General features: G+C 43.9%; 3 protein-coding genes and 2 non-coding genes across 5 annotated transcripts; 1 reads left to right on the top strand and 4 right to left on the bottom strand.

Moving 5' to 3' along the window:
* Positions 1 to 18,345: 18,345 nt before the first annotated feature.
* LOC126021672 (U6 spliceosomal RNA) lies at positions 18,346 to 18,456 on the bottom strand. Its single transcript, XR_007500166.1, has one exon. It is a non-coding gene; the product is annotated as a U6 spliceosomal RNA (small nuclear RNA).
* Positions 18,457 to 18,778: 322 nt separating this feature from the next.
* On the bottom strand, positions 18,779 to 65,788 carry SORD (sorbitol dehydrogenase). Its single transcript, XM_049782506.1, has 9 exons — positions 65,578 to 65,788; positions 46,464 to 46,497; positions 42,468 to 42,632; positions 40,532 to 40,691; positions 33,395 to 33,513; positions 28,990 to 29,055; positions 27,388 to 27,563; positions 21,541 to 21,662; positions 18,779 to 19,179 (listed from the first exon to the last, which is right to left on the bottom strand). The coding sequence occupies exons 1-9, from the start codon at positions 65,638 to 65,640 to the stop codon at positions 19,014 to 19,016; spliced, it is 1,071 nt and encodes a 356-aa protein (XP_049638463.1). The 5' UTR covers positions 65,641 to 65,788; the 3' UTR covers positions 18,779 to 19,013.
* On the top strand, positions 65,639 to 73,684 carry LOC126020253 (basic salivary proline-rich protein 2-like). Its single transcript, XM_049781703.1, has 4 exons — positions 65,639 to 65,686; positions 71,278 to 71,350; positions 72,204 to 72,513; positions 72,595 to 73,684. The coding sequence occupies exons 1-4, from the start codon at positions 65,639 to 65,641 to the stop codon at positions 73,682 to 73,684; spliced, it is 1,521 nt and encodes a 506-aa protein (XP_049637660.1).
* Positions 73,685 to 84,942: 11,258 nt separating this feature from the next.
* Positions 84,943 to 116,056, bottom strand: TERB2 (telomere repeat binding bouquet formation protein 2). Its single transcript, XM_049782512.1, has 7 exons — positions 115,993 to 116,056; positions 115,812 to 115,893; positions 112,268 to 112,407; positions 106,221 to 106,282; positions 93,482 to 93,564; positions 91,965 to 92,053; positions 84,943 to 85,085 (listed from the first exon to the last, which is right to left on the bottom strand). The coding sequence occupies exons 1-7, from the start codon at positions 116,054 to 116,056 to the stop codon at positions 84,943 to 84,945; spliced, it is 663 nt and encodes a 220-aa protein (XP_049638469.1).
* LOC126021514 (U6 spliceosomal RNA) lies at positions 92,844 to 92,950 on the bottom strand. The gene has a single exon (XR_007500025.1). It is a non-coding gene; the product is annotated as a U6 spliceosomal RNA (small nuclear RNA).
* Positions 116,057 to 122,417: the final 6,361 nt, after the last annotated feature.

The raw sequence follows: 122,417 nt of genomic DNA, 5'->3' as shown, positions 1-122,417 counted from the left end.
TGTACCTAAGCATGTCTTGCTGCTGCCTGTAGTCAACTTGGTTCCTTTTTATTGCTGGGTCATAGTCTACTACAGTGAGGTACAACTGTTACCAACTCTTTTGTTAATAGGCACTTCTAATTTTTCACAATATGAATAAAGCTGCTATAAACAACTTACACTGGTCTATTGGTGAGCTTAATGTGTTTATTTCTTTGGGGTATGTGTCTAGAAATGGAATTTTTGGGTCTTAGATTTCTCTAACTACTAACAGGACTTGTGACAGGGAAGGTAATAGACCGTCTCTACAGCCCTTCCTTAAATTCCTTTCTTTGTTGAGCCACTCTACTTGTCTCAGATATGGCAGTGACTGGGTTCCCAGCCCTCTTATTTTTTCCCATTCAACATTTATTAAAATTGGTCGATTATAAAACTGCCTTTAATAGCTTGAGTTGCTTCTGGTAGCACTCAGTCTGCCTATGTTGACTCTACACTACAGTCCAGTTCCAGATATCAGCTCTAGGCTGATTACATATACTTATGTACTGGTTGAACTTTTGTTCATATTCTCCAAAAGTCACTCATTTCTTGGATAAAAGTCAAGAACTTACATAGAGCATAGACATAAATAATAAATTAAACTAGGCATCATGCCTTCAACTAATCTCATACTGCCTGGAGCTTGGTGGCCAGCTCTCTTTAGGAAGCAGATTGGAAGAAGAATACCTACCATCATACTTCAAGCAATGTGCCTTTTGGTTCATATATTGAGGTTATAGGGAGTCTGAGGGAGATTAGATTCTAAAAAAGTGAATAAATTGGGCTGCAAAAATGACTCAAGTGAAAGAATAGGAGGAAAAGATGATTCAGAAACATTTCCTGGGAACTCTGACAAGGAACTCAAAATAATATAAATCTTCTCTTCGGGTCACAGTGTTATGACTTAGGACAAAGCCCTATCCCACGGACAGGGATGAGATGAGAATGGAACAGGGTGGGAAAGGATGCAGCTGGGATTGGAGATAGTGAGGATGATGGGTAAAATGAGATGATTTGAAAGTGCCTTCTGGAAAAGAAATAGGCATGAACAGAAAGGTGCAAAGGTTGAGTTTTGTAGAAAAAGAATGAAGAATAGTTCGTAGTCTCTTTTTTGTTCAACTCTCTAGATCCAGCTTCTTCTCCAGTGACAGGAATATAATGAGAAGATATGGAAACCTTCCTATTAATTTGCTAAGAAGTTTTGAAGAAGTACTTGAGTAAGAATTCATAGGCCAGAAAAACACTATAGCGAGTAAAGCGATTGCTTTGCATATATATATGGTTCATCTAGAGCAAAGGAACTCAGTACCTTGGTTTACTCATCCATAAAGTGAGGATAAGTATCTGCTTGATCAAAAGAATTTAGGACAATCTCACATGTTAAATTTACTTCAACACATTTTGCTAGGCATTATTTTGGGGGGGGCATACCCAGTCACGCTCAGGGATTACTCCTAAATACACACTCAGAAATCACTTCTGGCTTGGGGGGACCATATGGGGCGCCGGGGGGATCGAACCGCGGTCCATCCTAGGTTAGCACGTGCAATGCATTCTCCCTACTGCTGCGCCACTGCTCCGGACCATTTGCTGGGTATTTTTAATGTCCCGAACACACACACACACACACACACACACACACACACACAAAACAAACTCTAGTTTTTATGGAATTTACATAGTAATGAGAATAAATTAAAAAAATAAGTTAAAAAAGAAAAAGAGATCTGAAGAGATAGCTCAGTGAGTTAGTTGGAACACATACTTTGCATGCAGGAGGCCCAGGTTTGATCCTCAGCTCTGAATCAATGCCAGAAAGAACTCCAGAATATGGAGCTGGGGTAATCCTTGAGCACTGCTGGATGTGACTCAAAAGCCATTAAAAGGAAACAAGAGTTTCAGGTAATGATCAGCGCCTAGAAGATACTTTTACAGAATATGATAGTGAGTCATCCAGGGCAGGCTTTTGGATAAGATGATGAAGGAGGAGTTGGGGATATAGCTTAATAGACCTAGTTTTGATCCCCAGCACCCCTGGTCATTGTCAATGGTCACTCCTGAGAAGAGAACCAAGAAGAACCCCTGAGCACCACAGGGTAGGCACAACACCGCAAAAGATGATGAAGGAGATTAGTGAAAGGCTCCCAGAGATGACTGTATTAACTAATAGAACCAAGTTTTCTCTACCTCCAATGCTTACATATCTATATATGTATGTAAGATGTCTTAATTCACTTATGTAGCAAGTAGGCACTGCCATTCTCCTCATTTACAGGGAAGAAAAGCACAAAAAAAATTAGAAAGAACTGTGAGCAATTTGCCTCTTAACAGCCTGGAATGTAAGTGATTGAATTAAATTTGAGCACAGAAAGTATAGGGAGCTTGGAGATGTTTGGGCTATAAGAAATGGAGAGACAAAAAAAAAAAAGAAAAGAAAAAGAAAAAGAAATGAAGAGACAGCTATGCCTGATGCTAGCCACACTGTTTCTATTGTCAACATTTTTGTTTATTTGTTTGCTTGGGGCACATAGGTAATGTTTAGGGGTTACTACTGGTTCTGCATTAAGAAATCACTCCTTGTAGTGTTTGGGGGATTATATGGGATGCTGAGGATCAAACCTGGGTCAACAGTGTATAAGACAGTGTGCCCTACTATTTCTCCAACCCCTGCTCCTATCATCATTGACACTTATACAATTTTTTGAGGGGACCACGTCCAGTTGTACCTGGGGCTATATTCATTGCTCAGTATTTGGGGGTCACTATGCTGAGGGGACCATGCAATACCAGGAATATAATCTAGACTCAAAGTGCAAATCAAGTGCTCCACCAGTAAGTCACATCCCTGACCCTACTTTTTTTTTTTAAATAAGAGCTACCCCAGTGGTGCTCAGATTCTATTCAGAGGGACTATGTGTTACCATAGATTGAACTCAGGGCCTCTTACATACTAGGTATGTGATATTTTTTTTATTTAGGTATGTGCTTTTACTTGAACTTCCCCAACCCTATCACTATTATTATTTTTTCTTTGTTTAGGTACATGGATTTGAACCACTCCTGGAGGTGCTCAGGGGCTATTCCTGGCTATGAACTCAGAAGTGATCCTTGGCAATACTTCGACTCCATATGTGATGCTATGAATCAGAAACAGGGCCAGCTGCATGCACAGAAAGCACCCTACTTTCTGTGCTAGCTCCTCTCCCCACTACTATTATTAAAGAGAAGTTGAACTTCTGGAAGGCAGAACTCACAGTCTGAGAAGTTTGGAGTATTTGGGACTGGAATGATATTCAGTGACTTGCCACTAGTCCAAGCCAGGACTATAATGTTGCCTGCCTCCTCTTGTGCCAGGAAGAAGGATCCCCCTTTCCCTGCTAGGGACTTCAGATGATCTGGAATCACTCCATTTTATCCCTGCCTGGGAGGGACTATGACAAGGCAAGCAGTTTCCTTATTCAGTTTCCAGGAAGCTGTAAAAGGCCTGGGAATTGCTCCAGCTGATTTTATAGGAATCTGGCAACCTTAAATGAACTACAGAAAGAAGACTCTCTCTCTTTCTCTTTCCCTCTCTCATCTCTCTCTTCATTTTTAGGTCTCACCCAGGGGTATTCAGGCTTCTTTCTGGCTCTGCAATAATGGATCACTCCTGGGGGGCTTCAAAGATCATATGGGGTACTGGATATCAAACTTGGATTATTCTCATTTTTTTTTCTGTTTCCTTTTCTTTTTTTGAGGGGGGAGGGGGAAACACCGGTGATACTCAGGGATTACTCCTGGTTATGCGCTTAGAAATTGGTCATGGCTCGGGAGATCATATGGGATGTCAGGGATCAAACTGAGGTCCGTCCTGGGTCAGCCGCATGCAAGGAAAACTCACTATTGATGTGCTATCTCTCCAGCTCCTCGATTCTATATTAAATTCCATAAAATTTACTCTTCCCAAAGCAGAAAATCAGTCCAGCTCTGGGGATAAAGAGCAAGTACAAGGTTTGTGAAAAAATACTTTCTCCTCTTATTCTGTAAACCATAAAAGGTAGGAGCTGTCCTTTTTCGAGTCTCTGCCTTCTGCTTTTTCTCCACTGCGGAGCACAGAACAAACTCTCATGGGATACTTGGTGAAGAAATCACACTACATAATAATTAATTCAATATCAAAATGTCAGGGAGAGCTTTGAAGATTGGAGGAGCTCAGAAAAGATCTCTGAAGGAAAGTTGTAAGATGAGTATTTTGGGAATAGAGGGGCCACACCCAGCAGTGCTCAGGGCCTATTCCTGGCTCTGCTATTCCTGCCTATTCCTAATTGCACCCACATACAAGGCTTGCACTACCTCTTACACTACCTTTCTAATCCCTGAATCTTGAGGGATAAAGGAAGTAATTTTACAAACTCATCTCTAAACTGGAGTCATCCTACAGGTCAAGATTTGAACTTTGTTTTCCTTTCATAGCCAGACCTTCCTCATGACAGGACTCTTAGAAGGAAAGAACAGTCTCTGGGTTCCAGTTATCTTTGTTGGGATCTCCCAGCACCTGAATGACAGTGCTATTGCCAGCTCATCATTAGCTGAGGCTGAGTACTTTGGACAGCGCAGGCTTTGGGAAATGGGATGGAGGGTCACTCAGTGAGAGACCATGAATTTTACTGGGGAACAGAAATGTCATACTTGTAGTGACTTTAGGAAGATAGATAGACCAACAAGGTTAAAGACTTTCTGTGAAGCAGGCATAGAACATGTTCTTTCATAAAATTCACCCTGCAACACTACAAAGTGCCAGAATCCTCTGGATGATCATGATTAAGAGAACAAGTGAGCAAACAACAAAATCAAATTGAATATTATGTTACCACCTCTAACAAAATTATTAGATGGACAATCTCATCAGGAAATTTAGTGAAATATCTTGAGTCTTTAACTACTTAAGCTTGAAGACTAATGGAATAGTACAAAGCATAAGGTAACTGTGGTAAGGGGAAGGTGCTGGGGGAAGAGATTTTAAGAAGCTAGAAGGAAATTTTTTGAATTTATCTTCTAAAGCCAGAAAGCCCCTGCACATTCTTTAAGTCCTTTTCCTATAGCAATTAGCTACACAAAGTAAGTATCTCAGTTGACTTTACTCCTTTGAAGAGACATTTCTACTATGAAAGCCTTGAAAAGTTTCATCAATAGAGCTTGTTGTCTGTTGACATAATCACTGGAAACCGAGGAGATGTGAACCCAAAGACATGATCTGAAAGACTAGCTCAGTTCTTGGCTAATAGGATGATATCTAATTAAATGTTCTATCAGAGTAATATTGCAAGATATTGTGAGATTTCTAGGGATAGTAAATAGAATGATTCAACAAGGAGTTTTTTTGTTTGTTTGTTTTATGGGCTACAATCGCCAATGCTGGGAGTTGGTCATCAGGGATCACTCCTGAAAATGTATCATAGACCATATAGTGCCAGGAATAAAACCCAGGCCTCCGACATGCAAAGTTTGTTGAGACTGTTAAACTATGACTTTTAACAGGGCTTTATCGAGAAAAAAAAAAAGAAAAATAAAGAAAATGTATGACATCATATTGGTTTTAGGAGAACAATATAATGATTCAATACTATGTATGTTGTCAAATAATCACCACAACACATCTGTTTAACATCCATCACTACACAGTTCCAAAACTTTTTTCTTGCAACAAACCAGTAATACCTATTCTCTTATTAATTTTCTAATATATAACATCGAATTAACTATGATCACCACACTACATTATATTCCTAGTATCTATTTACTTATCTTCCAAGACCATCCATGTGGCCACAAATGGCAGAATTTCTTTTTATTAGATGGCTGAATGATTTTTAACTGCATATTTATACAACATTTTATTTATCATTTATCCAACAATAGCATGTAGGTTGTTTCCATATCTAGACTGTCACAAATAATGCTGCACTGAACATGTGAGTGCAGATAGCTTTTCTTTTCTTTTATATTATTTTAAGTAATATTGCATCATAATATTATATAAATATCATTATATATTGACATTAACTACACTGAGTTCACCACTGAAAGTTCAATTCTATTCTTCGTCACTTTTTTAGGATAATTAAAGCCAGAGAGGAGAAACTAAAATCTGTATTTGTCTAGATCAAGGTATGATTGATGTGGGGTAGGGAGAGTACAGAAACAGTTCAGAGATTTAGGTATTTGAGTTGCATTGCATGAGACAGAAGCTGGGTTCTTGCATTGCATGTGGGCTCGCATTAGGGCACTTGCCTTGTATGCAACCAACCTGAATTTGATCCCCAGTATCCCAAATGGTTCCTTTAGCCTACCAGGAGTGATTCCTGAGTGCAGACCCAGGAGTAAGATCTAAGCACTGCTGGGTGTGCCCCCCCCAAAAAAAAATAGAAGCAAAAAAAAAAAAAAAACTCTGACATTAGAAAAATAAAACAATGTTCTCATGGGGCTGGAGTAATAGCACAGTGGGTAGGGCATTTGCTCTGAATGTGACTGACCTGAGTTTGATCCCTGGCATCTCATATGGTTTCCTGAGCCTGCCAGGAGCACAGAGCCAGGAATAACCTCTGAATACAAGCAGGTGTGGCCCCAAAGCAAACAACAACAACAAAAATACAACTCCATTTGAAATAAAGGAACAAGAGAAGACAGTGATAAAGTCTCAGGGACAATGACACTAATACTTACCAGGAGTAAATGAGTATCCAGGATTCCCTGAAACAGAAGGGATCATTGATTTGATTAAAAATTAAAAATTGGGGGGCTGGAGAGATAGCATGGAGGTAAGGCATTTGCCTTTCATGCAGGAGGTCATCGGTTTGAATCCTGGCATCCCATATGGCCCCCCGTGCCTGCCAGGAGCAATTTCTGAGCCTGGAGCCAGGAATAACCCCTGAGCACTGCCAGGTGTGACCCCCCCAAAAAAAAACCCACACAAAAAAATTTAAAAATTGGTGTCAGTTAAGATCAAAAGATAAAAGGCAAGAAGAGACAGAGAGAGTACTTGCTGCTCCTCCCTGTTCCTAGGAACTGACTACAGCTATTGACAATCTTCACTATTTGAGTATGAAAGTCAGAGGAAGCTAGCATTCTTCCTCAGTTTCTTTTTCTTTTCTTTTTATTCTTTGTTTGTCTATTTGTTTTCACTGCTCAGGTCTTACTAGTGGCTGTGTGGTGGGGCATCACTCCCAGTAGGACTGGGAAGACCAGGGATCAAATCAGGTCTCTCCTGCATTTAAAGCATGTGCTCAGTTCATTGAGCTATCTCTCTAGTCCCTATAAGTCATTTTCCTAAATAACCATTGATCCATGATGATGTTAAAAAAAAAGAGAGAGATCAATTTGCACAATGAAAAAGAGAAAGTCCTCCTGATCCCTTCCCATTCAATTCTCCCAATCATCCCCTGCAGCATTAAGTTTGAGTCTATCATTCTAGACACGTTCCAACATATATTCAGATTGATGCATGTGTCACCTAAGATCAAGTCCATCTCTGTCTATTTTCTCAGCATTAAAAAGAGGCAAGGGTGATGTGTGTGTCGTCAGGTCATCGAGCATTCTCAGCAAAGTCCATGGTTTGTGGAAACACATAGGGACTGGCTGTTAAACTCAGTCACACCCTCCTAACAGCAGCTGAGTATTTGATTGTACCTAGATCAGTGTTTTCCATCTTCCCACCATGGTCCTCTACTGACCTTGTTTCCATTTTATACCCCCACCTCTCTAATCCCAGTCCAGGGTTGTTCTCACTCTGAGTTTCCTTCACGATCTCCTCTCAAGGCACAGGGATCTAGAAAGTCAGCTCTTCCCATTCCTGTCCTTCAGGGGAGACCATTACTTGGCTCATCCTCATTGGATCCCAGCCAGGGTCTGAAGGGTCTCCATAAGTCTCAATTCTTGTGAACAACTAACTATCTTTTGCCCTCACCTCCGGGGATAAGTCCCTTCCATTCCTTGGATTTAACTTAATTTTTGGTGGTTTGGTTTGGTTTGGGGGGCCACACCTGGTGGCGCTCAGGGGTGACTCCTGGCTCTGCACTCAAATCGCTCCTGGTTTGGGGGACCATATGGGATGTGGGGGGATCAAACCCACATTTGTCCTGAGTCAGCCACGTGCAAGGCAAACACACTACCACTATGCTACCACTCTAGCCACTGGATTTGACTTCTTCATGATAAAATTAACTGAAAACTTGACATTATTCTGTAATTGATTCAGACTGATGAGTAGAATGTCCTGATTCTGAACTAAAAGATCTGGCTGCTTTCTTAGGCTACAGGCACATCCAGTGCTTGTGTATGTGTCAGACCCTGCCCTGGGACAAAGAAGGATGCCTCTGCTGAATGAAGCATGGCCAGGCCTCTGGGAGCCCCTATCTAACATGAACTAATCATGCAGAGCTCTAGGGCCTAGCGGTGGCACTGGACAGGCAAGAAAGTGGCAGCTCCTGAGGGCCTGCTTCCCACCTCTCTCCTCCTGGCTTCCAGGTCAGCTTCTAATTACCATCTCACTTGCCCTAACCTTATGGCAGAGAAGAGGAAGCTGGGTTTTGACTAGGCTGAGGTGTTTTCTCTCATTCTGGAAAGTTTTCACACACTTCCAAGCACCTTTGTATGCTTGGGCTCAAAATGAATCAAGTCAGGCTGGAGAGAGAGTACAGCAGGTAAGGTGCTTGCCTTGCATGTAGCCAACCCAAATTTGATCCTGACATCCCATATGGTCCCCTGAACACCACCAGGAGTGATTCCTGAATGCAGAGATAGGAATAACTCCTGAGCATCACTGGGTGTGGCCCAAAACAAAAATAATAAGATAAATCTTAGGGATCATCTACTTTGCTGATTTGCCAGTTTGAAAGGATAAAATTTGATAAGGGCAGGGCAGGGTACATGATCACTTTATAAACATAATAGGATGCCATTTATCATGCTACTGACTTAAAAATCACTTCAATTACCTACGGAAACCCTGATATAGACTGTTTTCCCACTTGAGGGTCCTGAATCTTGAAGAACTCTGGTGATCTCTTCAGAGTCTTTTTTTTTGGGGGGGGGTCACACCCAGCAACGCTCAGGGGTTACTCCTGGCTCTATGCTCAGAAATCACTCCTGGCACGCTTGGGGGACCATATGGGATGCCGGGATTCGAACCACTGTCCTTCTGCATTTGAAGCAAACGCCTTACCTCCATGCTATCTCTCCGGCCCCAGCTACTCAGAGTCTTAAGGAAATGGATTAGCCTAATGTGTGCCTTCCTTCCTTGTCTTACTTGAGGGAGCCCAAGCCAAGACATCTTCACAGTTCACTGGCCTCTTCCCTTTCAACCTCCTCCAAAAGTGGAGCTTTCCCTCTCTCAGGATCAGAGTTAAACATATTTGGGTGGAAGAAAGTTTTTTCCAGCCCACCACCCCAAAATGTCCTTCTTCTCTTGGAAGAACTGTTTTCTTTGGAAGCCTATTCTAGGAGAAGGTAACATGACTTTTGTAAGCCAGAGGACCAGGTGATGGTATTCCTCAGGCTCAATTTCTCTGGGCATGCAGCATATGTGGGAGTTACTATGTTGGGCTCCGGGATGTCTCTGAGAGTTCTGGCTACAGCCTATTACTCCTGGACTGAATGAAAATTCCAGCATTTCCCCAGAACCATCTGTCTTTGTCAGCAAAGTTCACAAGTGAATCACTTTCTTCACTTGGTTACCTGGAACTAGAACTAACCCTTTGTCTTTTTCCTCATTCATTTTATCTCAAGTCATGTGCCACACTTCTGCTTACCGATAACAGCTTTTCTATTAATTCCCTGGAGTCAATACTTCATGTTATCAATGCTGGCAGTACCACTTCATGTCCTATAATAAATTATCAAGAAGATGATTCACTTTCATGCTCCTAAAAGAGCAGCAGCTCAAATATGCAGCCACACCTGAATATTGACATTGCTAAGCAATAGAGAAGCACAGGATGAAAAGTATGTATGTGACAAGGTTAAAATGGCCTTGCCACTACTACATTTGGATCACTCGCTCATATGACAATATGCCATTAAAATCCTACAAAGTGCTCATCTCTTGAGGTCTAAGATGTCAATATTTGTATTTTAACAACTATTCCCATTTGTAGATTTATATTAATTTAAGATGCCAGAACTAAATCAGAACGTTCTATTTAAATCATCCTTACTTCTTCCTGCTAATATATTAAGTTTGGCAAATGGGAGTCAACAGTCCCTGGCAGGAAATAGTATTGAGGTCTGGTCTGGTAGAATCTTTCAAAGAAAGAGCTCTATTATGGTCTCCTAATTCACAAGATTCCATTCATAGTTCCCTGAGATCCACAAGAACTTTTCATGGGGGAAAACTCCTGTCTTTCATTATGTCCTGGCTAGATAGGACCCAAATTTACTAAAAAGGAAACTCGGGCTGGAAGAAGTGACCATACAACTTTATAGCTGAACCTCAAGCCCATAGCTTTCATGAAATTAGCTTGAAGCCAGAGTGGGTGTTTTATGACCCTTCCTTAGCAGTCCCTGAAAGCTTCATACAACCAGGTCCCAGAGTCCTCCCGTGTCATACATTGTCTGGGTATCCCCAATCTCATGCTTTTATTCAAGAAAGTTTCAATATTTTGTTTCCTTATCTAGTCAAATAACATTTAAAGTGTGTGTGTAAAACTCAGCTTGCTTTTGTTTGGGGGCCAATCCAGTGGTATTCGGGACTTATTCATGACTCTGTGCTCAGAGGTTACACCTAGCAGTACCTGAGGGACATCTGTGGTGCTGGGAATCATACCCAGGTCAACTGCAGTCCAAGGTAAGCACCTTAACTCATGTGCTATCACTCTGAACCAAACTCATTTATTTTTATTTTAAAGAAAAACAGATAGTCAGCACAACTTTACTGTAAGACAAAAACCCTGTAGACTCTTCAAATATGCAAGATTCTGATATTAGTCCTTTCACACAATGAAATAGAGTGATTAAAAAGACAGTACTATTTAGTGACAGTAAATAACAACAATAAAAGCAATGCAAAATAGTAGACAGAGAACAAAGAACATAACTTCAAAATATTTTAAAATTAAGGGGACTTCTTCAAAAAGTAGATTGGAAGATACTTCAGAGACATATCAGCTATATACAATGTGCTTTTACTTATTCTCAAGCAAACTAAATTTAAAAATATACTAGTCCCATTCTTTTAAGGCTGGTTTTGAGTCTGTAAAATTTCTGAGCTGCTGTTTATCCATGAAGCTATGTATACTTCCTTCAAACCTGAAAATGAGTCTGGCTGGGTGCAGTATTCTAGGTGAAGTATTCATTTCATTGAGTTTTGTCATTATACCCCACCACTGTCTTCTGGCCTTGAGGGTTTCTTGTGACAGATTTGCTGTAAATCTTAAGGATGCTCTTTTGAATGTAATTTCCCTTTCTGATCTTGCTGCTTTTAGTATTCTATCCCTATCTGTGTGATTCATCATTGTGACTAGGTTGTGTTTTGGGCTGCTTTTCTTCAGGTCTCTTTTATTTATTTATTTATTTATTTATTCATTCATTCATTCATTTGGTTTTTGGGTCATACCCGGCAGCTCTCAGGGTTACTCCTGGCTCTATGCTCAGAAATCACTCCTGGCTGGCTCGAGGGGAGTGGGACTATATGGGATGCCGGGATTCAAACCACTGTCCTTATGCATGCAAGGCAAAAGCCTTACCTCCATGCTATCTCTCCGGCCTCAGGTCTATTTTAGCTGGTACTCTTTGGGGTATACAGGATTTGGTTGCACGCACTCTTTAGCTCTGGGAATTTCTTTGCAATGATGTCCTTGACTGTTGATTCTTCCTAGGAATTTTCTTCCTGGATTTCTGGGACTCCAATGATTCTTTTTTTTTTTTTTTTTTGGTTTTGGGGCCACTCCCAGTACTGCTCAGGGGTTACTCATGATTCTTATGTTGTTTCTGTTGTGTTTATCAAAGACTTCTATTTTCGTCTATTCACATTCTTTAAGGATATTTTCCATTGTCTGATTTTTTGCATTAAGGCTCTTTTCCAATCTCTTGTGTTGTATGGAGTTGTTATGCATCTCATCTTCCAGCTCACTGATTCTGTCCTCAACTCCTATTTCTCTGTTGGAGATGCTTTCCAATGAAGTTTTCATTTTGCCTACCAAGTTTTTCAGAACTGCTATTTCAGTTCGGAGTTTTCTGATTTCTATTTTCATAGCCTCTTGATTCTTATTTGTGGTTCGTTCAGCTTGATCCATGCTTTCTTTGAGTTCAATGAACATCCTCAATAATTCTTCTCTAAACTCCTTATCTGAAAGGCTAGATAAGTGGCTGGGATTTTTTGGGTCATCATAGTTGCCCTCTTCATTCTCTATGCATAATGTTGGCCTGCATTGTTTTCCCATTGTCACGCTTGTAATGTGGTGTTTTCTTCGTGTTGTGCTAGGGTTCATTGGCTAGGAGATCAAGTTAGTCCCATTGATTTTAAATAGGTAAATTTAGCCTTAAACGGCATTTTGGCTGAAGAAATTACTGTTAAGTGTACCCATAGAAACAAAGATGTAAAAAATTTGTCATGTATGAAAATGGGAAAAAAGGGACCAGAGAGATAATCCAAGGGTTAAGTTACATATGGCCAATCTTGGCTCAATATCTGGCACCCTATATGGTCCCCCAAGCATTGCTAGTACTGACCTCTGAGCACAGAACCAGAAATAAGCTCTGAGCTCTACTGGGTGTGGCCCCCAAACAAATAAATTATATAAAGAAAATTAAATAAAAACTAAGTACATTATTGGGAATGTAGCATCATGGAAGAGTTTGGCTGCAGACAGGATCTTGTCTTCAGTGAGTTTGCCACGCTCTGCTGTAATTATAGGCTTATTTTTAAACTCTTCTAGACTGGATTCTTAGTGGTGTGTGTGTGTGTGTGTGTGTGTGTGTGTGTGTGTGTGTGTGTGTGTGTGAGTGAGTGCACGTGCGTGCGTGCACGTGTGTGTGTTTCAGAGTCTCCTAGATGTATTTTATACATATCTAAAAGATAGTTCTATACATAGCCCTTCTACTTAATCATAGCAACTTTTTTTGGCCACACCCAGCTGCACTCAGAGGTTATTCAGGAGACCATGGGTCATCAGAGGTTGGTCATGAACATGGCAAATACTCTATCTGCTGTGCTATTGCTCTGATCCTAATAGTGACTTCTAAATTGGAGTTTGTAAATTGCCTTTGCACTGATTCATTTAAAGTGTGGAAGTGTAGGAGCCAGAGTGGCATGTTACAGTGAGTAGAACATTTGCCTTACACGCGACCAACCCATTTTCAAGCCTCCCCACCATATATGGTCTCCCGCCAGACCTTCAAAAGTTAATTTCTGAATGCAGAACCAGAAGTAACCACCAGGAGAGCCACCCCTTCAAATATAAGACCCTATTATTTACACAGTTGTTCATAATAGAGTTATTTCAAGCATAGTGTTTCAAAGCCAGTCATCACCAATCTCCCTTTCCCTTCACCATTGTCTCTAGGTTCCCTGCCACCTCCCAGCCTTGGAAGGCAGATAGCAAAAGTATTGTATATTACTGATGTCAACAAAGCTTAAAAGAAGAACAAATGGAATTATCAGAAAATAAATCAATGAAGGTAAAAATATAGTAGGTGCATTATTATATATACTTATAATAAATGTGTATTTTTTTTTTGTTTTTGGGTCACACCTGGTGACGCTCAGGGGTTACTCCTGGCTCTGTGCTCAGAAATTGCTCCTGGCAGGCACAGGGAACCATATAAGATGCTGGGATTCGAACTAACATTCGTCCTGGATCAGCAACTTGCAAGGCAAACGCCTTGCTGCTGTGCTATCTCTCTGGCCCCAATATGTGTAATTTTTTATCTTTTCAGTGGGGGTACATCTGGCAGTGCTTGGGAAAACATGCAGTTCCAGGACTGAATCAGGATTTCCTGCATACAAAGCATGCACTCAGCCCATAGGATTTCCTTTCTCTGGCCTCATAGGCATATAGTATATGAGTATGAAAAAGTTGTAAGTAGTTCAATTTAGTACCTCTTGAGAAAGAATTTGACTCATTTTTCTCTTCTTTTTACTCCACCTGAATTTTCCTAGCAGCATGAAAATACTTGAAATAAAGGAGAGCGATTACCATTATATCTTCTGTGATAATGGCACTGCAAACAGTTGGACAAGGAGTCTTTTGAGATCCCAGACCCAGGGTGCCCAAACAGTCCAGAGCTGGTGGCCAGTGTACATGGAGTCTGTGAGGTCAGGATAGGACCAGGCAACCTCGGCACTACCCACCTGGAGCCTGGCGCTAGTCTTTAGAGAGCTGCACCCTTATCATGCCTCAGTGAAACTGGGCTCACCTTCTTCACACGGCCTCCCTCACCCCTTTTCCAGGGGCAGTGGTTCCCCTGACGCCCAGTCTGTATCTCTGCCTCTAGTCCCATGAAAAAGGGCTAGTCATTGCCTATTAGTACAAAGTCAGTGATGGCCAGACTCCTTGGGCCCAGCTCCACAAAGACCCCCCACTAAGAGCTATACTCAAGTTCTTGAGACACAGGAAAACAGGGTATGCTAGGCCTTTTCTTTCCCTGCCTCCCCTCCCACCATCAATCAGGTCACTGCCATCAAACACTCAGCCCTGGAACTCAAATCCCAGGCCCTTCACATCTCAAGGACACCCCTAAAGAGGTCTTCACATCCCAGAGCCTCTGGAAGGTGGGAACCCTGCACAATATACAAACATACATACATATATATGTGTGTATGTGTGTGTGTATATAAATATATATATATATATATATATATATATATATATATATATATATATATATATATATATATATATAAAGAATACCTGCAAACATTTTCATTAAAAAAGGAGGAAGCCAAGGGTATTGACTTAAGAGTCAGTGAACAAAAACCCTTTATGACAAACTATCTCTGCTAGGCCTGATGGCCCCCTGACACAGAAGACAGGTTCCTCCCCACCCCACCATCCTCATCAAAGAGCTCCACTCACCCTTAAGAGCCACCAAGCAGTCTCTCAACAGAGACCTAAGTTACACATCTGTGTCACTTCCAGGTGCCTAAGAAAGCAGCTTGGGGAAAAATGAGGGAAGTGAAGACCAGAGGGACATGGAAAACACCTACCCATTACCTCCTCCATGCCATCATAGCTAGGGCACACTGAAGGCACTGCCCTATCAGCAAGCAACTAGTTGAACCACATCATTGATGTCTTCTCTCTATTGCTTAGAGTCCTGCTTGGGGCTGTAGGACTGTCACTAGGCTCCTGTACTCCAAGCCCAAGCTGAGATGATGTGTAGAGGACAGTTTGGGAAAAGGTGAAAATTCAGTAAATCGACACACATTCCTATTCTCTGGCTCAACTCACTTTTGTTTTCTAGACCACACCTGACAGTGCTCAGGGCTCACTCCTGGCTGTGTCCAGGGATCACTACTGGTAGACAAACCTGGGGTGGCAGCGTGCAAGACAAGTTCTCTACTATCCACTGTAGCGTTGCTCTGACCCCAGGCCCAAACCACTTCTGCAGAAGACTCTCACAAAAGGAGCAAACAGGGACCTGGGTGAAAAGGGGTGTGGTGCTAAAGAAGCAGGGAATGGGAGTCTAAACTTCACAGCTGCATCTGCTGCAATCCAAGGCAGTTCCTTTTAGGCATGAACAAGTCTTCCCCCCAACCCCACCCCCCTTTAAGCCCTGTTCATGCACAGGGTCTTTCTCCCAGCCTTCACCCTTACTCCCACTTCGATGCTGGGTGTGTCAGCTGGGTGGGGTCCTCTGTGTTGACTGAAAGCAAAGCCAGCTCCATACACTGGTGACAGAACACACAGAAGCTGGTGGAGCCAACCAGGGGCTGGGGATCTCAGGGGAATTCACAGTTTTGGTTCCGGGACTGATACACGAAGTTAATATTTATTGAGGAGGTCATAGGGAGAATAAACTCTGAGGTTCGCTGTAGCCCCTTTCAAATAGTGGGGGAACATTTTATTTGCTTTTAAAATTAATTCTTATTGTGACCAAAGTGAATTACAAGTCTTTCACAGTAATATTTAAGGTACATAGTGACAAAGAATTAGGGCCATTCCCACCACGAGTGTTGACCTCCCTCTGCCATAGATTCCAGCATGCTTCTGCCACTCTTTCCAGCTTGCATGGCATACCTCCCACTTTGCCCCATGGCCTGCTAGTGTAACCGGTCTCCTTTGTGTAGAGCTTGTTGTAGATGGGTATTGATTCTGTTGTCGTTGATTTTGGGTTTGGTGTTTAAGTTTGATCATTTTTTATTTCCACTCAATGGGGGAACATTTTATTAAAGCAAGAGAGTCAGTTCAGCAAAACCAACTCAGGCCTTCTCAGCACATCAGCAGAATGAGCAGTCATCATTTCATGGCTGTTTTGGATGACTCTGCTGGTAAGCCTTGAAACAGGACAGAAGCTTAACTGGGGTGACTTGGAGATGGGATGTTATCCCTATTGTGGGGGTTGGGGTCCATGACCAATAGGGCTTAAATGATACTTTCAGCCCAGTGGTGAATTTTGGTGGCAGCAGGTATTGAATGTGGGCAACAAGTATGTAAAGTGTGTGCTCCAGTACCCTGAGCTCCCTCCCTGACCCTTGAGATGCTGTTTCGGCCTATTCAATCCACATCCCAGTTTGGCAAGCATCAGGAGGCCAATGAAACATTGACTTAGATCCAACCAAAGCACCACTGAACACTATGAAAGGTGATCTTAGCCTTTGGTAGCTCTGCCTTGTTGAAGCTCCTTCAGCAACTCTTAATTTCCTTTCCAGTGCAGGGGTCTCCTCCTTCAGTCTGCTCACAAGCAGAAGGAAGATTGCTGCCTTTGACTCTACCCTCTCAAGGGCCTCGCTAGAGGTAGCCATCCATCCAAAAAGGGAAGGTTTTCCCTGTGTGTTTGTGTATGCCTTTTTTTTAAGCTTTTGGGCCATATCGAGTGGTATTCAGGATTTACTCCTCGAAGTGCCTCAGGGAACCAAATATGGTAATGGTGACCAGGGAATGAACCAGGGTCACTAGCAAGCAAGGCAAGCACTAAGTTAGTTCCAAGACAGATTTGACTCTAGGTCTGCTAGAAGGAAGCACATGTGCCTGAGTTCTCAAGATCCCACCCTTGCTGAAAGATTACATGAGAAGCTGAATATAACCTTGAGCAAATTCCTTGGTTTATTTCTTTCTTTAAATGAAAAATACTGGAGAGATAGCACAACAGTAGGGCGTTTTTGCCTTGCATGCAGCCAACCTGGACCTACCCGGGCTCAATCATATGGTTCCCCAAGCCCGCCAGGAGCAATTTCTGAGTACAAAGCAAGGAATAACCCCTGAGTGCCACTGAATGTAGCCCAAAAGCAAGAGAAAAAAATCCTGGATTCTTTCCTTTATAAAGTAGGGAACCTAGGTCCAAGTGATAGTATATGGGTAAGGTCCTTGCCTTGCATGTGGCCAAGCTGGTTCCATCCAAGGCATCCCATATGGTTCCCTGAGTCCACCAGGAGTGAATTTCTGACTGGACAGTTAGGAGTAACCCATGAGCTCTACTGAGTTTGTCCCAAAAAACAAAATCAAAAAAAGGTAAAGTGGGGAACCTAAGTCATTATCTCCCTAAACAAGGGTATAAATGGAGACAGTATACATGCAGAATTGATTCTCTAAAGCAATCTGAGGAATTCCAGGAGTTGACACAGTCTTCTCTTCTCACAAGAGAATCATAACATCTCTTAAGTGAGGGATTAAATGCTGAAGCTCAAGTTATGTCATAGCAAGCTATATCCTCATTCTTGATTAATAATCTCAAAGTGACAAGTGTGACTCAGGGACAACTCTGAAAACCCCAAGGACCCAAAACAGATACCTTCACAATACTAACCAAACAGAAAGAGACCTTATATGGCTATGACAGAGAAGGAAACAGGTTTTCTATTTCTCATTCCCAAAATTAAATAGAATTTTAATAACTGTGAGCTTGAGCCTTAATGGGAAGTTGGCGCAGAAGATAGGTTTGGGCTAATCAGAGGCAGGATCTAAATTCTCCCAGGATTTCGATACCATCCAATGAATCTTAGTGACAAAGATGCCCACAGAGCAGACCATGATCATGAAGTGGAATGGTGAGTATTGGGACCATGGTTCTTCTCCACCTACACTGTATGTCACAGGAGTTGAAGAGGAGGGAATCTTCAACCAGTGTTGAGAAGTTCCCTGCTTCTACATTTGGTTTCATCCTACATGAGGTATTTTTGTTGTTGTTGTTGTTGTTTTTAATACAGAATGCTTCACGAATTTGTGTGTCATTCTTGTGCAGGGGCCATGCTAATCTTCTCTGTATCGTTCGTTCCAATTTTAGAACATGTGCTGCTGAAGCGAGCACCCTACATGAGGTTTTGGATTTATTACCTATCAAAAATATCATAAAACTATCAAATATATATATAGGAAAATCATTCTCATTCATCAAACCAAGGAGTAGCTCTTAGATCCAGAAACCCTATGCTCTAAAACTAAAACCACTGACATCCCTTTGCTTTGAACCGTGAGCTGCAGATTTTCATGAAATCAACTTCTCAGTCAATCAAGTCTTTATCAAAAAACTATCTTCATAACTCAGGGTGGAACCAGGAATCCAAAAGGCAGATTTCTTTCCTTATTTAACTTAGCCACTCCAGGAAGAAAACTCTCGCAGCACCAAACTGTTATACTTGCTGAACTTTGGTCAGCATGAACAGTTCATTTTAAGTTTCTCCAAAATCATTCCCACTGTGTATTTTAAGGTATGGTCAGTCACTCTTTGCAAGGATTTCTGTTTATTAATGAATTAATTTAATTAGCCTTACTACTTACTACTCAGAATAAATTTCTATGGCAAAGCCCAGCTATTCAGTTGCCAAGGTGCTGAGAGGGTGAGGATGAGGACAAAGCCCAATCACTTCAGGGATTCTGGTCACTGGGGTCACATTTGAGCATCACTTTTACCCCTAACCCCTTTCTAGATGTTTCAAAAGCCTCCAGAGCTTTTTCCAGAGGAAACCTATGTGTGACTAAGGGCTTTACATTCACAGACTTGGATGCAAGCATCGAAATCGCTGTCGGCCACCTATAAAAGATCACAAGCATTACATTAAAAAGGAGGAAAAAATGACATGTCCTTAAAAACTAGCAAGGCCAAGATGAGCTTGGCCATTTTTATTTAAATAACTGAGGCTCTTCAAGGTCAATTCAATACTCCAACAGCAATAGAAGTGATGTTATGACTTAGAATTTGGAAGGACAGTGCATATCCCTAAATTCCATTCCAAACCCGCAATGTCTGCCATCAAGCTGAGAATTCCTTTGGCCTGAAGGCAGAGGACATTTGAAGGCTTCTCCAGAAAGTGCAATCTCAGGGAAGTAGCCCCAAATTACCTAATCACATCCATTATCAGTTTTTGGAACTATTTGCTGGACTGGGAACCATCTACTAAAATACTGGACGGGGGAATTATCTTTGCTGAAGGAATGGTAAGAGGTCCTTAAGGTGAGATTAAGGGACACCCCTGGGAAAGGTTATTCCAGATGGGGCTCCTTAGCAGGGAAAGTGTAGAGCCATAGAGCAGGGAATGAGATGCACTAAGACACTCTCACTTCTTAAGGAATTGACTTGAATTCTTGCCACTGTCATTTCTCTCCGTATTCCCTTTAAATGTGGGAAAATAAGGATCTGGTCCCTTAAGAAAGAGAACAGAAACCCAACTACAAACATGCTTGTAATCATGGTGCTTAAATAAAAATTTATATAAAAAATTAAATAATGGGGCCGGGCGGTGGCGCTAAAGGTAAGGTGCCTGCCTTGCCTGCACTAGCCTTGGACGGACCGTGGTTCGATCCCCCGGTGTCCCATATGGTCCCCCAAGCCAGGAGCAACTTCTGAGCACATAGCCAGGAGTAACCCCTGAGCGTTACTGGGTGCGGCCCCAAAAAAAAACCAAAAAAAAAAAAAAATTAAATAAGGTGCCAGAGAGATAGCATGGAGGTAGGGCATTTTCCTTGCATGCAGAAGGACAGTGGTTTGAATCCCAGCATCCCATATGGTTTCCCAAGCCTGCCAGGAGCAATTTCTCAGCGTAGAGCCAGGAGTAATCCCTGAGCGCTGCCAGGTGTAACCCAACAAAATAAAATAAAATTAAATTAGATTAAAATAAAAAAAAAAAGAAAAGAAAGAGAACAGAACAGGATGAAAGTGGCAGATGCCCTAGAAGAAAGTATGCTTCAGGGCCAGAGAGAGTAGAGTGTGTAGAAGCTTGCCTGGCATATGGTCTGCCCTGTTTTGAACCCTGGCACTCCATACAGTTCCCTAAGCCATAACAGGAGTGATTCCTGAGCACAGAGCCAGGAATAAGTCCTGAACACAGTCAAGTATGGTACAAAAATAAATTTAAAAAAGATAAAAAAAAGGGGGGGGTCAGAGAGATAGCACAATGGCATTTGCCTTGTAAGCAGCCAACCAGGGTGTGGCAAGAAGGAAGGAAGGAAGGAAGGAAGGAAGGAAGGAAGGAAGGAAGGAAGGAAGGAAGGAAGGAAGGAAGGAAGGAAGGAAGGAAGGAAGGAAGGAAGGAAGGAAGGAAGAAAGGAAGGAAAGGAGGGAGGGAGGAAGGGAGGAAGGAAGGAAGGTAGGAAGGGAGGGAGGGAGGGAGGAAGAAAGGAAGGGAGGGAGGGAGGAAGGGAGGGAGGAAGGAAGGGAGGAAGGGAGGGAGGGAGGGAGGGAGGGAGGAAGGAGGAAGAAAGGAAGGGAGGGAGGGAGGAAGGGAGGGAGGGAGGAAGGGAGGGAGGGAGGGAGGAAGGAAGGGAGGGAGGGAGGAAGAAAGGGAGGGACAGAGGGAGGGAGGAAGGGAGGGAGGGAGGGAGGGAGGAAGGAAGGGAGGGAGAGAGGAAGGGAGGGAGGGAGGAAGGAAGGGAGGGAGGGAGGAAGGGAGGGAGGGAGGGAGGGAGGAAGGGAGGGAGGGAGGGAGAGAGAGGGAGAGAGAGAGGAAGGAAGGAAGGAAGGGAGGAAGGAAGGAAGGAAGGAAGGAAGGAAGGAAGGAAGGAAGGAAGGAAGGAAGGAAGGAAGGAAGGAAGGAAGGAAAGAAAGAAAGAAAGAAAGAAAGAAAGAAAGAAAGAAAGAAAGAAAGAAAGAAAGAAAGAAAGAAAGAAAGAAAGAAAGAAAGAAAGAAAGAAAGAAAGAAAGAAAGAAAGAAAGAAAGAAAGAAAGAAAGAAAGAAAACAAGCAAGCAAGTTTCAAATATCTGCCTCCCTTCTGTCCCACCGGTTTTCTGGTTCCTTAAGAGTGAACGCTCTCTCTAGATTCCTACTCTATTGTATGGCCATCAGTGTGGTTCTCATATCAACAATCAGGGATCCTTGGCCCAAGAGGCCATGTGTGTGAGGGTGTGTCCTGATCCTGTTCATCTCTTGCCACCTAACTTACTAATAGCATACTCACGTGTTACAATATCGAAATACACCTTTGATGTCCACCTCCCGGATGGCTGCATACACCAGGGGCACCTGGATCATCTCAGCACCCAGCCCCACAAGCACCAGTGTCCCACCAGAACGAGTGGCCTAAAAAGAAGGTAAGGATAAGAAATCCTCTAAGAGGGGGCCGGAGAGATAGCATGGAGGTAAGGTGTTTGCCTTTCTTTTTTTTTTTTTTTTTTGGTTTTTGGGCCACACCCAGCGTTGCTCAGGGGTTACTCCTGGCTGTCTGCTCAGAAATAGCTCCTGGCAGGCACAGGGGACACCGGGATTCGAACCAACCACCTTTGGTCCTGGATTGGCTGCTTGCAAGGCAAACGCTGCTGTGCTATCTCTCCGGGCATTTGCCTTTCATGCAGAAGGTCATCGGTTCAAATCCCGGCACCCATATGGTCCCCCCAAGCCTGCCAGGAGTGATTTCTGAGCATAGAGCCAGGAGTAACCCCTGAGTGCTGCCGGGTGTGACCCAAAAACCAAAAAAAAAAAAAAAAAAATCCTATAAAAGGGCTGGAGTGATAATACATTGGCTAAAATGTGTACTGTGCAAGTGGCAGGCCCCAAGTTCAATTCTTGGAACCACATATAGTCCCACCTTCCCCGTACACACACACCAGCAGTCCCTGAGTGCAGAGCCTGGAATAATCTCTGAGTATAGCCAGTGTGACTCAAACCTCCCCATCCCCACCATAAAAAAAGAAAAAAAAAGGGGGCTGGAGCAATAGCACAGAGGTAGGGTGTTTGCCTTGCACACAGCTGACCCAGGATGGACTGGGTTCGATCCCCAGCATCCCATATGGTCCCCCAAGCCAGGAGAGATTTCTGAGTGCATAGCCAGGAGAAACCCCTGAACATCACTGGGTGTGCCCCCCCTCAAAAAAAAAAAAGAAAAAAAGAAAGAAAAAGAAAAGGAAAGAAAAAATAAATCCTAGAAGATAACACATCTCACTCTGCAAAAACATGGTCTTCTCTTGGGATTATGTCAATTCCAGAGAAAGTGATTCTTCCTTTTTTTTTTTTTTTTTTTTTGGTTTTTGGGCCACACCTGGCGGTGCTCAGGGGTTACTCCTGGCTGTCTGCTCAGAAATAGCTCCTGGCAGGCACGGGGGACCATATGGGACACCGGGATTCGAACCAACCACCTTTGGTCCTGGATCGGCTGCTTTCAAGGCAAATGCCGTTGTGCTATCTCTCCGGGCCCGTGATTCTTTCTTGTACAGCTTTACTTTCAATTTTTCAGCCAAACTCAACAGATCAGAAAACCTGAGGGGGCTGAGCTTTTCATAGTGGTGCTTAGGGTTCACTCCTGAAGGTACCAGAAATTCAACTGGTGTCAACTGCATGCAGGCAAGTGCCTTACTTACTCTATGTATTATCTCTCTCGCATCCAGAAAACATTTTTTGGGCTGGAACAATAGTTATAGCAGGTAGGGCATTTGCCTTGCATGTGGCCAAATTGGGACCAATCTAGGTTTGATCCCTGGCATCCCATGTGGTCCCCTGAGCCTGCCAGGAGTGATTTAAAGAACACAGAGTCAGGAGTAACTCCTGAGCGCCACTGGGTGTGGCCCCCAAAAACAAGCAAAAAGAAAACATCTTTTGTTGTGTTTATATTGGTTTTTTTGGGGGGTGGGGCCACACTCAGTGGGCTCAGGGATTATTCCTGGTTCTGCATTCAGAAATTACTCCTGGCAGGTTCACAAGACCATTTGGGATGCCAGGAATTGAACCTGGATTAGCCATGTGGAAGGCAAATGCCCTACCCCATGATGCTATGGTCTAGCTCTGCCAGAAAACTTCTTTAAAAATTCTGAAATAATACATTTTTCCAAGGGAAGACCAAATCTAGTGGAGCCTCTTCCATGTCCTCATGTCTCCAACATCCTGGGAAATAGCCTCAGTTCTCCAGAACCCCGATAAACCTTCCACAAACAAGACTGCACCTCAACAGCTCCCAGAACCTGTCCAAGATCTACTAATCTGTTCCAGATGTGGGTGTCAGCCTCTTCCACATCCCACCACTTCTTTCTCCACTCTGCTCACCCACAACAAAGAATTTACAGCATAGCACCTCTGAGAGACAACAGTCGAGAAAAAACTCCCACCATCACCCCTGTACCACATAACTGGGGAATGAAAGGAAGGTAACAGAATTCCATAGTTTAAAATTTGCCTTCTGGGGCTGGAGGGATAGCATAGCAGTAGGGCATTTGTCTTGCAAGCTGCCAACCCAGGACAGACGCAGGTTCGATCCCTGGCATCCCATATGGTCCCCCAATCCTGCCAGGAGTGATTTCTGAGTGCAGAACCTGAATGGTGCCAGGTGTAGTCCCAAAACAACAACAAATAAAAGTTGCCTTCTACACACAGGCTGATTTTTCTAAAATAAATTTTAGCGGGGTGGGTGGAGAATGGGAATTAAGTCATACCTGTAGTGTTTGGGCAGCACTTCTGGAAGGTACTTGGGTGTTGGGGATCAAACTGAGCTCCGTTTCAAGCAAGCATTTAACCCCTGTACTAACTCCTGCCCCTAGGCATATTTCTTTTCCAATAATATCTGTTACAGTGAGTCATCTTCTGAACATCTATGTAATCAGTTCTTCCTAAAACTAGATCTCAAGGGAACTCTTCTGACAATCTCCACCATCATTCCACATGACTGCACTGGCTGCTCTGGAAGTTTGGAACATTACCATGTTCTGTCAAGTGAGACCCCTTCAAAATGGACAGCTCATTCGTGCTATGCTTCCATTCTCATCTACAAACACTGACTGGACCTTTTTTAAGTGGCACACAATGCAGCCTCACATCAAGAGAGATGGGATTGGGGGATAGGGCGTGGAGAGGGTGGGGAGGAAAGGAGGTTGTGTTCTGGCTTATGCACTTTTGACCTGTGTTGCCAGCTGTGTGTTGGCCAGTTTCCTGATATGGAAAACTGAACTGATTTCCCAGCAAAGCTGTAGCAATCAGTGATTGGCACTAGGATGGATTCAGAGTTAATAGTTATCAGTATTCTGCCTGTTTTTATTTTGGTATTACATTCAGCGGTGCTAAGAGATCACTCCTGGCAGGGCTCAGAGCCCATATGGGGTGCTGGGAACTAAACTCGGGTCAGCCACATGCAAGACAAATGCTCTGCCTGCGGCACTCTGGTCCCCCAACCAGATTTTACTGAGGCTGAGAGTATTTCACAAACTGTCTATGACATACGAAACTGTCTATGTCATATAACATATGACACTGTTGCTAAGGGGGAGGCTTCACCACTAGCAAAGTCTGTTTTCCCCTGGGGAAAATGGGAGAGAGGGCCCAAAGCTATGAATGGCCAGAGTGCTTGAAAGAGGGATGAACAGGACCAGGTCAGAAATGGAGCAGGTGATGAAAAATTTCATGCTGGTCAGAATGCTTGACGTAGAAATTTCCCCTGAAACAGGTAGAAGAAACCAGAATTTTGCCCCAAACTGATGAGGATGAGGAGACATACTACACAGGCTGTCCCAGGCTACCTAGAAGCCAGCAATTTGTTCATAGATAAAGGAATGCTTAGCTCACCAGACCACCATTTGATGGGTGTCACCATGAAGATGACATTCATTCTACCTAAGCTATTTCCTGATGATCTTGAACAAAATCAAGTCATGACCTAACAGGAAAGAGATTCTCAAGTATGTCCACAAAAGGTGTCTGTGGGGGCCAGAGTGATAGCACAGCGGTAGAGTGTTTGCCTTGTATAGCCAACCCAGGACAGATCCGGGTTCAATTCCTGGCATCCCATATGGTCCCTCAAGCCTGCCAGGAGTGATTTCTAAGCGCAAAGCCAGGAGGAACCCCTGAGCGCTGCCAAGTGTGACCCAAAAACCACACACACATTAAAAAAAAAAAAAAAACCACACACACACAAAAAAAGGTGTCTGTGCCTACTTCTGCAAATCCCAATGGAGTGACTGGTAGCATTTTACAGCTATCATGTATGGCAGTTCCAATTCCCACTTAGGAGAGGATCATTTCAGGCCTACTGAGGTCTTAGGTTGCCTCCATCTCCACACCTACCTCCAGATCCTTAGTACCATGCTCATGCTATTACTAGTTCCTGGATGGTTTCTAAGAAGGGGGTTAAAAGAAAGAAAGCCTAGAATTGTGAAGCCTTGTTCATGATGGTCTCTCTCCGGGACAATCACTTAGTCCTTGTCATTGCCTTCCAGGTGCCTGACACAGAGCCTGGCACCCATGACACACGGTGGGCTGATGGGCCACATGTAGACCCACTGTCCTTGAATTGCAATTTCCCTTGGATGATTCTGAGAATGGCAGAGCCACCTGGCTCACTCCAGTTGCATCTTACACCTGGAAGAAGGTGGCATTTGCTCCTGCCTTCTCCTGCCTCTTATTGTCCCCTGTTGCCATAACATCTTGGCAGGAGGAGGACAGTGGCAGCATTGCCAGGTTACGTGCCCAAGGGCTGCACCACAGAGCTTGAGGGGTCAGCTCTGTGCAGGCTGTGTGGCATACTGAGTGCTGTGTGTGCCCTTTTGCGTGACACAGCTGTGACTCAGAAGGAAGAAGGAAGTTGAGATGCTGAGGGAAGCTGCCTGGAAGGTGAGACTGGGGTGCTTGATGGGCAACCTGTCCCATGCCAGGCCACTGCTCCCAGTTCCTTGTGTCCACCTTCTCTCTCTCTCTCTGAGGAGCAAGATGAGAAAAAGCTCAGGCACTGAAACAGTAGGCTCCAGGCAAATGACCTGGCCTCTCGCCATATACTGAGAGCTTATTTTCAGGGCCAGTGTAAAGATTTGTTATCATTTCTCGAAGCATGCAGCAGAGGGACTGGTGTAGCACTTGACTGGGAACCTTGAGAACATGCTTTTCTGCTCTTTTTCCTCATACTTTGAGCTGTCAAGTGTCACTGTTACCCTTGCCCTTTCACCTCCATGGAGGTGTAAATGGGGTTTGGTTTGGACTGTTTCTCAGTCCCTAGTTTTGGAAAAGAATGAACAGTAGCCAAATCTGACTTTTAAAAGCTCGTCACCTTTGTGACAACTCAATAACTACATAGTCATTTCACATCAAAGACCAAAGTTTTTCCTCAATAAAAACATGATAGCAATTTCCCAAACTCAACTAGGGTGTGGTTTCTAGTTCCTTCTTTGAGGACACTACCTTTATGGTCCTGCATATCACTGTGGCCATTTACATTTTTCAAGGTCCACACATTCCGGGAACCTAACACCCACCCATGGTGAATGCAGCCTGTGTCGCTGTTTTTATGGAGAGATAAGCTGATAAAGATGCAATCATCTAATTTTCCTCAAAGTTATTAGACCAAGTCAGTGGAGAAGTTTGATCCTATGATATCTGACTTTTCCTTGGTTCCCTCCTGAATAGAACAGGACCGGAGAGATAGTACAGAAGACACTTGTCTTAAATCCTGCTGGCCCCTGGGTTCAAATCCCCAGCATAGCATGTGGCTCCTAAGGACAGTCAGAAAGAGCCCCTAAGCTCCATCCCGTGTGGCCCCAACATCCTTTCCCAATAATAATTTAAAAGTTTTTTTTTAAGGAGTAGGATGCCAGAGTGATACTACAAAGGAGAGGGTATTTTGAATTGCATGCAGTAGACCTGGGTTTGATCCATGGCATTCCATAAGATCCCGAGTTCCACCAATAGTCATCCATGAGCAAAGAGGAAGGAATAAGTCCAAAGTATGGCCAGGTGTGGCCTTAAACCAAAACTAACCAAAGAAATAAAAGTACAATTTTGCTTGCACACAAATACTACGAAACTGCCTTCGGTCCCCCTATGCCTTCTGTCCACTCACGTAGATGCCTGCCTGGATGGCAGGCTCCGCTCCAGTGCACTCAATGGTGACTTCCGGTTTGCATCCTAGCAGACCTTCCACTTTGCTGGCAATTTCCTGAGGACTCTCCTTGGAAATCTGGAGGACGAAATCAGCCCCAACTTCCTTGGCTTTAGATAAACGCGAGGAAGACAAATCTAAAATTGACAAAACGTTCTTTCAATGAGAAACTGTATGTCTGAGAAGGGAGAATATTTAAACAGAGATGCAGGTTCTGATAATGTGGAGACTGGTGATCCGAGTGGTTGCTCAGCCAGACAAACTCTACACCACCAGATACTCCCTTATCATAGCCTCACATACACTCTTACAGGTGACTTCTCATGCAAAATACATACCCTTCTACACACACCTCAAAATTCCACAATCACATATGCACATACTAGAGAAAATCTCTTCACCACAAACACACTCAGAGAATCTTCCTCTGTACATATGCGTCTTTCTACATGTGTGCATCTCATGCATGCATCTCTGGTGCATCTCAATTCTACATATACATACCTACACATATCTTTGCACAGAGAATCTCTCCTTCATCCATGTGTTCATATCTCTCATCTAGACCACTCACCTCACAAACAGACCTCCTCTAAAATATAGCACCTCAATAATGACATATATCATACATATCCTCTCATAGACATATCACACATAATTCCATTTGCATGCAAATATGCCCTTATGACAATTGGGTATCTGATATACACAAATATCTGCTGATTGCCTTACTCCCCCCCACCTCCAATGGCTTCACAGTAGTCTCTGGGGCCTGGGGATGTGGTTTAGTAATAGTGGACTTGCTTTACAGGCCACTGAGTATGATCCCCATATTGTCCCCTCTGCTACCTGTGATCCCAGCACCAAAGTGTGCCATCACCAGTAGCACTGCAATCAAGCGTGTGGTAGCTCCTCAAGTATGTGACCCCTGGCCATTGTCATAACAACCACAAAGGGAAGGAAAAAGGAGAAAGAAGTCTTCTATGAGGCCCTGACTGGTTCATCTCCAAGGTAGGCTCTTCAACCCAGGAGCCCAAGAATTAAGAACCCTTTAAAATAAAACCTAATGTCCTGGGAAGAAAATGGGTTTCACACCACACTCCAAAACTGTCAGCCCAGCTATTTCCCCCTCAAGAAGGGTGTGTGTGTGTGTGTGTGTGTGTGTGTGTGTGTGTGTGTTGCTAGGATCAAACCCAAGGCCAGCTGTTTCCCCCTCAAGAAGGGTGGGTATGTGTGTGTGTGTGTGTGTTTTGCTAGAATCAAACCCAGGGCCTCACATAGGTAAGGCAAGATTTGTATCACTGAGGGGCCGGGTGGTGGCGCTAGAGGTAAGGTGCCTGCCTTGCCTGCGCTAGCCTTGGATGGACCACGGTTCGATGCCCCGGCGTCCCATATGGTCCCCTAAGCCAGGAGCGACTTCTGAGTGCATAGCCAGGAGTAACCCCTGAGCGTCACCGGGTGTGGCCCAAAATCCAAAAAAAAAAAAAAAAAAAAAAAAAAAGATTTGTATCACTGAGCCACATCACTGACCTTGAAGAAAGTTTACAAGTAAAACTTACTTACCTGTCACCACCACCTTAGATGCTCCCATTGCCTTTGCCACAAGCAATGTAACCAATCCAATTGGTCCTAAATAAAGCAGGAAATGGAAGATGTTTGTAGACTATTAAACATCAGCGCCCCCTATGGTTTATTCTAAGCCCTGAATATGCAGTCCTCTGTGTACCTCTACAATCTGCCCCAGTCCCTGGCATATACTGATATGCGTGTGTGTGTGTGTGTGTGTGTGTGTGTGTGTGTGTGTGTGTGTGTGTGTGTGTGTGTGTGTGTGGTGTGTATATATATTCTTTTGGTTTTAGGGTCATAGCCAGCGGTGATCAGGGGTTACTCCTGGCTCTGCGCTCAGATATCACCCCTGGCAGGTTTGGGGGACCCTATGGGATTCTGGGAATCGAACCGGGGTTCGTCCTGGGTTGGCAGTGTTCAAGGCAAACACCCTACTGCTGTGCTATCTCTCAGGCCCCCATATACTTATACATAAATGAACGTAAGAATTGTGCTTTACATGAAATCTACTCCTGATACTGTATTTTACTTGTTTCTTCACACCTGAGAGCAAGCCCTGGACTGTTGGACATTGATTGGACATATTCTCTCAGAGCCAAAACTTTAGCTCAATGAACTAAAGTAAAACAAAACAAAAAGAACCAGAGTACAGGACATATTTATTTGTTCAAACAGTCTTGGAAGCTCTAGATTTCATCTCTTGATATGAAAAAAAAAGTTCTGTGTGTGTGTGTGTGTGTGTGTTTTGTTTTTTGGGTCACACCTGGCAGCACTCTGAGGTTACTCCCTGGTTCTACACTCAGAAATCACTCGTGGGAGGCTCAGAGGATCATATGGGATGCCGGGATTCAAACCACTGTCCTGCATGCAAGGCAAATGCCCTACCTCCATGCTATCTCTCCGGCCCAGAAAAATTATGCTTAATATACTGATTCCTAAAAATAGGTTTAAAAAGGGCTGGAGAGATAGTCTGGAGATCATGGTGCTTGTCTAGGGCAGGGGCAACTCCAGTTGGATTCTACAGCATTGCATAGGCGCCCTTGAGTACTGTCAGAAGTGATCCCAGAGTACCACCAAGTATGGTCCCTAAACAAAACAAAAGGTAAATTAAGGCAGAAGAGATAGTACAGGGAGCAGGGAGCTTAGCTTGTAGGCATCTGACCCCAGTTCTATCCCTGACATTGCATATAGTCTCCTGGGTTGGTAAGTGACACCTGAGTATGGACCTAGGAATAACCCCAGAGAATTGCTTGATGTGGACCCAAAACAGAACAGGGAAAAAAAAAAAAAAAAAGAACCCAACAGAAATAGGTCATAAACTGAGGTCTCTGCAGACCTCATCTGGGTAGGTTGGGATCAATCTCTACCTCACAAAATAAAGTAGAGGGTTCATTTGTCTATTGATAAAGTCTTCTACTAAAAAAAGTTTTGTATAGCCTTGGCTTTGGGATTCAGAGGGAAAAGACACTTTCTAAACCTAGGATTTCAGAGGAAGGAGAAAAACCAGAATATTCAGAGTGGGTGCAGTTATCCCAGAATTAGTTACTACAAAGCCAACCAACCTGGGATTCATAACAGTAGCAGAAGTAGATTCCTTAATAAAGTAATATTATTTCCATATATATTAACTAATATACATGTTTAAAAATATAGATAAAAATGAAACAGTATTGTAAGATCAAATCAATAGTGGTTTGATCAGGCTGAGAAGCCGAAGAGCTATGGTGAATTTCTCTGTGAGAATGGATGCATGTATCCACATTGGGGTTATGTGTATGATTTTGTTTATTTTCTATGCCACAAGATATTATAACAGGCAGAGTTTAAAATAAAGTCTGTCCCCTGAATGTTGCAATTTGCTGACATATGGAGGCAAGACTTCTATACAACCATGTTGAAGTCCCACTGTTCCCTATCTGACTGCCAGAGAAAATCTTTCCTAACAGGCTATGAGCAACACTAATCACCTACAAAGAGAGTAGGTGAGCTGTCTGGGTCACCAACAACAGAAGCCAATAGTGATGCTGTCTGGCACTGCCAGGGCTTATTTATAGTATTGTTGGACATGGATCCCAAGTTCCCCAAGAAAAAAATTTTAAGGTGCTCGAGAGAACACAGAGTTCAAAGTGCTTGCCTTGAAAACAGTTGTCCCTGGTTTGATCCTGGGATCTCATATAGTCCCACAAGAACAGCCTGGAGTGATCCCTGAATACAAAGCCAGAAGCCCTGGGCACCACTGGCTGTGGTCCCAAAATCAAAATCAAACAAAATTGGGCCAGAGAGATAGCATGGAGGACTATAGATAGCATGGAGGATAGCCTGCAGAAGGACTGTGGTTCAAATCCCGGCATTCCATATGGTCCCCCAAGCCTGCCAGGAGTGATTTCTGAGCATAGAGCCAGGAGTAACATCTGAGCGTTGCTGGGTGTGACCCAAAAACAAAAACAAAAAAAAAAAAAAAACACCAATAAAACAAAATTAAAATCACTTCAAGTAAAAACTAATAAAATAATATGCTGTGGGACCAAGGATAAAGGTCAGGCCAGTACCTACTTTGTAAATATGAGGTCTGGGTTTACTTGGGGCATCCAAAATTTAAATGTAACAATAACCACAATAACCCCCCAAATAGATAAATAATCCCAAGGTACATTCTTTATTTTCACATCAGTGGTGCACAAGGCTTGTAGTCAGGGATCAGTCGTGACAGGCTCAGGGAACATATGGAATGTCAGGGATCAAACGCTGCAAGGCAAGCACCCTACCCACTGTACTGTTTGGCCCTAAGACCTTAATTTTGTTTTTGTTTAGTATGGGATTCTAGTAGATAACTCACTATTTAGAGTTCATGTCAGAAATAGGTTAAGGGGATTGTTGGGCCCGTTACCTCAGCCCTCACATGCACCAATAATACCTTGTGGCTTTGTTCCTCTCTGCACAGGCACATAAAAATGGGAAAAGTTTACATATGCAAACAAGTTCCTTTTTTATTTTATTTTTTGTCACACCCAGTAGCACTCAGGGTTACTCCTGGCTCTGCACTCAGAAATCACTACTGGCAGACACAGGGGACCATATGGGATACCAGATTCAAACCACCGTCCATCCTGGATTGTCTTCTTGCAAGGCAAATGCCCTACCGCTGTGCTATCTCCCAGGCCCCCCAAACAAGTTCTTATCTAATAGAGTTTGGGACACACTAATTTTATACTGCAGAGGGGTCTTACACCCTGAACACTTGGCATAGTGACTTGGCTTAGGGCTTCAGTAGACCAGACATTGATCTACATCCCTGAACACCATCTGCGGAAACAACCACAGTTTTCTACACCATCACCAGGAATAAAAATGTCTACCAGGGGCCGGGCGGTGGCGCAAGAGGTAAGGTGCCTGCCTTACCTGCGCTAGCCTTGGACAGGACCGCGGTTCGATCCCCTGGCGTCCCATATGGTCCCCCAAGCCAGGAGCGACTTCTGAGCACATAGCCAGGAGTAACCCCTGAGCGTCACAGGGTGTGGCCCAAAAACCAAAAAAAAAAAAAAAAAATGTCTACCAAGGAAGGCCCTACTATTGCCATGGCACTGACTTACTCCAAAGAGGGTCTTTATGGCACCCTGACAACTTGGTAACAGCAACATTCTGCTTTTTAGGACAGGAGTCTCTGCAGTGCTACCTAATGGTGAGATGAAACCAGAAGACACTACACGTTACCTGAACTGCGACATAGGATCTATACAGAAACCAGAACCTATAACTACAGAACCTGACAGCAACAACTGTGACGGTAAAGAGCTTTTACCAGGACCACTGAGAATAACTATGGGGTTGGACAACCTAGTATGCCTGGAGCCTGGAGTTGATTTTATGCCAGAATGCTTCATGGGTAAAGTCTCCCTGCTTTTAGGCAAAGGTTTTTCCTTTCCATTTCTCCCATATTTTGCTATACCTGTGCAAACAACAACTGCCACATACATATCTTTTTTTAGTGTATTTTTGTATATCCTAGCTTTAAAAAAAGGAGCTTATTAAACCTTCTGCTATTGTATTAATAGATACAATAACTTTCACGAAAATACTTGCTAATGATCTTTTCTTTCTTTTTTCCATATTATTATTTTTTAATTTTTTTAGTTTTTCTATTTTATAATAACTTTGCTTTCTGTCATCTTGAAGCAAATGTATTATGATCAGTTATGTCAACTATGTGATACATTTTCCTTACGTAAATAAATTTAAAAAAAGAAATAACATTAGCTCTCATATCTGTAGGAATGAATCATTTAGAAAAAAATAGACAATGAGCGATTCCCCAGTGACCCCCCCCAACTATTTCAGGCTGATTTTAGTTCTTGAAGTGAGGAGGTGGGCAGAAGGTCCTCATACCCCATACAGTGTCTCTCACCAGCTCCGCACACAAGGACCTGGTGTCCCAGGGTGATTCCAGCTCGCCGGCAGGCATGAATCCCCACAGACAGCGGCTCAATCAGGGCGCCTTCCTCAAAGGTGACGTTGTCAGGAAGCCTAAGGAGTCAGTCAACAGTCAGTCCCTCTGGGAGGGTGGGTAATGAAAGCTAAAATTTATTGACCATTAATTTATGTGTCAGGCAATGTGCTAATTTATATATATTCACTCAGGCAAATCCTTATAAGTTTTGTAGCTAGTACCTTTACTACCATTTTGAAGATAAGGAAAAAAAAAAAAAAGATAAGGAAAGAGCTAGCTCAACATGCATACAACAGCTAGAGGTAGATTCCCAAAACCTCATATTTTCCCAAACTCTAAGCTAGGAGTAACTCTCCACCCTGACTTTTGGGCTTTTTTATTGGGGGGGGGCACACCCAGTGATGCTTAGGGGTCACTCCTGACAGTGTTCATGAGAACTTACATGGTGCCAGTAATTGAACTGAGGCCAGCCAAGTACCTTACTCCCTGTACTATCTCTCCAGCTACCACCACCCCCATTTATTTGGGGGAGGGGTCACATCTGATGGTGCTCAGGGGCTACTCCTAGCTCTGTGCTCAGGAATCACTTTTGGCAGGCTCGGGGGACCATAGAGGATGCCGGGATTTGAACCATCATCCATCCTAGATCGGCTGCTTCAAGGCAAATGCCCTACCACTGTGCTATCTCTCTAGCCCCTCACCCTCCATTTATTTAATGAAATAAATAATCTGGCTGGAGGATTAAGTGGCTGTTCTCCAAAGTGTATAGCAAGTGAGGAACATAAAAGGTTTCATTAGGAAACAAGATGTGTCCTATTCCAGAACTCTTGCCTCAGTGTCTTGCTCGAAATGATTTCTTTAGAAGAGTCATGTCAATAGATGGGAACAGACAAGGTTTTATTTTTATTAATAGTGTGGTTGCCAGGGCCAGCGAGGTGGCGCTAGAGGTAAGGTGTCTGCCTTGCAAGCGCTAGCCAAGGAAGGACCCCGGTTCGAACCCCCAGCATCCCATATGGTTCCCCCAAGCCAGGGGCAATTTCTGAGCGCTTAGCCAGGAGTAACCCCTGAGCATTAAAATGGGAGTGCCCCCCCCAAAAAAAATAGTGTGGTTGCCATTAATATATATAGGCACACTATGGGGTTGGAATGCTGTTATCTTAGCAGGCTGGAACACATACTTTGCATGGAAGGAGGCCTAGGTTCATTCTCTGGTATCACCTGATCCCCTGTTACCTCAAGGAATGAGGAATTCATTCTCTGGTACTTCAAAGAATGACCCCCAAACACAGAGTCAAGAGTAACCCAAGTGCACTCTCCCTCCCCTCTGCCACATAAAAAGTTCACAGAAATGGTAGAGACCAAGCTTGATCCCCAGGTCTGTTCAACAAGTAAACATGCCCCTCACAGAACTGCTGTTTGTGACCTGCTGAGAGCACTATAACTAAGTGTGCAGCTCCCCTCATCAAACCAACAATAAAGGAAAAAGAAAGGAGGCAAGGAAAGTTCACATAACAGAGAGTTGCTTAATCTCCCCCCAGCATCTCAACTGCTAATCTTTAGAGCCTTTTTCCTTACCCTTTAGCAAACTAGTAGCAGCAGGGCCAAAAGCCGGCTTAGAAGCTGGCATTGCAATCCGCTGCCCCCTTAGGACACATTCCAGAAGAACCATATCAGATGGTAGTGTAGATGCCTGTTGTGCTGGAACTGATGAGGGGGAGACAGGCCCTGTCTCCCCAGACTGAGGAAATGCTGTGTCACCTTCGCCACTGTGGGCATCATTGCCCTCAGAACACCTCTCCCATGAGATCACACATATTTGCATGAGGCTTTACAGATTAGAGAGCTTTCTCGTCCATTATCTCAATTTAATCCTTACTGTGACCTTGCCAGGGAGGAAGGACGGGCTTTATTTTTGCTTGAATTTTACAGAAGAGGAAACTTGAATGCTGCTGGATACTAAGAACCTTGACCAAGATGACAGGACTGGTGAAGGGCAAAGCAAGTCTGGCATCCAAGTCTCCTGACTCATGTCAACTGCTCCTTGACACAGTAGATCTGGAGTTAATATCTTGTTTCTATGAATTCCTCACTTTCAGTGTACCCCCCACCCACCCACTCCAGACTTCCATATGTAGACTCAAAATGAGCACAAACATGGGCCATGTTTGAACTGGGCCAGTTCCATAGACTCAACTATTTTCTCAAATGAGTTGTAAATGGAGCCATGAAAGATTATGGCTACACCAGTCCATGCAGCAAAAAAAGGGCCATCTCGGGAGGAGAGGTGAGCCAAGCCCCTGCCCTTTCAAGGCCATGTTTACTGCCTCCATCACCCAGAATCACCATTTTCCTGATGGCCCTGCCTCACTACAGACCCTCTACGATTCCCTTCAGGGACACCAATCTGACCAAACTTCAGGTATGCCAGATTTTTTTTTTTTTTTTTTTGTGGTTTTTGGGTCACACCCGGCAGTGCTCAGGGGTTATTCCTGGCTCCAGGCTCAGAAATTGCTCCTGGCAGGCACGGGGGACCATATGGGACGCTGGGATTCGAACCGATGACCTCCTGCATGAAAGGCAAACGCCTTACCTCCATGCTATCTCTCCGGCCCCCAGATTTTGAACTAATATCACCAGGGCTTTTTGGAGCAACTGTGGGCACTCTCCCATTGTATCTTCCTTCTTCCAGGAGGCCTGGCAATTGAGAACATGCCTCTAAAAGTCACAGTATCAGTAATAGCACTTTGAATTTCTGGACAACTTCATTTGTTGTCCAGAACACACTAATTAGGAACATACCAATTTAACAGAATGAACAGCTAACAAGAGCTTACTAACCTTTCTGCCATTGTATTAATGAGTTCATTGGAGATACAATAATTTTCACAAATGTGCTTGCTACTCTACTTTTTCTTTTTCTTCTTACTTCCTCCCTTTCTTTTTTCTTTCTTTATTCCTTTCTTCTTTCTTCTGTCCTTTCTTTTCTTTCCTTCCCTTCTCCCTTCCCTTCTTTCTTTATTCTTTCTTTCTTTCTTTCTTTCCCTCCTGTCTTTCTTTTCTCTTCCATTTTATTATTTATCTTTTAATTTTTTCAATAACTTTGCTTTCACTTATCTGGAAACAAATGTATCATGATCAACTATATCAACTATGTCATACATTTTCTTTCTTTTTCTTTCTTTCTTTCTTTCTTTCTTTTTCTTTCTTTCTTTCTTTCTCTCTTTCTCTCTCTTTCTTTCTCCTTCTTTCCTTCCTCCCTCTCCTCCCTCCCTCCCTCCCTCCTTCCTTCCTTCCTTCCTTCCTTCCTTCCTTCCTTCCTTCCTTCCTTCCTTCCTTCCTTCCTTCCTTCCTTCCTTCCTTCCTTCCTTCCTTCTTTCTTTTTGTTTTTGGGTCACACCCAGCAGTGCTCCGGGGTTACTCCTGGCTCTATGCTCAGAAATCGCTCCTGGCAGGTTCAGGGGACCATATAGGATGCCAGGATTTGAAACACCGTCCTTCTGCATCTAAGGCAAACGCCTTACCACTGTGCAATCTCTCCGGCCCCATGTCATACATTTTCTTTAAATGAATAAAGGAGGGGGCCAGAGAGATACCACAGCAGTAGTGGATTTGCCTTGCACGCAGCTGACCCAAAACAGATGGTGGTTCAAATTCCAGCATCTCATATGGTCCCCTGAGCCAGCCAGGAGTGATTTCTGAGCACAGAGCCAGAAGTAACCCCTGAGTGTGACCCCCCTCAAAAATAAATAAATAAATAAATAAATAAAAGAAAAAATGAAAGGTCATAGAGAGAGGAGAGAGGATAAGGCATTGCCATGCACATGCAAACTCCAGTTTGATCTCTAGCACCACAATATGGACTCCTGAGTCCCACCAAAATTGATGCCTAAGTACAGACAGAAATAAGTCTGAGTACATAGGTGTGACTCCTACCGCCCCACCCCCCAAAAAATAATAACAAAAGAAATAGAGGCAGCAGTCCAACCATGAGCCTTCCCAAGCTCTTTCTCTCACTGTCTGAGACACACCCTTCAAATAGCAAATTCCAAAGTGTAAGGTTGCTTGAGGTTGGTTTTGGCTGCCCCCCAGCAGCTTGTTCCTTCTCCCCTCTTTTCTGCTTCTTTCCCATCTTTACTGCATCACCTCCATGTAGGGGGGGATTTGAAATGAAATAATAAAAACTTTTACTCTCTCGAGGACCATACCCCAGCCATATTCACACACAGACTAGCCGCCCCCACAGTTGATGGGCACTCCCAGTTGCAGACAGCTGTTTGTCCAGAAACCATGAGCTCCTACTGGCTATCAGGGGTTGCCTCAATGCCTGAAAATTTAGCCTAGATTATGCCCAGTGCCTCAAACAAGGATTCCTGCGGCCCACACCCAAGGGTATCAAGTCTTGTTTCCCCAGATTTACCCTAGGATCCTGGGGATGATGGGACTGGAAGTTTCTTTGCCTTTCTAACCTTTCTAACCTAAGAATCTAACCTTTCTTGCCTTCATAAATACCAGAATGAGGGCACCAGAGAGATAGCACAGTGGCAGGGCGTTTCGTTTGCCTTTCATTTGCTTTTCGTTTGCCAACCTAGAACAGCCCTGGGTTTGATTCCCAGCATCTCATATGCCCCCTAAGTCTGCCAGGAGCGATTTCTGCATGTAGAGCCAGAGTAACCCTTGAGTGCCACTGGGTGTAGCCACAAAACATAAATAAATAAATAAATAAATAAATAAATAAATAAATAAATAAATAAATGCCAGAATGATGAGGCAACTTGGTGGCTTTCACAACAGGGTTCAGAAACAGGCACAAAAAAAAAAAAAAAAAAAAAAAAGCAAAGGATGCTCAAGAAGCAAGAGGGAAGCAGGAAGAGAGAAAACAGCAGATAAGGACATACTTACCTGTGGGGATGGGAACATGGGAAGGCTCACAAAGAGAAGCTGAGTCCTAAGCAGGTTAAGGACAAGGGGGGCATTTCCTGGTAAGAGAGAAAGAATGGGGCACATGTCCCCTGGAACCTCCTCCTGTCCTCCCACTGCCATTGACAGAGCATCCCTCCCCTCCCATTTCTACAAAATCACTCCAAACATCTACCTTTGTTCTACCTAACATCAAATGTAGGACTGACAATTGCATAGGCTTGGTGTAACTCTGTGTGACACACATGTGTCTCACATGGAGAACCAGAGACAGCTTTCCTTAGGAATCTAGAATCCCTTGCATTCCTTCACATCACTACTAGAATGATCTCTGCTTTATGGGCAAGCAGCAAGTTCAGGTGACTTGGCATAGGTCATGCTGCTGCAATCTGGGATCAGGTGTCACTCCTCAGCTTTACCACTACACTCCTCCATCTACCAGGGAGCATGACGCAAGCTTGATAGGCCCATGATGGATGGGCTGCATCAGGAAGCTCTTGCAAAAAAGAAGGCTTTCAAAAAAAGGTTGGAGGCCCAAGTGATAGCACAGATGATGATAGGGCATTTGCCTTGCATGCGGCTGACTTGGGACCTACCTGGGTTCATTCCCTGGCATCCCATATGGTCCCCCCCAGCCTCCCAGGAGAAATTTCTGAATGTAGAGCCAGGAGTAATTCCTGAGCCTCCTGGATGTTCCCCTCCCCCCAAAAAAGAAAAAGAAAAATAGGGCTCTCCTGTTGGTTCCAGAGCATGTTCAAGTGCTAATTTGCCATGCATGGATGAAGTCTCTGGCCTGTGACACTTCTCCAGACTTCAGGGGTGCACTTGAAACTCAGTTTCATCAGACTATCCCTGTGGGTGCACCTGGTCTCATGGCACAAACCCCAGTACAGCCCACAGTATCCCCTCACAAGCTAGGTGGGAAGGCAGAAAAATGCCACCCAGTCAGGTGAGAGTAGCCTGGAGCTCTGCTGGCCAGGACCTCAGCTTCTCACCCCAACACTTTATTCTGTGTGTTGAGGCAGGGTAATGAGCACAGCAGGAGTGGGACAGTCAGATCAACCCCAGCTTTGACCCTTGATCCTGCTCTGTGCTAGTTTGCTCCTCCTACCTGGTGACCCTCACACACAACTATAGTCTCCATCCTCTCTCCCTCTTCTCCTTTCGAGGATTAAATAAGATGAGGCAAATGATGGGATTGAAGTGACAGCACAGCGGTAGGGCGTTTGCCTTGCACGTGGCTGACACAGGACGGACCTCAGCTCAATCCCCGTTGTGTCATATGGTTCCCCCCCCTCAAGCCGGGAGTGATTTCTGAGCGCATAGCCTGGAGTAATCCCTGAGTGTCATGGGTATGGCCCGAAAACAAACAAAACAGAAAACCAAAACAAACAAACAAACAAAAAAAAGATGAGGCAAGTAAAGTGCTTGTCAGCTGTGCCTCACTCTTTAGAAAATGAAAAGAAAGCAGATGGGCTGGAAAGCTTGGATAGCAGTTAAGGCATATGTCTTGGAGGCAGCTGTCCATGATTCAATCCCCTACCACCACACATGGTTCCCTGAGCACCACCAGGAGAGACCCTGAGCACAACTGGATATGATCCACTGAGAAAAGAAATAGAAGAAAATGGAGCAGAGGCAGACAGTCATTTCCTGAAATGCTCAGAATCTGCAAAGACAGATTCAACTGTTCCCTGTGATCCCTCCAGGCCCTATCCCATTCTTGCTCAGTAAATCGCCACTCAGGGCTGGGGCTAGTAGGAAAATTGCCTTGCACAACATAGAGCCAGGTTTGATCCAAGTATTTCATATGGGCCCCTGATTCCCATCAGAAGTGATTCCTAAGCACAGAGCCAGAATAAGCCCTAAATACAACTGGGTGTGGCCCCCAAAAGCAAACACACACACACACACACACACACACACACACACACACACACACACACGCACGCACGCACGCACGCGCGTGCGTGCCTGGGTGGGAAACCACACATTGCTGTGAGTCAGTCCAACCCTGTAGCTCCCCTCCCTCCTTGCCACCAAAACTGCCAGGGGCATGTCTCACATCTGGAATTAGTAGTGACTGGAAAGAATAACACAATCACCACAGGAAAGGAGAAGAAAACCAAACAGCTAGGGGAGGAGGCTCAGGCACCCCACTGCAGGAAGAGCACTAACTTGTAGCAGAAGTCTGCATTGTGCTTGTAGAAGCGGCAGAGGTTCCCATCATCAGGTGGTGTGGCACAGAAGAAGATGGAGGGTGACAGATTGTACCGGCCTATCTTGCAGAATTCGTCTGTTTCTCGGGGAGCACCAGGCTCAATGGCAACTCGATCGCCTGGAGAAAACACAACATGAGGACTTATTAGAGATGCTGACTAAACAACTGTTATCCTGTTATCACTTAAATGAAAAGGGGCTAGAGACCGGATCTGTAGCGCAGCGGTAGGGCTGCTTGCAGCTGACCTAGGATGTCCCTCAGTTCAATCCCTGGCATCCCATATAGTTCCCCAAGCCAGGAGCGATTTCTTTCTTTTCTTTTGGGGGGGGGGTCACATTTGGCTGCGCTCAGGGGTTACTCCTGGCTCTACGCTCAGAAATCACTTCTGGCAGGCTCGGGGGACCATATGGGATGCCGGGATTGGAACCACAGTCCTGCATACAAGGCAAATGTCCTACCTCCATGCTATCTCTTCAGCCCACCAGGAGTGATTTCTGAGCACATAGCCAGGAGTATCCCCTGAGCATCACTGGGTGTGGCCCAAAACCCAAGAAAAAATAAAATCGGAAATCTAGGGGCTAGAGCGATAGCACAGTGGGCATGGCATTTGACTTGCATGTGGCCAACCCAGGACCACCCCAGGTTTGATCCCCAGCATCCCTGAGCCTACCAGAATTGATTTCTGAGCACAGAGCCAGCAGTGACTCCTGAGCACATATACACACACCCCCAAGAAGAAAAGAAATCTACTCCTTGCCATGCATATTTCAAGACCTCATCCCACAGGTCAGACCTATCAGTAGCTGCTAGAAACCATGTGCTTTCCACCTTGATTCACCTGCCAACTCTCAGGGCTTGCTTACTTGTATGGTGAAGAGTGAAGGACCTTACTCAACATTTTTTATTTTTTGGTTTTGGGCCACACTCAGTGACTCTCAGGGGCTACTCCTGGCTATGTGCTCAGAAATCACTCGGCAAGGCAGATGCTTTACCACTTGCGCCACAGCTCCAGCCCCCAGACTCAACATTTTTTTTTTGTTTGTTTTTGTTTTTGGGTCACACAGGCAGTGCTCAGGGGTTACTCCTCGCTCTGCGCTTAAAAATCACTCCTGGCAGGCTCGGGGAACCGTATGGGATGCCGGGATTCATCCTGTGTTGGCCGCATGAAGGCAAACACTTTACCACTGTGCTATCTCTCTGGCTCCCTGACTCAACATTTTTAAATGCTCAGTGTTCCCAGAGCCTTTGAATTCCTGTCCATGTAACTTGGCTTGAACTCTAACTATGCCAGGACAGCATTCCTGCCAACCATGCCTCTCCTCTCCCAAATCTACTGTCAGCTCTAGGTCAGGCAAAGGATGGTTAAAGCCAACAGCTGACTAGGCCAACCCAGCCTGAATTAATTCACTTAACTGGGGCATATTCTAATCTGCCACAACTTGAGAATTCCTTCTGCTGGGAGAATGAGTAAATCAATATTGGAGGTTTTCCAGCCATCCTATAAAATAAACTTCACCCAAGGGCCTGGTTCTTGGCATGTCAAGGCAGTTTATGGCTCATGTACCAAGAATGTTTCCCTGAACTATTATTTGGTTTAGATCCCATTTGCCACTGGGCTTTGGATTAATTATCCCATCCTCAGACAGCCTGGGTCTGGGGACAATACCCCAACCATACCTTGTATTATCCTCCAGTACCCTAAAACCCCTGTAATGAAGGAACTAAGTCACGGGTTATCTCCTAGGCTTGTCGTCATCGTGGCAGGTGGGGACATGTGACCAAGATTGTTCACTTCAGTGTCTTCCATGTTTAACAGAGGACCTGCATCCAAGGAAGCACACACATTTGTGCATGGTGATGAAACAACTCACTCAGCTGAAGGAATTGGCTGACCTGGTTTTAGGTGCTTGACTGAAGATCCCACTTTTACGACAGTTCCTGAAGCTTCATGCCCCAGCACCATTGGCTTTTTCACAATAAAATCCCCAATTCGACCGTGTTGCCAATAGTGGACATCTGAGCCACAGATTCCAACTGAATGCATCTTCAGCAACACCTCTGTGAGAGAAAGGAGAAGATAAGTGAGAGACAGAAGAATAAGTGAGGGACAGAACCCCAGCACATTCCCTGGACAAAGGAGAGCATGCGGTGTCAAAGGTCAGGTGTAAAACTGAGAGCAGAGGAAAAGAAGCTAAATCTCAATGGTAAGTCTTTCAAAGCATAAAAAAGACTTCCACAGAGCTTCCATGTGCCAAATTGGTAAATATAAGATGTCGTTATGAAGGGCTTTTTCAACGTGATCAACACTGCATTATTAACACTTTTACTGCAATTATTCATGACAGTTAAGTTATAGAGACAATCTGAGTGCTCATAATGATTAAACAGATAAAGTGAGACATACTGTGTAGACTTAGTTGAGTTGCAGAGATTCATTGCTAAAGATACAAAGAGTGGGGAATCGGTGAAATGGGGATCAAAGGTACAAACTTCTACTTATAAAGAAATAAAATGTGAGGAGAATTAGAAAAGTTAGAGAGAGCTTTGCATGCTGAAGGCCTGGGTTCACTTTTGGCACCATATGGTCCTGAGCAACAAGTCAGAATAGCTCCTGAGCACTACTGGGTGGGACACACAGAGTTCTCTTAAAAAGAAAATTTTTTTTCTAGATATTCATGTTGACACATATTAACTAGTATTAAAAAATGATCATTTTGTAACATACAGATCATTATCAAATTATATTGTATACTTAAAATGAACACAGTGTCATGTGTCTATTAAAAACTGGTCAGTTAAAACATTGAGTAAAATGGGGCCGGCGAGGTGGCGCTAGAGGTAAGCAAGCGCTAGCCAAGGAAGGACCGCAGTTCGATCCCCCCTCGACCCATAGGGTCCCCCCAAGCCAGGGGCAATTTCTGAGCATTTAGCCAGGAGTAACCCCTGAGCATCGAACGGGTGTGGCCCAAAAAAACAAAAAAAAAATTGAGTAAAGTATATTACACGCCATAATGTGGAAAGGCTTCTTATAACCAATTGAAGGCCTTAAATTCAAAGACTGAAGGCCTTCTCCTAGACAGTATCATCACCTTTTAATGAAATGCCTAGTCTTCTGACAGGACCAGAAAAGTTCATATTGGCTAGAGCCCACAAGCATATGAGCCAATTCCTTAAAACAAATCTCTTCCTGAGCCAGATTTATTTCTTATTTATTTCTTTTTGTTTTGGGGCCACACTGGGTGATGCTCAGGTCTTACTCCTGGCTCTGTGTTCAGGGACAACCCTTGGCAGTGCTTAGGGTATCATATGGATGCTGGGAACCAAACCTTGGTTGGCTGTGTGCAAGGCAAGTGCCCTATCCACTGAAACGTTTCAGCCCCTAATACACCTGCCTTGTATGTGTGAGGGCCTGGCTTGAAGCCCAGTATGGCACAAAATAATAAATCTCTTCCATTCTCTGTATTACATATGTAACAAATACTTAGATACACAACGATATACAACATGTCCAATGTTCTCTGCTATTCTGGAGACCCCTGATATACTAAAAACAAAAACTCAAAATTTGACTAGTAAAAAGAACTGTCTTAGGGGCCAGAGCAACAGCATAATGAGTAGGTTGCTTGCCTTGTATGCAGCTAATCCAGGTTTGATTCCCAGCCTCCTAGTTGGTCCCCCAGCCCACCAGGAGTAATTCCTGAGAGCATAGGCAGGAGTAGCCCCTGAACACAGCTGGGTATGGCCCCAAAATAAAAACAAACAAACAAATGTATTAAGTACACAAGAAGGATTGAAGAAATAATATAGAGGTTAAGGTGCTTGCTTTGCCTTGTGGTCAACCCAGTTCATCCCTGGAACCACATATGATCTCCTGAACACTGCCAAGAGTGATCCCTGAATTCAGAATCAGGAGTAAGCCCCAAGTTCAGCCTGGGTTCTCAAACTAAAGAGATAGAGAGGTTAGGGTGATAGTACAGTGGTACAGTAGGATGTTTGCCTTGCAAACTAACGCAGCTAACCCGGGACCAACCCAGGTTCAATTCCCAGCATCCCATATGTTCCCCCAGCCTGCCAGGAGTGATTTCTGAGAGCAGAGCCAGGAGTAATTTGAGTGCTGCCAGGTGTAGCCCAAAAACAAACTAACCAACAAAAAATAAAAACTAAAGAGATAAAAGAAGAGAAAAAAATTGTGGTATGGATATGTCTGATTCTTGTCTACTTATTTAGGAAACTGGATGATTCTGGGGCTGTGTTCTCAGGCTATGTTCTCCCTGCTATTGTCTTCTTTGAAAGTATTGCTTTCTAAACCATCCAAAGATTTCCACTGATATTTCCCCTTCAGGCTAGGATAAAGTGAGATTTGATGGTATTTTTGTTGTCAACTTTCCAAATTTAAAATAATAAAGTTGGCGAGCTCTTTTACTAAAAAAAAATTACTAAAGGATTACTGGCCACATTAGTCCAAAATGACCATGACACAGCTATCTCCCTGAGAAAAAACTCTGTCTTAGAAAGACAGAGACCCAAAGCTCTGCTATGTGTTCAGCTGTCTGACTGGTGACCTTTGCCACAAAACATAGGCAACCCATTAAGTGGGGGACCTGATTCGTCCTTGGCTTTGGGGTACAGAGTACAAGCAAATTCTGGGATCAAAGATAGAATTTGAGTTAGGAAATTTAGCTCAACAATTCCTCTCCTGAAGTTACCAATTTGTAATGAGATAAAACCCAACTTGCAAGTCATGTACCTTGGGGGGGTCCCCTTTTGAGTTCAAGGAGAGCAAGATTGGAAAAGGGGGGGGCAGAATCATGTGGCAAAAAGACAATGTCAAGAGTTCAGGATGGCCACAAAGTGACCGCCTCTGCAATCAACACCGATTTTAGCGTCACTCTGGGGTACCTCCCTCAGTTTTCTAGCTTGATATCGTGGTGAAAATGCTTAAGCCCTAAATATACATCACTTTGCTAAGTCAATAACCCAATTGAACTTTGAACCTGCAGGAAAACTGTCTTCAATCTATTCACACAGAAGTTTCGGTGATGGGAGCCAAAGTGGGGAAGACATCAGAAGGAAGACTTGAGTGACTGAAGGTGAGATTTGCTGGTGCAGCTGCTCTGCCCCTTGCTTCAAGGTCTTCACTTGAAGACCTTCACTTCAAGATCTTGCAGATTAGGAGCTGGAGAGAGCTCAACTGTCTGAACATGTGCTTTGCTTATGGATGGGAGGCCTGGGTTTGATCTTCAGCAACACACGGTATCTAGAACACTGCAGGGAGAGATTCCCAAATGCAGAGCTAGAACTAGCCTCTGAGCATGACCTGATATGACCAGTCTAGTAACACAGATTCCAGAGTATTGCAAATGAGAAATGGAGATGGGAGAGATTGAAATCTGTCCAGAGATCTGTCAGCTTGACCCCATCCAGGAAACATGGGTATCTGCTCAGCCTAGAGAGCTCCTAAGTACAGTGAGAATCTAGAAGGAATGGAGCAAAGGTAGCGGGAACCCTGCCACAGTGTCCTCATCCATTTTCTGCATCAGACTGTCAGGGCAATGGTGAGATACCAGCAAGCCCTCCCAGATCCACCAGCCAAAAGCTTCCTGGACAGCTCCTCTCGTTGAGAACTTGTCTCCTGAAAACTAAATTGTGAGGACTTACTTTTTTGCAAAGGTTGGCATTAGACAACCCCATAGCAAATTGATAGGATAACCAAAATTTGTCATGAGGACAGAAGAAGAACAAATCTACCTTTGAGCCATAAATTGAAGACAAAGTAGGTTTTAGTGGAGAAGATATTAATTAGCAGGATAACAAAGGAGAAACAGCAAAGCACACACAGGGTAAACACCAGAATATAATAAATACAAATCATGTTTCCCAAGGACTTACCATTTTGACCTGGTTCAGGGATAGGATAGTTCTCCTGAAGGAAATAAAACAGAAAAAAAATCCTTTTAGCATAAATAACAATTTTACCCTCAAATTTTTTCATTATTTAAAATGAAAGTGGGCGTTGGAGAGACAATATACAGGTGGGATATTTGCCTTGCACATGGATGGCCATCTGACCAGGTTCAATCCCTGGCATTTCAGATAGTCCCCAAAGCACATCAGGAATTTTTTTTTTTTAAGTTTTTGGGTCACATCTGGCAGCACTCGGGTTATTCTTGGCTCTATGCTCAGAAATCACTCCTGGCAGGCTCAGGGAACCATATGGAATGCTGGGATTTGAACCACCATCCTTCTGCATGCAAGGCAAATGCCCTACCTGTATGCTATCTCTCCCATCAGGAATGAATTTTGAGTATAGAACCAGGAATAACTCTTGAGCACCACTAGATGTGGCCCCAAAACAAAACAAAATAAAAAGGGATTTGTCTTGCATGAAACTGGCCCTGGTTGGATCCCAGACAGCACACATGATCTCCCAAGAACCATGAGAAAGAAGAATGGTGTGCTGAAACCTGCCAGATGTAGCACAAAAGCCATAAAAATAAAAGAAATTAAAATGAACATTTCATTTCATTCAAATATTTCTCTTTAGAGTTAACTCAGGGCCAGACCACACAGTGACTGAAGTCAGGGGGGCACATGAGCACGCTGGCTCTAACTGCCAGTTGCACCACAACCTCCACTGCAATGTGACCAAGGCTAAAAAAAAAATAGGGTACTGCAAGCACACCAGATAGAATCTAAAAGTTGTATCCAAGTCATGGGGACATGGCAGGACAGGAGGAAACTACTCTGAAGAATTTTTCATCTCTTAGTAATTTAAATGGTGGTGGCTGTGAGAAGAAAAGGAAGGAAAGGAGGAAGAAAGGGAGAATCCACCTAGTATGTGCCTTTTCTATCAGATCCTTCTGTCCAAGAAAAACATTCTTAGATTTGTTTGGTTTGGCAAATGTGTGCAGGGAAAGCAGGAGAGTGCTTCTGGCAGCTGTGCCTGAGGCTTTTCCTCACTGAACTGGCTGCAGAAAGAGTGGTGCTGCCTTTGCAAATCTTTGTTGGGGCCTGAGGCTTCTGTGAACACTCTCTGAGGTTCTAAGCACAATTTTGTTGCTGCTACAGCTGCTTAGAGTCTATTAAGCTTTTTTTTTTTCTGCCATTGCCAAATGTTTAGGAATTCCTGGTGACAATGAGCAAAAACACTGGAGAGCCAAATCCAAGTGTTTGTTGTTTTTATTCTTTGAAGGCAGTTAAGCACAGGGAGAAGGACTGTAAGCTGCTCATAGCACTAGCGCTCATGCGTGCGTGTGTGTGTGTGTGTGTGTGTGTGTGTGTGTGTGTGTGTGTGTGCTGTTAGCTGCTCATAGCACTGGCTAGGCACCAGCGTGTGTGTGTGTGTGTGTCTGTATGTATGAAGTTAAATAATGTTGTCAAAGTCAGACCATAAGAGAAGATAAATCAGGGCTGCATCCGGCTATGCCTTATTCCTAAACCTGCTCCCACCACATCCCCTAGCATATCCTCAAGGTAGGCTAAGCCTTTTATTTTCCCTCGTTGGGGATAGTGCAAAAAGCTATCAATCAGGAGATATGAATATAAGAACTGCCAGGCAGTACTTCTAGAGGAGGCACTGCTTAAACATGTCAGCTCCATGAAGTGTCCCTTAGATGCTTTTGTGGGTGGCACCTGAATGTTCAAGTAACATCATAAACATACCAAAAGACCTTGCTTTGAGTACCTGCAAATGAGTCCAGAGTTCTGCATCCTGGGAAAGGAGGAAAGGACATAGGAGCAAGGAGAACCAGAGTTCCTACTTGTTTTTTTGTTTTTGGGCCACACCCAGTGATGCTCAGAGGTTACTCTTGGCTATGCGCTCAGAAATCGCTCTTGGCTTGGGGGACCATATGGGACACCGGGGATGGAACCCAGGTTCATCCTGGGTCAGCCGCGTGCAGGGCAAACACCCTACCACTGCGCCACCGCTCTGGCCCCTTCCTACCTGTTAATTAGCACCCAATACAGTTCCCCACAAAAGGTCTGTGGTTCCGTCATTTCCTTTGTTCTGCTGATGCAAACTTTAACTCCAGTATCGGGTGATTGACTTCCAGTTTTCAGGTGGTAATTGGACTGGATAGATGACACTGACCAACTTTTCAGGTCCCACCTAACTGATTTTCATACAACATTTCCTATCATCCTTACCGTGACCCTAGGTTGTACCTGAGATTATTCTATGTTCCCAAGAATTCCATTTCTGAGGAGTCAGAGATCTAAGACAGTGCTAAGGTAAATGGAGTTGAATCCAAAGCAGACTTACATGGGGAAACTACTTCAGGGAATTTTTCATCTCTTAGTAATTTAAATGGTGGTTGGTGTGAGAAGAAAGGAAAGGAAGAAAAAGAGGAAGAAGAAAGGGAGAATCCACCTAGAAGCAGGCAACTTAAGGTAAGAGTCACCAAAATCTCCTCTAAGCGACATTATTAACCTCACATCCAACATCAGGGACTATTGTGTAAAGATGTTTCTGTTATACTGGGTGTAATATTTTGGTTTTTTGATCACATTTAAAGATGTGAGGGACTATGCATTTCCAGAGATCAAACCTGGGCCTCTTGTATCCCCTTTGGCTATCTCTGGCTGTACACGGGGTAAAATGTTATTTTATTTTTAAAATGTCTTTCTATATGGGGTGAGATTTTAAACTGAAAGTTAAACGGAAAATAAAGACTAAGGCCTTTGTTTCAAGCCTGGAATAGTTCCCTGTGCTCCCTGCAAATGCTTAAAGGCAACTTTCCAGGCATGGCGAATTCCACAGCCCACTTACCTCCTCCAACCAGGCCAAACCTCAACACTTCATTCCAGGGGGATAAAGAGGCAGTAATACTCAAGCTCAAAACTTTTGTTAGATCTACTTAGATTAGATCTATTAAGTAGGCCACTAGAGATTACCTCTATAAATATAAATATTTGTTGGAAATAACAAACTTGGCAAATTCTGGCCTGACCTTGTGAACAAAACTGCAATGATTCTTCCAGACACTAGAGGGTAGCCACAGCTTGCTTTTATTTCATTCTTTGATTGTGACACTTCCTTGCGGTAGTGATTGGGGAGTGTTCTCTGGAGGGCGGGGGGTGGGGCAAGAAGTACTGGGACTGAACCCAGTGCCTCATAAATTCAAGACAAATGAGCCACACTTCCAGCCACATTCTGAAGAATGTAAGAAGCTCTCCCTAGAAACCAATCTTCTTTTCTTGTTCTTATTTTGAGGGGTGGGTGGGAAGAAGTGGTATTGGGGCCACACCCAGCAATGTTCAGGGGCTATTCCTAGCTCTGTGCTCAGGAATAATCTCTAGTATGCTTGGGGAGCCATATGGGGTTCTGGAGATCAAAAGATGAGCTGCGGGCAAAAGACAAGAGCCTGACCTCCCTAGTCGTCTTACGATCTTTCTGATCTTTCTGGCTGACTTTCCTTACAGAACTCTTGGGCTCCTGCCTCCACATCTCTGCAGGAAACATGCCACCTGAGCACAAGACCACACTAAGCTCAGCCCTCAGGTTTGTCATTATCCTTAGACTGGCAGAGTTCATAGTACTTTAGAAAGCTCTGACAGATCAGTGACCAATAAAGCTGCTTTCACTTGTGTGTCCTTGATATGACATTGGTTACACCCTGCTCACTTTTAACCTCCTTTTCTAGCTCTGGTTTCAGTAGTGATAGTCTTTCATTTAGACTGTTTCACAACTCTACAAGTCTCGTAGTCCCTTGGAGATCTTGAAGGAGCACTCTTTATCTCCTCAGTCCCTTTCTTCAGACCCAAGGATAATCTCATGCAGAATTTATAATCCTGTTTCCTGAAAACAATTTTTTTTTATATCTCTGTGAGTTACATTTGTATGGAGATAAGAGAAGTTACTGTTTCTCCCCTGTGCTTATGCCAGCCTTTGGTCAGAAAAGCCTGTGTTACACAACTTTCTTCTAAAGTACTTAGGTCCTTCTGACCTCCCAACTTAAAAAAAAAAAAATTCATTATTTAAATCACAAGTTCCCAAACTTATCTGGCCATGATCTCCTTTTTAAGAAATAAAAACAAAAACAAAACAAAATTCAGCCCTCGTATCTAACTACTTTAAGCAAACTAAGTAGTCCCCAAATTGCACTCAAGTTCCTCTTGAATCTCACATATCCTAAATTCTAAATGGAATGGTCCATTTAAAATATTTTCTCAAACTACTCCAATCCATAAGTCCTCATAGTCCCCTTTCCTTGCCTTTCCTGGGTACATCAGAGGGCCCAAGGCACATCTTCCTCAAGTGACAGCAAGGTCTCAACATAAGAAGATACATTTGCCCTCCTTGGACACACTCAGTGTTGAGATGTAAAGAACTTGGGCTCAGGTCTCACCTGCCCATGTGCCAACCACATTTGCCTCCATCCACTGAGCAATGTGGCAGTTACATAACCTGTTTGTGTCCTCAATTTTCTCTGTGTAGCATGAACACAATCATGAAAGAGCACCAACAGACACTAAGTTCTGATGACAAAAGAGAAAATCAAAGGTCCCGCTTCTCTATAATTAGCTTCCAGTGTGGTTGAGTCAGCGCTGGATGACCTTGGCCTTTTCTTTTGAAGAGAGTGACGTTTTAAAAATGTGATTGGGGGGCCCGGAGAGATAGCACAGCGGTGTTTGCCTTGCAAGCAGCCTATCCAGGACCAAAGGTGGTTGGTTCAAATCCCGGTGTCCCATATGGTCTCCCGTGCCTGCCAGGAGCTATTTCTGAGCAGACAGCCAGGAGTAACCCCTGAGCACTGCTGGGTGTGGCCCAAAAACCAAAAAAAAAAAAAAAAATGTGATTGGGGAAGAACTATTTCCCTAGTTTTCATGTCAATATGAAGAGAACTTGACAGCTTCTTCAATGACTGGAGTTTGGAAGAAAGTTGCATTTGAACTGCAGCAAAGGTTTATAACTCTCGGCTGTGGGAAAGAATCTGGAGACTGTCACTGCCTTAGCATAAGGGATAGTATATAAACCTGAGAAGGTGGCCAGCCTCAGCCCCAAATTTTTAGTCTACTGTTTCAAAGCATATGGCAACGTGTGTGCTGACTTCCCTTCCAAGGGAAGGAGCACAGAACAGAAAGACTTAGTTTTGCTTCCCTTCTGCCTCAGTTTTCTCTCCTGATTGCTTGCAGGCTAAGAGCAAAATCTGAATTCCCTCCATTATCCTTTAGTCGTAAGATGCTTTGTTGAAGCTAGAGTGGTGACGCAAGTGGTAGGGCATTTGCTTTGCACAAGCTAATCTAAGACAAACCGGCTTCCTATATGGTCCCCCAAGCCAGGAGCGATTTCTGAGCGCATAGCCAGGAGTAACCCCTGAGTGTCACCAGGTGTGGCCCCAAAACAAAAACGAACGAAAGATGCTCTGTTCTAGCCTATCGGTGTTGTGAATAGTGTGGAGGGCTGCAGCTGGCAGCATGGCAAGACAGGCAGCTAGGAATTTTTTTTCCCTTGGTCGAGAGATAGAACAGAGGCTAGGCAATGTGGATTTGATTCCTGGCCCTATATGGATTCCTAAGCACCTCCAGATGTGGCCTGGAGACTCTGTGTAGTCAGGATAGCCAGGTTAGTCTCTGGCACCACAAGGCCCAAGCAACACTATTCTTAGATTGAGTCATCAGCTCTGCTGGGAAAAACTCCTGGGGAGGGGAGCACTCTAGAGGCTGTTTAGTTGTGTCTAGAAGCTCACTCCCCAAAAATAAACTTTTCTTTTCTTCTTTCTTTCTTTCTTTCTTTCTTTCTTTCTTTCTTTCTTTCTTTCTTTCTTTCTTTCTTTCTTTCTTTCTTTCTTTCTTTCTTTCTTTCTTTCTCTTTCTTTCTCTCTCTTCTCTCTCTGTCTCTGTCTGTCTCTCTGTCTCTCTGTCTCTCTCTCTGTCTCTCTGTCTCTGTCTCTGTCTCTGTCTCTGTCTCTGTCTCTCTCTCTCTCTCTCTCTTTGATTTTTGGATCACACCCAGCAATTCTCAGGGGTTACTCCTGGCTCTATGCTCAGAAATCGCCCCTGGTAGGCACAGGGGACTATATGGGATGCCAGGATTTGAAAAACTGTCCTTCTGGACTCAAGGCAAACACCTTACCTCCATGCTATGTCTCCAGCCCCCAATATAAACTTTTCTTCCTTCTTTGACCAAAACCCAAAAACAAACAAACAAACAAAAACTACTGTCACAGCCTGTCTTCCTCAAGCAAAACTTTTCTTCCCTTTGATCTTCCCTGGCATCTATAATTGAATCCCCACAGTATGACTAAAGGACTGTTGATCAGCTATGATAGACTGAGTAGGTAGGTAAATGAATTAAAATGTACAAAACAGGGACCGGAGAGATAGCATGAAGGTAAGGCACTTGCCTTTCATGTAGAAGGACGGTGGTTTGAATGCCTGCAGGGGCGATATCTGAGCATAGATCCAGGAATAACCCCTGAGTGCTGTCAGGTGTGACCCCCCCCCAAAAAAAAAGTACAAAACAGGCCAAAGTAATAGTACAGCAGTTAGGACACTTGACTTGCATGTGGCCGATCTGGATTCAATCTCTAGTACTCAATGTGGTAACCCCAGTACCACCAAGAGTGATTTCTGAGCTCAGAGCCAGTAGTAAGCCCTGAGCACCACTGGGTGTGACCCAAAACAAATCAAAACAAGAATGTACAAATGAAATAATACATGAAAAAAGAAATAAAATAAATACATAAGCCAATACAGGCACATATTAAAGTATTTTTCTGTTTTGTTTTGTTTTGTTTTTGTTTTGGGGCCACACCCGGCAGTGCTCAGGGCTTACTCCTGGCTGTCTGCTCAGAAATAGCTCCTGGCAGGCATGGGGGACCATATGGGACACGGGGATTCGAACCAACCACCTTTGGTCCTGGATCGGCTGCTTGCAAGGCAAACGCCGCTGTGCTATCTCTCCGGCCCTAATATTAAAGTATTTTTCAATGGTGTATAGAGGCAGACTTTGGGGATCAAACCCAGGACTACTGCAACAGAGCATGTGCTTTTTGTGCTCAGGGATATGTAATTAAACCTTTAGAGTTTTCTGCTATTCAGTAAGGGACCTGAAAGATAGCTCCACAGGGAGATTTTACATGTGAGGAGGCCCTAGTTTGACTCCAAGCACATCATGGTGCTCTGAACATTATCAGAATTGACCTTCAAACAGACAAAGAGGAAAGCTCCTGACACCATCAGATGTGGTCCTCCAAACACCAAAATTAAAAATAAGTAAAATAGTTCAGTTGAATCATCACAGATTTAGAACATATATTTTTTCCCATTAATGTTCTTAGTGTAAATATGGCTTTGAGAAAATGTTCAGCTTTAATGATCACACTAGGCTTAAAAATCAACAACAGGAACTAGAAAAACAGACAGTACAGTAAATAGGGCACTTGCCTTACATGGGGCTGACCTGAAACTGAACCTTGGCATCCCATGTGTTTCCAAAAGCTCTGCCAGATGTGGCCCCAAAACAAACAAAAAATACAACACTCTAAAAGAAGATGCCAAATTGTTTACATATATATGTATATATATAAAATTTCTCCTCCTGCTTAATTATCTTGTCATACATTTTATAAGAAAAATTTTCCCCATATTCATAATTCTAGTTTCTCCCTCAAAACAGAACGGCTTTTATCATGTTTTAGTGTGCAGAGTTAAAACTGAGTGGTAAAAACTATTGTGCAATTTTGGTTTTTGGGCCACACCCAGTGGCGCTCAGGGGTTACTCCTGGCTCTCTGCTCAGAAATCACTCCTGGCAGACACAGGGAACTATATGGGATACTGGGATTCAAGCCAACGCTGGTCCTGGGTAGGCTGCTTGCAAAGCAAATGCCCTACCGCTGTGCTATCTCTCTGGCCCCATTGGTTGCTTTTATGAGATAATGTTAGTTTTGTGCTTTTGGACACTTTGCAGACAAAAGCAATCCCCTTACAAACCAATTGGCACAAAGAAAAACATTTCCTGGAGTTATTTCCTATTTATCTCATTTCAGTTTGTTTTACTGTGAAATTTTTATTTATATATTATTTTACTTGGGAAGTTCTAGTTTATTGTTGAATGGGAAAAAAGGGGTATTTCTTTGAGCAATCTGCTATAATCTCGATTTTTTTTTTATGAAGGAGTTTTAGATTTGGGGGTGGGTGGATTTGGGAGATATACTTGGCTGTGCTCAAGGCTTACTCCTGACACTGCTCAAAGTTCACTCATGTAGTGCTTAGTGGACTATACTCAGTGTCAGGGATTAATCTGGGTCAGCTCTGTTCAAGGCAAGTACATAGGGACTAGAGCCATAGTACACTGGGTAGGGTGCTTGCCTTGCACACGGCCAACCCAAGTTCAGTCCCCAGCATCCCATATGGTCCTGGGCCCACCAGAGTGACTGAACATTGCTAGGAAAGGCCAAAAAAAAAAAAAGGAAGGGAGGGAGGGAGGGAGGGAGGGAGGGAGGGAGGGAGGGAGGGAAGGAAGGAAGGAAGGAAGGAAGGAAGGAAGGAAGGAAGGAAGGAAGGAAGGAGGAAGGAAGGAAGGAAGGAAGGAAGGAAGGAAGGAAGGAAGGAAGGAAGGAAGGAAGAAAGAATGAATGAAAGAAAGAAAGAAAAAAAAGAAAGAAAAGAAGAAAGAAAGAAAGAAAGAGAAGAAGAAGAAAGAAAGAAAGAAAGAGAAAGAAAAGAAGAAAGAAAGAAGAAGAGAAGAAAGAAAGAAAGAAAGAGAAGGAAGGAAGGAAGGAAGGAAGGAAGGAGGAGGAGGGAGGGAGGGGAGGGAGGGAGGGAGGGAGGGAGGGAGGGGAGGGCGAGGGTAGGAGAGATAAGAAGAAGAAAGAAAGGAAAGAAGAAAGAAAGAAAGAAAGAAAGAAAGAAAGAAAGAAAAGAAGAAAGAAAGAAAGAAAGAAAGAAAGAAAGAAAGAAAGAAAGAAAGAAATAAAGAAAGAAAGAAAGAAAGAAAGAAAGAAAGAGGAAAGAAAGAGAAGAGAGAGAGAGAGAGAAAGAAAGAAAGAAAAGAAAAGAAAAGAAAAGAAAAGAAGAAAGAAAAGAAAAGAAAAGAAAAGAAAAGAAAAGAAAAGAAAAGAAAAGAAAAGAAAAGAAAAGAAAAGTAAAGTGGGTGTGGGTGTGGGGAGTGAAAAACAAGTACCTAATGCATTGTATTTCAGATTTTATTTCCAGTCACAAGGGCACCAAGCAAGAATAGTTCAGGAATTGAATGATAAGATTGCCTACCTACCACAGTTATCTTCAGTTTAATGCAGATGTTCTTTAAAAACTTATCAGGAGGGGCCTTAGAGACAGCACAGTGGGAGATAATACAGCTGGTAAGGCAATGTGGCAGACCCATTGATCCCAGCATTGTATTTCATATGATCCCTCCCTGTGCAAACAACGGAGCAGCATCGAAGGACCCCCCCCCCCCCAATAAATAAAAATAAAGCTTATCAGGGCCTGTTACTGGGATCACATGGATGCAGGTTGCTTTCTCAGTTGGTAGCAAAACTGAGGAAAAGATTTGCTGTTCAATCAGCAGTTAATGACCCTTATACAATCCCTTCTTCCCACCCAAATCTTAACAGTTATGTGCATATGGAATGTGTTGTTTTACAGATATATAATTATCTTTTGTTAAAAAAAATATTGTTTAGAGGGGGCCCTGAGAGAAAGCACAGCAGTAGGGCAATTTGCCTTGCAAGCAGCCGACCCAGGACCAAAGGTGGTTTGAATCCCGGCATCCCACATGGTCCCCTGAGTCTGTCAGGAGCGATTTATGAGCACAGAGCCAGGAATAACCCCTGAGCGCTGTTGGCTGTGACCCCAAAACCAAAATAAATAAATAAGTAAATAAGTAAATAAATAAGTAAGTAAAAATTATATTATTGGACGGTGGTAGTACAGTGAGGAAGACACTTGTTGTGGCATGTAGCTGACACAGATTCGATTCCTGGCATCCCATATGTCTCCCGAGCTTTTGAGGAGTGATTCCTGAGAGAACTGAGCCAGGAGTAACTCTCTGAGCATTGTCAGGTGTGACCTAGTTAAGAGATTCAACCAAATAAAAAAAAAAAAAAAAAAAAGAGATTCAAAACCGATTCTTATTTCTTGTTATTATATACTCTCTCAGAGAGCAAAACTGAAGTTACATCTTCATGACCTCCTGGTTAATGTTTAACTAGATGCTGATGTTGCTGTTTTCTTTCCTTCATAATTAAACATCAACTTTTCATTCTAATGTGGCTGTGGCCTCTTTTTACAGAAAAGCATATAACAAAAATCTGACTGCCCCCAGGTGGTTAGTGGTCATCTCCTGAGGAGGAATTGTGCTGTTCCTGTGCCCCTAGCCAGGAGCATGTGTTTGAAGTCAGGCAGAGCAGGCTGCCAGGATTAAGGGACAAAGTGTACTTGGTATGGTCGATGGACTGTGTATTGCTGAGTTATGTAACACACAGAAAAAAGGCCAAGGGTATTTAGAAATGTTTATAGCTCTCTGGCATTGCTGCAACAACAAAAGGCAATAACACAGACATCTTTTTTTTTCTTTTCTTTTCTTTTTTTTTTTTTTTTTTTTTTTTTTTTTTAGTTACACCTGGCAGCACTCAGGGGTTACTACTGGCTCTACGCTCAGAAATTGCTCCTGGCAGGCACTGGGGGACCATATGGGATGCCAGGATTCGACTCACCCCCCTACTCTCCTTCTGCATGCAAGGCAAATGCTCTGCCTCATGCTATCTCTCTGGCCCAGCACAAACATCTTTTTAATGGTCAAAACCAATAAATTGGTTTTTTTTTCAACTGGGAAAGTTTGTGAAGCATGGCATTTAAAGCACACTGTGGGGCTGAAGTTATCACTGCGGGTAGGGCATTTGCATTGCATATGGCTGACCCAGATGTGATCCCTGACATCCCATATGGTCCCTGAGCCTGCGAGGAGTAATTTCTTTTCTTTTTTTTTTTTTTTGTGCCACACCCGGCGGTGCTCAGGGGTTACTCTTGGCTGTCTGCTCAGAAATAGCTCCTGGCAGGCACGGGGGACCATATGGGACACCGGGATTCGAACCAACCACCTTTGGTCCTGGATAGGCTGCTTGCAAGGCAAACGCCGCTGTGCTATCTCTCCGGGCCCACGAGGAGTAATTTCTGAGCACAAAACCAGGAGTAACCCTGTGTACCCAAAAGGTTTGCTCGACCCCCCTCAAAAAAAAAAAAAAATAAAAGCACCCAGTGGCTCTGCATTAGAGCCCTTGCTGTGAAAGTATAGGGCTCTGGGTTCAATTTCTGACACAACATGGTCCCCTGAGCACTGAGTCAGGAGTAAGCCTTGAAGAACAAGTTGGGTCTGTCCCGAAAACCAAGAGAGAAAAAATGATGCGTGAACACTGTATCTGGGGAGTACAATCTCTAGCAAGCAGCACTGCATTCCCCAGCAAGCACAGCCACACTTGTGTGTTTCAACTAAGTGCAAACATGGCTGAGCATGGGAGCAAAAAGTGCAGATAATGTTACTGCATATATGACCCCTCGTGGGCAACACTGCTAAAAATGAAAAAACACCAGTTAGCATGCCTTTGCAGACTAGTCATTACAAGAGCGAAGTGAAGGCATAGGACAGTGGACATTTCTTTTTGTTTGTTCATTTTGAGGTGTTCAGGGCTTATTCCTGGCTCTATTAGACTAGACTCAGAAATTGTCTCTGGCCATACTCGAGGAACCATATGGGATGCCAGGAATAGAATTGAAGTTAGCCACAAGCAAGGTAAGTGTACCTGCCGTACCTGTTCCAGCCCTACAAGAGATATTTCAGGGCCCGGAGAGATAGCACAGTGGTGTTTGCCTTGCAAGCAGCTGATCCAGGACCAAAGGTGGTTGGTTCGAATCTGAGCAGACAGCCAGGAGTAACCCCTGAGCAATGCCGGGGGTGTGACCCAAAAACCAAAAAAAAAAAAAAAAGAGATATTTCAGTAAGATACAGCCTGTCTCTGCATGTGTGTCCGTCCACATCTACTTACAGTCTCACTGACTCTCACTGACTGCAATCACCGAGACTGCAAGGCCTGGAACTCAGGCCAGAGTGCTGGAGGCTCCACTTTTCATCAACCTTCGCCCAGGAGCCAGAAGACCTTTGGGGAGAATTTAGTTTTTCCTTCCCATAAGTTACACAGTCAAGAATGCAAAGGAATCTTGCCTTCTCCATAGGCAGGAGGCAAGCTGGGTGTTAAGTTTCCTTTCTGTCAGCCGGAAGTGGGGGTTGAGGTGGGGGGGGGGGGCAAGTTTCAAGTCGCCAAGTCACTTTCCCACAGAACCAGTGTCCCGGCCTCTGGCAGTTTTCTTACATGAAGCAGAACCAGCTGAGATAGGTAAACTTCTGTCCCTACTCTTAGAAATCCAATTTCTGATTTTTAGAAATGCACCTTTCCCACAAATAAGCCCCTTCACAGGCATTTCTGAAGCATTTCTCTCTGCAGACCCCATCTCTCGTCCAAATTGCTCCAGCAGATAATTCTTTCTCAGCCATTGAACCAGCTGCTCTTTTCTGTTGTTTTTTTTTTTTTTTTTTTTTCTCCTTTACTACTAGTTCTAGCAACCAAACTCAGACTGGGGAGAGGAGGTTATTCACCTTACAGAAGTGGGTAGAGGGGTCTAGGACCTGCCATCAGACCTTTGCTAGCCCAGCCCCCACTCTTTCCCCATCAAAACTGAGAGGGAGGGGCCGGAGAGATAGCATGGAGGTAAGGCGTTTGCCTTTCATGCAGGAGGTCCTCGGTTTGAATCCCGGCGTCCCATATGGTCCCCCGTGCCTGCCAGGAGCAATTTCTGAGCCTGGAGCCAGGAATAACCCCTGAGCACTGCCAGGTGTGACCCAAAAACCACAAAGAAAAAAAAATGTAAAAAAAAAAAAAAGAAAAAGAAAACTAAGAGGGAGGCTGGAGAGACAGAGGGTGAGGCACTTGCTAGCATGCAGCCCACCACCTTCTAGTGGTCCCTGGTACTACAAGTGGCACCCTCTGAACTGCTAGGAATGGTTCCTAAGCACAGAGCCAGGAGAAAACATGAGCACCACTGAGTGTGCTCTCCTGCTCTCCTTTGCCCACAAACAATCCCCCACTACCCAAACCCCTCCAAAAAACAACCTGAGAATTCCTTGGGATTAAGGAAGCAAAACAATGCTTGGAGGGTATGGCTCATTGGTGGAGTACAAAGGGAACAGCCAGACTGCTACATTCTATTGGCTTTGGTTGGATGAAGGTAGAACCTAACAACTATATTTGTATAGATCAAATCCTAAACCCTGGCTGGACAGACGTCTCAGTGGAAACTGCAATGTAACCCTTCTGAATTATATTAAAAAAAATCTCCCTAATAATGAGAATGTATGAGGGAAATGGAGAGCCTGTTTAGAGTACAGGCAGGGGTTAGGTGGGGAGGAGGGAGACTTGGGACATTGGTGGTGGGAATGTTGCACTGGTGATGGGTGGCGTTCTTTACATGACTGAAACCCAAACACAATCATGTATGTAATCAAGGTGTTTAAATAAAAAAAAAATCTCCCTATGTTGTCCTCCCCCAAATTCCAGTACACGGATATATATTAATATCTATAATTATGTTCGTTCCTTTTTTGTTCCTTATAAATATGCATTATAGTTCCTGGAAAACCTCCTACGTGCAGAGTGATATCACCTAACTTTACTCAACATAGGATCTGATTCCCACTTTTTGAACCTGTCTCCTCAGCCTGGGCCAGCCAAGCTGTTCACATTTTTAAGATGTTCTTTTGTCAATAAAGTTTTTCTTTGCTATTCAGCTGCTGCTATGGCAAAACATACCCTCCCCTTGTGGTAAGAGGTGCTCAATCAAGAGAGAACACCTGGGGCCAGAGAGATAGCATGGAGGCAGGGTGTTTGCCTTGCATGCAGAAGGACAGTGGTTCGAATCCCGAGCATAGAGCCAGAAGTAACTCTTGAGCACTGCTGGGTGTGACCCCCAAACCACCTCCCAAAAAAGAGAGAACACCTGTGGCATTATGGGTGTCTTTGAAGAAGCCACAACCCTGCACCCCACACCCGAACTTTCAGTCCTTTCCCCACAGTACGGTAGTTTTCTCCAAGAAAATATCCTCCACTCTTTCCCTGGCATGCACATCATGGGTCCTGCCCAGCCAAGGTGCCCACCAGCTGGTTCCCCTTGGATGTTACTAAATCAGAACAATTTGCTCCTATGTAGCCATGGTGAAAACTAAAGTCTGCCACTCAGAGATTACGACAATTAAAGTCAGCTTCCTCTTTCTACTGAGGGGTTGGGGTGAAGATGGGGGCAGGGCCTGGGGTGCTGCTTGGAAGGAAGCACAGAAACCTGTACTCAGTGTCTCCAGCAGAGATACTATTCCTGTGCTCCACTTCCCTCAAACCAAGGATAGTTCTCAAAGACACCATGAGGTTTGAGGCTGAGACATTAAAAACTAATGACGCCTGAGAGATAGCATGGAGATAGGGAATTTGCCTTGCATGCAGGACAGTGGTTCGAATCCCATATGGTCCCCCATGCCTGTCAGTAGCGATTTCTGAGCATAGAGCCAGGAGTAACCCCTGAGTGCTGCTGGATGTGACCAAAAACCAAAAAAAAAAAAAAAAAAAAGGGTCCGGAGAGATAGCACAGCGGCGTTTGCCTTGCAAGCTGCCGATCCAGGACCAAAGGTGGTTGGTTCGAATCCCGGTGTCCCATATGGTCCCCCGTGCCTGCCAGGAGCTATTTCTGAGCAGACAGCCAGGAGTAACCCCTGAGCAGCGCCAGGTGTGGCCCAAAAAAAAAACAAAAACAAAAACAAAACAGAAACAAAAACAAAAAAAAACACAAAATCCCTCACATTTTCAATCCTGACCTCAACTTCACTTATTCTCATCTAGCATGTGCCCCGCCTCCCACTCTTAGTCCTGAGAGTCCTCCAGAATCCACTCTGTGCCTTTCTACCTGGTTACATACCAACCATAGCTACATCCTCTAGCCTACCACATTTTTACAGCTCTTAATTTTAGCAGAGAATAGATACTACAAAGCTGATATGCTCTATTTTAAAAAATAGAACAGGGCTGATCCAGGCTTGGTGGTCCTTAGGGATCATTCCTGGCAATGCTCATGGGACCACTAAATATATGTGTATGGGAGAGGAGAGGGGTGTTCTCTCAAACTATCAAATTGAAGAACTCCCTGCTCCTTCCAATTTTCAAGGCTTTGTTCCACAGAAATGTGGTCCACAAAAATTAATCTGGTTGAACAGTATGAAAACATGCATTTAGGGCCAGAGAGATAGCATGGAGGTAAGGCATTTGCCTTGCATACAGAAGGTCAGTGGCTCGTATCCTGGCATCCCATATGGTCTCCCGAGCCTGCCAGGAGTGATTTCTGAGCATAGAGTCAGAAGTAACCCCTGAGCGCTGCCAGTTGTGACCCAAAACAAAACAAAAAAAGAAAACATGCATTTCGTAGGAACTGAAGCAATGTAGAGTCTGGATTTGCACTTTTTTTTTTTTTATTATTGTAGGGATTACATCTTGTTATTCTCTGGCTTATTCCTAGCCTTGTGCTTAGGTGGTGACATGAGGCACCAGGGATGGAGCAAGGGCACACATGCCTTAGCCCCTGTACCAACTTTTGGCCCTGCATTCTAGATCTGAAAGTAGGCCTTGTACAGATGGTGAGGCAAGATGTCTTTCTCTTCCAATTTTCCACTCAAGCATTCTGTTAATCTTAATATTTGCAGGGCCAGTAAACAGGACCTAAAGTCTGGGACTACACAAATTTCTGAACTTTGCCCCCAGAACCTGAACTTAGCTTTCAAGCTAAGTCCCCACAGTCTCTTTCCCAAATCAGGGCTCCTCCTGGAGGACAATACTCTAAGGTTCTCTCACTGTCTGTTTCCTTCACCTGTCTACTCTTGGGAGTTGAGGCAGTATCCCTTTCTTTCTGTTCCCCCCAGCCTGCCCTTGGAACATAGCAGGAATGGTCTCATCAGAACTCTCTAAAGGACTGAGCTTGAAATTACGGTGAGTTGTGTAGAGCTGGACTACTTTCTCTTTCAAAATACTGTCCAACTTATGCTATCACTTTTATAACAATAGTGTCCTACTAACTCCAGGTTAAGTACAGGGAAACTAAACTCAGTTACTTTTCTCTAGACTCCATTAGCCTGGTTTTGGCACTTTCTCAGCAGATGAAATGGGGAGTTGGCTGCAGGTGAAAATTCTTAGTTTGGGTTACAAAAAAAACGTTCATAGAGAGGTTTAGGGTTCAAAGGAAATTTGAACCCCCAGCATTGCAATAGTCACCTGGGCACTGCCAGGGGTTACTTCTGAACACAGGAATTCTGCTGGATATAGCCCAAATCCTCGTTCAAAAAACAGGAGCTGAAGATAGCACAGGAGTTTATATATGAGCTCTTGTTGCATGCAGACAAGTAAGATTCGATTACCCAAAACTGCATATAGTCCCTTAAGCACAGAGCAAGGAGTAAATCCAGAGCACAGCTAGGTATGGCAGGGTTGGGAGTAGATAAAAATAAAGGATGTCGGGACGGGAGAGATAGCATGGAGGTAAAGCATTTGCCTTGCATGCAGAAGGACAGTGGTTCAAATCCCGGCATCCCGTATGGTCCCCCAAGCCTGCCAGGAGTGATTTCTGAGCATAGAGCCAGGAGGAACCCCAGAGCGCTGCCGGGTGTGACCCAAAAACCAAAAACCAAAATAAATAAATAAAAAATAAAGGATGTCTAGGGACCAGAGTGATAGCACAGTGGTAGGGCGTTTGCTTTGCACGTGGCTGACCCAGGTTTGATCCCCGGCATCCCATATGGTCCCCCGTGTCCACCAGGAGTGATTTCTGAGCACAGAGCCAGGAGTAACCCTGAGCACCATCTTAATAACAAAGGAAGTTCCAAAACTCTTAGTAATTGTCAGACACAGTCTGTTTGCATTCTGTTAAGACTCTAGATTTCACCGGGAAGGTGGCGCTAGAGGTAAGGTGTCTGCCTTGCAAGCTCTACCATAGGATGGACTGCAGTTCGATCCCCCAGCATCCCACCGTATGGTCCCCCCAAGCCAGGGGCGATTTCTGAGTGCATAGCCACGAGTAACCCCTGAGCGTCAAACGGGTGTGGCCCAAACCCCCCCCAAAAAAAAGATATTAAAAAAAAAAGACTCTAGATTTCTAAACTCTGCTTATCTTCTGAGTCTCTACAGCTTTCCAGAACATCCAGATCCTGAGGCACTTTCTCCTTGTGGAAAAAGGAAATAGATGCCTGGCACCCTTACACACACCCACAGACTCCTTGAGATAGATTTTGTCAAGGGAATCCCGGAAGGACAACATGGTTGACTACAGCTCACTGAACTCTGGTGAGCCTAGAAGTTGGGCTGATTCTGGGGCAGAAAACAAAGAGACTACATGATACTCTTAGGGAGACTGGGGCAAAATTAAAGAAAAACTGCTAGAAAGTGATCCAGATATTAACTAGGGTGGGAAGAATAAAAAGAAGCTTAGAGACAGACTACCAAAATCTAGAAGTCCTAGAGAAATAGTAGAGGGTTGAAAAGCATATGGTCATGAGCTCAAATTCCCAGTGTCCCTTGGGGCCAGAGCGATGGCACAGCAGTAGGGCATTTGCCTTGCATGCGCTAACCTCAGATGGACCGTGGTTCAATACCCCCGCATCGCATATGGTCCCCCAAGCCAGGAGCAATTTTTTTCTTTTTCTTTTCTTTTTTTTTTAATTTTGGTTTTGGAGTCACACCCAGCAGCATTCAGGGCTTACTCCTGGCTCTACGCTCAGAAATTGCTCCTGGCAGGCTCCAGGGACCATATGGGAAGCCAGGATTCGAACCACTATCCTTCTGCATGCAAGGCAAACGCCTTACCTCTATGCTATCTCTCTGACCCCTAGGAGCAATTACTGAAAGCATAGCCAGGAGTAACCTCTGAGCGTCACCAGGTGTGGCCCAAAAACAAAAAACAAAAACAAACCAAAAATCCCAGTGTCCCACATAACCAAAAGATATTCTGGTAATTCAGTTGCTTGAACCCAATAGCTCTTCGGTCCCTGACTACCTATACACAGCCATTAACTGACTTCCCAGGAGTCTGATTTATGTAAGTACTACAAGCACAGGTGGTTGCAACTCAGCCATAAAAGCTGTGAAGGCCCATCGTCAGGTAGTGCACCCCCCTAGCAAGCATTCATCTAGGAGCACCATAATCCTAACTTGTGCTTCTCAACTTAAAGAGTGTGAGCATAGGGCCAGAGAGATAGCACAGTGGTAGGGCATTTGCCTTACATGCAGCTGACCTGGGAGGGACCAGGTTTGATTCCCAGCATCCCATATGGTCCCCCCACCAGCCTGCCAGAGGCGATTTTTGAATACAGAGCCAGGAGTAACCCCTGAATGCCACCAAGTGTGGCCCACAAACCAACCAACCAATTAATCAATCAATCAATAAAGTTAAAAAAGTGAGCTTAGAGTGCAAAGCATAGCATCTAAAAGAGTACAAGCCTAAGAGCATAAAGCAGGAGAACACGTGCAACCTAGAGTGAGCTGTGGGTGAGCACTACAGCTCAAACTATGAGCTACACAGTCAGGTCTGGGTCCGATTCTGCAACTCCCATCGCATCAACAATAGGAGAGCTATCATTCATTCCACGTGCAATCAGCGGCTGAACTGCAAGTTCTGCAGTTGGCAAAAGAGAGTAATGACTTCGACCATGTTTTGGCAACCTTCCTGGGCCCCTGTCACATGCCCACCGCGGAACCGGATTCCTGCACATGGTCCCTACTATTGGACTAAAACTACAGTCACCAACTGCCCTTCCCCCCAACGTGGCAACCGAGTGGAATCTGGCAGCACGGTGGAGTGGTGCTTGCAAGGTGCAGGCCAGTGCGCCGCTGGAACTGAGCCTGCAACTCAGGCTCGCCTGGTGTGGGCTGGGGTGCAGAAGAGTTAGTGTCAGGATAAGCTCCCACTCCCGTTCCGTTTTACCAGGCGCAGGTCGCCGGGTCCATGAACCACCAGGGACAGGTTCTCGGGCTTGTTGGCCGCCATGTCGTTGCCTTCAGCTCCAGCAGAAGTGCGGGCCGCAGAGTGGCTGGTGTGACAGCTCAGCAGAGAGGGTCGTTCCGAGGGTCAGAGGCTGGGCTTGGGCAGAGAGGCCGGGCCCGCTCGAGGCGGGGTTTCCTGGGGCCTGACACCCCCAGGGCGGTCCTCAGGGGATGGGCAGAGCCTCGCTCCTCCCCCTGTCCCGCACATCCCACTGAGATGTGCTGTAGCTGTCGGTGCTGTAGCCAGCCTGCAGGAACAAACACCCCGAGCCAGCCAGTGTTTTCGAGTTTTGAATGCCAAAGGATGGAGATGTGCTGCGTGAAGATTTTTCCAGCGTTTAGGATCATCCAGTCCCAGGAGAGGCCCAGGAGAGTCTGTATGATTAGTTTTGGGAAGGTCGTAGCCACGGAGTGATCCACGGTAAAAAGTCTGCTTTGCATGCAAGAGACCTGAGTTTGATCCCTCCCCGCCACTGCAAACTAATAGCAGTGATTTTTTTTTTGAGCCACACCCTATTCTGCTCACGGGTTATTCCTGGCTCTGTCTTCAGAAATTACTCCTGGCAGGCTCGGGGGACCATATGGGATGCTGGAGATCGAACCAAGATCGCCCCCCATGCAAGGCAAAAGCCCTACCCGCTGTGCTATCACTCGGCCCTCTAGAAATCCTTTATTTTTATCTATTTTCCCCACCTGCCATATCTAGCTATGCTCTGGGCTTACTCCTAACTCTGCAGATTGCAGTTTCTGTTTATTGTTTTGTTAATTCCCGATGAATGACAATGAAAGAATGGGGTTAAAGGGAACTGAAGAGACAAGATAAGGAAGGGAGGGAGGGAGAAAGGGAGGGAGAGAGGGAGGGAGAGGGAAGAGAGGTAGGGAGAGGAGAGAGGGAGAGGGAGGGAGAGGGAGAGGGAGAGAGAGAGAGGAGAGAGAGAGAGAGAGAGAGAGAGAGAGAGAGAGAGAGAGGAGAGAGAGAGATGAGAGAGAGAGAGAGAGAGAGAGAGAGAGAGAGAGAGAGAGAGAGAGAGAGAGAGAGAGAGAGAGAGAGAGCATCTCCTAAGATCTCCTGATCTACCAGAAGTAATTTCTGAGCACAGAGCCAGGAATAACCCCTAAGCACTGCCAGGTATGGGTCCCTCCTTCCAAAAAATGTTCTTGGAACAATTGAAGCATTACTATTTTTTTTTCTTTTTTTGGGGGGTCATACCCAGTAGCGCTCAGGGGTTACTCTTGGCACTACACTCAGAAATCGCTCCTGGCAGGCTCAGTGGACCAAATGGGATGCCGGGATTTGAACCACTGTCCTTCAGCATGCAAGGAAAATACCCCACCTCCATGCTATCTCTCGGGGCCCTGAAGAATCACTTCTTTTATTAATAATTTTTATTTTGACCAAAGTGGATTATAAATCATTCACAGTAGTATTTTAGGTACACAGTGACATTGAATCAGGGACATCCCCACCACCAGTGTTGTCCTCCCTCCACCCGTTCCCAGCATGCATCCCATATCACCCCTCCTTTGCCCCCCACCCAAGGCTGCTAGCATAAGTGGTCCCTTCTGTGTCTAGCTTGTTGCAGATTGGGCATCGATTCTGTTTTAGTTGGCTTTGGATTTGGTGTTTAAGTCTGATCATTTTTTATTTCTATTCAATGTTCATACGACTGTTTGGTCGTGGTGCCCTCCATTATTCTCCCCTCAGTTTGTGAGGCAGAACAAGATGGTTCAAGTTATATGGTTATGTTTGAAGGTAAGGAAAAAAAGAAAGAAAGAAAGAAAGAAAAAGAGGGGGGCAAAAATTCAAAGAAGCAAAAAATGGGAGGAGTCCTTAGAGACTATAAAAATCAGTTTAAGAAAAGAAAGGGAAAAGGGAAGGAAAACATAAAAATAATACCAAAAAATTAAACCAAAACAAACAAACAAACAAACAAACAAATCTAGCACCAAGGCTACTAAGACATACCTTGTGGCTACTGGACTGGAATCCAGAACCTTCCCCCTGGCAACAAAAGGACTCGGATTTGAACCAATGACCTTCTGCATGAAAGGCAAATGCCTTACTTCCATGCAATCTCTCCGGCCCCAGGATTCGATTTTACACGGCAGCGGCAGCGCTCAGGGGTTCCTCCTGGCTCTATGCTCAGATATCGCTCCTAGCAGGCTCAGGGGACCATATGGGATGCAGGGATTCAAACCACCAACCTTCTGCATGCAAGGCAAACGTCTTACCTCCATGCTATCTCTCCAGCCCCAACAAAAGGACTCTTAACCTAGATTAAAAAGTGCCATTTGGGGGCCGGGAAGGTGGCGCTGGAGGTAAGGTGTCTGCCTTGCAAGTGCTAGCCAAGGAAAGATCGCGACTGCAGTTCAATCCCCTGGTGTCCCATATGGTCCCCCAAGCCAGGGGTGATTTATGAGCGCTTAGCCAGGAGTAGCCCCTGAGCATCAAACGGGTGTGGCCCCCCCCCAAAAAATAAATAAAGGTGCCATTTGGGGCAGGTTATGAGAAACTATATAAACCAAGTTGGAACAAAGGAAAGGTGAGCATGTGCTCCTAGACCCATGAATGTTGTCCCTACATGCAGTGTGTCACCTGCATCTCTTCTTTTTAGAATGTTTTGTTTCCTACTTTCATGTTGAGTTATGGACTGGGTTTTCATCTTTAAAGGTCCCAGATTCTCTTGAGCACATTATTCTCTCCCTTTCTTATCGTCTCCCTCCCTTTCCTCTGCACCTGTGAATAAAACCTGTTTTTACTTCACTGCTCCTCTCCTCCTAAATTCTTTTCTGTGAGGAAAGGCAAAAGACTTGGAAATGTCTGGGTGATACTTAGGAATGACTCTCCTTTTCTAAAAAGAGTAATTCTTCATTTCAGTCTGAGAATACACAGTTCTTGAGAAATCACGTGGCAGGGACCAGCTCCATGCTGGGCAGACCAAGTGGATGTCAGGTATGGCTTGATGGCCATCTAGTTGGGCTGATGGGACTTAAGGTTTGTACTGTGCTGGAGCTCAATGTAGATCTTATGGATCCTAGATCTCCTAATCATTCCCAGGATGCAGAGGTAGAGAGAAAATAGTAGATTCCCTTTCTGGGCTGTCACCTCTCTCCTCCCCCTTTCACTTAAGTTACCCAGGAACGTCCAGTGGTTTCAGGAACAAAGATTCTTCATGTCAGGTGTCATAAGGTTAAAGATCCCAAAATGTTAAAGACATAGCTTGACAGTAGAACACTTGCTTTGCTGCATATATAAGGCCCTGGGTTTAGTCTGCAGCCAAAGCAAAATACATATGCACACATGCACGCACGCATGCACACACACACACACACACACACACACACACACACAATCCCTCAGGCCTTATAGGAGTTGTTAGGATCTAAGATTTAGAATTAACTGTAACCTAAACATTGAGGTTAGAATATGGAATGCAGGCCTGCATGATAGCACAGCATTAGGGCATTTGCCTTGCATGTGGCCAACCTGGGATGGACCCAGGTTCAAATCCCAGCATCCCATATGGTCCCCCAAGCCTGCCAAGAGCACAGAGCCAGGAGTAACCCCTGAGCGCTGGCAAGTGTGGCCCAAAAGAAAAAAAAAAAGAAAAAAAGAATATGGTATGTCTTTAGAGGTAACATTGCTTCTATACTTTGTGTTTTTTGTTTGTTTGTTTTTCTGTACTCTGTTTGCTTAAGAAAGTTAACTGCTGTAAACTTGGTTTTGCTGTGAACCCAAGTGCAGCCATGACAGGCTGCAGTTTTAAGGTCTACAGACTAGGCCCAAAACAGTCAGTTCCTGGAATCAGACCCTAGGGGTAAATACCAGGAAATACATTCATATAAGGCTAAACAGCAGTTGACGGACAGCCAGATGACAACTGCATCCTAGGTCTGCAGCAATGGACAGATAGCCAGATGACACCACACCCTGGATCTGGGGGCTCATAACCCACCCAGCCATCTGTCTGATGCTAAATTTCAACTACATCCAATTCTAGCCCTATCTTGTACTAAGGACCAATATCTTTAAAAAGATCAAGACCCAGGGGTGAGAATCCCCTAGCTTGAGCCCTAGGTACCCTTTAAATTTGGCCTATGAGCCATTCTCAGGGTCCTCATTTCTTAAGAGATGGAATAAACTCCCTTGCATTTACATTATGGCCTGTCTCCCTGGTGCTCTTTTGGGTGGCAGATCCTGAGTTCTGGACTTAACAGAATAAATCACTTTCATTGCACTTGATCCCTGGCATGCATTAGTATCCTGAGTATTGCCAGGAATGATCCCAAGGAGTAAGCCCTGAGGAGTTTGGAACCAGTATCCCTTACCCCCACAAATACCCTGCTCAGGCCTTTGTCACAGGCAGAATAGTTAAGTGTTGCAATCTTTATAATACATGCTATGAACCAAAGCAGTGTTATCACATAGTCCTGGCCTGAATCTAGGGGGGGGGGGGGGGAATGGAGACCAGGCAGGCCCAGTGCCTGCAATAAGATTAGAAAACTCCTAGTCTCTTAAAGGGCAGGGATCAGACAATAACAAGCAAACAGGGCTCTTAAACAAGATGCATGGTTTAATCTTACTCTGTTTTTCTTAGGTAAGGGTTAAGAATATGGATATGTGTCTTTAAGGAATATGTATATGTGCCCTGGATATGAGAGCTGAAAATGCATAATTGTGTGCCCACTCCTTGCTCTGAGCTCCAAGTTCCTCTGACTTGCTAACCTTTAGTGCTAAGTCTTTTCTTTTTTTCTTTTTTTTTTTTTTTTTGGTGGGGGGGGAGGGTTGGGGCACTCAGGGATTACTTCGGCTCTGTACTCAGAAATTGTCCCAGCAGGCACAGGGGACCATGTGTTTCGAACCACAGTCCATTCTGGATCTGCTGTGCAAGGCAAAAGCCCTACCTTGCTATCTCTCCGGCCCCTTAGTGCTGAGTCTTAATATACCTAACTCTGTGTCCTCTGTTCTTTACCCATTTGGGCATGATTCTGAAAACCAACCCTTTTAGAGTCACTTACCTATGCGATGATGGTGGAGGTCCTTGGGTGAATTTCTTGAGTGGGAAGAAGCAGCCCCCAAAAGGAAATCTGCTTTCTCTCTACCTCTGGCCACCCAAGGAATGGCTAAGGAGATCTAGGATTGTGAGTCTTGCCTTGGCAAGGGGAGCAAAGTCAGTTCCAGACCTTACCCCTAGCCTTTCAGGTAGGTCACTTCTGTCTCTCAAAAAAAAAAAATTCCAGGGTGAGATGCGCCATAAAGTAAAATCAGGGTTTATTTGAAAATTCTGAGGGGGAGAGGGGGAATGTGTTAAAAAGAGATCTGGCTTCTCCAAAGGCAGAGAGAGCCCCAGTACACATCCCAGAATGAAGGTTCCATATGCATAGGCTAGGCTGTGAGTCTCCTTTGCTCCAAATTGATTCCCAAACTGCCCATGTAGGGTTTTCTACAAGAGTCTGTTGCTAGGGTGGTTGCCAAGGGATGGGTTGGGTTCAGTTAATGGTTTTATTGGGGGGGCCACATGCAGTGGTGCTCAGGGGTTACTCCTGGCTCTGATTGGTCAGGGGCATCAAGGCAAATGCCTTACCACTGAGCAATCTCCACCGCCCCTTCTTTTACCTTTCTTAGCCTTTGTTCCTGCAGGACCTTCTCTTATCAGGCCTTAGTTCCAACATCCACAAGGTGGGTCCTGATAGCCTTAGGGCTAGTGACAAAGGTAACTTTTTCTAATTTTATCTTAGTTTTATGTCCCAAGAACTAAGATGTCATTCCAAGAGCTCACTGGGGATGGGGGAGGGAGACTGCTTTCTGTATCTACCTGCCTGCTAAAGAGAACATATAGGGGTTGAAGTCAAACAACTAAATTCTGAATTTTAAGTTCTGATGACATAAAAATAAAATCACAATCTTTGTATCTAATGTGGCTGTTTGGATTTTCTTGAAGAAAATGATAAAGGATGTATTTCGTTGCTAGATATGGTCTCAAAGCCAAGATGTTGGTGACATTACAGAGTCTGTTTAAAGGTTGTCTACATAGCCCAAAGTTCTATTTTCACCTTTTACAAAGTCAAGAACAAAATGTCTGGCTCAACTGCCACTGCAGAGTAAGAGTGACTGGTGGAGTAAGAGTTTTGTTGGCAACAAATCTGCAGGCAGAAGACTCAGCTCCTCAAAGTAACCATGTTGTCTGGATGGGGAAAAGGGAGGATTTTACAAGAGACAAAGAACAAGATTCTCAACATACAAGTTTATACTATGAAAAAAGACTATGAAAAAAATCAATAAAAGCTCCCCAGATAAACATAGGGTAACTTCAGAATTGCTTCATATATATTTATTATATATATATTTGGGGGGGGGGTATTTGGGGCCACAAAGAGCAGTTCTTAGGGTTTTCTTCTTGCTCTGTTCTCAGAGGCCACTCCTGGCATTATTCAGGGGAACTTACGTCATACCAGGGATCAAAACTAGATCATTCACATGCAAGGCAAGTGCCTTAGCTCTGTACTCTCTTCAGTTTGTTATAACCCCCTCTTTTTATTTTATTTATTTATTTTTTTGCCCGGAAGCCCCTCGCCTCGCCGACCGTACCGGGCGCCCGACGACCGGCCGGGACGCCAACTCGGCCCGGCGGGACCCTCCCCCGACTCGGAGGGGGGAGGCGCGGGACGCGGTAGGCCAAGAGGAGCGGGCGCCGCCGCTCGGCACACCCCCGCCGCGGGGGCTCGAACGGCGGACCCTCCGGCTACCGGTGGGGCGCGCAGAGGCGGAAGGAGGGGCGGCGGACCCAAGGGGACCGAACGCACCCTCTCGGATCGCTAGAGAAGGCTTCCTCCGCCGAGGGGGCGCCACCCCCGAAGCCCTAGGCGAGCGACACCCGTCCGTCGGACTTTTCCACACAGGGAGCTTGGGGGGTCTGCGGTAGGGGCCACAAAGAGATGTACGAGCGTCCGCGGTCAGGTCCGTGTGTGCCGAGCCCGCGGGGGGACCCGCCGTCCCCCCGCCACGGCAGCTCGGCCAGCGGCCCCCGCCCGCCAGGACGAGGGGCCGGCTCTCCCCCCAACGAGGAGAAGGGGGAAAGCAACGACGGGCTCGGGGAGGCCTATCTTTAAGAGGCCCCGGTCGCCCCCGAGGGGACCCCGCCGACACAACGGCACCCACCACTGTCGCTCACGCGCCCGCAACGCCGTGGGACTATGCTGGCTGCGTGCGGGCACGCGCCCGGGGCCGGCCGCCGCAGGACGGCAGCCCGACACCCCCATCATCGCCAAAGCTCGACCGCCTCGACCCCCCCCCGAGCGGTCCTCGGGGGAGAACGACCACCAAACGCCGTGCCGGAGCGCGGGTAAGGTCAGTGAGGAAAGCCCAGTTCGACACGGGAAAGCACAGCGCCAGGGAACGGGAAGCGACACCACCAACTCGGCCTCGGGCACCTGACGGACGACCTGGAGCGCTCCAGGGGCACCACCGAAGACCGGGTGGAAGCGCGGCAACGGCGCGACACCGGGCGGCCCCCCTAACACCTCCGCCGCGGAGGCGGGGGAGCCGGCTCAAGAAGACCACCACGCGAGGGCTGTCTGCTGCGTCAGAGGGACCCCGGCCCTCAGCGAAGAGAGCGGGGTCGGGCCGGATTCCGCACCCCTGCGCCCACCCACGACACACCCGGTGCGGGGAGAAGCGAGGGGCCCGCTGGCAGAGCGAGAAGATCGGTCCCATTCGCCATGAATGTCCGTCCGTCCCTCGTCTGGCGCGGCTTAGGCCCGGCCCAGGAGAGCGCGACACCACCACATCGATCAGTTTGGGGGGGCTAGGAGGAGCGACCTCGCACGGCCCCCGGGCCTCCGGAGAGGCAGAGAGAAAAGATGCGAACCCCCCCTTAAGGGGGAAGGAACGCCCCCCGAGGGGAGGCGGGCAGAGGACAAAACAACCCACGTCCCGCGGTGGGAGAGGTGAGGAGCCCGTTTCAGCCTCGAACCCGCCTCGCCACTCAGGGCCAGACCACTGGGCACCGGACAGGAGAACGCTCCCCCCCAGGAGCGAGAGCGCCTGACACGCAGCGGCGGGGACACGGAGCCCGCACGAAGACGGAGAAGCGGGGGGGGGGGGGGGGAGGGCGGCGTGAAGCCGGTCGCTCATCCCGTCGGGGAGCCTCAGTCACCGGGTCGCCTGCAGCAGCGAACCGCTGCCCTCGCGCGTCTTTAAAGCGGAGGAGGCGACCGCGGCCGGGACGGTGTGTGCCCCCGGGTACAACGCAAGAGCCGGCGCACAGGGCCCAGGCGGGCGGCTCAGGCGGCGGAAGCGCGGGGACAAGTCCTCAAGACAGGCCCGGCTCCCGGCACGCACCCGGGTAGAGGCAGCAACCATCCCGTTCCCTGCGGTGGAAAGCCACCGAGAGAGAGCGTGTCAGCCCTCTTTTTATTTTTTAATGGGATTGAACCCAGGGTCTCATGTAAGGGAAAGTCCTCTACTGTTGAGCCACAAGTTTCACTTAATAGTCACTTAAAATTTTTGATAAGATCAGGGATAAAGCTGATTCTGCTGGGCTTTTTAAGCACGGCAGACATTTTGAGGCTTCCCCCTGCTTGCTGCAGCCTGGGAACTTTGATTGTCCCTGGCATCCATCCTCTCAGGGCTCGCTTCTTCTGAGGTGAGTCTTCCTGCCACAATGGGTAGAAGCCAATGAATAACACCACAACATGTAGAAAAACCCACAATACTAGCATGACAATGGGGAAACTACGCAGACCAACATCAGGCATAGAGAATGAAGATGGCAACTCTGATGACCCAACAATGGCCAACCACCTAGTTAGTCTTTCAGATATGGAGTTTAAAGAAGAAATATGGAGGATGTTCACAGAAATCAAAGAAAGTATAGAACAGAACACTAGTAAGAAGCAAGAGAATATGAAGATAGAAATCAGAAAACTCCAAAATGAAATATCAGGTCAAATAACAAGTCTGAAAAACTCAATAGACGAACTGAAAGACTCAATGGAAAAGCTCTCCCACAGGGTAACAGCAGCTGTGGATAGAATTAGTGAGCTGGAAGATGAGATGCATAACAACTTCATACAACAGAAGAAATTGGAAAAAAGCCTTAAAGCAAATAATCAGACAATGGAAAAATTACTCAAAGAATATGAACAGATGAAAATAGAAGTCTTTGATAAGCTCAACATAAACAACTTAAGAATCATTGGAGTCCCAGAGACCCAAGAAGAAAATCTCCAGGAAGAATCAACAGCCAAGAACATCATCACAGAGAAACTACCAGAGCTAATGAATACATGTGACCAAATCCTGCATACCCAAAGAGTACCAGCTAAAAGAGACCCCAGGAAAAACACCCCAAGACACATTCATCCCAATGATAAATCTCACAGATAGAGACAGAATACTGAAAGCAGCAAGATCAAAAAAGTAAATTATATTCGGGCCCAGAGAGATAACACAGCAGCGTTTGCCTTGCAAGCAGCCAATCCAGGACCAAAGGTGGTTGGTTCAAATCCCAGTGTCCCATATGATCCCCCGTGCCGGCCAGGAGCTATTTCTGAGCAGACAGCCAGGAGTATCCCCTGAGCACCGCTGGGTGTGGCCCAAAAACCAAAAAAAAAAAAAAAAAAAGTAAATTATATTCAAGGGAGCATCCTTGAAATTTACAGCAGACCTGTCACCAGAAACACTCAAGGCTAGAAGGCAGTGGTGGGATATAGTGACAAAACTCAATGAAATGAATGCTTTGCCTAGAATACTGCACCCAGCAAAACTCACTTTCAGGTTTGAGGGAAGTATATATAGATAAACAACACACAGATAAACAACAGCTAAGAAACTTTACAAACTCAAAACCAGCCTTAAAAGAAAAACTGAAAGGTCTAATTTAAGACAGACCAACACACACACCAAACTTCTACTCAAAGATGGCACTAAATCCCATGAAAATTATCTCTCTCAATGTCAATGGACTAAATGCACCCGTTAAGAGACACAGAGTGGCAAAAATGGATCAAAAAAACTGAACCCATCCTTCTGTGGCCTACAAGAAACATACCTGAATAGTCAGAACAAACATAGACTCAAAATCAAAGGCTGGAGGAAAATCATCCAAGCAAACAACACCCTTAAAAAGCTGGAGTGGCCATACAAATATCAGATGACACAAACTTTATACTCAGAAAAGTTGTAAGGGACAAAGATGAACATTTTGTACTAATAAAGTGATATGTACAGCACGAAGAAATCACTCTCCTAAACATATATGCACACAATGAGGGACCAGCAAAGTTTTTAATACAATTGTTGACAAATCTGAAAAAGGATATCAGTAATAACACAATAATTGTGGGAGACCTCAACATGGCCCTGTCAACACTTGATAGGTCAACTAGGTTGAAACCCAATAAAAATATACTGGACCTAAAAAGAGAAATGGAAAAAAGAGGCCTAGTAGATATATATAGGACACTCCATCCTCAGAAACCTGGATGCAAATTCTTTTCCAACGTACATGGGTCATTCTCTAGGATAGACCACATGCTGGCACATAAAACATACCTCCATAAAATAAAGAGGATAGAAATTTTGCATGATGACCACAAGGCTGTGAAGTTAGATGTGAACTACACACGGACACAGAAGAAATACTTTAACAACTGGAAATTAAACAGCCTGCTACTGAACAACCAGTGGGTCTGAGATGAAATCAAAGAGAAAAATCAAAGCTTTTCTGGAACCAAATTACAATGAAAACACAAGCTATCAGAACCTATGGGATACAACAAAAGTGGTACTGAGAGGAAAATTTATAGCGTTTGCAAGCACACATCAGGAAGGAAGAAGGAGCATACATGAATAGCTTAATGACACAGCTTATAGAATTAGAAAATGATCAACAAAAGAAACCAAAAATAGGGAGATAGAAGAAAGTAACAAAGCTAAGAGCAGAAATCCATGTAGTGGAAACCCAAAAAAAAAGCTGAAAGATCAACGAAAGCAGAAGTTGGTTCTTTGAAGAAATAAATAAGATTGATAGACCATTGGCAAAACTCACAAAGAAAGAGAGGGAGAGAAACTTGATAACCCATATTAGAAATGAAAAGGGAGAATCACTACAGATACTGCAGAGATTCAAAGGGTATTCAGAGACTACTTTGAGAAACTCTATGCCACTAAATATGAGAACCTGGAAGAAATGGATAATGAACTCATATAACCTTTCACGGCTGAATAAAGAGGATGTAGCATATCTTTTTTTTTGTTTGTTTGTTTGTTTTGGGCCACACCCGGTGACGCTCAGGGGTTACTCCTGGCTATGCGCTCAGAAGTCGCTCCTGGCTTGGGGGACCATATGGGAAACCGGGGGATCGAGCCGCGGTCCATCCAAGGCTAGCGCAGGCAAGGCAGGCACCTTACTTCTAGCGCCACCGTCAGGCCCCAAGGATGTAGCATATCTAAACACCCCCATCACTATTGAGGAAATTAAAACTGTAATCAAAAGTTTGTCCAAAAACAAAGCCCAGGCCTGGATGGATTCACAAATGAATTCTTTCAAATTTTTCAAGAGGAACTACTACCAATCCTGGCCAGGCTCTTTCATGAAATTGAAAAATCAGGAACACTTCCAAATAGCTTTTATGAAGCCAGCATCACCTTAACACCAAAACCAGATAGAGATGCTGCCAAAAAAAGAAAATTACAGACCAATATCCCTGATGAACACAGATGCAAAGATCCTTAACAAAATTCTGGCAAACAGGATCCAATACCTCATCAAGAGGATCATTCACTATGATCAAGTAGGTTTCATCCCAGGAATACAAGGATGGTTTAACATCCATAAATCTATCAACATAATACACAACATCAACAAGAAAAATAAAAATCACATGGTCGGCGCCGGAGAGATGGCGCAGTGGTGTTTGCCTTGCAAGCAGCTGATCCAGGACCTAAGGTGGTTGGTTCGAATCCCGGCATCCCATATGGTCCCCTGTGCCTGCCAGGAGCGATTTCTGAGCAGATAGCCAGGAGTAACCCCTGAGCACCGCCGAGTGTGGCCCAAAAACAAACAAACAAAAAAAATCACATGGTCATATCAATAGACACAGAGAAAATATTTAATAAGATCCAATACCCATTTTTGATAAAAACTCTCAGCAAGATGGGAATGAAAGGAACTTTTCTCAGTATAGCTAAGGCCATCTACCACGAGCCAATGCCAAATATTATCCTCAGTGGAGAAAAACTAAAAGCCTTTCCTCTGAATTCTGGTACAAGACAAGGCTGTCCTCTCTCACCAATCCTATTCAACATAGTACTGAAAGTACTTGCTATAGTGATTAGGCAAGAAAAATATATCAAGGGAATCCAGATAGGAAAGGAAAAAGCCAAGCTCTCACTGTTTACAGATAACATGATACTCTACTTAGAAAACCCTAAAGACTCTACCAAAAAGCTTCTAGAAACAATAGATTCATATAGCAATGTGGCAGGCTACAAAATTAACACACAAAAGTCAATGGATTTTTTTATACACCAATAATGATAGAAAAGAAATGGACATTAAGAATATAACCCCATTCACATTAGTGCCACACAAACTCAAATATCTTGGAGTTAATATGACTAAAGATGTGAAGGATCTATACAAAGAAAACTACAAAACACCTCTCCAAGAAATAAGAGAGGACACACGGAAATGTAAACACATACCCTGCTCATGGATTGGCAGGATCAACATAATTAAAATGGCAATACTCCCAAAAGCATTGTACAGATTTAACGCAATTCCTCTAAAGATACCCATGACATTCTTCAAAGGAGTGGATCAAACACTGCTGAAATTCATTTGGAGTAATAAACACCCTCGAATAGCTAAAGCACTCCTTGGGAAAAGGAATATGGGAGGCATTACTTTCCCCAATTTTAAGCTATATTACAAAGCAATAGTTATCAAAACAGCATGGTATTGAAATAAAGACAGACCCTCAGATAAGTGAAATAGGCTTGAGTACTCAGAGAATGTCCCCCAGACATATAACCACCTAGTTTTTGATAAGGAGCAAGAAATCCTAAATGGAGCAAGGAAAGCCTCTTCAACAAGTGTTGGCACAACTGGTTAGCCACTTGCAAAAAGCTAACTCAGACCCCAGCTAACACTATGTACAAAGGTAAAATCCAAATGGATTAAAGACCTTGATATAAGATCTGAAACCATAAGGTATATAAAACAACAAGTAGGTAAAGCATTCCATGACATTGAGACTAAAGACATCTTTAAGGAGGAAACAGTACTCTCCAAACAAGTGGAAGCAGAGATAAACAGATGGGACTATATTAAGCTGAGAAGTTTCTGCACCTCAAAGGAGATAGTGCCCAGAATACAAAAGCCACCACTGGGTGAGAAATTATTCACCCAACACCCATCAGATAAAGGTCTAATATCCAAAATATACAAGGTACTGACAGAACTTTACAAGAAAAAAAAAAAAACAAAACATCTAACCCCATCAAAAAATGGGGAGAAGAAATGAACAGACACTTTGTAAAAGAAGAAATGCAAATGGCCAAGAGGCACATGAAAAGATGCTCCACATCACTAATCATCAGGGAGATGCAAATCAAAATAACTATGAGATACCATCTCACGCCACTGAGATTGGCACACATCACAAAGAAGGAAAATAAGCAGTGCTGGCTGGGATGTGGAGAGAATTCTCTTTCACTGTTGGTGGGAATGCCGTCTAGTCCAACCTTTATGGAAAGTGATATGGAGATTCCTCCAAAAACTGGAAACTGAGCTCCCATATGATCCAGCTATACCACTCCTAGGAATATACCCTACGAACACAAAAATACAATACAAAAATCCCTTCATTCATTGCAGCACAATTTACCATAGCAAGACTCTGGAAACAACTAAGATGCCCTTCAACAGATGAATGGCTAAAGAAACTGTGGTACATATACACAATGGAATATTATGCAGCCGTCAGGAGAGATGAAGTCATGAAATTTTCCTATACATGGATGTACATGGAATCTATTATGCTGAATGAAATAAGTCAGAGAGAGAGAGAGAGAGAGAGTGATGCAGAATGGTCTCACTCATCTATGGGTTTTAAGAAAAATGAAAGACATTCTTGCAATAATTTTCAGAGACAAAAGAGAGGAGGGCTAGAAGATGCATCTCACGACATGAAACTCACTGCAAAGAGCGATGAGTGCTGTTAGAGAAATAACTGCATTGAGAACTATCCTAACAATGTGAATGAATGAGGGAAGTAGAAAGCCTGTCTTGAGTACAGGTGTGGGTGGGATGGGGAGGATGGAGATTTGGGACATTGGTGGTGAGAATGTTGCACTGGTGAAGGGGGGTGTTCTTTACATGATGAAATCATACAACTACAATCATATTTGCACACATGGTGTTAAATAAAGATTAAAAAATTTGATAATATCAGAAAAATTGAAACAAAAATTAAAATAAAGGTACTATATAAGAGGGCCGGAGAGATAGCATGGAGGTAGGGCGTTTGTCTTACATGCAGCCTATTCAGGACAGATGATGGTTTGAATCCCGGCATCCCATATAGTCTCCTGAGCCTGCCAAGAGCGATGCTGAGCACAGAGCCAAGAGTCACCCCTGAGCACTGCTGGGTGTGATCCCAAAACCAAAAACTTTATACCATTTTCTCTTTATACCATTCATTTATACAATTTATTTTTAATTTTTGGGCACACCCAGTGACACTCGGGGGTTACTCCTGGCTATGCACTCAGAAATCACTCCTAGCTTGGGAGACCATATGGGATGCCAGGGGATTGAACTGCGGCCCATCCTAGGTTAGCACGTGCAAGGCAAATGCCTTCACGCTTGCACCACCACTCCAGCCCAACACCCCCCCCCCCAAATAAATTAAGATACTATATAAGAAACTGTTCTCCTAGGACTAGAGGGTTGGCATAGAGGATAGGGAATTTTTTTTTTTTTGGTTTTTGGTTTTTGGGCCACACCCGGCGATGCTCAGGGGTTACTCCTGGCTGTCTGCTCAAAAACAGCTCCTGGCAGGCACAGGGGACCATATGGGACACCGGGATTCGAACCAACCACCTTTGGTCCTGGATCGGCTGCTTGCAAGGCAAACGCCACTGTGCTATCTCTCCGGGCCCGAGGATAGGGCATTTGTCTTGTAAATGGTTGACTCAGGTTTGATTCCTAGATTCCCACCCATATGGTCCCCTGAGCCTGCCAGGAGTAATTGATGAGCACAGAATCAGGAGTAACCCCTGAGGGAAGGGCAGTGGTCCCAAAACAAAACAAAATAATAAAGAAACAGTTATTTAATTTTTGCAGGCAGACCACATTGGATGTACTGAAAAGTTACTTCTGGCACCATGCTCATAGAGTGCTACCATCGTGATTGGGGAACCATTGCTGTTGGAGATAAAATCTGTTTCCTACATGCAAAACACTGGTTCAATCTACTGAATTACGTGGTCGGGACCTGCATACACAGAAGCTATTCACTGAAAAGAGTACTATTTTTTGGTTTGTTTTGGGGCCATACCTGATAGTGCTCAGAGGCTACTTCTGACTCTGTGTTCATTAGTCACTCCTATCAGTGCTTGGGGAACAGTATGTAGTGCCAGTAATTGAACCAGGGTAGGCTACATGAAAAGCAAGAGCCTCAATCTTTATACCATTTATTTGGCCTCAAAAGCACTATTTTTTGTGTTGGCTTTTTGTTTGTTTTTGGTCATGCCTTGTGGTGCTCCGGGGTTACTTCTGGCTCTGAACTCAGAAATTACTTCTGGCAGGCTCTGGGGACCATATGGAATGTGGAGGATTAAATCCAAACCCAGTAGCTGCATGCAAAGCAAATGCCCTATCCACTATGTAATTGTTTCGGCCCCACATATTCTTTTTTTTTTTTTTTAATTTGTTTTTGGGCTATATTCAGCAGTATTTAGGTTTTACTCCTGATTCTGTGCTCTTGCTGGTTCCAGAGTTCCAGAGATCCTATGTAGTGCTGAGAACTGAACCAGTCAATTGCAGGTAAGGCAAGCACTCTACAAGCTGTACTATCTCTGGTCCACGAATTCTTTAGTAATTCTACAATATAAATGTTCCTATGGGAAAGTACATTGTTGTTTATTGATTGTTTGTTTGTTTTGGGATGACTCCCAGCCACACTCAGGGTTATTCCTGGCTCTGCACACAGGAATCACTCCCAGCAGGCTTGGGAACCATATGGAAAACCAGGGATTGAACCTGTGTTGGCTGTATGCAAGGCAAGCATCCTACCTTCCGTACTATCACTTTGGTTTCATTTTGTTTTTGGTTTGTGAGTTAATACCTGATGGTTATGGTTTGGGGAATGAGAATTGAATTCAGCTTTCTTGCATTCAAAGCATGTGCTCCAGTCCATTGAACAATATGGAATAATAGTTCCATTCCGAAAGTACAGCTTTAAGATGATGTTACTTAACAAACAATATGGTCGATTTCCAGTTTTTGGAGGAATCTCCATATCACTTTCCATAAAGGTTGAACTAGACGGCATTCCCAGCTCCCATACAATCCAGCTATACCACTCCTAGGAATATACCCTAGGAACACAAAAATACAATACAAAAACCCCTTCCTTACACCTATATTCATTGCAGCACTATTTACCATAGCAAGACTCTGGAAACAACCAAGATGCCCTTCAACAGACGAATGGCTAAAGAAACTGTGGTACATATACACAATGGAATATTATGCAGCTGTCAGGAGAGATGAAGTCATGAAATTTTCCTATACGTGGATGTACACGGAACCTATTATGCTGAGTGAAATAAGTCAGAGAGAGAGAGAGAAAAACGCAGAATGGTCTCACTCACCTATGGGTTTTAAGAAAAAATGAAAGACACCCTTGTAATAATAATTTTCAGACACAAAAGAGAAAAGAGCTGGAAGTTCCAGCTCACCTCAGGAAGCTCACCACAAAGAGTGATGAGTTTAGTTAGGGAAACAACTACATTTTGAACTGTCCTAATAACGAGAATGTATGAGGAAAATGGAGAGCCTGTCTAGAGTACAGGCAGGGGTCTGGTGGGGAGGAGGGAGACTTGGGACATTGGTGATGGGAATGTTGCACTGGTGATGGGTGGTGTTCTTTACATGACTGAAACCCAAACACAATCATGTATGTAATCAAGGTGTTTAAATAAATTAAAAAAAAAAGAAAAGAAAAAAAAGAAAATACCCAAATAAGAAAAACAAACAAACAATGTGGTCATTTTCCAATATTTAATGTTATAAGTATCTAAAACAGAAGTACAATAAACCCAACATATACTATATTCAAGACCATGCAAATAAAGATGTTTCCTTCTTGAAATCATCGATTCTAATATGAGGAAGGGCACACCCAGCTTTGCTCAGGGGTAATTTCCTATTAGACTCTGGAAACCATATGGGATGCCGGGATCAAACCCAGGTTGATTACATGCCAGGCAAGCACCCTACCTGCTGTACTACCTCTCCAGCTCCAAAATCATCAATTCTAAATGTCAATTAATTCTAAATATTTCAACATATTTAAAACAAACCAAGTATGTTGGCTTATTTCTGCACTCCTCTGGAAGATCTGAACTTACACCTGACACAGATTACAGTATATAACACGTGAGTGAGTGGGGAAGTAATGTAAAATAAGGAAAGTTGTGTTCAGTCTTGGGTACATCCCAACAAGTCATAGTAGACAAGGTAACTTTTCAAGGGCTCGTTTTCTCATTAAAAACAATAAACAGGTCGGACTTGATGTTTTCTAAATACTTTTTAGGACTATGATTCTAAAGTCTCAATTAAAATTTTAGATTGTGATTCTAACATTTCAGATTCATTTTTAGATATCATAATACTGTTGCACTAAATGTAAAATGTCTGACTACACTGAATACCTTCTTCTTTTTGGGGGGAGGGGCACACCTGGCGGCACTCAGGGGTCACTCCTGGCTCTGCATTCAGAAATCACTCCTGGCAGGCTCAGGGGACCATATGGGATGCTGAGGATCAAATCTGGGTCCATCCTGGGTTGGCAGCATGAAAGGCAAATGCCTTACCACTATGCTATATCACTCCAGCCTCCTGAATACCTTCTGATACATTTATTATTAGAAACTATCCACACATAAAATTTGAGTTGTGTTTTACTCCTTATTTTTCAAGTCAGAAACAGTAATTCAGAACCCAACATTCTATTTTTTAAATGACCAGAATCATAAAACTTAACAATCACAGTACTGAGGCTAGAAAAATAATATATTTAAATATAATTAATATAATAGTTTTTTATAATTAACATAATGTTCAAACCAAAAGAGCATTAGCGATCAGAGCTTCTTATGAAGGATATTTCAATGACAATTTACTGCATACATGGACATTCAAAATTTGTGAACATTACAAGCTTGGGGGAATGTTCAGTTCAGGGCCTGAAAGATATAGCACAGCAGGTAGGGTTCTTGCCTTGTACAAAGCCAATCCCTAACCATAGAGCCAGGAATAAACCCCTGAGCATTGTTGGGCATGGCCCAAAAACCATAAAGAAAAAAAAAAAGAAAAATAAATAAAAGAAGATAAAAGAAAAGATGGGCCAGAGAGATAGCATGGAGGTAGGGCATTTGTCTTGCATGCAGAAGGACAATGGTTCGAATCCCAGCATCCCATATGGTCCCCTGAGCCTGCCAGGAGCAATTTTCTGAGCACAGAGCCAGGAGTAATCCCCCTGAGCACTGCCAGGTTTGACCCAAAAACTAAAATTAAAAAAAGAAAAAAGAAAAGAAAAGACATGATGATGAACATGTAGTGAAAATAAAAAATGACCAGACTGGAACACCAAACCCAAAGTCAATGACAGAATAGATACCCAATCTACAACAAGCTGCAAAGTGGAGACCAGTTACACTAGTATTCTGGAGGGGCAGGGGGTAAAGGAGGGAGATATGGGATACATGCTGGGAACAGGAGTGGAGGGAGGACAACATTGGTGATGGGAATGCCCTTCATTCATTGTCACTATGTAAATAATTCTATGTAATGCACTTCAGTCACAATAAAGATAAAATAAAAAGACATGATGAAAGTTCAGTTTATATATCGAAATACAGAATCAAAATTATTCTAAATTTCTTGCAGACACATTTATAGGAAAAAACTTTCCCCTCATTTTCCTACTCCCAAGTCCTAAAGGGGAAATTTTTCAATTATGCAGCAACTTGGTAATAATTTATAAATAAATGTCCAGCTATAAGAATAATTTAACATTTCCTCTTCAATTTGTTTTTTATAGCAGATATGTTAATTTCATTTTGAACATGATATGCTAAATATTCTGAGCTTCCAGGTATGAAGTCATGTAATTCCCCAAGGTATTTCTTCATAGCATCAATTGATATATACCCTACAAAATGAAAAAAAAATAACATATGCATTTGAAATTCTATTATACTAATTGCCTATCTATAATGATTTATTAAAGATAGCTAATGATTGGGGCTGAGATGTGTTAATAGTAGAGAACTGACTTAGCATGTGTGAAGTCTTGGATTTTTTTTTTGGTGGTTTTTGGGTCACACCCAGCCAGGAGTAACCCCTGAGCACCACCAGGTGTGGCCCAAAAACCAAAAAAAAAAAAAAAAAAAAAAAAACCTGAGGTGAAGAACCCAACTAAGATGCTTCTATATACTAGCTTTCAGAAACATGAATGTTTTTAGTGTGTTTTGGGCCATACTTGGCAATGGTCAGGTGTTACTCCTGGAGGGCTCGGGGACCATATGGGATGCTGGAGATAGAATCCAGGTCAACTTCGTGCAAGGCAAACACTATCTGCTGTACTCTCTTTTTTGTTTGTTTGTTTTGGCTTGGTTTTGGGTCACACCCAGAAGCACTCAGGGGTTACTCCTGGCTCTATGCTCAGAAATCGTTCCTGGCAGGCTCAGGGGACCATATGGGATGCTGGTATTTGAAGTTCTGTCCTGCATGCAAGGCATGCCCTACCTCTATGTTATCTCTCTGGCCCTTTGTTTTTGTGTTTAGGCCACGCTGATGGCGCCCAGGGGTTTCTTCTGGCTCTGCACTCAGAAATCGCTCCTGGTAGGCTAGGGGGAACCATATGAGATGCAGGAGATGGAACCTGGGTCCGTCCCGGGTCAGCCATGTGCAAGGCAAGCGCACTACCGCTGTACTTTCTATCATTCTGGTCATCTCGCCCCTATGATTGTTATTTTAAGCAGCTAAGTAAGTTTGGGAGTAACTTGTCCCATCAAAATAGGTAACATATACTAATAGTCCATTTTAGGCTTCCAAACATTTGGTTTGTTATTTTGGGGCCACTCCCAGCGGATTTCTGAGCTCAGAAACTGCTCTTGGAAGGCTTGGGGGAACTATAAGGGATACTGGGAACCGGGGATTGCTCCAGCCTAAGCTAAATATTTATGATAATTAAAAGTTTGGCCCCCACGCCAGAGGGGCATTATGGCCTGATCTGGTAACCTGGGCCTTGGGGGATGGGATGGGTGGAGCAAAACTCTGCCCCATCCATTCATTCGCAAGCAACGGAGGCAGAGCTGGGCCTGGAGAAACTGCACGCCAGGAGTTTGGTCCCTTGCACTAGCATGTGGAGAGCACTGGGCTGGACAGCTAGCCAAAGAACCCCTGGACAGCTAGCCAAAGCAGATTTATCTCAACCTTTTTTAAAAGCGCGCGGGCGCAAAAGACATATACTCTTTTTAACATAGTCCAAAAATATTCTTATTCTTGACTATTTTTAGGTAAAGAAATGGAATATACTATGTATGGAGAATAGCACTCAAATAGATTTCTGAAGTCAGTGTCTAAGTAAACATTACTTTCTATACAGTTGTCCTATCTGACTACAAAGCCTTAGCCTTAAACATTTAATCTATACAATGTATAGAGCCCTTCTTCTCTATTGCCTTTCCATACCCAGAGACCTCTCTACCCCCCCCCCATATCCCAATCTGGATTTATTATCTCCCCCTTTTTTAACCCTGTTTACCCTCAGTTTTTAACTCGTTAGGCACCAAGACCGTCCTCCTTCCTAACAGACCACCATCCAGCTCCTCAATGAAAGACACCCTCTTGATACCTCATCTGTTGTCTCAGCAAGAAATCTCAACCAATAAGCCTCCTGTCTCAAGCTTGTGACCCCTCTTACCCTCTTCAAATCGTGGATTGTTGCATGATACCGGATTCAGCTGCAGCAAAACCCCTAGTCAAGGACACTATAGGACTCTGAAATGCCACAAATCATATATTAAAGTCTATGATATGAAAAAGTACCTTGGCTTTCGCTCCCCACAAGAATATGTCAGAAGACCTAATTGGGGCCCGGAGAGATAGCACAGCAGTGTTTGCCTTGCAAGCAGCCGATCCAGGACCAAAGGTGGTTGGTTCGAATCCCGGTGTCCCATATGGTCCCCCGTGCCTGCCAGGAGCTATTTCTGAGCAGACAGCCAGGAGTAACCTCTGAGCACCGCCGGGTGTGGCCCAAAAACCAAAAAAACAAAACAAAAACAAAACAAAACAACAGAAGACCTAATTGGGAGGCCTATATTGCCTACGTTAACTTAATACCTTTGTAAAAATGTATCTTAAGATATGTATTCCTAAACATACAGATAGCCTCCCCAATCACTTTCTTCTTTCAAATACCTTTTCTCCCTTTTTCTTTCTCAATTTCCTTTTATATATATATATATCAATTTTATCTTTATAATCTATTTTTTATATATACATTTTATCTCTACCCTTACCAATTTTGGTGTTGCTGGGTCAAAAACCAAGGAAACGTCTTGCCTGGGATAAAAGCTCAGACCACACCACATATACTGTACGTGTGGTCTGTCATCCTTACCTGGAATAGCACCAGCAATACAAAAGGACAACACACATTTTGTATAGGCACAGTAAATAAGGGGAAATCATGGACTCAGACACAAGATCTTATCTTCTAGGATAAGAACTCACACTTTTTATACAAGGGCGCCTCCCATCCTGGACGTATGTCATGTGGATACAACTCAGTCTCCACGAGATTGGACAGTGTTAGTTCATTCTCAAATCCCAAATCCCAGACGTAGAACTGAAACAAACCCATGCAACAACACCAGGAACTAAGCTGCATTGGGAGATATACTTGTGCCAGTGTTAATATGACAATGAGGACAGCGAGGAAATGAAAACTTGACCTAAGACCAGGAGGTCCTATCATATCACCTAACACTAAGTGGAAATTAGAAGAAGTATCGTCCTTTGAACTATAGAAAATAAAAGCACTAACTACAGAAAACTGACTTTGAAAACTGTGACTGAACAGAACCTACCTGGAGACCATTAAGAAAAACCCTACCCTAGGCTATAGCCCAGGTCTTTTACAATAAAAAGACTTCTTAGTACAGAGGCCCAATTCTGACAACAAAGACTGAGCAGAACCATTGGAACCATAATTTCCTAGACTTCAGCTTAGGGAACGAGCAAAAACACGGAGCACATGATACAGAAAACTGAACACACCAACAATGGTGGAACAGTACCTCAAGAACCTTAAAGACTCTATCCTGGGCCCTGTCCTAGGACCTACGCAAATACCAAGATTGCTTGCTATAGTGGCCTTATTTTCTCCACAACAGAGAAGAAAGGTTCCTGACACCACAAAAACAAAAAACAACAACAAAAAACCAACCAAACAAACAAAAAACCCTGGGATATGGCAATGAGAAGGTATGGAGCCAGTGGTTGTTCCCATGACAATATGCTTCAAGAATGGAGAAACCCTGAATCTCTTAGGCCACGGGAATTTCCTTCCTTCCCCAACACTTGCTGTGCCTATACAAAAAAAAAAAAAAGGTGGGGTAACATAAACCCTGCCACTGCAGCACCTTTTCTGGTGTTGTTTTGTCTTATTTTTTGTTTGTTTTTTGATATTATCTTCCTTCTCCTTTTTCTTCCACCTTTTTCTTTATTTTCCACTTTTGTGGATATTATTAGGTAATTTTTTTTTTTAGTAGTTGATTCCAAATTCTTTCTCCTCTTTTCCTTAACCTTTTAACCTCCAACAGAATAGCATAATTTGAATCATTCAGCCTCATAAATTGAGGGGGGAAAATGATACCAGGACCAGTCATATGAACATGTAATATAAATAAAAAAAATGACCAGAGTGGAACACCAAACAGAATAGATACCCAATCTATAATAAGCTGTAAGGCAGCGAGCATTTGCAGTAGGATTCTGGGGGGTAAAGGAGTGAGATGTGGGAGACATGCTGGGAACGAGTGGAGGGAGGATAACATTGGTGGTGGGAATGCCCTTCATTTATTGTCACTATGTATCGTAAATAATTCTATTTAAATGAACTCAGTCACAATAAAAAAAAAAAAAGTTTGGGAACCTAGGGGCTAGAGCGTAGCATGGCGGGTAGGGTGTTTGCCCTGCATGCTGACGAGTGAACCCAGTCCCTCAAGCTGATTTATTAGCACAAAGCCAGGAATAACCCATGAGTGCTGCCAGAAGTAGCCCAAAAACCAAAATAAATAAATACATTTTTGGCTTGACATATTTTTACCTGTAAAATACTAATTGTACAATGTTACAAGCAAAAATAGTTTAATATATATTGCGGGGGACCACAACTGACTGTGCTCAGGGCTGACTCCTGAATCTGGGCTCAGAAATCACTCCTGGAAGTGATCAGGGGACCATTTAGGATGCCAGGGATTGAACCTGGGTCTGCCTGGTGCAAACAAAGTGCCATATCTACTGTACCTCAGCTCCAGAAGATTACAATTATTAATATTTTTCCTTTTATCAATCCCATATGCCAGGGGTCTCAAACTCGCGGCCCGCAGGCCATTTGCGGCCCTCCGTACAACATTTTGTGGCCCTGCCCTAGAGGAATCTTGTTTTGTTTTAGTTTTATGGGTCACACCCCCCAATGTTCAAGGCTGACTTTGCACTCAAGGATCTCCCCAACTTTGCCTCCTGAGGCCCGCAGGTAAATTGAGTTTGAGACTCCTGCCATATACAGATGTCAGTTAGAACTTCTACTTATGGATGAAACAGTGATATAAAATTAAAGAGAATCTACATATCAGTCATAAAAGATCTCCCCAATAACTTCCTGGGTGTTTATTTTATGGGACATTTAACAATGTCTGGAGACATGGCCAGTCATTTTAATTTGCTGGAGAGTGAGATGATACGCTACTGGCATCTAGTGGTAGAAGCCAGAGTTGATGCTTAAACCTTCTATTTAAACTTGCTGTTCTTTCTGGGTGATTACTCCCATTTTTCTGGAGGTGAAGGTGGCATACTTAGCAATGCTGGAGGCTTATTTCTGGCTCTGTACTAGGAGGTCGTTCTCAGCAATGCTCAGGGACCAGGCGGTTCTGGGAGTTGAGCCTGGATCCCTGTATGCTACACTTCTTCAATTCGTTCTATTTTCAGAGATCTAACATTCATTGAATTGAGCCCATTTTTAGGAGACAGTACATTTATATTCATAAAAATGATATAATTGTCTAAAATAGAATTTTTGCTACTAATTGAGTTAATACATGTCTACTTCCCCAAAAGAAGTTATTCCTTTCTATATAAGTATATGAACATGATACAAAGGAGGAAGTATCTGTCATTTTACATTAAAACTGAACACTAAGTGAATTCATCCTAAATGAAGTTTTCTTTTTTTTTTTTTGTTTGTTTGTTTGTTTGTTTGTTTTTGGGCCACACCCGGCATTGCTCAGGTGTTACTCCTGGCTATCTACTCAGAAATAGCTCCTGGCAGGCACGGGGGACCATATGGGACACCGGGATTCGAACCAACCACCTTTGGTCCTGGATCGGCTGCTTGCAAGGCAAACACCGCTGTGCTATCTCTCCGGGCCCTAAATGAAGTTTTCTTACAAGAGTTATTCAATGTCTAGGGGCCAGCGAGTTGGTGCTAGAGGTAAGGTGTCTGCCTTGCAAGCGCTAGTGAAGGAAGGACCGCGGTTCGATCCCCCGGTGTCCCATATGGTCTCCCCAAGCCAGGGGCAATTTCTTTTTTTCTTTTCTTTTTTCTTTTTCTTTTTTTTTTTTTTTTTTGGTTTTTGGGCCACACCTGGTGACGCTCAGGGGTTACTCCTGGCTATGTGCTCAGAAGTCGCTCCTGGCTTGAAGGACCATATGGGATACTGGGGGATCGAACCAAGGTCCGTTCAAGGCTAGCGCAGGCAAGGCAGGCACCTTACCTCTAGTGCTACCGCCCAGCCCCTACCAGAGGCAATTTCTGAGCGCTTAGCCAGGAGTAACCCCTGAGCATCAAACGGGTGTGGCCCGAAAAACCAAAAAAAAAAAAAGTTATTCAATGACTGTTTAGAAATATAAAGATGAAGCAGGGGCCAGAGCAATAGTACAACAGTAGGGCATTTTTGCCTTGCATGCAGTCAATTCAGGACAGACGGTGGTTCGAGTCCTGGCAACCCATATGGTCCCCAGTGCAGGCCTGCCAGGAGTGATTTCTGAGTGCAGCGCCAGGAATAACCCCTGAGCGCTGCTGGGTGTGACCCAAAAAACAAAACAGGGCTAGAGAGTTAGCACAGCGGTAGGGCGTTTGCCTTGCAAGCAGCCCACCCAGGATCAATGGTGGTTCGAATCCCGGCATCCCATAAGGTCCCCTGTGCCTGCCAGGAGCGATTTCTGAGCACAGAGCCAGGAGTTACCCTGAGCGCCTCCGGGTGTGGCCCAAAAACCAAAAGCAAAACAAAACAAAACTAAAAAGAAAGATGCAGCAGAGAGATAAGTTAACAGGCTGAGCATTTACTTGCATGTGGGAGGCCTGGGTTCATTCCCTAGCACCAAATGAACCCCTAATATGGAGCCAGGAGAAGTCCCCAAATACTACTGGGTATGATACAAATAAATAAAGAAAATATTTTTTAATCCTCTATGTTTACCTGTTTGGTCTTTCTATAGGGGGGCACACTCAGCATTCTCAGGGCCTACACTTGGCTCTGTGCTTTCCCCTTAATTGGGTTACTCTTAACTTGTTTTGTTTTGGGGCCCCAATGGGCAGTGCTCAGAGGCTACTCCTGGCTCAGCACTCAGAAATAATTCCTGACGGGCTTGGGGAACCATATGGGACAGCAAGGATCAAACCAGGTCGGCCTTGTGCTAGGCATTAAACGCCTTACCCACTGTGCTATCACTCTGGTCCCCATGTACTCTAATTTTTTTTCTTTTAGTTCCATTATGTACTCTAATTTTTACATTAAAATACCTGTTACCATGTTGTTCACTGGATAATTCTGAAGAGGCAGGTACATTTGTTTTTCTATAACTGGAGTCCTTGTAAAATGCTTTTCTGTGCTGTAAAATTAAATATACATAAGGTCATATTTATTATTTTTTACTTGTTTTCCAAATGAAAACTCATTGCAGGAAATTTATATAGTAATTCATATTTTTACATTATTTCAATTTTATTGAGTAAGAGCTAAATTATTTTCTATTCCTAATTAATAGCAGGACCCAAACAAATAGTTACGATTTCCTTGGCCACTTTTTTTTGGGGGGGGAGGGCACACCTGGTGGGGCTCAGGTGTTACTCCTGTTTCTATGCTCAGAAATCATTCCTGGTAGGCTGGGGGAACCATATGAGATGCTGGGGATCAAATCTGGATCCCAGGTAGGCTGGGCTATCGTTCGGGCCCTTTCTTGGCCACTTTAGAAAAGAAATGTTTAGGGCTTATGACTCATTGACTTAAAGTGACTCTCCAAAAAAAAAAAAGTGACTCTCCGCAGGTGTAAAACCTCCCATACAAACCCCATTGTTGCAGCCAGGGAGATAGCACAGCAGTAGGGCAAGCCACCTGGGAGGGACCTGGCTCGATTCCGGCATCCTATATGGGCCCCCAGCCTGCCAGGGCGATTTCTGAGTACAGATTTAGAGGTAACCCCTGAGCACTGCTGGGTGTGGCCCTAAAACCAATCAATCAATTAATTAAAAACAACCATTGTAGCTCTCCCACATGTGCCTATGTGCTTTGACCACCCATTCATACATTATAGCTTTAAAAGTATTTATCTCAAAAAGACACTCACTGGTGGAGTCTTAGGCACATGATGTTGTTGGGTATAATTTTCTTTTCTTTTTTTTTAATATATGGAACGCTTCACGAATTTGTGTATCATCCTTATGCAGGGGCCATGCTAATCTTCTCTGTATAGTTTCAATTTTAGCATATGAGCTGCTGAAGCGAGCACTAATTTTATACATCAATATCATAAACCAAAATAAATAAATAAAAACAAAAAAAAGGGCTTTTTGTTTTCCAGTTTTTGGGTCACACCCATTGGTGCTCAGGAGTTATTCCTGGTTCTGTACTCAGGAGTTTAGGATGCCAGGGTCAAATCTGGATTGGCCACATGCAAGTCAAGCACCTTAACCACTCTGTACTATTGCTCTGACTCCAAATAAAAACATTTTAACTGGGGCCGGAGAGATAGCATGGAGGTAAGGTGTTTAGGTCATTGGTTCGAATCTCAGCATCCCATATGGTCCCCTGTGCCTGCCAGGAGCAATTTCTGAGCCTGGAGCCAGGAATAACCCCTGAGCACTGCCAGGTGTGACCCAAAAACCACAAAAAAAAAAAAAAAAAAAAAAAAACACATTTTAACTAAAATAAAAAATCTTTAAAAAATGTTGGGCCACAACCAGCAGTAAGCAGAGGTGACTCCTGGCTTGGTGCTAGGGGGTGAAGGTGGGCATGTCATTGAATTATATGAATTCAGTACCTTTTGGATAATTCTTTGTTGTGATCTGTTGCCACTTCACTGCTTGTCTCAAGCAACTTTATTTCACTTGGTGATACTTCATGCTGTCAGGAATAAAAGAAGTCACATTCTCTGTTTTTTGTTTTTGTTTTGGTTTTTGGTTTTTGGGCCACACCTGGTGACACTCAGGGGTTACTCCTGGCTCTGCACTCAGAAATCACTCCTGGATTGGTGGACCATAGGGGATGCCGGGATTCGAACCACCGTCCTTCTGCATGCAAGGGAAATGCCCTACCTACATGCTATCTCTCTGGCCCCAAAAGAAGTTACATTTTTTTTGTTTTGTTTTTGGGTCTCACACAGCAGCACTCAGGGGTTACTCCTGGCACCACACTCAGAAATCACTCCTGGCAGGCTCGGGAGACCATATGGGATACCGGGATTCGAACCACTGACCTTCTGCAAGCAAGGCAAATGCCCTACCTCCTTGCCATCTCTTTAGCCCCAAGAAGTCACATTTTTAAAAAATTAGCATATTGCCAGAGGCATAGTTCTGCAGTAGAGGACATACCTTTCATGTGTGGTACCTTTTTTTTTTTTTTTTTTTTTTTGGTTTTTGTACCACACCCAGCAGTGCTCAGGGGTTACTCCTGGTTCTGTGCTCAGAAACTGCTCCTGGCAGGCTCGGGGGACCATATGGGATACCAGGAATTGAACTCAGGTCTCTCCTGGGTCGGCTGCGTGCAAGACAAATGCCCTACTACTATGAAAAGTATTTATAAACTTAGGCACATTCAATCTATTGTGCTGAGAAATCTCACAAAATTTTGCATATACATATATGTTATATTATATATTTTTAGAGATAAACCAGAAATGTTAAAATACCAGTTGTGGTTTTTATAAGACAGTAAATCTTTAGGTTTTGTTTGTTTGTTTTTGTTTTTTGGGCCACACCTGGCAGTGCTCAGAACTTACTCCTGGCTCTGCATTCAGAAATCACTCATGGCAGGTTCCGGAGACCATCTGGGATGCTGGAAATCAAACCCAGGTCCATCCCAGGTCAGCCGCATGCAAGGCAAATGCCCTACTGCTGTGCTATTTCCCAGACCTGTTTTGTTTTGATTTTTGGCCACACCCATTAGTTCTGCCTGACTCAGGTGACCACATAAATGGCAGAGATCAAACCCTATGAGTTGTGTACAAGGCAAGTACCCTACCCACTGTACTATCTCTCTGGAACCAGAAGTAAAACTTTGATCCTATCGCTTTCCAATTTTTTTTAGTAGAGTAAAATAGTTATATTTGGAAGGATTTATTTAGTGGAATTCATGGGATGGGAGAAAAAGGGATGGGGAGAGAAAAAGAGAAAAGGAGAGAGAAGGTGAAGGAAACCTTTCTTTTTCTTTTTAATTTTTAAAGATGTATTTAATGTGGCCATCTTACTTTTATTGATAAAATATTGAGGAGACCAATAAAGGTATTAGTGATTTAAATTTTCTTAATTTCTTTCTTTTTTTTTCCCTTGGTCACACCCAGTGGTGCTCAGGAGTTATTCCTAGTTCTGTGCTCAGGAATCACTCCCAGAAGGCTCAGGGGAGCATATGGGATGCCAGGAATCAAGCCTGGGAAGGCTGAATGCAAGGCAAATGCCCTACCCACTGTGCTATCACTCAGGCCCCAATTTTCTTAATTTCTAGGTTTCCTATGAACTACAAATAAAAAAAATGATGAATAAATTATGTTTCCTCTTCAAAATTAAGTGGAATGTTTATCTATAGATTAATAATTAAACATATATAGAGGACGGAGTAGTGGTGCTGGGCATAAGGCGTCTGCCTTGCGTGCACCAACCTAGGACAGACCTCGGTTTGATTCCCCAGCATCCCATAAGATCCCCCAAACTAGGAGCAATTTCTGAGCACATAGAACCCCTGAGTGTCACCAGGTGTGGCCCCAAAACCAAAACAAAATAAACAAAAAACAAAAATAATTAAACATATATTAAGCTTTTACAAAAGAGTATGTGAAAGTTACTTAGATACTGGTACCCTATTACAAAACATATTTTCTTAATAGGTTCTTGGAAAACTCTATTGTTAGGTTATTTTTTAAAAATACATAAAATCTTTATATAAGCACCAGGATTACAAGCATGATTGTAGTTTGATTTCAGTCTAGCAGAACGTCCCTTCACCAGTGCAACATTTCCACCACCAATGGCCCCACTTCCCCCACCCCTGCCTGTATTCGAGACAGGCATTTTACTTCTCTCATTTTTTAACATTGTCAAGCTAGTAGTTAGTGTAGTTATTTCCCTAACTGCACTCTGTGGTGAGCTTCTAATTGTGAGCTGGTCCTTTTGGCCCTTCAAGCCCTTAACCCTATTGTCTCTGGGCCTTATTACAATAATGTCTTTAATTTTTCTTAAACCCACAGATGAGACTATTCTGTGTCTATCTCTCTCCCTCTGACTTATTTCACTTAGCATAATAGATTCCATGTACATCCACGTATAGAAAAATTTCATGACCTTCATCTTTCCCGACGGCTGCATGATATTCCATTGTGTGTATGTACCACAGTTTAGCCATTCATCTGTTCAAGGGCATCTTAGTTGTTTCCAGAGTCTGGTTATTGTAAATATCACTGCAATGAATATAGGTGTGTGGAAGGGATTTTGAGTTGTATTTTTGTGTTCCTAGAGTATATCCTAGGAGTTGTATAGCTGGATTATATGGGAGCTCAATTTTCCGTTTTTTGAGAATCTCCAATTGTTTTCCATAAAGACTGGACTAGATGGCATTCTCACCAGCAGTGAATGAGTTTCTGTCTCTCCACATCCCCACTAGCACTTGTTGTTCTTGTTCTTTGTGATGTGTGCTAGTCTCTGTGGTGTGAGATGGTACTTAATTGTTGTTTTGATTCGCCTCTCCCTGATGATTAGCGGTGTGGAGCATTTTTTTCATGTGCCTTTTGGCACATTTGTATTTCTTCTTTGAGAAAATGTCTGTCCATTTCTTCTCCCCATTTTTTGATGAGGCTATGTTTTTTTCTTATTAAGTTCTGTCAGTACCTTGTATATTTTCGATATTAGCCCCTTATCTGAGGGGTACTGGATTGGGTGAACAGTTTCTCCCATACTGTGGGTGGCTTTTGTATCCTAGGCAATTAGGTCATAATTTTATTCTAAAAAATAACAATATTTCCCAAATTATTTTCTAGTATTCTTTTTTTTTTTTTTTTGGATTTTGGGTCACACCCATAATGCACAAGGGGTTACTCCTGGCTATGTGCTCAGAAATCACTCCTGGCTTGGTGTACCATAAGGGACGCGGGGGAATCACCATGGTCCGACCTGGGTCAGCCTCATGGCAAGGCAAACACCCTACCATGCGCCATCGCTCCAGCCCTATTTTCTAGTATTCTTATAGTTGTTATTAAATAAAATACTACTATACTTTCAATGCTCTTATTATTGTAATTAATTAGAGTCTACATCAATAACTTTTGTTTGTTTGTTTTTGGGTCACACCCAGCAGCACTCAGGGGTTACTCCTGGCTCTATGCTCAGAAATCGCTCCTGGCAGGCTTGGGGGACCATATGGGATGCTGGGATTTGAACCACTGTCCTTTTGTATGCAAAGCAAACACCCTACCTCCATGCTATTTCTCTGGCCCCTACATCAATAATTATATTTAAAGAACAAGGTCCTTTATTAATCAATTATACAATTTCTAGACTAAGACATACAATGAAGTTATTTCCTACTTTTTTGGGGGGGTGGGCCACACCCTGCCAGGCTCAGGGGGTTCTCCTGGCTCTGAGCTCAGAAAATACTCCAGGAAGGCTCGGGAACCATATGTGATGCAGAGGACTGAACCCAGGTTGGCTGGTGCAAGGCAAACACCCTGCCCACTGAACTATGGCTCTGGCCCATGTTCTACTAATTTTTCAGTAGGGAAAAAAAAAAACCATTAGATTGAGGAAAGTTGCTTCAGCTTTGCTAGTAACTGTTTATGTGAACTAACACAAGTCTTTTCTTTCTCTTTCAGTTTTTACTTTGTTTTTTTTTTTTTTTTGGTGGGGGGGCGGTGTTGGGCCACACCCGGTGACACTCAGGGTTTACTCCTGGCTATGTGATCAGAAATCACTCATGGCTTGAGGGACCATATGGGACGCTCGATGATCTGACCCACAAATGAATTTGTTTATTCATTTCATTGTTGGGGCCACACCATATCATCTACTAGGATCACACCAGGAGTTGTAGTCTGGAGTGGAGAGGTACATGAGGTGCAGGGGATTGAGGTGCAGGGGATTGAACTCAATCAAGTTCTAAGCACATGTCATCCTAATGACTTATAAACAAAGAAAATGAATAATCTTTAAGATCCTTTAGCTCTAAAGATATTTTTGGTTTTAAGGGGCCAGAGCGGTAGCACAGTGGTAGGGCGTTTGCCTTGCACGTGGCTGACCCAGGTCAGACATAGGTTCGATTCCCTACATCCCATATGGTCCACCTAGCCAGGAGTGATTTCTGAGCACAGAGCCAGGAGTGACTCCTGAGTGCCACTGGGTGTGCCCCAAACAAACAAACAAAAGATATTTTTGGTTTTGGTTTTATTGCACTGTTATTATCATTATTTTGATTTTGGCTACATTTGGCAGGGCTCAAGGTTTACTCTTGGTTCTGAACTTCCAGATCATTCCTGGTGGTACTCAGGTAATCACTGGGGTGCTGGGGACCAAACCTGGGACAGCTCTTCCAAGGCAAATGTATCCTTGTACTATCACTTTAAGCCCCTTCAGCTCTAAAGTTTTCTAAAATTATCTTCAATAGTTACTGTTAAATAGTAACCATACTACCACCATTTACATCTGTAAGCACTGGCAAGATTTTAGATCTTACCATAATAGAGTCAAAGATAGCAAAAGAACTATTATTTTCAGGTAACATAGGGAAAAAAAGAAGTGGGGGCTGGAGTGATAGCACAGTGGTAGGGTGTTTGCCTTGCACACTGCCAACCCGGGATGGACCCAGGTTCTATCCCCGGCATCCCATATTCCTCTGAGCCTGCCAGGAGTGATTTCTGAGTGCAGAGCCAGGAGTAAGCCCTGAGCACCTCCAGGTGTTGCCAAAGAGAGAGAGAAAAAAAAAAGAAGAAAGTGAATTTATAAAAGCAATATAAAATATTTCAATTAATTGTTTGGCTTTGTAAATACTCAAAAATTTCTTTCATGCATTTTTTTTGGTTTGGGGGCCACACCTAGCAGTGCTCTGGGCTTACCCCTTATCTTACACTCAAGGATTACTCCTGGAGGAGTTCGGGGGTCCATATAAGGAAACTGGGGATCAAACCCAAGTAAGATGTGTGCAAAGCAAGAATCCTAACCAATGTACTATCTCTCCAGCTGCTAAAATTATTTTCTTCCTAACTTTAAAAATTCAAACTGAGGGCCCGGAGAGATAGCACAGCGGCATTTGCCTTGCAAGCAGCCGATACAGGATCAAAGGTGGTTGGTTCGAATCCCAGTGTCCCATATGGTCCCCTGTGCCTGCCAGGAGCTATTTCTGAGCAGACAGCCAGGAGTCACCCCTGAGCACTGCTGGGTGTGACCCAAAAAAACAAAAAACAAAAAACAAAACAAAAAAAAATTCAAACTGAACTGTAAAGTTGACACAGGGTCAGAGAGAATTCAGTTGGCTGGAGCACATGTTGCTTATGAGACAAAGGGACTAATCACTAATGCACTTCACTTCTAATATTTAACTACATTTTCTAATAAAATGTTTTTATCTTTATAAACCACTACGACAATTAAGAAACCTAATTTCTTAACATTTAGTTCTGCAGCCCTACTTAAATTTACAAAATTGAGGGGCCGGGAAGGTGGCGCTGGAGATAAGGTGTCTGCCTTGCAAGCGCTACCAAGGAACAGACCGCGGTTCGATCCCCCGGCGTCCCATATGGTCCCCCCAAGCCAGGGGCGATTTCTGAGCACATAGCCAGGAGTAACCCCTGAGCGTCAAACGGGTGTGGCCCAAAAACCAAAAAAAAAAAAAAATTTACAAAATTGAAAATGATCAATTATGGCATTTTCTTCTCCTAATTCTTTTTTTTCCAATACATCCTGTGATTCCTAGAGAACCATGAATATCAGGGATTAAGCCTCAGGGGCTTCAGTATACAAACTATGTGCTCTAGCCCTATGAGTTATCTCCTAGTCTCTTCCTTTTTTTTTGGGGGGGGGGGGTCACACCCAGCATCGCTTAGGGGTTACTCCTGGCTCTGCACTCAGAAATTGCTCCTGGCAGACTCTGGGGACTATATGGGATGCCGGGATTTGAACCACCGTCCTTCTGCATCTAAGGCAAATGCCCTACTGCTGTGCTATATCTTCGCCCCTTCCCCCTTTTTTAATGAAAAAGAAAAACTAGAAAGCTGGAAAGATACCCATGAATTAAAGCACTTGCCTTGCTTGTGGTTAACCCCATTAGATCCCATATGATCCCTTGGAAAACTGCCAAGAGCAAGCATTACTGGGTGCAGCCCAACAATCCCAATCCTTCACCCTCTGAAAAAGAAAATTCAGATTCTAAGAAAAGTTTATGCTTCACAAACTTCACATTTGGCTATTAGTCCTTTAATCTAGAACAGTCTTTCTACCCTTTTTGCCTTTTTTTGTTTTGTTTGTTTTGGGGCAATACCTGGTGACACTCAAGGTTTTCTCCTGGATATGCACTCAGAAATCGCTTCTGGCTTGGAAGACCATATTGGATGCCAGGGGATAGAACCGCAGTCTTTCCTGGGTTAGCACATGCAAGGCAAATGGCCTACCGATTGTGCCACTGTTCTGGTCCCTACTCCTCCCTTTCTTTACTTTTTTTTTTTTTTTTTTGGTCACATCCGGCAGCATTCAGGGGTTCCTCCTGGCTCTACGCTCAGAAATCGCTCTTGGCAGGCTCGGGGACCATATGGGATGCTGGGATTCAAAACCACCATCCTTCTGCATGTAAGGCAAACACCTTACCTCCATGCTCTCTCTCTCTCTGGTCCCTCCTCCCTTTCTTTTCTTTTCTTTTCTTTCTGTTTTTTTTGAGAATCACTATGAAACTGGATTCTTTTAAACTTCATGTAATATAATTTGCCACTGTTGTTCTTTCAGATACTCAAATTTAGCTATTACATACTTTTTTTTGTTCTGTTTTTTTTTTTATTTGTTGTTTTGTTTTTGAGGAGTCAGACCTGGTAGTGCTCAGAGGTCCAAGAGTTAATTAAACCCAGGTCTCATACATGTATCCACCACAACTTGGGCCACAATTTTAGTCTTGTTTAAGATTGAGTGGGGTGTATGCAGGGCAGGGGAATACCTAGGTGACAGACTGTTGCGCCCCACTCAGGAAGGGCACACATCAAAAAAGTGTTGCACTCCTGAAAAAGAATTATTTGCCAAAAAGGCCCGCTTAGAGCAGTCAAAATCAGTTGACCCTTTGCGTGGAGTGTTTGGCCATAATTCTAAAGTGGCTGTCACTATCTCTCTCTTTGTTTTTAACCATTATTAAAAAATCAGGGCCCGGAGAGATAGCACAGCAGTGTTTGCCTTGCAAGCAGCCGATCCAGGACCAAAGGTGGTTGGTTCGAATCCCGGTGTCCCATATGGTCCCCCGTGCCTGCCAGGAGCTATTTCTGAGCAGACAGCCAGGAGTAACCCCTGAGCATTGCCGGGTGTGGCCCAAAAACCAAAAAAAAAAAAAAAAAAAAAATCAGACCTTAGTAATTCTTTCTAACAAAGAAGGACAGTACAAATCCCGCCAAAAGTCTCCCACTAACCAGCTCTTGTGATCTTTGCTACTTTGGTGCCACGATCATGTTTTTCCCAAAAACTTAGCTCATAGTAAAGTAATTTTCAGTTTTCCCCAAAAACTCTAAAACATTTCTCTCTCTTCCCACTTCCCTGAAAATTACCTATTTTCTCCTGCTTACCCAAAACAAAGCTAACCCAAAACAAAACTTCTTTTCAACTTCAGTATCGGTTCTTTAATGTGCAAATTTTATCCATGGTCTTTCATTCTGTTTCCCTAACTATCTCCCACTCTCTTTGATGTCAAAAATTATACACCCTGCATTCCAAACCTCAACCTTAAAAGCTACCCAGCTCAAAAAATAAATTTGTCTTCGTCTTTCTAGACGCAAGTCCCCATGCATTCTGTGTGGTCTCATTCATTTCATATTTCATAATTCATATTTCATATTCGCCTCTTCGTGCTCCCGCTTGACTTTCAGTGGGATAAGAACCCACTAAGGTTATGCTTAGGGACTTTTTATCCCATTAGGATAAAACAGTCCCAGCAACAGACCATGCAGTGTTGATCAAAACAGGGTGGACTTGTTCAGGAGCCGTGGCACTAACGGTAAGGTGTCTGCCTAGCAAGCACTAGCCTATGATGAACCACGGTTTGACCCCCCGGCATCCCATATGGTTCCCCAATCCAGGAGCAATTTCTGAGCACATAGCCAGGAATAACCCCTGAGCATCACTGGGTGTGACCCCAAAAACACAAAACAAAATGAAACAAACAAACAAACAAAAAACCAACCAGGGTGGACTGCATTAAAATCAAGTACCTTAATCCCTATCCTATATGATCTCTCTAACCTTCCTGAATAAGTTATAAAAATCAGGTGATTTTGTTTGTTTGTTTGTTTGGGTCACACCCGGCATCGCTCAGGGGTTACTCCTAGCTCTATGCTCAGAAATAGCCCCTGGCAGGCACAGGGGACCATATGGGATGTCACGATTTGAACCATCATTCTTCTGCATGAAAGGCAAACACTTTACCTCCATGCTATCTCTCTGGCCCCCAAAAGTCAGGTGATTTTTAAATCAGCAAAGGAAAGTTGAAGGACGACAAAAGCTATAAAACAGCCAAATTTCGGGCGCATTTTTTAGTCATTACCCAAAAACGTTCCTGATCCTAGACTGCTTCTAGGAATAGAATCAGGATGCTCAAGATTTTGACAAAACACTCAAATTGACCTTTATTGTCTAGTCTTGTATGTATTGCCTCTCCCCTTACCCCTTTGTTTCTCCTACCTCCTCATACCCAAACCCTGAACCGTTATCTTCCCCTTATTTAGCCCTCCTTATCCTCAGTTCCTAATTTGGTAGACACCAAGACTGACCTTCTGCCCAACACCACCATCCAGCTCCTCATTGAATGACACCCTCTCGGTCCCCAGCTCATGCCTACACAAACAACTACGACCAACACACCTGTTGACCCATGCTTGGTGGCCCCTTAAGTCCCCATCAAACTATGGACTGTAGCATGATACCGGAATCAGCTTCAGCATAACCCCGAGTCCAAGGACAATATAGGGTTCTGTAATGCCGCAAAACATGTCGCAAACTCAACTATCACCTGTTGTCTTCAAATACCCTTGTTTTCTTTTTTTTTCTTTTTAAAACATAAAAGGGTCACATGTATCTCTTTTGTATATCTCAGATGTATTCCCTTAACATCTATAACTCTTTTCAAATATCCTCATTTGTGACAATTTTGCCCACTAGATTAGTTATTTGATTGCTTGATTTTCTCCCTATGAGATCTGTTTTATAAGCAATACTGGTAGAAGAGTAACTCTGTGTAGAGTTCACGTTTATACCAAGTTACGGGAAATGTTGGAATTTATTCGTTGGCCCCCAGATGCACCAACAATATCTTGTGGCATTGCTTCTCCTTTGCATAGGCACATTAAAATGGGGAAATAATACGTATACAAACAAGTTCTTATCTAATAGAGATGGGAACACAAATTTGGTAATGTAATTAGGCCTTTTATCCTGAACATTGGCATAATGATTTAGCTCAGGCCTCAGAAGAATGGGCATCGCCCACACACCTAAACTATGGAAACAACCACAATTGTCTTTAACATTCCCAGGATCCAAGCCTCTACCAGAGAAGACCTACCACTGCTTTGGCATTGACTGACTCCAAAGAGTACTCCCAACACCCAGACGACTCAACAACAGTCTGCATGCAGAGCAGATCGCTCTACATTTAATGATATGCTGAAACTAGAAGATGTTCCACATCAGCCTGACATCAACGAAAGAAATGCACAGAATTCAGAGTCTTTAAATATAAAAGTCTGATACCAACTATAGCTAAAGTGTGAAAAAGTTTCACCGGGACCTTGAGAATGACTGGAGTTGGATAGACTGGTATGCCTGGAACCCAGAGTCTGTCTTATGCCAATAAACTTCTGGGGTGAGGCCTTTTTGTAATCAGGTCAAGGATTTTTTTTTTCCATTTTCTCCATTTTTCTGGACCTATGCAAACATTGGCGATTGCCACTATCACACCTTTACTATATTTTTTTACTCTAAGGAAAATAACACAACTTACTGAACTTAAAAACAAATTACTGGGCCCGGAGAGATAGCACAGTGGTGTTTGCCTTGCAAGCAGCCGATCCAGGACCAAAGGTGGTTGGTTCAAATCCCGGTGTCCCATATGGTCCCCCGTGCCTGCCAGGAGCTATTTCTGAGCAGACAGCCAGGAGTAACCCCTGAGCACCGCCGGGTGTGGCTCAAAAACCAAACCAAACCAAAACAAAACAAAACAAAAATTACTGTAGTAGAATGTCTGTCTCAAAAACAGGCAAGGGATGGGAAGGAGGGAGGGGGTAATGTTGCACTGGTGAAGGGGGGTGTTCTGGTTATGACTGTAACCCAAATATGATCATGTTACTTAAATAAAAAATATATTTAATAAAAAAACAATTGTGAAAAAAAAACAGCCAGATTTTAGTATTGCTCACATTTATTGAAGAATTCTTGTAAATATTGGAAGAGAATAGAAGTTCTTTGGGAGTTGGATTGAGGTCTGGTTGTTCCAAAGTTCCCAAAAGAGAAAGGGATATCCTAGACCCCTTATTCAGGGAGTACAGGAGAAGATGGTATGGTGATAATTCTCAGCAAATAATCCACAAAGAAATAGAGGAAATAGCAGGCAAGAAAGTTTACACTTGCAGGCTGTTTACCCACAAGCCGGTGGTTCCAACAAATGGAACCACAAGCTAAGAAGACAACCCCTCCTCAGCACTCCTGCCTTCCATTTATTCAATTCCAAATTTCAAGTCACTCCCCTAAGGGAGGGAAAATACCAACTGATACAATAAGAAATAAATGGGGACCACTTCAAAACGGCCTCAATTTACTTATTAAATTCTATCTAGAATATTTTTTAAATAATGGCACAACAAAGGTATTAATCTATATTGGCAGTCAGAGGCAAGTGCACTTCATTTTGAAATTGCCTATATCCCAATTTATGTTATATAACTCTTTCTTTTACTCTATGGAGCTCTTTCTTCTATCTCTCCTTTCATACTTCCCAAATAAAAATTATTTTACTTCACTTAAAGAAAGACAACAAAAGGGCCCCAGAGAGATAGCACAGTGGTGTTTGCCTTGCAAGCAGCCGATCCAGGACCAAAGGTGGTTGGTTCGAATCCCGGTGTCCCATATGGTCCCCCGTGCCTGCCAGGAGCTATTTCTGAGCAGACAGCCAGGAGTAACCCCTGAGCACTGCCAGGTGTGGCCCAAAAACCAAAAAGAAAAAAAAAAGAAAGACAACAAAAGTAATTTGTAAAACTATGTACCTTACTGTTACTGAGAAGCAAATTTTCAAATTTTATATAATTTTACTCATGCAAAAATATTTCAATTTTGCCAATAATCTAGTTTAAAAACTATTATCAACCAGGGGCTCGAGCAATAGCAACGCAGAGGGCATTTGCCTTGCATGCATATGACCCAGGATAGATGCAGATTCAATCTCCAGCATCCCATATGGTCCCCTGAGTCTGCAAAAGGAGCGATTTCTGAGCACAGAGCCAGGAGTAACTCCTGAGCACCTCCAGGTCTGACCCAAAAACCAAAAATAAATAAATTAAATTAGGGGCTGGTGAGGTGGTGCTAGAGGTAAGGTGTCTGTCTTGCAAGCGCTAGCCAAGAAAGGATCGTGGTTTGATCCCCCGGCGTTCTATATGGTTCCCCCAAGCCAGGGCAATTTCTGAGCGCTTAGCCAGAAGTAACCCCTTAGCATCAAACAGCTGTGGCCCAAAAAAAAAAAAACAAAGAAAAATAAATAAATAAAATAAAATAAAAAGTATATCAGAAAATAATATTTAATAAATTCTCCTGTTTGTCCTTTAAATTCCTCATTATTGGTACTAGTATGCCACAAATAAAAACACGATCACAATGCTTTAAAAAATTTTAAAACTGGAATCCCAATTTTTTTTTTTTGGTTTTATTTGGGGGGGGGTCACACCCGCCAGCACTCAGGGGTTACTCCTGGCTCTACACTCAGAAATCACTCCTGGCAGGCTCAGATCGTATGGGATGCCGGGATTCAAACCACCATCCTTCTGCATGCAAGGCAAACAACCTACCTCCATGCTATCTCTCCACACTCCTGAAATCCAGATTTGCTTTTCAAACCCACATTCTCCTGAACACATATCTAGCTTACTTGTCTCTTTGTCTCTATTTTTTCCACGCTATAGAAGCCTGTGTTCTTTCTGAATATTCATTTCCTCTCTTTCTCTACCCTCATCTCTTTCTAAGAAATTTTCATTCAATAAAACTATTTTTCTTCACTAAAATAAAGAAGGATATATATATACATATATATATATATTTAAAATGAAACTCAATCATTTTAATTTACTCTTACCTTACCTTTTCTTTTAGAAAGCATTGGTCTTGTTCCCAAATAAAATCACCAATTTTTCTTTTTATTTCTGTGGTAAGAAACATATCCAAAGTTATAAGTAACTATAGAATGTTCTGAATTTACAACAAAATCACCCACTGCATAATCATCCACTGCATTTGTAGTGTTGTAATGTAGCGTGTCTGTACTTCATTAAGTGTCTGCTTGGGGAACCAAATGGGATGCCGGGGATCAAACCCAGGTCAGCTGCATGCAAGGCAAACATCCTACCCACTGTGCTATCTCTCCAGCCCAAGTGTCCATTTCTTTAACATGGGTATTATTAAAGACAATTATCTGGCCAGGAATGTATCTCGGTGATAGAACTCTGGCTTTCCATTTGGGACACATATCCACCCACCCATACACACACACACACACACACACACACACACACACACACACACACACACACACACGACAATTATCCACTCACAATAGATTTTTTTGTTGTTGTTGTTGGAGTTTGGGCCACACCTGATTGTGTTCAGTGGCTCTTCTCAGCTCTGTGCTCGCTCAGGAGTTTGTCCTGGTAATGCTGACAAGTGTCAAGAATTGAACAAGGGAGGCTGGAGAGATAGCATGGAGGTAAGGCATTTGCCTTACATGCAGAAGGACAGTGGTTCAAATTCCTGCATCCCATAATATCTGAGCCTGCCAGGAGCGATTTCTGAGCGCAGAGCCAGAGTAACCCCTGCCGGGTGTGACCCAAAACCAAAAGAACAAAAACCAAACAAAAAACAAACAAACAAATTTGTTTGAACAAGGGTTAACTACATGCAAGGGAAGCACCTTAATCTCTGGACTATCTTTCCAGTCAAAAATAAAAAGTCTTGGAAACTGGGGACATTGATGCCCAGAAATACACACTGGTGAAAGCTGTTGTACATTGTATGACTAAAACTCAATCATGAATAACTTTGCTTTTTTTTTTTTTAACTTGATTGATTGATTGGTCTTTGGGCCACACCCAATGAGGCATAGGGGTTACTCTTGGATCTGCACTCAGAAATCACCCCTGGCAGGCTGGGGGACCATATGGGATGCCGAACCAACTCCCTCCTGGGTGGGTTGCATGCAGGGCATATGCCCTCCACTGTGCTCTCTCTCCCATTCCACAATCATAAGTAACTTTGTATCTGTGAAATAAATCAACTGTATTATGAACAACCTTGTAACCATGGTGTTTAAATAAAGTACTTAAATTTAAAAAAAATTTAAAAATCTTGGGGCTGGAGTGGTGGCGCAGCAGTAGGGCATTTGCCTTGCACGCAGTTGATCTAGGACAGATTGCAGTTCAATCCCCCCGCATCCCATATGGTCCCCCAAGCAAGGGGCAATTTCTGAGTGCAGAGCCAGGAGTAACCCCTGTGCATCACCAGGTGTGATCCCTCCCCCCAAAAAATTAAAGGTCTTTTTTTTGGGGGGGGTCACACCCAGAGTTGCTCAGGAGTTACTCCTGGCTCTATACCGAGGATTATATGGGATGTGGTCCAAACATGATTATTATTCACCAAATAAGGGTGAATGAGTTCCTAAAAGAAAGTTCAATTGGGAGCCGGAAAGATAGCATGGAGGTAAAACGTTTGCCTTTCGTGCAGAAGGACGGTGGTTCGAATCCCGGCATCCCATATTGTCCCCCGTGCCTGCCAGGGGTGATTTCTGAGCATAGAGCCAGGAGTAACCCCTGAACGCTGCTGGGTGTGACCCAAAAACCAAAAAAAGAGAAAAAAGAAAAGAAAAGAAAGTTCAATAGGCTGAGCACAAATTTGCAAGCACAAGGCTCAGATATGAACCCTAGAACCTCATGTTTCTCCAGAGCATTGCCAGGAGAGATCCCAAGCACAAAGCCAGAAATTTCCCTTAAGCACTGCCAGGTGTGGCCCTAAAACCAAAACAAATAAATGAATAAAATGATGAATAAATAATATGTTTAATAAACATGAATGAATAATAATGTTTAGCCATAAGGAACAATAATATAGTGGGTAGGTCACCTGCTTTGCATACAGATGACCCAGGTTCAATCTCCAACATCCAGGGTTCTCTGACCACTTCCAGGAGTGATCCCTGAGCAAAGAGCAAGAAATCCTGAGCACTACTGGGAATAACTTAAAAACAAACAAAAACATTTTGGGGAGTTTTTGGGCCACACCCAGTGATGCTCAGGGGTTACTCCTGACTATGCACTCAGAAATCACTCCTGACTCAGGGGACCATATGGGACGCTGGGGATTGAAACAGGTCCATCTTGGGTCAGACACGTGCAAGGAAAACACCCCACTGCTGAGCTATCACTCCAGCCCCCAAACAAAAATTTTTATAAAAAGAATGTTTAGCAGTGCTAAATAGCACAGTTGGGTAGGACATTTGCCTTGCACATAACCAACCCGAGTTTTATCCGTTATCCCCTATGGTCCCCTGAGCCTGTCAGGAGTAATTTCTGAGCACAAGGCCAGGAGCATGGCCAAGCAGGCTCCCCTCCCCCGCAAAAGAAAAGAATCCTTAGGGGCCGGAGAGATAGCATGAAGGTAGGGTGTTTGCCTGGCATGCAGAAGGATGGTGGTTCGAATCCCGGCATCCTGTATGGTCCCCTGAGCCAGCCAGGAGCGATTTCTGAGCATCACCAGGTGTGACCCAAAAACAAAACAAAAAGCAAACAAACGAAAAAGAATCCTTAGCATATTGAAAGATTATGTCATCTTAATTCAGTGATCTAAAAAGTTTCCACAGATCTAAGCTATTCATTATAGTAGTAATTAATGTGTGTGTCATATTGAAATGTATAGTTATGCTTCAGAAACTAAAAACTAAATGTCAGCCAAAGGCAGTATGAAAGAAGAATGCAAAATAATTCTCTGACATCATAGAATTCAAATACTATTTTAGATATTCCTGAAATGATTTTATCTATTTTTATTTTTTGTTGATTTTTTTTGGGTTTTTTTTTGGGGGGGGGTCACACCCGGTGGTGCTCTGGGGTTACTCCTGGATCTCTGCTCAGAAATTGCTCCTGGCGGGTTCGGGGGATCATATGGGATGACGGGATTCAAACCACCATCCATCTGCATGCAAGGCAAACGCCCTACCACAGTGCTTTCTCTCCAGCGCCATGTTGTTTTTTGTTTTTGTTTTTGTGCCACCCTCTGTGATACTCAGGGCCTACTCCTAACTATGTGCTCAGAAATAGCTCCTGGCTCAGGGAACCATATGGATCGAACCAAGGTCTGTACTGGATGGGCCACGTGCAAGGCAAATGACCTACTGCTGTGCTATTGCTCTGGTCCCTATTTTTATTTTTAATATAAGAAAATTTAAAATTAATACATAGCTTGCATTTGGTCTCACACTTATACTACATAATACCAGCCCAGGTGAATAAAAATGCATAGTTTGGGGTGCCAGAGTGATAGCACAACAGGAGGGCATTTGCCTTGCATGCGGCCAACCCAGGATGAACCCAGGTTTAATCTCGGCACCCCATATGGCACCCAAGCCTGCCAGGAGTAATTTCCATTTGGGGGGTAGGGTCACAACCAGTGGTGCTCAGGGGTTACTCCTGGCTCTGCACTCAAAATTCGCTCTGAGAAGGCTCAGGGGACCATATGGGGTGCCGGGAATGGAACCAGGGTCTGCCTGGGGTTGGCTGCATGCAAGGCAGATGCCCTACCGCTATGCTATCACTCTGCCCCACCCAGAGCAATTTCTTTTTTTGGGGTGGTCACACCCAGCAGCTCTCAGGGGTTACTACTGGCTCTATGCTTAGAAATCGCTCCTGGCAGGCTTGGGGAACCATATAAGATGCCGGGATTTGAAACACCGTCCTTCTGCATGCAAGGCAAATGCCCTACCTCCATGCTATTTCTCTAGCCTCCCATCTTTTTTTTTTTTTTTTTTGCCCCAAAGCAATTTCTAAACACTGAGTCAGTTCAAACCCCTGAGCGCCTCCAGTGTGGCCCAAAAGCCAGTGGAAAAAAATCAATCAAAAATACAATTTTATTTTTATTTTTGTTTTTGGGTTTTGGGCCACACCCTGTGAAGCTCAGGGATTGCTCCTGGCTCGGGAGACCATATGGTATGCTGGGTGATGGAACCGCAGTCCTTCTTAGGTTAGCACGTGCAAGGCAGATGCCCTACCATTTGCACCACAGCTCTGGTCCCCCAAAATAGTTTTAATTTTTAATATTACTTTTATTGCTCAAAGGTTGTTGGTCCTGTTGGTGCTATTGAGTTACACTGGTAATGCTAGAAGTGGCAAAGGCATGTAGCACATTTGAGCTACCTTTCCAGTCAATATTTTCTTTTTCTTTTTTTTTCTTTTTTTGGTTTTTGGGTTACTCCTGGCTATCTGCTCAGGAATAGCTCCTGACAGGTACGGGGGACCATGTGGGATACCAATATTCGAACCAACCACCTTAGGTCCTGGATAGGCTGCTTGCAAGGCAAATGCCCCTGTGATATCTCTCCGGTCCCAATATTCTCTATTTTCATTCTTTCTGGGGGCTGAGGTTTGGGTCATACTCAGCTGTGCTCAGGGCTTACTCCTGGCTTTATGCTCAGGGATAACTCCTGGTGAGGCTGAGGGTGTCAGGGATCAAACCACAAGGAAAGAGTCTTAACCCTTGAGCTGTCTCTACATTTGCTCACATGAGAACCACCAGAAGTGATCCCTGATCACTAGAGCCAAGAGTAAGCCCTGAGCACAGCCAAGGTGGTTTAAATACCCAAAAGGAAGAGAGGGGGAAAGAGCACATTGAGGATAGAGAAATAGCTCACCAAGCTATATGAATGCTTTACATGTATAGGCCAGAGTTTATTCTTCGGTCCTGATATCCCACAAACACTGCCAGAAATAACCCACCACAAAGCCTACTGCAGTCTTGAACACTAGGAGTGTGCCCTCTCAAAACAAACAGAAAACAAAACAAAAGAACCATGAAGACATAAAGATAAATCAACTTATTACACTTGCCTTACATGTGTGACCCTGGATTCAGTTTTTTAGTTTGTTTCTTTTGCTTTTGGTCTATACCCCACAGCACTCAAGAAGTTACTCCTGGCAGGCTCGGGGGACCATATGAGATGCTGGGGATCGAATCTAGGTCAGACTCAGGCAAGGCAAATGCCCTACCCCCTGTGTTATGGCTCCAGCCACTGGATTCATTTTTTCAAAAAAAGCACTATAGGAACCCAAGAAGTAGCTCAAAGGGCTGGAGCATCTATGTGAGATTTCAAGTTTAAAAATACCTATACCAACAGGTGTGGCATAACATTATTGGGTTCTAACATTAAGCAATCAGACTTGCACTGCTAGGCAGAGTTCTAGCAAGTGGCCTTTGACCACTGCCATGATATATATATATATATATATATATATATATATATATATATATATATATATATATATATATATATATATATATATACTCTGTACTTAAGCCACATCCTCACATTGAAATGTTTAGTTTTAAAAAAATAATATATTTATTTAAGCACCATGATTACAAACATGTTTGTAGTTGGATTACAGCCATAAATAAAGAACACTCCCCTCCCTTCACCAGTGCAACATTCCCACCACCAATGCCCCCTTTCCCTCTTCCCCACTCCCTGCCTGTATTCCAGACAGGCATTCTACTTCTCTCACTCATTACCATTGTCATGATAATTGTTAATGTAGTTATTTCTCTAACTGCATTCACCACTCTTAGTGGTGAGACATGTAAATGTTTAAAGAACTAATCACACCCAGTTGTGCTCAGGGTATACTCTTGGTTCTGCACTCAGGATCACTCCTGGCGATGTTTAAATGACCATATGAGGTGCTGGGGAAACCACAGCAGGCTGTGTGCAAGGCAAGTGCCTTACCCTTTGTACTATTGTGCTGGCCCAAAACACTACACACACAAAAATTTAAAATAACAAAATTCTGATGGACAACAAAGGTCACAAAAGTGAGTAATGTGTAGCTGCTTTGCTGTTTAACAAAGACAGGATGAATGATTTTGCTCACCTTTTTGTAGGCATGCAGGAGGAAGGATAAAATGTCCTAAAGCCACTGAGCCTTTAATATCAGAGTGAGCTACTGCAGAGAGATAGTAAGCATGAAAAACTGTTGCATTATCTTCGATGTATTCGAGGCTTTGATATATTCTAGAAGAGAGTAAATGTTTCCGGTTATGCAATAAACAAGCAGGCTTTTCAAAATAAGATGCTTGGCAGAAGGGAAGGATCTACAGGTAATCAAGAAACTGGTAGTAGTGAGCACAAGGCAGCTAGAAAGAGCCTCAGAGCTCTTGGCTAAAGTGGATTTGAAGCCAATGAGGGTCTGGGAGTGGGTTGGGCGGGGGGAGACAAACACCATCTCTTGGGAAGTCACTGATGAAAATCTACAGAGGGGCCAGAAGGGTATGAGCAAGCGGCAGTGAGAAGGAATGTTTATCAGAGCTACCATCCTCGCTATTCTTTGTATTTGCCATAACCTGAAGAATGGGGATTGTTTTTCAAAAGAAACTCCTAAGATTTTGAAAGACATCCTTGTAATAATACCCAGAAACAACAGTGATGAGGGCTGGAAGGATCAGCCCACGATATGAAACTTACCACAAAGAGTGGTGAGTGCAGTTAGAGAAATAACTACACTGACAGCTACCATGACAATGTTAATGAGTGAGAGAAGTAGAATGCCTGTCTCTAATACAGGTGGGGGTGGGGGAGAAGAAAGATGGGGGCATTGGTGGTGGGAAGGTTGCCCTGGTGAAAGGGTGTTCTTTTTAGGACTGAAACCCAATTACAAACATGTTTGTAAGCATAGTGCATAAAGATAAGAATCTAAAAAGAAAGGGAGGAAAGAAGAAAGAAAGAAAGAAAGAAAGAAAGAAAGAAAGAAAGAAAGAAAGAAAGAAAGAAAGAAAGAAAGAAAGAAAGAAAGAAAGAAAGAAAGAAAAGAAAGAGAAGAAGAAAGAAAAAAGAAAGAAAGAAGAAAGAAGAAAAAGGAAAGAGAAAAAGAAAGGAAAGAAAAAGAAAAAGGAAGGAAGGAAAGAGAAAGAAAAGAAAAAAGATGAAAAATAATGAAAGAAAGAAAAGAAAGGCAGGAAAAAAGAAAAAAGGAAAGAAAGGAAAGAAAAAGAAAGAAGCAAAAAGAACAGAGAGAAAAGAAAGACAAGAAAGAAAAAGAAAAAAGAGAAAGCAGGGAAGGGAAGAGAAGTGAAGGGGAAGGGAAGGAAAGGGGGAAGGGAAGGGAAGGGAGGGGAGGGAAGGGAAGGGAAGGGAAGGGAAGAGAAGAGGGAAGGGAAGAGAAGAGGGAAGGGAAGGGAAGAGAAGAGGGAATGGAAGAGAAGAGGGGAGGAAAGGGAAGGGAAGGGAAGGGAAGAGAAGAGGGAAGGGAAGGGAAGGGAAGGGAAGGGAAGGGAAGGGAAGGGAAGAGAAGAGGGAATGGAAGGGAAGGGAAGAGAAGAGGGAATGGAAGGGAAGGGAAGAGAAGGGAAGGGAAGGAAAAATGAAAGGGGAGGGAAGGGGAGGGGAGGGGAAGGAAGAGCAGGGAAAGGAAGAGGAGGAAAGAGAAGGGAAGGAGAGGGGAGGGGAGGGGAGGGAAGGGAAGGGAAGGGGAGGGGAGGGGAGGGGAGGGGAGGGAAGGGAAGGGAAGGGGGAATGGAAAGGAAGAGGGAATGGAAGGGAAGGGAAGAGAAGGGAAGGGAAGGAAAAATGAAAGGGGAGGGGAGGGGAGGGGAGGGGAAGGAAGAGCAGGGAAAGGAAGAGGAGGAAAGAGAAGGGAAGAGAGGGGAGGGGAGGGGAGGGAAGGGAAGGGAAGGGAAGGGAAAGGAAGGGAAGGGAAAGGAAGGGAAGGGAAGGGAAGGGAAGGGAAGGGAAAGGAAGGGGAGGGGAGGGGAGGGAAGGGAAGGGAAGGGAAGGGGAGGGATGAAGGGGAGGGGAGGGGAGGGGAGGGGAGGGAAGGGAAGGGAAGGGAAGGGGAGGGAAGGGAAGGGAAGGGGAGGGAAGGGATGAAGGGGAGGGGAGGGGAGGGGAGGGAAGGGAAGGGAAGGGAAGGGAAGGGAAGGGAAGGGAAGGGAAGGGAAGGGAAGGGAAGGGAAGGGAAGGGAAGGGAAGGGAAGGGGGTATGGAAAGGAAGAGGGAATGGAAGGGAAGGGAAGAGAAGAGGGAATGGAAGAGAAGAGGGAAGGGAAGGGAATGGAATGGAAGGGAAGGGAAGGGAAGGGAAGGGAAGGGAAGGGAAGGGAAGGGAAGAGAAGAGGGAAGGGAAGGGAAGGGAAGAGAAGAGGGAATGGAAGGGAAGGGAAGAGAAGGGAAGGGAAGGGAAGGAAAAATGAAAGGGGAGGGAAGGGGAGGGGAGGGGAGGGAAGGGAAAGGAAGGGAAGGGAAGGGAAGGGAAGGGAAGGGAAGGGAAGGGGAGGGGAGGGGGAAGGGAAGGGAAGGGGGAATGGAAAGGAAGAGGGAATGGAAGGGAAGGGAAGGAAAAATGAAAGGGGAGGGAAGGGGAGGGGAGGGGAGGGGAAGGAAGAGCAGGGAAAGGAAGAGGAGGAAAGAGAAGGGAAGAGAGGGGAGGGAAGGGAAGGGAAGGGGAGGGGAGGGGAGGGGAGGGGAGGGGAGGGAAGGGAAGGGAAGGGAAGGGAAGGGAAGGGAAGGGAAGGGAAGGGAAGGGAAGGGAAGGGAAGGGAAGGGAAGGGAAGGGAAGGGCAGAAGCCAGCCAGCCAGCAAGCAAACAAGCCTCCTAAGATTTTAAGCGTGACCACCAGGAGCAAAGTCAGCAACGAGACCGAGTTGCCATCCGAATAAAATGGCTTCTCAATTCCCAGCTTCCCCAAAGGATCTCTAAGCCTGCCAGGAGGCATAACCCTGAGCACAGCCCGATGTGGTCCAAAAACAAATAAATAAAAACAAAACAAAAAAATAACAATCAAAATCCTGTTGTTTCAAATGTTAAGTTCCACAGAATATCATCCATGTCGATATAGACTCAGAGAGAGAGAACACACACTTGTACACTTTGCATGTTCTCCCTATGCTTCTCTTCTAATCTATTGGCTCTGTGTCGATCGTGCTAATAGCAGCTCCTGACACACTAGAGGAACTTAAGACATGTATGTTGAATTAAATGATTAGAATAGACTCTTAAAAATAAAATAAAAAAGAGCCGGAGAGATGGCATGGAGGTATCGCATTTGCCTTGCATGCAGAAGGATGGTGGTTTGAATCCCGGCATCTCATATGGTCCCCCGAGCCTGCAAGGAGCGATTTCTGATGCAGAGCCAGGAGGAACCCGTGAGCGCTGCTGGGTGTGACCCCAAACCAAATAAATAAATAAATAAAAATAAAAACAGAATCTGATGCTCCAGGTGCCAGCGAAAAGAGGAGAGGCCACTGGAAGGAAACACCACAGAGCCACATCAGAGGCCTTCCTTCTACTTAGTGTGGGAGTGAAGAGGGTTTTGAGGGGCCCGTTTGCTCCCCGACATTGAGGGCTGAAGGCGTGTTGATGGTCTCTTCCTCTGAGCACTAATTCCGGGGGGCAGCGATGTGGCCCCCCAAGAGAGGCGCACCTCCTCGTGTCTGGGTGCGAGGCGTCGCAGCTGAACAGCAGGTCGGCCGTCTTGGAGTCGCTGATGCTGCCGCCTTCGGCTTCTGTGGAGGCAAGAAGAGAGGGTGAGAGCCTCACGAAGGGAAGAAGAAAGCTCCCTCGCATCTGAACGACCCCGCCACCGCCTTCGCCCAGCGCCCTACCCCAGAACTGCCTCAACTCCTGGCTGACGCTGCGGCAGAACCAGGCCTGCTGCCCTTGGAACATGGCGCCTCCCGCCTTCCGGCCGACCAGCGACCAGCGTGAAGACCAGGTGGTGGGGCGGGGAAAATGGAGTCCCGGCCGCTGATTGGTCCGAGCTCTGGAGTGGCGCAACGTGATTGGTTCTCCCGGGAAAGGGGCGTGGCCAGCTCGAGGCATCTTCAGGAAGTTGCCTGCCTGAGGCCAGCCCTGCCTGAGGGCTCTGAGTGGAGGAATGAAGCATTGTCCTCTCTTGACAGGTTCTATCTGAAGCGTCAAGTATTGTTTGACGTAAAAATTCTTTTCTTTTATTTTTTTTCTTTTTCTGAGTAATGCTGAAGAACTTTAGAAGAGAGAAGGGAAAAGGCATGAAAACGGCTCTACACTGAATTCCAGATTGCTATAGGGAGAAATGAGGATGCCAAGTAAAATAAAACTAGAATTTTATTGTAGGTCTTATTGGGACAAAATTACTAGTGGATAGGAGTTAGAAGAGAAAGAAAGAAAGAAAGAAAGAAAGAAAGAAAGAAAGAAAGAAAGAAAGAAAGAAAGAAAGAAAGAAAGAGAAAGAAAGGCAAAAATTCTATCATCTATCCATCATCATTCTATTCTCCATCTACCCACCTACCCACTCACCCACTCACCCATCCACCTATGCATCTATATTTTAGGGCCACACCCAGTGACCCTCAGGGGTTACTCCTGGCACTCAGAAAATCGCACCTGGCAGGCTCAGAGGACCTTATGGGATACCAGGGATCAAACCTGGGTCAGTCCTATCACTATGCTATCACCTCAGCCAGTTATCTATATATTTTTAACTGAAGTCTCTAAAAGATAATGCAAAACTGCAATATTGTCATCATACTCAAAAATAAAATTCTTGAGCCGTAGAGATAGCATGGAAGTAGGGGGTTTGCCTTGCATACAGAAGGACGGTGGTTCAAATCCCGGCAACCCATATGGTCCCTGAGCCTGCCAGGAGCGACTTCTGAGTGCAGAGCCAGGAGTAACTCCTGAGCGCCACTGGCTGTGGTCCAAAAACCAAAAAATAAAAAGATAAATAAATAAGGTACTGTTTAAAAAGGCAGGCTGGGAGGGAGACGCATGGGATGGACTTTGAGTATATTGGAGGAGGGAGGTTGACACTGGTGGTGGGATTGGTGATGAAACATTTTATGCCAAAAACTCTATAAATAACTTTGTAAATCACAGTGCTTTAAACAAACAAAAAAGAGATAATTCAAAATGCTAGTGTATATGCTTTGCCTGCATTATGCCCAGCAATCCCAGATGCCACATTGTCCTCTGGTCCCGAACCCCCACACCCCAATTTAAAAACTAAGTAAATAAAAAGTGTTGGTGGGACCATAGAGATAGCAGAGAGGCAGGGCATTTGCCTTGTACACAGCTGATCCAGGACAAATGGTGGTTCAAATCCCAGCATCCTATATAGTCCCGAGTCTGCCAGAGTGATTTCTGAGCGCAGAATAAGAAGTAACCCCTGAACACTTCTGGGTGTGACCCAAAAACCAAAAAAAAAAAAAAAAGTATTGATGTATCAGGGATTATTCTGAGGAGTTGCTGGGGCCACTCCTAACTGTATTGGAGGCACCATGAGTGTATAAAAAGCAGAATGGGAGGCTAGGAGCTGGCTTTCTGCATGCAGAGTATGCTCACTAGCCCTTGTCTATCTCTCCAGTACTGAAATGAGAAAATAAAAAGTTGTTAATGTTCATTTAGAGGCCGGGGTGATAGCTCAAAGAGATGGAGCACATGATTTGAATGCATGATCCACCAGTTCCATTTCATGGTCCCCACCCCCAGCAGTGAAGCTCCTGCTTCAGCACCCCAGTTGTGCCTCCACACTCCATATAAATAAAAATAAACATCCAGGGATGTGGCTCAGTGTAGGGGATTTACCTTGATGTTTGTGAGGCCCTGGATTCCATACTGCACTGTTCCCTCTTACACCTTCCATAAAACCCCCAATTCTTTAATATAGAAAATATTGGGACCGAAGAGATAGCATGGAAGTAAGGAATTTGCATTTCATGCAGAAGGTCTATGGTTCGAATCCCAGAATCCCATATGGTCCCCTGAGCCTCCCAGGAGTGATTTCTGAGCATAGAGCCAGGAGTAACCCATGAGCACTGCCAGGTGTGACCCCCCCCAAAAAAAAAAGAAAAAAAATTAAGTGTTCAATTATCAGTTCTTTCAAAAACTTTTGTAGCCTCCTCCTTTACATCTGGTTTGTGTGTGTGTGAAAATTATTTATATCTGACAATGAGGTCACTAAGTCATTGTCAGTTTTACTAAGATAACAGTAAATTTGTTAGTTGACCTATTGATTTGGTGGCACCTACACCACTTTGACATTTAATTTGGTGTGTTCCTACTGGTTTGACAGTATTGAAAAAATTTGGGGACCACATATAAGGTTGTGTGATACAATAATTCCAAGCTCTTCTACATTAATTTCAATTAGCTGTATATTTCTGATGGTGCATAACAATTTAAATTTTTGTTGTATAAAATTGTCCATAAGAACTATTATGTTTTATTTTTTAATTATTTTTTATGTTTTTTGGTTTTTGGGTCACATCCGGCAGTGCTCAGGGGTTACTCCTGGCTCTATGCTCAGAAATCGCTCCTGACGCCCAACCTTCACGCTATTTCTCCAGCCCTCATGAACTATTATGGTTTTTTAAATGTCTCTGACATCTTTTTTTGTTTGTTCATTTTGTCTTTTGTTTTTTTGGGTCTGTTTTTCTTTTTGTTTTGGGACCACAGCTGACAATTCAGCTTTGTTTGTTTGTTTGTTTGTTTTTGGGCCACACCCAGTGACACTCAGGATTTAGTCCTGTCTATGCATTCAGAAATTGTTCCTGGCTTGGGGGACCATATGGGATGCTGGGGGATCAAACAGTGGTCTGTTCTAGATTAGCACGGGCAAGGCAAATGCCCTACCGCTTGGCTTGTGCCACCACTCTGGCCTCTCGGGGGTTACTCTTGGCTTCTCATTCAGGAATCACTCCTGGCAGTGCTGGGGGAACAATATGGGATGCTGGGAAATTGAACTGAGATTGACTACATGTAAGGCAAGCACTCTACCCTTTATACTATCTCTCTGACCTAAAGGATCTTTATTTTTTTATATGTTTGTGTTTTTATTTAGTAATCTCATCAAAAGTTTGCCTATTTTATTAGCCCTTCTGGATTGTTGCTTTCTTTTGGGCCACCCCTGGGTTACTCCTGGCTCTGCATTCAGAAATTGCTCCTGGCAGGCTCGTTGGGACCATATGGGATGCCAGAAATTGAACCTTAGACCATCCTGGGTCAGCAGTGGGCAAGGAAAACACCCTACTGCTGTGCTATCACTCCGGCCCCGAAAACTCTTGTTGATCTAAATTTTGATATTTCCATTTGTCTTTGTATTGTAGCAACAATATGAAGTAAATTCGTTTGTGCCTGCATGGAGGCAGGCTATGGTGGTGAGTGGGAAATTGGGGACACTAGTGAAATCACACTGGTAATGGGACTGGTACTTGAACATTTAATGTATGAGACATATTATGAACAACTTAGTAGATCACTGTATTATAATTAAGAAAGAACAACTTATATTGGGTCATTATAGAGGGACACTGGATCTAGTGGAGGCTGGAGTTGGAATATTGGTCTTACCAACAATTTTGTAAATAATGGTGAAAAAATGAAGGAAGATAAGAAGAAAGGTAGAGAATGTATATATTGGAAAAGACAAGGTAAGAGATACAGATATTATGGGCTAAAAAGATAGTACAGTGTTAAGGCTTGCTTTGCATGTGACCCATTTTGACCACTGACACCACCTGTGTTCTTCTGAGAACTTCCAGGCATACTTCTAAGTACTGATTCAGGAATAGCTCTTCAATACTGCTGGGCATAGCCAAAAAATAAAGGAAGGGAGGGAGTGAGGAAATGTATTAATATAAATATACAATATATTATATAAATCTAATAAAAATTATATTATTATATAATATATGTATATAGTCCTAGTGGGATGGGGGTGAGGCCTTTTCCGGCTCAGCCTGGCTTCTGCAGCTCCTGGCCAGTGGGTCTGAAGGTACCAGGGTATCAGCGAAGAAATGATCCAGAGGAAGTTAGCTGAAGTTTTAGAAGACATTCAGCTTTATTACAAGGCCTTAATAGCCATGTTAATATTTCTCACATGCTCTCTAAGCTAAGCTTTATTAAGTAGCCTCCATCAGCTGCTCTGCAAGTACCCCTCCCATGTTCCAATCTCTCTCCCCTCCCTCCAGGAAACCCCTTAATTACCAATCATAGACCCTCCCATTAAGGTGAGATTAAGCAGGCAGTTGGGGGAGGGGTAACAAGGAAGAAAGGTAGGAAAGAAAGAGGGAGGGAAGGAAGGAAGATAGGAAGGAAAGGAGGAGTGAAGGAGAGAGGAAGAAAAGATGGAGGAAGGGAAAGGGAAGGAGGGAAGGAAGGAGGGAAAAGAGAAGGAACTAAGAAAAGGGAGGGAGGGAAAGAGGAAGGGAAGGAAGGAAGATAGGAAGGAAAGAGGGAGGGATGAAGGGAGGGAAGAAAGAAAGGTAGGAAGGAAAGAGTGAAGTAGGGAGGAAAGGAGGGAGGAAGGAAGGAGGAAAGGAAAGAGAAGGAAGGAAAGAGGGAAGATGGGAGGGGAGGAAGGAAGGAGGGAGGGAAGAAGGAAGAAAGGAAAGGAAGGAAGGAAGGAGGGGGGGGAGGAGGGAATGAAGGAAGGCATTAGGGACTGGTGCACTTCTTTACATGTGGGAGGCCTGAGTTCAGTCCCTGGAGCTGTATTATCTCCCAACATATCAAGAGTGACCCCTGAGCATAGAGTCAGGTGTGCCCCTAAGCACTGCCAGATGTGGTTTCCCTCAAAAAGTAATAAATACTGAAATTAATATATAGGCAGGAATGATGCCTATTTATATATAATGGCTATATAAGAACGTAGTCAAACCTAGATGGAAATACTTAAATTATATGATGGAAAATCAAGTGCTCCATACACTTGAGAGAGCTAGACTAAAAAATATATTGGAGATAGTTTAGGACAAGATTATAAACTCTGTTGGAAGACTAGCGCTGGCACCTGAACATCTCTGACAGGACTGAAAGGTAGGGAGGATTGTGCATCTAATCTGAGGGCAAATCCTCTGAACTCTGATCCTGGGAATGGCCTGGAGCAGGATGCCAGATGGCTAGTCATGTGACCCCTAGCTAACACAGGAACTGTGGCAGCTGGAGCGCCACCCCCAGAAACTAAAGAATGCCTGTTTCTCTGAAACCTTAGATAGGCCCTGAAAATCTCTCTTCACTCTGTAATGATGTATGAGCATGACACCCCTTGATTAAAGCGCTGCATGCTAGACATAAAAGTCTCATCTCTTTTGTCTGAATGCCTGGCTATCCCAGGTCTCATGTCCAGTAGAGGTGTAACAAACTCTCCCAGACCATATACTATTTTTCCTCATATCTCCTGAACATACTTGTAAAATGTCTTTACTTACAGTAACACCCCTAGAAAATGTGTTAAAAAATTAATACTAAATGGAAAATGTGCATATGTCTAAAATTCATCTATTTAGGGGTCGCAGAGAGCGCACAGTGGTAAGGCATTTGCCTTGCTTGCAGCCAACCCGGGACAGACCCGGTTCAATTCCTGGCATCCCAAGCCCTGGTCCTCCGAGCCCACCAGGAGCGATTTCCGAGCACAGAGCCAGGAGTAACCCCTGAGCATCTCTGGGTGTGGCCCCAAAACCAATAAATAAGTAAATATTGCTTTAAAAAATTCATCTATAATGGGGCCGGAGAGATAGCATGGAAGTAGGGTATTTGCCTTGCATGCATAAGGACAGTGCTTCGAAACCCGGCATTCCATATGGTCTCCCTGAGCCTGCCAGGAGTGATTTGTGAGTGTAGAGCCAGGAGCAACCCCTGAGTGCTGCTGGGTGTGACTCAAAAACAAAATAAACAAACAAAAACAACAACAAAATTCATCTATTTAGAGTCATTGTGCTACATATTTAGAAATGATCAAGGACTGGACAAGAACTGAGTACTAAAAAGAATTAAAGTGATATGCATGATACTCCTTCAGTAATAGTATTGCAAACCCATGGTACCTAAAAGAAAAATAGGAAAAAAGAAAGAGCAAGTAGTTTATCTTCCAAAGAGGCATACTAGAGGTGTGGTGAGGAAAACGGGAGAGCAATTGGTGGCAGGAAATGAACACTAGTGAAGGGATTGGGTGTTAGAATATTGTATGACTGAAACTTGACTATCAAAAACTTTTAACTCTCACTTGTGGGCAGGGAGGAAAAAAAACGTCTTTTTAACTATGTGTATGTCA

The sequence above is a fragment of the Suncus etruscus genome, chromosome 10 (assembly GCF_024139225.1).
Source record: "Suncus etruscus isolate mSunEtr1 chromosome 10, mSunEtr1.pri.cur, whole genome shotgun sequence".
NCBI lineage: Eukaryota > Metazoa > Chordata > Mammalia > Eulipotyphla > Soricidae > Suncus > Suncus etruscus.
This window is presented reverse-complemented; position numbering and strand designations above follow the sequence as displayed.

Excerpts from the sequence above, each read along its gene's own strand:
- LOC126020253 (XM_049781703.1), top strand. The coding sequence starts at position 65,639 with ATGTCGTTGCCTTCAGCTCCAGCAGAAGTGCGGGCCGCAGAGTGGCTG. Across the intron at positions 65,687-71,277 it reads TGCGGGCCGCAGAGTGGCTG|GACCTTCTCTTATCAGGCCT; the intron begins GTGTGACAGCTC and ends TTGTTCCTGCAG. Across the intron at positions 72,514-72,594 it reads GCCCTAGGCGAGCGACACCC|GTCCGTGTGTGCCGAGCCCG; the intron begins GTCCGTCGGACT and ends GTCCGCGGTCAG.
- SORD (XM_049782506.1), bottom strand. The coding sequence starts at position 65,640 with ATGGCGGCCAACAAGCCCGAGAACCTGTCCCTGGTGGTTCATGGACCC. Across the intron at positions 40,692-42,467 it reads AGTCAAGCACCTAAAACCAG|GCGATCGAGTTGCCATTGAG; the intron begins GTCAGCCAATTC and ends TGTTTTCTCCAG. Across the intron at positions 33,514-40,531 it reads AATGCAGACTTCTGCTACAA|GCTTCCTGACAACGTCACCT; the intron begins GTTAGTGCTCTT and ends CTGACTCCTTAG.
- TERB2 (XM_049782512.1), bottom strand. The coding sequence starts at position 116,056 with ATGTTCCAAGGGCAGCAGGCCTGGTTCTGCCGCAGCGTCAGCCAGGAG. Across the intron at positions 106,283-112,267 it reads TCCTGCATGCCTACAAAAAG|AAATAAAAAGAAAAATTGGT; the intron begins GTGAGCAAAATC and ends TTCTTACCACAG. Across the intron at positions 85,086-91,964 it reads AGTGAACAACATGGTAACAG|GGTATATATCAATTGATGCT; the intron begins GTATTTTAATGT and ends TTCATTTTGTAG.